Source organism: Pelodiscus sinensis, chromosome 29, assembly GCF_049634645.1.
Source record: "Pelodiscus sinensis isolate JC-2024 chromosome 29, ASM4963464v1, whole genome shotgun sequence".
In the NCBI taxonomy this organism is placed as follows: Eukaryota; Metazoa; Chordata; order Testudines; family Trionychidae; genus Pelodiscus; species Pelodiscus sinensis.
In genome coordinates this window covers 14,941,071-15,081,623 of record NC_134739.1, presented here as the reverse complement: position 1 = coordinate 15,081,623, position 140,553 = coordinate 14,941,071, and the positions used below count along the sequence as shown (strand labels likewise).

The 140,553-nt window shown below is 49.0% G+C and overlaps 4 protein-coding genes and 1 long non-coding RNA gene across 14 annotated transcripts; 3 read left to right on the top strand and 2 right to left on the bottom strand.

Moving 5' to 3' along the window:
- Positions 1-31,644: 31,644 nt before the first annotated feature.
- KAT7 (lysine acetyltransferase 7) lies at positions 31,645-68,433 on the bottom strand. 3 transcript variants are annotated; one of them, XM_025183263.2, is made up of 15 exons: positions 68,132-68,433; positions 65,654-65,801; positions 63,472-63,648; positions 63,003-63,242; positions 61,808-61,890; positions 61,267-61,356; positions 58,614-58,712; positions 58,342-58,452; positions 57,096-57,287; positions 56,084-56,173; positions 54,821-54,961; positions 52,285-52,378; positions 51,347-51,493; positions 47,492-47,598; positions 31,645-42,070 (listed from the first exon to the last, which is right to left on the bottom strand). In XM_025183263.2, the coding sequence occupies exons 1-15, from the start codon at positions 68,417-68,419 to the stop codon at positions 42,065-42,067; spliced, it is 2,013 nt and encodes a 670-aa protein (XP_025039048.2). In that variant the 5' UTR covers positions 68,420-68,433; the 3' UTR covers positions 31,645-42,064. The 3 variants fall into 3 exon arrangements, with proteins under 3 accessions (XP_025039048.2, XP_006120492.2, XP_025039047.2); XM_006120430.2 differs by lacking the exon at positions 31,645-42,070 and adding an exon at positions 42,136-46,913; XM_025183262.2 differs by lacking the exons at positions 31,645-42,070; positions 56,084-56,173 and adding an exon at positions 42,136-46,913.
- Positions 32,612-41,848, top strand: TAC4 (tachykinin precursor 4). Of its 3 annotated transcripts, none has more exons than XM_006120429.4 (5): positions 32,612-32,828; positions 34,292-34,341; positions 36,226-36,325; positions 38,967-39,020; positions 41,714-41,848. In XM_006120429.4, exons 2-5 carry the CDS (start codon positions 34,297-34,299, stop codon positions 41,764-41,766), a joined length of 252 nt encoding a protein of 83 aa, XP_006120491.1. In that variant the 5' UTR covers positions 32,612-32,828; positions 34,292-34,296; the 3' UTR covers positions 41,767-41,848. The 3 variants fall into 3 exon arrangements, with proteins under 3 accessions (XP_006120491.1, XP_075767442.1, XP_075767441.1); XM_075911327.1 differs by lacking the exon at positions 32,612-32,828 and adding an exon at positions 34,016-34,135; XM_075911326.1 differs by lacking the exon at positions 32,612-32,828 and having other exon boundaries at positions 34,218-34,341.
- Positions 68,434-68,522: 89 nt separating the features above from the next.
- Positions 68,523-124,098, top strand: FAM117A (family with sequence similarity 117 member A). Of its 5 annotated transcripts, XM_075911323.1 has the most exons (11): positions 68,544-68,703; positions 74,464-74,550; positions 85,122-85,209; positions 88,013-88,137; positions 112,951-113,114; positions 117,471-117,566; positions 118,118-118,222; positions 118,592-118,726; positions 120,883-121,108; positions 121,400-121,550; positions 122,424-124,098. In XM_075911323.1, the coding sequence occupies exons 5-11, from the start codon at positions 113,094-113,096 to the stop codon at positions 122,764-122,766; spliced, it is 1,077 nt and encodes a 358-aa protein (XP_075767438.1). In that variant the 5' UTR covers positions 68,544-68,703; positions 74,464-74,550; positions 85,122-85,209; positions 88,013-88,137; positions 112,951-113,093; the 3' UTR covers positions 122,767-124,098. The 5 variants fall into 5 exon arrangements, with proteins under 5 accessions (XP_075767436.1, XP_075767438.1, XP_075767437.1 ...); XM_075911322.1 differs by lacking the exon at positions 85,122-85,209; XM_075911324.1 differs by lacking the exons at positions 74,464-74,550; positions 85,122-85,209 and having other exon boundaries at positions 68,546-68,703.
- Positions 95,798-128,652, bottom strand: LOC106731804 (uncharacterized). Of its 2 annotated transcripts, XR_012898018.1 has the most exons (6): positions 128,277-128,652; positions 126,991-127,092; positions 118,392-118,513; positions 113,682-113,828; positions 112,408-112,612; positions 95,798-100,232 (listed from the first exon to the last, which is right to left on the bottom strand). It is a non-coding gene; the product is annotated as an uncharacterized LOC106731804 (long non-coding RNA). The 2 variants fall into 2 exon arrangements; XR_012898019.1 differs by lacking the exon at positions 118,392-118,513.
- A 958-nt stretch (positions 128,653-129,610) lies between these two features.
- On the top strand, positions 129,611-136,075 carry SLC35B1 (solute carrier family 35 member B1). The gene is made up of 9 exons (XM_075911547.1): positions 129,611-129,852; positions 131,400-131,503; positions 132,168-132,298; positions 132,922-132,952; positions 133,174-133,334; positions 133,727-133,853; positions 134,803-134,909; positions 135,207-135,360; positions 135,732-136,075. The coding sequence occupies exons 1-9, from the start codon at positions 129,665-129,667 to the stop codon at positions 135,782-135,784; spliced, it is 1,056 nt and encodes a 351-aa protein (XP_075767662.1). The 5' UTR covers positions 129,611-129,664; the 3' UTR covers positions 135,785-136,075.
- The last annotated feature ends 4,478 nt before the right edge of the window (positions 136,076-140,553 follow it).

Genomic DNA, 140,553 nt, shown 5'->3' with positions numbered 1-140,553 from the left:
CAGCAAGAGAGCTCTGTGCTATTTGCCCTTCCTCCCACCCCTGCACCCTCCTTAGACGTGTGGCCGAGAGCAGGAGGGGCCTTCCAAGGTGCTTCTGTTCGGCCCTCACTCAGCAAGGGGCTTGCTTCAGTCTGCTTGGCCTCCGCGGGACTGTCAGCCTGTGCTGGGTGCCGTGCAGAAGCAAGGCCTCTAGTCTACCCCTCCACATGCAGATGAGATGGGGTGGGGACCAGACAGACCATGTCGCAAAAGTGCCCGAGGCTGTGCAGGGCTGGGTGCAGGGGAAAGCCAAGTAGACACAAATCCAAGTGAATTTCAGGCAGGCCCCGTGGCTAGGATGCTACCGGGTACATGAGCGATCAGGGCTCTCGTCCCCACTTTATAGCTCCCAACATGTTAAAGTAGGGCCATAGGATAAATAACCTGCCAGTGAGTCACTCAGCGAGTGTCTTGTTGAGCGGCAGGACAGGGCCAGGTCCGCCTTCTGACTCCCCAGGAGCGGTGCCTGCAGATGGGTATTTCCAAGGCCGGGATGCCCTGCTAACATGCTGGGACCAGCATCCTGCTGGTGGCGGGGGGACACAGGGAGCCATCCAGCGCTGGAGAGAGATCAGAGTGAACCTGAACGGCACCAGCTGCTCTAGCCTGCTGTGACTCAGCCTGGACTCAGTGTCCTCGGGGGGCTGTGCTTGAGCAGCATAAGGGTTAATCAAATACTCAGCGGATAGTGTATATGGGGCTTTTAAGTCCCATTCATCTTGTTTCTCTGCCTCCCTTCTCCACTCCCACCTTCCCATGAGCCCCGTAGGGCAGAGCTGCTGAGGCAACTGAACTCTATGGTACGCTGGTGCGGCCGTGGCTCTTGGTGACGAGGCTGGGTGGTAAAATCACATCAAAGGGGCTGCAGTACCAGCAAGATGCAAAAGGGTGTAATTACCGCCCCGGCGGAGCCGCCCGCCCAGACTGTTTGAAGTAGCTCAGAGCAGAGAGGCATCAAAGGCCAGACTGGCTCACAGGAGCGGGAGAAGGAGGTGTAGAGAGAGCCCCGGCCCAGCCCATCGTATCAGGAGGAATGAACCGAAAGGCCCTTTCCACCTGTCACTTAGAACCTTCGCTTGGGTCAGGGCCTCGCAGCTTTGAGGGAGCCCTGTTGGTAAAAATGGAAAGGGGACAGGTATATTGGAACACACGTCATTTTCAGTTGTGGCAACTGTGCGCAGAATCTCGTGCACGCATAGACCGTCAGAGTGAACCCGGGTCAAGGGCATAGGGCTGCGTATCGCCCAGCAGTCTGAGACTGTCAGAAAACAGAATTTCCACCTCACCAGAAACTCTGACATTTTGGAAAATAAAAATGAACCTGAATCAGGCTGAAAAGCCAAAACTTTAAATGAAAAAAAAAAAACCCTAACTCAGACACATCCAAGGCACCTTATTGAAACTTTTCGTTCTGATAAAGTCAAAACATTATATTATACAATATTAAGTAATAACTGTATATGACTACATATGATATATGGATATATATGATATCTCCATGTAAGCATATTTAAATTCATATAATAAAAAAGTTGGAAATGAAGGAAACAAAAGAATGAAAAGGAAAGGAGAAAGGAGACAGTCAAAATGAAATACTCCATTTCAATTTCAAATTGCTTCAAAATTCTTACATCGAACTTGACATGAAACACTTTTTGACAAAACAGCTTTCTCTGATGGGAAACTGTTGTGCGGAAAATTGCCCCTCCCCCCGGCTCCAGCTGTGAAGGGGGCCCTGGTATTGGAGTTCTTGGGGGTGGGTCCCTTTGCAACCTGACATGGGAAATGTGACTCCCAGCCTCTGTGGGGGCCCTCCTGTGTTTGGAGCCTGGACTGGAAACATGATTCCCAGGTAAGGCACAGGGCTAGGGTTCAAGTCCTGCCTATTCCCAGCTCTGCCACTGATCGGTTGTGTCATCCCGGGCAAGTCACATCTCCTCCCTGTGTCTCAGCTTCCTCCCACCTGCCAAACGAGGATAACAATGGCTTCCCGACCGTACGCAGGTGGGTGAGAGTTAATGTTTGTACCTTGCACATCGTGCACCCACAGAGCGTGTTCCATGGGCAGCTCTAGCAACAGGAAGCAGTTTGCACCACTGCTCCAACGTCCCCCTTCTTCCAAAAGGCCCTTTGGAACGGGGGGAGCAGTCGACTGGCCTGGCAGCCCTCCTAAGAAGCGGGAGGGGGAGCAGAGAGAGGAGAAAGGCCCGGTACCATGCTAAGCCGCAGCCAGAGACGTTCGCAGCACTGCAGCCACGTCCACACAGGGCAACCTGGTGAGTGGCAGATTCCCACCCTGAGATGCGGAGCAGTAACTTGCCATGCAGACAAGCCCTGACTTCCAAAGCATGAAGCAAGACCTGAAACCAGGGCTGGGGTGGTTTCATGTGTTGTAACCAGCGCTGGCGCGGCTCTGGCTGACAGGCTTTGCCATGCGTGCCCTGTGTAGGAAGGCTCCCTCCCTCCCTCCTGCCGTGTGCAGCACGGGTGGTTGTTGGCTCATCTCTCTGACGCAGCGACACCTCCTACTCCAGGGCAATGGCCAAGGTCAGGCTTAACGCTTCAGCCCAGGGTTTGGGCTAGGAAACACAGAGTGCTCAGCCCCGGGGCACTGAACGTCAAGTGCCATTGTTGCTCCATCGCTTGCCTCTTCACTGTCGGCTTCCTCCTGAGTGAGTCACATCGGTTGCTAAACAAAACGTGAACTGGCAAACTCAAGTGGGATGTGAATGTGGCTGGTAGTGATGACTCAGTGAGGCTAAACACAGCAGGCACCCAGGCTCTGGTGGGTAAATCCCCAGGCAGGAAGCATGTTGGAGGGAGAGCCATGTGGAGGATGGAATCTCTTCCCTTCCACATTGGCCCTGGACAGGCATGGCACAGTAAGCGGGTTTCCTAAATAAACAAGCACGGCAAACTGTTAACAATGAAGGGAATCGACTTGACACTGATTGCTAACAGGGGTGACAAATTCTACCCCTTGTGGAGTCTTCTTATGGCTGGAGTCGGCAGGTGGTGCTGCTCCACAGCCTCCAAGTGCTTTGTGTTAGCAGGCCGGCACAGCGCAGCCTTGGAAGAGGTGCTGGATTGTTCGTTTGTGATGTGTGGTCTTTGTGGGACCTGTTGCAAGCAGCGGCAGTTTGCTCTCTGCTTTCTTCTCTCTAGCTAGAGTCAGTTCTAGGGACCGAGTTGCTCCCTGGAAACCAGGCACGGTGTTGGCCTGAGACTTGGGAAGAAGGGGATTGCTTGATTGCTGTTTCTGATCCCCACTGTTCAAGGACTGGTGTAACATGCTGCAATAAAACAAGCTACACGGATATACCAAGTGTCTGTGTAACCCACACCTACTGGGTGTGGTGCACTATCCCGTGTAGTAGTCTTCGAATGAGTCTGCTCTACAGCTTTAGCTGGCTTTTAGCTCAAGTGACAGAGACTCACAGGCTAAGCTCCAGAGGTCACAGGTCCAGGTCCATCTCTTGGTGTTCCATCTGTATTGATTTCGCCTCCAACAGGAAACCGATCTTTAAGGCTCTGGTAATTTGGGACCTTTCAGCAGCAGGCTGGCATTTCCAACTGTGGTTGGGCCTGAGATTTTTAAAACTACCCGCAGAACGTGAACTGCCCACTCCCTATTCAAAGGAATGGAAACTGAATATCCAGATCCCTTCAGGCAGCTTTAAAGCACTCCGGCTTTGATAAATATACACGCCAGTGCACGCGAAGCACTGGGCAAGCTGCAGGAGTCACTGGGGGAAGTCCTGTCAAACAGTGGGCCCTTCGGCATAGCTGAAATGATAATATTCAGATCGCAGGGTTATTTGGTCTGCAGGACGCGTTACCAGGATTCTGAATGTGAAATCTGAGACAAAGCTCTGCCACTCTTCCCCATAACCTGCTGGGGAGAGTGCACCCTTGGGGCCCCACTGTGCAAGTTCACAGCAGATGTGTCTCCTGCAAGAGCCGAACAAGGCTGGCTCTTGAGCTCAGACACAGTAGCTTGTGCTCTTAGCTGGTTCCCCAGTTCAATCCCTGGGTGTTGCCTGTAACATCATCAACAGGGGAATTGAGGCCTTTTCTCTGCTGGGGATTTGGCCCGATCTCAGCCCCCGGAGAGGCAGGCAATCCACAAGTGGCCCCAGTGCAGTCCAGCCCCTTTTCAAGCAGGCGTAATTGGCACATGAATGCCGTTTTCAAAAGTGCGCGGTGCTAGTTGGATTCTGCTCCTGCTGAAGCAGACAGTAAAGTTGCCATTGGCATCAATAGGAGTGGAGTCAGCCCAATGCTGAGTATGTGTGAAAACCCTCACTCTAGTGGCTTGGCCTTTCGTACAATGCACATGGTGCAAGGCAGCCAGGTGGCTATGTTCAGAGCATCTCCCCGGTGTGGGCAACGCCATGCTCAAGGGCCGAGTCAAAACTACCTCAAATTAAAATCCCAAAAGCATCTCCAGATTTTGGGGGGCTGCAGGTCCCTAAGGCTTGGATAAGTGCCCCCAAATCAAGAGCTTACTAAAGTTCATCCTAGTACTTTGGGCTCTGGTCCGATAGTTGTTACTTAGTATCTAAGCACTTTCATGAGATTTTGCTGAAGTGATGGGCATCTTTGGAAAAATGATGGTGGATAGGCAGACCGAAAGACAGTTAAAGATTATGGGGAAGGTGGTGGGGGGGGACAAGTAGGGCCTGTTGGTTTAGCCCTTGCAGAGCAAGGAGGCTTGAAAGAACTGGCAGGAGAGAAGAGATTACAAGTGCAAGTCTGCATATGCAGGCACATGTGCAAATACACAAAGCTGCACACACTGAACATGCCTGTGCCCACACACCCATCCCATGTGGCAGCGGTACCATCGTTTGGCTCGCAGCCCACGCCAGAAATCAGAGGCAGCAGTCAAAGCAGAACTGCATGTCTGCCAGGCAGGGCTGTATTGATGAACACCTGCCACACTCCGCACCTTCTGAAATGGAAACATTCTTTATTAGCCGGTTCCCCCACCCCTGCTTTCCCAGTGGGTGGGGGCAGCGCCTGGAAGTCTCCCCAGGGACCGGAGGTGAATTCCAGCAAGAGCTGCCTGTGCTGCAGCCAGCGTTTAGGGAGACCATCCGGCCTGGCCAAGGGCCATGGCTCTAGGTACGAAACGCCTCACGACACAGACAGACCAAGCCCCGAGCACGTGTGATCCCTGCCACCCGACCCAACGCACCAACGCTCCCTCAGTCCAAGCTCCCTGCCATCTTTCCTGGCTGCCCTACATTGGCCCAGCTCAGCTCCATTAGCCCCAGTGGGGCTGTGAACTCCTAGAGCAGGGCCTGGCCCTCCTTATCCCCGGGTGCAACTCGCCCCCCGGTCAGCAGAGCACACGGGCACCACTCCACTCCCGCTCGGCGGCTGCGTGGCCCAAGCCCTCTGCGCCAGGATCGGTGTCACAGCCCCTGCCCAGAGCAGGCGCCCAGCATTTCCCTTGTCCCGACAGCGCTATCTAGCCCAGGTGGCCGTACTATTCAGCTGTGCTATGTGAGCCCCTAGGCGCGCCAGCTCAGGCCCCAGCGTGCTAGGCAGGGGGCACACACAGCCAGAGACCCTCCCTGCCTCATTGGGTTTGCAGCCCGACGGGGCCAGGCAGACGCAGGGAAGACAGGGAAGGGTTCACAGCCTCATTTTCCTGAGGCCCAGGGGATTCAGGGACCAGACTGAGGTCACGCAGGGGTCAGGAGCAGAGCTGGGAATTGCACCCAGGTCGCCTGGGTCCCAGCCTATAGGCATCTGCAAAGTGCCCCTCTCCAGAGCTGGCGGTGCCTGCTAATGGCCAGGACCCAGGCTGGCCATGGGCTGGCAGAAGCAAGGATCACTTGGGGTGCCTGGGCCTCTGGTGCTCCCCTGGGGTGTGCGGAGGGGCCATGAGCCTCCGAGCCGGGCAGATGAGAGCTCTTCTCTGCAGGGTGCCGCCCCGCGCCTGCGCCCCCCAAGAGCAGCCAGGAGAGAAAGGGGCTCTGGGGCCCGCACACAAGTGCAACCTTTCCCCCCCCCCCCACAGAGAGAACAGGGGCTCTGCCCAGGGGAAAGGGAGGCTGGCTGGTGGGCAGGGGGTTGGCTCATGCTCTCTGTCATTGCAGGAGCCTGAGATTTGTGGGGCTAGGGGGCTGGTTCCTTGGGTGGCTAGAGCCTCAAGGAATGGAGGTTCCTCCCCAGCAGCGTCTGTCACCACATCTTGGGCCTTGGAGGTCTCTGAACGACGCGCTCTCTCCCCCGGCGTACTCTGCCACAGGGAACAAGCGAGGGGAGTGGAGGAATCACACTGCTTCTAGTCACCGCCCCCAGACATGGACGCGCAATTCCAGGCCCCCGCGGGGGAAGCTGTAGGTCCAAGCGGTGCCCGATTTGCTACACGGCTTGCTAGATGGGGCAGCTCAGAGTGTTACTGTCCACGCGAGGCAGGGGGAGGTGGCTCTCTCTGAGGTAATACTCGATATTTCGGTACATCGCTGCCCCAGCAGAACCTCAGCTTTACAAACACCAGCCTTACCAGCAGCCAATTAGACAAGCGCAATGTCAATGAGGAACAAGTCAATCTCCAGGGCTGCCTTAAAGCATTTTGGAGATCTGTGCCCACCTGACGGGCATCAGGACGGGAGATGAGTGAGTGGCGGTGTGGCTCCGCATTGGGGCGCTGAGGGGCTTCCCGCGTTCTGGGTCTCCCTGAACCGGGGACCCTGTGCCAATGTCCCGAGTGCACGTTAGTTCCCCTGGGCCTGTCCACGGCCCTTCCCATCCCAATGCTGCCGTGCGTTGGGGATGGCCGTGCAGCGATCTAAAGGACAAAAGTGAGGCAGGGCTCACTGGCGATAAGCCAGGCTGGGGAGGAATGGTGTCCCCGGCCTCTGTTTGTCTGGGGGTGGGCGACAGGGGAGGGATCACTGGCTGATTCCCTGTTGTGGTCCCTCCTTCTGGGGCATCTGGCATTGGCCACTGCGGGCAGACAGGACACTGGGCGAGATGGACCATTGGTCTGACCCAGTCTGGCCATTCTTATCTTCTTAGGGCACCATGCGACAACTTATGCACGGCCCCCACAGGTATCTGTGCTGATCCTCTGCGTGAGCAGAAGAGATGAATGGCAAGGAGGTTAACAAGAGAAGCCAATTGCCCCAAGTCACAACGTAGGTCACAGCCTGTAAACTGAGATCTCCTGTAGTCCAGGTGAGCGCTCTAGCCACTAGACCATGCTGTCTCCATACCAGGAAAGCCTAGAGAGACATTATGGAAGAGAACAAAGACTCCTGGGGGCGGGACACCAGACTAGACCAGCCCTGGAGTTGCTCTGCCATGGAGATCACTGTGACGAGAACATTACACATCTGATCCCACTTTCCATGCAGCAGCCAGGGGGCTTTGCCTTAGAGTCTTGCCGGGTTCTGCGATCCGAGATGATGACTAATCCCAGAGAAAAAAAGTCGACCTTTTGCTTCCGCAAACAGCTTTGACCATCTCCATACAATACACTGGAAGACGTTTCCCCTCGTCTTCCAATAGCAGGCAACTTGCGGCCCATGGACCCACTGTGTTCCATCTGTGGCCTGCGACACATTTTGCTTTCTATTGCCCATGCACAGGGTTGCAGATTTTGCTGCTTTCTGTCTGCATGAGTTTTTCCCCCTATCACTGTTACTCGAGTGACACACACATGAGGCCAGGACACATGAAATGAGGTGGGTGCTGACTGCACCCAGCACTGACTGGGAGAGCCGTGCGCTCCCTCTGCAGCTAGTCACAGTGCTGCTCCGGTTCAACCTGCAGCCCCACTCATTCTAGGGATGCAAGCGCAGTGAGCAAAACTGCCCTGGCCTGGGAAAGCAGCTTGGTTCTGACAATCCTGCGTCCCACTGAGATGGAGGCCACTCTCTAGCCTCGGTTGCCCATGGCTGGCAGAGGGCATGGCACCAGAAGGATTCCAAGAGTGAAAATCTTTAATCAAATGTCTTCGGTCTCTAGCCTTAAATGTATTTCCTGCCCTCCCTAATATGCTCACACTTTTCCTTCAACCTCTTCCATTGGAAAGCAGAGTGGGCAGCTGAACTTGCATTACAATACTCAGGCAGGATTGGCAGGCGCTCCCGGACAAAGCCCAGATGATAGCTGGTCTGGTCCGACCTCTGCGCTTCTTCCCAGAAAAGAAGAAACTTTCTCACTGGGAAGAAAAACAAATAAGTTTTATTTTCAGTGTTTTTGTGGGAAAGCATCCAGCTTTGGAGAGCAAAAATACAAGGTCCAATGCCCTCTGTTCCAGATCAACTGGAAAAACGACGTTCGCTCTTGGAAGGAGAGCAAAGGAAACCAGTTCCATTCCAGACTAGTCCGAGTTCCACGTTGGTGTCGCTTGAGCACACACAGAACTCCTCCCAAGCTCCTTTCTAGAACAGAGCCACTCTGGGATAATTCTGCAGGAGTCCTCCTGCCCCAGGGTTGTAATTTACTCCGTGCACGCGGCCCTAGAGACTAAGAAAATAAATCGGCCTTCCCTGCTAGCCACGTAGTGTCCCAATGGGGGAACCTCAGAGCCAGCTGGAGCCTTTTAATCCCACTGTAAACACTGGCATCCCGAAGCAGAAGGGGTTGCGATTCTAGGTGTGTGGGTTACACAAAGATCGGACAGGCTCTCTGCCATAGACGCCAGGCCCAGTTCCTGGCTCTGCTCACTGTACCCAGACTGAACCCTGGGCATTTCTCATGGTGTGAGAGGGTTCGATGGGTAGCGCCCGGGGGCGCAGCATCTTTTCCTGTCCCGGACTGAAGATTCGTCCTTCGGAGAAGTCTCCACCCGGTGAAAGTGCTTTCACTGTGAGTGCCTATCACAGCGCTATGGCCCCCTAGCAGCGGGCACACACCTAGCCACAAGGCGACGGTTTGTTACTGCCATCGAAAGCTCCAGACGCAACAGGCCTTGGGGCAGTGCCCAGGGGTGGCACCTGCACCTCCCACTGCGGGCATGTTCGAACGTAGCCGATGCCACTGGCACCCCGGCATCGCCGGTTTGCACTCCAGGCCCGCGGTCGCGGGTCTTGCCAGCGTCCTGCCTGCAGCTGCCCCGCTAGATTACGACGCCGAGGCACAGACAGTCCTTACGCGCTCAGCTCCCCTAGCAGACATGTCAGCGGCCTCCTGCGCTCTGTGGAATGCTCCACTGGTCTCCATCCGAGGGCCGGTCGCTTGAGTAACAAAGAGCCCCCTGGACTGCTGATTGTTCCCAAGCAGAAGTTGGGCATCTGGAACCAATGGAAAATTCCCAGCTGGAATTTCCCTGCGGGGCAACGGGAGTATGGCCTGCAAGCCGGGGGCCCTAGGGCTGCTTGCACGCCACCCTGCCATCTCCGTGCCCCAGCTGGTGGGTGGCGTCTCTGCCTCAGCTCTGCTTTCCAGCCAGCTCCCGTGCCCAGCCTGCTGTAAAGCTGGCGACCAGAGGCCTCGCCACAGCGAGTGCCTGTCTCCGGAGGGCCCTCCCAGGAGGAAATGTGGTTTTGCAGTGGCTGCCTGTCGGTGGGAGCTATTTGGAGACACGGCCCCGCCCCGAGGGCTTGATGGATGACCAGCCAGGAGGATAAAAGGCTTTCCTCCTAGAGGAGCCTGGCTAAATATAAACCCTTGCTGGCTTTTATGTGTCTTGAGTGCTAACTGAAACCAGCTGCAATGGTAAAGCCGCAATCCTGGGCCCAGCCACTGCCTCCAGGCCCGGGGGCTGTCACAGCCTGTGATGGGCCCAGCTTGAAGAGGCAGGCGCAGGGCACAGCTGCAGCCCGTCTGTGTTCCTGGGTTGTGACTGATGCATCTCATCTGGGGGGCCGCACAGAGTGGAAGAGTTAGCAGGGTGGATTTGGGAAGACCAGGAAAGGCATCAAGGGCATCCTTCTCTCACCCACCTCGACCACAGCATCAAGAGGAGGTGGGTGAGAGAAGGAAACCGTCCATGGAGAGAAAGGGCAAAAGTGCAGGGACGGGATGTGGGTAGAGACCGACCCTGTGGATCCAGGAGGGGGTCCCATTTATACAGGTACAGAGGAGAGGAGAAGACCCAGCGCTAATGGCCACAAGGCCTGGCAAGATGGTCGCGTAACTGGCTGGTAACCACACATTGGAGTGAACTAGTCGAGGACCGGGCATTGGAGCAGCACACTGGATCCCAGAGCCAAGTCCCATGGTGGCCATCCAGGGCAGGAAAGGTGTTTCTGTTAGTAGCTTAGAGGGTGTTCAAGTAGGGGAGAGCTAGGGATGGGTTTTGCTCTGCAAAACTGGATCAGTCAAGTTGCAATTTGCAAACCCCAAAGCAGAGGTTCAGAGGGGCTAGATCGGGGGCCTGTGTTTCAGCCAAACCCCAAATGGTTGGAGGAAGGTCACAGCCAGCTGGTTCCAGAGTCGCTTTTCTCTCTGTTCTCCAGCGGTGCCAGCTGCCCCCACGAAGGCAGGCAGAGAAGTGGGGAGTGACCTGGATGGCAGGCTCTACCCAAGCGACCAGGAAAGGAAGAAATGGAATGGCTGTTTTAGAGGAGGGCATTTTCAGCAGCATGATGCACATCTGGGACAGCCACTCCCCAAGGGCTGAACCTGGGATCTCCAGCTCAAACCCATGAGCATCTACAGCCAGTCACTCCACACACCCCTCTATGCCCTCACCTCCACCCTTCATCCATCAGCTCCAGCTGGGCAGATGTAACATACCCTAACCACTAGGATGCACATCCCACTGCTGGAAATTCTATCAAGGAACTGGACTGCTCTATGCTTCCAGCGCAGCCCCAGGTCAGCTCACGCTCGTCCCCCGCAACCCACCTGGGCAGCGTGCTCCCTGGCAGCCTCCACCCGGGAGGGCTGTGGTCTGCACGCTGCCAGGGCGCCCTGCCAGCCTTCGCCAATGGCTCCTACGCCCTGGAGCCCAGTTTAGAAGCCTCGTTGTGCTGCTTCCCAACCCCAGCGGGTTCAGCTCTGTGCACCTCCCCTGGTTTGCACTGCGGAGGATGCGGGCTCGAAATAGACAAAGGAAGGGACACCCAAAAATAACCCTAATTACAGAGGCCGTGTGTCTGCAGAGCAGAGCGCTCTGCTCTGGGGGTCACCAGTCACCCAGCTCTGCGCACTAACGGCCTCTCTTCCTGCACGGACGGGCAGCAACCCCCCTCCTGGGCAGCCTCCTAGATCTCAGCGAGCCCCTTCTGCCCCCGGGCCAGACACGCCCGGGACGTCTCGCAGCAATCCAGCTCCTTTCCCAGCCCCCACCTGGTGCCTCGGCTGCTCAGCACCACTAACGGCTCTGGGGTGTGACCATTCCCACCCTCCCAGGCCACGCTCCAGGAGGGGTCAGGCCAGCTGCCCTTGGAGCTGAGGAGGGAGGGCTGGCAGCTCTTCCCGAGTTAATCCCGTTGCTACCAGAGCAGGGTCTTGGCTAGAAATGGGGATGCTCAGTCCCCGAAAGGGAGGAGGGGACGTGTGCGGTTTCTACCAGGCAAGAGATCAATCCGGAGCCTGGGGTCCCCTCTGCCCTCATCTGAGCCTGGCAAAGAACCAACCGTGATGAAAGTCACGTCCCTCCCCGGAGGCAACCGCGCCTGACGCCGGAGGCGCGCGCAGCCCAAATGACACCCCCTGCTGAGAGGGAGCCGGCTGAACTCCATAACCCCCTGTCCACTCATGGGGCACGGAGTTCAGACTCCCCAGAGCCCAGGCTGCAGCAGAGGGGGCGGATTCTGCGCCCACTCACACAAATCTGCAGAGTCCTGGAGGGAAATCCAGCCTCCTGCCCCAGCTGGTACCAATCAGAATCGCTGGCGAGGAGTCTGCTGTCTGCCACCAGCTGAGAGTCTGGCCTAGTGACTTCAGCCAGCTCCAAATGCCCCTGCTGCACAACGCCCCCGGGACGGGCCAGGCCGGAGAAGGGATCAGCAGTTTCGGTTTAGTTTGCTAGCGAGGGTTTTATTATGGCAGAGCCTGGCATAGGCTGCAGGATTCCTGATGCCCAGACCCCTTCTCTGGCCACGCTCACTCCTTTCCCCAGCAAAATGCAGCCACCTCTAGGGTGGAGTGACGCAGCAGCGCCTCCCCTCAGCTCAGGGCCATGAGGGTTCTGTATCCCATGGGAACGGGGAGATGGAAATGAGGGCAGGTTAAAGGGCCATGGGATCTTTAATGGCCCTAGTAACCTGGTGGGACCTCGGTTTTGATCTCAGCTGATGAGTGGTGACATGGGAGGAACAGCGCCACTTGCAGAATCATCCGCTTCGCACGGAGAGCTCCCAAGCCAGCCCAGTGTTCAGAGGCTCCTGGGGCCGGGGCCTGGCCTGCTGCAGAGCTAGGGCTTGGGCAGGGATGCTCCTGATGAAAGGAGCCGTGTTCAGCCCTCCCCACTTCAGTCCTGGCCCAATTGTGGGTGTAACTTGCCCCACGGCAGCCCCCAGGGCCCTAACTGAGATCGGGACCTGATTACGCTGGGAGCTGCCTCACCCCCGCCCCAAGCCACAGGACTAAGCAGATGGGGCAGAGGGAGGGTGGGGGACCATTAAGTGCAGAGCCCAAGTAACCTCTGCAAGGCCACATCACAGAGCTGGGAAGAGACTCCAGATCTCCAGTGTCCTACCAGCCTCCCCCACTGCTCCCTTGGGGGCAACTCTGCCCCTCTGGGAACCTGTGGCTCAGCCGCAGGCCTGAAGGTGACGTTTCCCAGTGGGGTCTCCTGGCCTTGCCTTTCCCTTTCCCTCGCTGTCTGGCTTGGCCCAGCGCGGCCTTGTCCAGTCTCCGTCTGTCAGTCTGGGCAGGACACGAGCTCTGCTCCTTACTGGCCCGATGTGGGGCTCAGAGCTCTCTCGTTCCGGCTCCTGTTACGCCCTGTCTCTCTCTCATCTCTGCACAGAGCAGCTGCCCCTGCCACAAGCCGCCTAGCAAGACCGAAATGGGAGCTTTGCCTTTGGCTTCCCTGAAGCCGGCAGTTCCCCGCCCCTGGGCAAGTAGGAGAGTTACTGAGAGCAGAGAGGGCTGCTGAGGCCGCGGGCCGAGGCGCACAGACAGGCAGACTCCTCGACTACAGGGAGGGCTGAAATTCAGAACCCCTCCTCATCCGGGGCACACTAGCCACTCGCACCAGCAAAGAGGGGGCTGCTCTCCATTGGGGCGCAAGGGGAGACATTTGCACCGGCCTCGGCAGCGGCCAGGAGGAGGTTGTGCTGGGCTCGCCGATCTGGGGCGAGAGTGGAGCCAAGAGCACGAGGCAGCTGGGAAACCGGCTGAGACGGGGAGGGAATTGTCCTGCTCTGTGCGGCCCCGGGCAGGGCTCAGCTGCGGTGCTGTGTCCGGTTCTGGGCACCGCGCTGGAGGCGAGTTGTGGAAGGGGAGCCACAGAGATGATCAAGGGGCTAGAGAGCCCGACCGGCGAGGACGGTAAAACAAGCAGGGCGCGGTGGTCCTGAGGCAAGGCGACTGAGGGGCTCTGAGAACAGCGGTGCAGGCTGCCGGGCTGTTCCAACTCCCACCGTCCTACTGCCGCCCTGTGCCAGGCCCCTCGCCCCAGGTCATTCCCCCGGCTTGCAATGCTCAGCGGAGGGGGCGGGAAGGGGGCAGGGCGGGGGTGGAGCAGAGCCTATGGCAGGGAGCTATGCTAAGCCCTACACTGGGGCACTGGTGGGGGGTTGCCTCAGGCCCCAGGCCCCTGGGAATGGCCGGGGAGGCTTTTCAGAGCAGGTCTGACAACCCCCCATCGGGGGTGGTCCAGGGCTCCTTGCCCTGCCTCTGCGCCAGGGACCGGACCGATCACGTCTCAAGGTCACGCCCGCTTTCATGATTCCACGTGTTTCCGTTTCACTCACGATGGATCGCCCGGCTGCCCTCTGCCCCTTAGCCTGGGCAGCAAGAGGGCGAGTCCGCTATCTCCGAGCTGGAGTTCTCTGCACTTACCCCCGTGCACAGCCCACCGCTCCGCCATGCTCCAGACCCCGCCCTCGGCCCCGCGAAGATGGGCTGGGACACAGGCACCTCCAGAGAGGCCGCCAGGGGCTTCGTCTCCTTCAGCATCTAAGCACCAGCCAGACTTGAAGCAGGCCCTGTCCAGGCGAGAACACCCCTCTACCGAAGCAGGGAGACTCCTGGGCCTTGTGCGGGGCCCTCTCCAGCCAGCCTTACGGCGCCGCGACTCCAGTCTCTCCCCGGTGGCAGTATCTGCAGAAGGAGCGAGGCAGCACTACTGTACAGCATGCGCTGCCACCTACTAGGCAGGCAGGGCCCCCGAGTGAGACCTGAATGCTCTTGTGTGCCGTAGCGGGGGGCTGTCTGCTCTGTGACCCCGTGTCCCCCTGCGCTGTGATGTGTGATTCCCACTGACTCACCCACACGCGTATCAGCCTAGACACCTGGTAACAAGGCTCCTTCCCCAGGGGAGAGACAAAGGGAGGGAGGGGGAGACGAACACCTGGTTTGGGGGCAGGGTCTGGGAGCAAGAAGTCTTGGGCTGGAACCATGAAGGAAACAGACTAAGCAGGGGGCTGGAATCTAGGGACCCAGGGACCCATCTCAAGGGGGCTGAGGCATCCTGGCCCAGACTCCTGTAGATACGTCACGTCTGTGCCGGGCTGTATCCTGGAGAAGCAATAAACCCCCCTGTTCTACTGGCTGGTGGAGTCTGTTCTTGCTGCTACGGGGCTGCAGGATTGGAGGACCCCGACTCGCCGTCACATCTTGCTCTGCCACTGATCTGCTGGGTGACCTCGGGCAAGTCCCTTTCCCTTCTGCTCAGTGACAGCCTTGTCCATTTGGATGGTCAGTCTCTGAGGCAGAGTGTGCCCAGCACACTGGGGGCCAAACCTTAGGAAGGGCTCCTGGTGCCACTGTGAAGCAAAAGAATCGTTGGCCAAGCCAGGCCCCACACTCAGCAGCATGGCACAGGGCTGCAGCCAACCGACTCCAAACGCCCGGGGTCGTCCTAGGCATCAGCAGGGCAGGGGCTGCTCCACTGTGGGCTTAGGCACGTCCCAGGCAGAGGGACTCTGGTGATTCAGATGCTGGAGCAGCCCCTGCCTGCAAGCACCTGGGCTCACCTTAGGCAGAGGCTGCTCCAGACAACCAAAGCAGCCCCCGTCCGTGGCAGGCAGGGAGCTGCTCCAGCCCTGCTGGTTAACTGGAAGCAGTAAGCCTCACCAGTACCGGCTAACTGGTTAACCTTTCACATCCCTAGGGCAGAGCCCAGCCTCTGGGGAACTGGGAACCCTGGAAAAGCCTGATTTGCCCTCTCCGGCCACACACACTGCTCATTCGGTGCTGCAGGCTGGAACCTCTCTGAGGTGCCTCCTGCTGCCGACTAGACACATCACAGGCAGCAGCTTAGCAGGCTGCTCTCGCGGGGCAGCTTGGCTGGCATAAGCTCTTTGGGGCACGGACGTTTTGCTCTGTGGTTGTACAGCGCCTAGCGCAGTTAGGGCCTGCTGCATGACTGGGTATCGGAGGTTCTGGGGTAACAGCAAACAGCACAAGCATTTTGCCCGTGACCTGGCTCATCCACGTTGCTAGCAGCCAAGCGGTGAAAGCTCCTTTAGTCACGCTGTGGACAGGGTGATGTGCAAAGCCACTGAAGGGCGTAGAGCGAATGGTAGAGGCCTAGCGCCATCTAAAGGCCACATCCTGCCAGAGCAGGGAGGGACACTGACTCCAGGGATTGTGCTGAGAGTGTACGCCATCTGAGGAATGGGGCAGGCAGCTAAGCCATGCAGAATGACCCTGCTGATTGTAGAGGCTCTGCCTTCACCCGCTTCCACTGGAGGGGGCAGGGACAGGGAACCACCCACTGCCTTGCCCTGCCGCAGAGCCCAGTGGGACTGGGCGGCACCTGGTTCGTTTGCAGCTGAAAAGCCTGAGACAGCACGAAAGCCAGAGCAGAACTCCCCATGCAGCCTGGAGCGAGGGGCACAGCAGCAGCCTCTTCCCGCAGAGGGCGGGGGTGCAGGGCACCTGCCTGACCCCTCCCCTCCCATACAATGATTTCATCGCCCAGCTTACATACCCCCTGCAGTGCTGGGTTGTGAGAGCAATATGGGTAAAGGGCCCACACATCTGCCAAGAACCCAGCCCTACCTTCACCACCAAGAATCCCAATGTCTTTATTAATCCTGCCACACATGGGGACTTGTTGGGGGAAGGGAACAGAGGTGCTCAAATCACACTCCAGGTTTGTAATAGCATGACCCCACGGTGCTAGGCGCTGTGCAAGGAGAGAACAATAAGACAGTCCCTTTCCACTGATGGATCTCAAGGTGCTCTAGCAGATGTCATTATCCCCCCTGTACATATGGGGAAACTGAGGCACACAGCAGTGATGTGACTTGCCGAGGCTACCCAGCAGGCCAGTGGCTGAGCCAGGAATAGAAACCAGGGCTCCTGAGTCTCAGCCCTTTGCTCTGTCTACTGGGCATGTTCTGGACAGCATGTACATACGCCAGCACATACATGTCAAACACAAACACGCATCTACGCCAAAGGGAGCCACCTAGGGACGGCTGCCCTCAACACGTCACACTTGGAAAACACCCCCCCCCACCCCCCCGGAACTCGGACACACAGCTGTTTTCACTTTAAAAAAGAAGAGGGAGGGAGAGAGGGAGGGAGACTTTGCTTGCCCACATCCTCTGCACAGCCAGTGCATTAACTTCCACCAGACACCCAACAGGCAACTCTGCAGCAGATTTCCCTGAAGCTAGGGAGGAACCGCCCCCTGCCGGGCGCTGAGAGCAAAGCAGATCCAGCTATAGAACAGTGATAGAAATGCAGCCGCGTTAGTCTGGGGTAGCTGAAGCAAAATGCAGGACATTGTAGCACTTTAAAGACTAACAAGATGGTTTATTAGATGATGCGCTTTCGTGGGCCAGATCTGAGGAAGTGGGTCTGGCCCACGAAAGCTCATCATCTAATAAACCATCTTGTTAGTCTTTAAAGTGCTACATTGTCCTGCATTTTGCTCCAGCTATAGAACATCTTGGAACAACATTTCAAAGATTCCCAGTGCCTTCTGTGCACGTGCTCGAGGGAAGGTTAGATTCCAAAACACATTCAAGCTGCCTGTTGAATTAGCCACATCTAGCAAACCCTAGTGACGCTGACAAAGACAGCAATGACCGTGTAAGATCCCAGACCTGGGCTAGAGGCAGAGGCTGTGTGTGATCAAACGGGACCTTGCTGCAGGCTAAAAGTCTCCGGTCATTCAGTAAATGCTCAGCGTTGCGTATTTGTTCTCTGCACAACCTTCGGAGTATGACGAAACCACTTGGAGGCAGCTGGACTGCAGAGAACTGTGTGTTACCTACATCCCAGCATGCCAGGCCTAGCCATAAACACACTGCAGTGCTGCTGGGTTCATTTCTGCAGTAAAAGGCAGGGAGGCCCAGAAGCTAGTCAGAGGGACATTATCTAGTCCCTCTGCTCCACGGCTTAGAGGCGGAGGTTTCAAAGGGTCCTGAACAGTGTCCCCCTAAGATTTTCCAACCATGAGCAAAGCAAGTTTTGGCTTGTTCACCAATATTGAGGTCATGTGCGCTGGTGTGGATGTGTGCTGCTGCGGCCCCCAATTTATTAACACACGCGTCCCTGGCCGCCGGAGGAGAAACCCCCCATCCCTCACCGTGCAGCATGTCCAGTTCCAGCTGCCCAAGCAACCCCCCCGCCCCAGACATGCAGTATGTCCCATTCCCAGCTGCCGGAGCAACCCCCCCCCCCCCCGACAAGTGGCATGTGCCATTTGCAGCTGATGGAGATTCCCCTCCCCCCGCCATGCGACATGTCCCGTTCCTGGCCACAGCCACCAGAACAGGCCTCCCCGCCACACGGCTACGGCAGGTTCTGGCCCTCTGCCCCAGTGGCTCCCTCACCATGCCGTTTCAGCTGGCACCGCCCGCCGGAGCAGCCTCCTGCCACACAAGTGCTGCTGCGCGACTCTCCAGAGGAGCTGGGCGGGGACAGAGTTTTTTGGGCGCAGCCGCGCACCTTAGCGGGAACTCTGGTCCGGAGCACTTTTGAAAATCCGTCCACTCTACTTTCCCAAGTGGCACGGAAAAGGAGTCAGTGTCTCTCAAGACACGTGTGATAACAAACACACAAACACTCCCTGGGCACATCCTGAGGCAGCAACACAGCTTGTGTGGCAGAGCCCCAGGAGGGCCCAGGGAGTTAGAAGCTAACTGTCATTCATTGCACGCACACAACTTACGTGGGGCTCTTCGTCCTCAAAGCACTGTACAGACCAACACAGGAGAGGCTGTGGGGACACACACCTCAAATTCCACCCCGCCAGAAATGTATCATCCTAGTCCTGCCCATGGGAGCCCCTGTCCCCTGAGCACGGACACTGGGACAGTGGAGACCACCCAGACCCAGGCTAATCCTGTGTTTGCCTTCAGAAATCCAGAGCCTACTGCACAGATGCTAAAGCTGAGATGGCAGAGGGATGCATTTCTATTCTTCAGCAAGGGACTCGGGGCAGCTTTCTGAAGCCCATGAAGAGAAGCTGGGATCCTGCTAGGCTAAGCTACACTGGCGTCCGTACACGAGCACGGTATAATATTTCATCTGGATGAACTACATTGGCTGGGCTAAATTCTCAGTCACTCCACTGTCGTTGTGGGTGAGGACCCATTTCAGAGCTTGGCAAGGCAGGCGTCAGTGAAGAGGCATTTCGGCAAAGTGGGTCTGTGTTTATCTGAGACTGGCCTCACTGACAGTGTCTCCTGGGTGGGAAAGTGGTTACTGCTCAGGATGCCAATGCGCTCTCATCAGCGTTTCCTCTCACACAGGCGTTTGGCTGGAAGGAATCCACGGCTGGTTGCTGCGTTTGAAGCAAGGCCCAAACAAGGCCAAATGTAGGTATCACGTTGCTGCTCATCTTGATACACCCCGGCTGATTGTTGGGACCTGCTCCCCCTTCTTGCAGAAAGATACAGAAGCTGCCAGTGCAAAACAAACAAACCAACCAAAACTCCTGCAGCCTGTATTCACCAGTGCTCTGGGGCTTTCACACTGGGCTTAACTCTGGGGGAGCTGCGGCAGAAGGATCTGCCCCCAAGGGCTTTGTTTAGCTTTGGAAAGGAGGCCATGGTAACCCTCTCCAGCTTTGCCTGGGCTTTGTTTACTACCCTGGGGTGTGTCTAAACTACAGGGTTTTGTCGACAAAAGTGGACTTTTGTCAACAAAACTATACCTGTGTCCACACTGCCTTTGAGTTATGTCGCCATAACGTCGACAAAACTCAGCAGTTTTGTTGATGTATGTAAACCTCATTCTACGAGGAATAACTCCTTTTGTTGACAGACCTCTGTCGATAGAAGGCATTATTGTATCTACACTGTCCTTTGCGTCCACACTGTTATGTCGACAAAGAAGCTTGCTTTGTCGACAGAACTGGATGTAGTCTAGACGCTCTTTGTCGACAGAAGCTTTATCGACAGTATCTGTTGACAAAACTTCTGTCGACAAAACCCTGTAGTCTAGACATACCCCTGGACAAATCTGTTCTGGATTTCATCTGGCCTGCACCTCATGGAGGCATTATCACCACGGCAAATGAGTGCAAAGTGCCACCAGTCAACCCTTTACACATCCTTGGCACTGGAGTAAAATAGCTGCACATGGCACAGCCTGTAGGACAATGAAACTGGCCTGGTTTTGTCTTTGAAAAGTGCCCAACTTCAGCTTGGGGTTGGTAAATCCACCCTGACCTGGGTCATTTCCCTAGGCCAGTGTTTCCCAATTTTATTTGGCCATGGAACCCCTAGAGTTGCCTTTAAAAAAAAAAAAGGCCCCTGCCGCGTTTTGTTGAGCAACAACAACAACAAAAGAGCCCTCGCCATGGCTCTGTCTCTTTAACAGGGGGTGGGGGAGTGCCAGCTCTTCGTGGCACCCTTGCTTTCGCTTCACGGATCCCCAGGGTTCCCCGGAGCACCAATGGGGAAACACTGCCCTAGGCTGTGACGAGCCACAGGGAACCTAAATAAAAGGAAAGCAAACCTGAGTGCGAGCCCTACATACTGAAAGCATCTGTGGCAGCAAGGCCCTTTGGTGGAGTATGCGTACGTCACACTGGGCGGGGGGTGTTAATATCCCTGTGGGGGGAGGAAGTCCTGCCCCCAGCCATACGCAGAGTTGACAGGTGTCCAGTATTGACCCGGACAGTCCGGTATTTTTGCCTCTTGTCTGGTAAAAAACATTCAGAAAACTCCGGACCCCTGAAATCTCCAGTATGTTCTGGTTTTTTCCCCTGCCAGGAGGCAAAAATACTGGACACCTGGCACCCTAACACACTCAGCAACTGGGCCCAGCCTCCAGCCTCCCCTCCCCTTTGGTCTTCCCCCCTTTTTTTCCCCCCTCAACAGAATTTTTTCCCCGGTGTTTTTTTTGGGGGGAGGGAGGGGAGGAGGGGGTGTTCAGTATTTTGGTTTTACCATCTGGCAACCCTAGCCATACTGGGCGTGCTCCAAGTGTTGGGGCAGTATAAAAGGGAGCAGCTCGGCTCAGTCTGAGCTGGATACTGGAGAGGAAGGACTTACTGCAGGAATACCAGCACTTCAGAGACTCTGGCTATTGGGACATGCTCCCCTGCAACACAGGGGTGACTTCACAGACTTTAGCCACTAGGATGTACTGCCCTGCCACCAAAGGGCTACTGTATAGAATCTGGCCCTTAAGCCGTGCTGCCCTGAAACCCAAGGGCTACTGTATAGGCTTTAGCCACTAAGTTGTACTGCCCTGTGAAGGGAGTGCTACTATATTGACACTGGCCATTCGGTTGTACTGCCCTGCACTCAAGGACTACTAGACAGACTTGGGCCTTTAGGGCACACTGCCTTGGGGTGACGGACTGACAAGAGTGCAAGTGGCGTCTACATATCACTGTAACCTCGCCCTCACAGGATGGTGTGTGTACACACTGACAAACCCCCTTCTAGGACAGAAGCTCCCAGAAGTGCCCCTGTATCCCAGTGGTCCTGCCACGTCTGGGCTACCATTTGGTCATTCCATGACAAATCATTTACTGTAGGGGTGGGGGGAATTCAGAAGAGGAACAGTCTGGGGCAGGATTAACATTTCCACGGAGTCACTAAGTTTTGTTTCTCTCTGCCAGCGAGTTTCTGTGATTCTCTTATGCAGCAGCACAGGAGATGGGGGTGAGGCGGGGGCAGGAAAGGAGATCCAGAGAGCCACTCCTGGTGTGTCTCCTCCCTCAAATATCCCATCTCAGTCCACCCGGGCCTTGTAGAAGAGCAGGACATTAGCTGGGGGGAGGGTCCAGGAGAGGCAGCCCCGTGGAAGGCAGGGATGGAGCGTCACAGCATTCTGCCCCGCAAAGCACTTTCCAAGTCCCTCGGCTTTGGGGTCCGGAACGTCGCTGGATGCCCAGACTCCCAGGGCTAGTGGGGATTCACTGAGGCGGGCTGGTCCCACGTGTCACAGAGCTGTGACGCCTAGGGCGTGCTGCCCTGATGTCCTGGGGCCAGGCGTGTGGCGTGGGTCAGGGTCACAGAAGGTTAACACCATTAAGTGGCAGGGGTCAGTCTCCACCCATTGCCCCCGACTGTAGGAAACTCGCAAGAGTGATCGGCTTCTCTGGGGCTGTTTTTCTTCCTTTTTGTTCTCTCTCTTTTCAGCTCCTCTGCTGTCATCCCAGACTCGGGCTGGGTGTTTTCTTGTGGCACGTGGGCAGAAGCACAGGAGGAGGGGGGAGGGAAGCAGATTTAATTATAGGGGACACTTTTAAAAATAGAACTGAGTTTGCCTTCCTCTGATGGAGCTGGTGGGAGATGTGGCTGTTCTTGCTCTTTCCATGGTATCAGAATAACAGAGGAGGGATGGAGTCGCTGGCAGATGAACTGTCCTATGTGGGTTAAAATGAGCTCTGCCCTAAACAACAATCACCATAGAAATGACCAAAAATGACCCTCTATATTTAGAGTTACTGTTCGCTCTTCCCCATCGTCCTCCAGCCCCCTGTGCCAGGGGTCTCAAACTCACAGCCCGAGGGCCATCTACAGCCCAAGCAGGTACAATCCCTGGCCCGGGTGTGGCTGCTGGCACGTATTTCCCAGTGGCCCTGGGGGGTGCATCCCCTCCCCCCAAGTCCAGCCCCTGTGCTGCTTCCATCATGCTTCTTCCTGCCCCTGCACTGCCTTGTCCCTTGCCCTCCATTGCACCCCTACTCCCAAACCTCCTCCCTCGAGGGACACAGCCTGGGGATCAGCAGGGAGCCTGACATGGGACAGCAGCAGAGGCCGAGCCCCTGCACTCACCACAGTCCCTGGAGCCACAGGGAAGTGGAGCGCCGCAACTTGTCAACATGATGGGGAGCAGTACAAAATGTGACTGCTGCTTTTTACACACCGCGGCAAAGGAGAGCTGTAAAAAAGGATCCCTCCTTGCCTCCCAAAAATGACCTCTTTCAAATCTGACCTCCTCTGTTCTGGGAAAGCTCGTTTCTCTAGGCTAGCGGGACCTTAGCTTTTCCCTTCCTAATTCGCAGGGGGGTGGCTGTGTTAGTCTGTAATTTTAAAAACATGTTGTCCTGTGTTACCTTAGGGTATGTCTAGACTACAGGGTGTTGTCGACAAAAGTGGACTTCTGTCGACAAAACTATACACTAGCGCCATAACGTCGACAGAACTCGGCACTTTTGTCGACAGCGGTAAACCTCATTATATGAGGAATAACGCCTTTTGTCAACAGAGTTCTGTCGACAGAAGGTGTTATTGCATCAATGTAGACAGCAATTGCTCGACGTACGTCGAGGTTGTGAAGCAACGCTTCTCGCATGGAGGTGTGAGGTTTCGAGTAGAAAGAGCGGAGAACAATCGGTTCATTAACATGAAACTGGGAACAAACTTTAGGAATGAAGGTCGGCAGGGTGGGCGCATAAAGTGAGCAAGACCTTACTGAAGACTGTGATTGGTGGTGTTGCCATCAAAGCTGCCAATTTGCTCACCCTGCATGCCGACGTAATTGCCAGCAGAAAAACGACCTTAATGGTAAGCATGTGAAGGGATGTTGTGGCCATTGGCTCAAAGGGTGGGTACATCAGGGTATCCAGTACCAGGTCCAAATTCCATGAGGGAGGTGGTGGTCTACACGGGGATTTGAGGTTCGACAGTCCTTTTAGTAGCCTCTTAACCAGTGGATGCGCAAAAACAGACATACCTTCTATACCTTCTAAAGGCACTAATTGTTGATAAATGCACTCTCAGAGTGGCAATCGAAAGACCCGTTTGTTAAAGACAAAGAATATAATCGAGGATTTGGTGCATTGGTGATGTGTGCGGATCCATGTGGTTACCTACACATCTGACTAGCGAATCTCTTCCATTTAGCAAGATAAGTCTTTCTTGTATAGTCCCTTCTGCTCTGCAATAGTATTGCCTTCACCCGATCCGAGCAGAGATGCTCCCCGGTTTGAAACAGCTAGAAGCCATGCTGTCAGATGCAGGGTTTCCAGTCTCAGATGTAGCAGGGAGCCGTGATTCTGAGAAAGCAGATCTGGTAGGAGGGGAAGAGGAAGAGGTGGTTGTAAGGCCATTCAGCTGTGAAATGGGTACCACAGTTGCCTTGCCCATGTTGGGGCTATGAGAATCACCCGGGCTGAGTCTGCATTGATTTTCTCTAATACTTTCAGTACGAGAACTGTGGGAGGAAACACATAAAGCACCAGTCTGTCCCAACGGACTAGCAATGCGTCTCTGAGGGACCCCTTGCCAATGCCCGCTCTTGAACAATAGTGGTGACACTTTCTGTTGTTGTAGGTGGCGAACAGGTCTATCTGCAGAGACCCCCAAACACGGAAGATGTCGTGCAGAATATCCGAATGAATCTCTCATTCGTGGTCGTGAGGGAAATGCCTGCTGAGCGTGTCCGCCACCGCATTGTTCGTGCCGGTAAGTATGAAGCTATTAAGGTGATGTCGTTCCAGACACACCAATTCCATAACTGAACTGCTTGTGCACAGAGGGATTGGAGCACGCTCCTCCCTGTCGATTCACATAATACATTGTGGCTACATTGTCTGTCAGAACTCTGACGGTTGTGCCAACAATGTGAACATGGAAAAGTTTGCAAGCAAGAAATACTACCCTGAGTTCTAGGAGATTTATGTATAGAGTAGATTCTGTTGTTAACACTTGCCTTGTACTCACATGCCATTCATATGAGCACTCTAGCCAATGAGGGAGGCATCTGTGGTCACTTGGCTCAATGGCTGTTGGTGGCGGAAGGGCAAACCTGCCATGAGATTTTGCGGTTTCATCCACCAGAGTAGGGACCTGTGAACGAGGGTGGTCGAGGTTATTGTCTTGTGAATGCTGTGCTTTGTGGGGATATATACAGACACCAGCCAATGCTGGAGACAGCGAAAGTGTAGTCTTGTATGTCAAACCACGAAAATGGTGGTGGCCATGTGCCCCAGGAGACATAGGCAAGTGAGCACCGACACTGTGGTAGTTAGCTCCTGAATAGCTTGAAAATGATCTTGAGGTAAATACGCTCAAGCTGTGATGGAGTCTAGCCACATCCCTATAAAATTTATGACCTGTGTGGGCTCTGTCATGGATTTTTGGTCTTTGATAATGAGACCGAGTGACTGAAAAGTCCGCGTGGTTAACGTTATTATATGTAATGTCTCCTCCCACAAGCACCCCTTTATGAAGCAATCGTAAGAGCAACATCTTATCCTGGCGCACCCTGGCTGTGAGTTTGCTACAATGGGGGCACTTCTCAGGATATGCGCCTCCCCCAAGCACCGTATGCAGGCAGAATGGCTGTCCAAGGCCAGCATCGCCTCACGGCAAAGAGCACATTCTTTGAAACCTGGCGATCCAGGCATAGAGCTCACCAAGTCTTCACTTTTTGGGGTTTTTTTAAACAGTGAAATGCCAAGCGGGAGAAGCGGCAAACCGCGAACAGTAACGAGAAACAGGGTGTTTTGTTTTCTTTTTGTTTTCTAAAGAACCAAAAGAAGAAAGAACTGTGCTAACCTAACTATCTATCTCCAACTATCTATTTACAGAGGACGGCTGACTAACTGAAATCCCTGAGGAGAACAGGAGAGCTCCGTCTGCGACCGAGAAAGGCTGAGAGGAACTGGCGGGTGCCGGGCCGCACGCGATGATCAAAGGGCACGAACAGCGCAAGACACTAACCGCGCATGCGTGGCCCGGCTGACTCCAGCTATTGAAAGTCTCCGATCTGCGGTGCCGGGATGAGCCCGACACCTACAGTGGAGCACCCACAGGGACCACTTGAAGAAAGTCACATTTTTACATCCCTAGTGCTAAGGAAGGTTTGCTGCCTATCATAGACTCATAGACTTTAAGGTCAGAAGGGACCATTATGGTCATCTAGTCTGACCCCCTGCACAAGGCAGGCCACAGAATCTCACCCACCCCCTCCTAGAATAATCCTCTCACCTATATCTCAGATATTGAAGCCTTCAGATACTTTGAAGACCCCAAGATGCAGAGAATCCTCCAGCTGTGATCTGTACCCCATGCTACAGAGGAAGGCGAAAAACCTCCAGGGCCTCTGCCAATCTACCCTGGAGGAAAATTCCTTCCCGACCCCAAATATGGTGATCAGATAAACCCTGAGCATGTGGGCACGACTCACCAGCCAGACACCCAGAAAGTTCTCTATAGTAACTCCTATCATCCCTCCATTGACCTATTTACCACTGAAAATGAATGGTCAATTAGTTACCAAGATCATGTTATCTCATCAAACCATCCCCTTCATAAACACATCGGCTACGTCTAGACTGGCCCCTTCTTCGGAAGAGGCATGCTAATTTCTAACTTTGGAATAGGGAAATCCGCGGGGGATTTAAATATCCCCCGCGGGATTTAAATAAACATGACCGCCGCTTTTTTTCCGGCTTAGGGAAAAGCCGAAAAAGAGCGTCCAGACTGGCGCGATCCTCCGGAATAAAGCCCTTTTCCGGAGGATCTCTTATTCTCTTATTGCAAATAGGAATAAGAAATCCTCCGGAAAAGGGCTTTATTCCGGAGGATCGCGCCAGTCTGGACGCTCTTTTCTGGCTTTTCCCCAAGCCGGAAAAAAAGTGGAGGACATGTTTATTTAAATCCCGCAGGGGATATTTAAATCCCCCGCGGATTTCCCTATTCCAAAGTTAGAAATTAGCATGCCTCTTCCGAAGAAGGGGCCAGTGTAGACGTAGCCATCTAGTTTAATCTTGAAGCCAGATAGATCTTTTGTCCCCACTACTTCCCTTGGAAGGCCGTTCCAGAACCTCACTCCTCTAATGGTTAGAAACCTTCATCTAATCTCAAGTCTAAACTTCCTACTAGCCAGCTTATATCCATTTGTTCTTGTGTCCACATTGGTATTAAGCTTAAATAATTCCTCTCCCTCCCTGGTATTTATCCCTCTAATATATTTAAATAGTGCAATCATGTCCCCCCTCAGCCTTCTTTTGGTTAAGGTAAACAAGCCAAGCTCCTTGAGTCTCCTTTCTTAAGACAGGTTTTCCATTCCTCGGATCATCCTAGTGGCCCTTCTTTGTACCTGTTCCAGTTTGAATTCATCCTTCTTAAACATGGGAGACCAGAACTGCACACAGTATTCCAAATGGGGTCTCACCAATGCCTTGTATAATGGCACTACCACCTCCTTATCCCTACTGGAAATACCTCACCTAATACTTCCCAAGACCGTATTAGCCTTTTTCACGGCCATGTCACAATGGCGGCTCGTAGTCATCCTATAATCAACCAGGACTCCGAGGTCCTTCTCCTCTTCCGTTACTTCCAACTGATGTGTCCCCAGCTTATAACTAAAATTCTTGTTATTAATCCCTAAATGCATAACCTTACAATTCTCACTATTAAATTTCATCCTATTGCTATCACTCCAATTTACAAGATCATCCAGATCTTCATGCATGATATCCCGATCCTTTTCTGAATTGGCAATAGCTCCCAACTTTGTGTCATCAGCAAATTTTATCAGGACACTTCCACTTTTGGTGCCAAGGTCAGCGATAAAAAGATTCAATAAAATTGGCCCCAAAACTGATCCCCGAGGAACTCCGCTAGTAACCTTCCTCCAACCTGACAGTTCACCTTTCAATATGACCTGCTGTAGTCTCCCCTTTAACCAGTTGCTTATCCACCTCTCAACTTACATAGTAATCCCTATCTTTTCCAATTTAACCAATAATTCCCCATGTGGTACTGTATCAAATGCCTTACTAAAGTCGAGGTAGATTAGATCCACTGCATTTCCTTTATCTAAAAAATCTGTTACTTTCTCAAAAAAGGAGATCAGGTTGGTTTGGCAAGATCTACCTTTTGTAAAACCATGTTGTAATTTGTCCCAATTGCCATTAGCCTCAATGTCTCTAACTACTTTCTCCTTCAAAATTTTTTCCAAGATCTTGCATACTACAGATGTCAAACTAACAGGCCCATAGTTACCCGGGTCGCTTTTTTTCCCTTTCTTAAAAATAGGAACTATATTAGCAATTCTCCAGTCAAATGGTACAACCCCTGAGTTTAGAGATTTATTAAAAAATTTTGCTAATGGACTTGCAATTTCATGTGCCAGTTCCTTTAATATTCTTGGATGAAGATTATCTGGGCCCCCCGATTTACTCCCATTAAGCTGTTCAAGTTTGGCTTTTACCTCGGATATGGTAATATCTACCTCCATGTTCTTAGTCCTATTTGTTATGTTACTATTATCCCTGAGCTCTTCATTAGCCTCATTAAAGACTGAAGCAAAGTATTTGTTTAGATATTGGGCCATTCCTAGATTATCCTTAACCTCCACTCCATCCTTAGTAATTAGCGCTCCTACTTCTTATTTTGTTTTTTTCCTATTTATATGGCTATAAAACCTTTTACTAATGGTTTTAATTCCCTTTGCAAGGTCCAACGCTAGCTGACTTTTAGCCTTTCTTACTTTGTCCCTACATGCTCTAACCTCAATAAGGTAGCTTTCTTTACTGATCCCTCCCATTTTCCACTCCTTATATGTTTTCTGGTTTTTCTTAATCTCCTCTCTGAGATACTTGCTCATCCAGCTTGGTCTAACACACCTGCCTATAAATTTTTTCCCTTTTCTTGGGATACAGGCTTCTGATAGCTTCTGCAACTTTAATTTAAAATAATTCCAGGCCTCCTCCACCTCAAGATCCATAATTTCTTTAGTCCAATCAACTTCCCTAGCTAATTTCTTTAATTTATTAAAGTTAGCCCTTTTGAAATCAAAAACCCTAGTCTCAGATTTATTTTTGTTTATCCTTCCATTTAATTTGAACTGAATTAGCTCATGATCACTCAAGCCAAGGTTGTCCCCTACAACCATTTCATCTATGAGGTCCTCGCTACTCACCAAAACCAAATCTAAAATAGCATCCCCCCTTGTTGGTTCAGCAACTACTTGATGAAGGAATTTATCAGCTATCGCATCTAGGAAAATCTGAGCCCTATTATTATTACTAGCACGTGTTCTCCAGTCTATATCTGGAAATTTGAAATCTCCCATGATTACACAGTTTCCATGAGTATTTACTTCATTAAAAACATTAAAGAGGTCTCTATCCATATCCAAATTGGATCCTGGTGGTCTATAGCACACCCCACGCACTATTCCAGGGGAGGATCTGATAGTTTTCTTCCCCAATGTGATTTTTGCCCAAACAGACTCTGTCTTCTCTATTCCATCATTTTTTATTTCTTTACAATCTACCTCATCTTTGATATACAATGCGACTCCACCACCTTTACCCTTATTTCTGTCTTTCCTAAACAGCACATACCCTTCAATACCTGTACTCCAGTCATGCCTAGTATTCCACCATGTTTCTGTTATTCCTATAATATCTGATTTCACTTCCTGGACCAATAGCTCTAGTTCCTCCATTTTGTTACCTAGGCTCCTCGCATTGGTGTACAAACATCTTAATTTTTGCTGTTTGGCCTCACTCACATTCTTTACCCAATTTGGCACGGATGTTGTACCTCCAATATGACCTATTAGACTAGTATCCACCCTACCCTTCCTCATGTTCATTCTCCTACCCCCAGGTATATCCTTTCTAACTTCGTTTTCCTCCCTCTCAGTGTTAAAATCCGGCGTAGAGATTACCTGGACATCTCCCAACCATCTCCCCCAAATACCTAGTTTAAAGCTCTCTTAATCAGTTGAGCCAGCCTCCATCCTAGAAGTCTATTTCCTCCCTACTTAGGTGAAGTCCATCCCGAGAGAACAGTCCTCTGTCCATAAATGCCTCCCAGTGACCATACATCCCAAAGCCCTCCTTATAACACCACTGCCTAAGCCAGGCATGTCCAAAGTCCGGCCCGCGGGCCAATTGCGGCCCGTGTTCCGGTTTAATACGGCCCCACAGGTAATTTGGCAATATCTATCTTTTATGGCCTCCAACGAATCCATATGTATTGAGATGAATACATTGTAAAATCTCAGTTAATGTCAGTTGGTCTAAATCAGTTATAAATATATTTGGACACAACATGTATACTTGGTGTTATGTTCCTGTTCATATTTTTTGAACTTAAAAGTTGACAGACAACCTTTATTACCAATAATATGTAATGTACTTTACAATGTTCCTGACATATATTTCAGCTTCCTGGATTTTTTTTTCATCTGGCCTTCAGATATGAAAGGCAGAGTGATTTAACACTTGTTTAGATTTGTCATCCATGTGACGAAATGAAAAGTATGCCGTTTGCAATAAACTTTGCATAAAATAGTTAATTTGCATTTAATTTTAATGGTTCAAAGAATGTCAGGCAAAATGGTCGGCCCTCACGCATGTTCACTTCATCAAATCTGGCCCTCTTTGAAAAAAGTTTGGACACTCCTGGCCTAAGCCATCTATTGATCATCATAATCCTGTCACATCTTAGTTGCCCTTCTCTAGGAACAGGCAGAATCCCACTAAAGATCACCTGAGCCTCAATTTCCTTGAGCGTCCTCCCCAGCCTAGCATAGTCTCCCTTAATTCGTTCCAGCGAGAATCTAGCCGTATCATTTGTTCCTACATGAAGGATGATCAATGGATTCCTTCCTGCTCCCTTAATAATCCTCTTCAACCTCAGTTCCACATCCCGTATCTTAGCACCTGGCAGACAGCACACCTTTCTATTCTCTGGATCAGATCACACCGTGCCCCGGCAGCCACCAGCAGGAGGCCCGGCTCTTAGGCAGAGGCACAAAAGTGGCTCTGCCTGCTGCTCTCTCCTGCGGGCACTGCCTGGGAACCAGTGCCAGGCTGGACAGAGTGCGTGGAATGCCATAGGAACCGGACCTGCTGCCGGCCGCTTCTGGAGAACAACAGTCCGTGGTGCCAGAACAGGCACGGAGCTGCCTTGGCACCCTCCCGCAAAGCAACCCAGTGCCTGACCTTCCACACCCCAGTGCTGGGTCATGGCCCGTGGTTGAGAAACCACTTCCTTAGCCTATATTGCTAAAGTTTGCCCATGTAGACAAGTCCAGAGAATCTTAAAGATCTCTGTAAGTATTCAGTAATTAAACCCCTTTGCAGATGGGTAAACTGAGGCACCATGTATTCTTTAAGGTTACACAGGAGTCCTGGCTTTCATATCCCCAACCTGGCAGGTTCTTTTCTGCTAGAGTGCACTCTACAACACCAAGGGAGGTTGTGAATTTGCACTGAATATCAATCACATTTTTCCTAGTCTAAACTCGATTTCAAAGTGGTATTGTTTCAAATGAGAGTTTACAACCCCCGCCCCCCTACTGCGCATAAGAAGTCAGTCCAGGAGCATACGGGGCAAAGCTCTGGCTTTCCAGCTCATTCTCTCCCCCAGCTGGCAGGGAATTTAGCAGCAGTGTCTATAAACAAGGCAGCAGTGGGAGGATACAGCTAGCAAGGCAGAAGGATTGCAGTGAGATCCCTAAAATCTACAAGAAGATGATGGAGACGTTTTAATTAAGTTCTTGTTCCATTAGTCACTGTCTGTTCCAGGGTTTAACTGTGACAAGATGCTCTCAGAGTGGGTGCACAGAGGTACAGGCTGAGTCAGACTGGGAGGAAAATGTACTGTGAAATGAGCTGATAAGGACATGCAGGATGCAAAGAAATGGGTCAGAAAAGGGGCCACCTCGTCCAGTACCCTGCCTTCGGCACTCTTTCCCTGGCACGCACCCGTTGCTGCATGCGGGGTGCAGGAGTATTCCTTTCAGAACCCTTCAGCAATGGGCTTGTGCCTGCTTGGTTACCCCGTGTAACTGATGGCTGTAACTGAGTGCTTTTTCTGCAGCTGAGCTGTAGAATCAAAATCTCTCTTACCATGGTGACTAGCTGTGTTGTGTGTGACTGCAGTGCAGGGAGGCCTAACATGCCGTTTCCTGGCTCAGACAAGGGAACAGGCCTTCTGATGAGCATGAAATGGACGGCAGGAAGAGGGATAAAAATGACACTTGGCAGTGGAAAATGAAGCCCTAAACACCTGACATGTACATACAAATGTGTGTGTGGGTGCACATGCGAGCACACACAATGCCCCCCTCCATGACTTATGAAAATTGGTTTAGGAAGATTAATATTGTGGCAAGCTCCAGTTATTCCCTGTGGGTCAGGTGCTGCTGGTGGACAGTGTTAGCCTCAGAGGCTTGCTGCCGCCTCCACACAGCCTCTGTCTCTACTACAGGCAGGAACCACAGCCTGCTGAGCCAAGCTCATCACAGGCTGCTGCCAATGTCTGGGGTAAAATCCCCTCTGGAGTCCTGATCTCCCTTCTTGAGGCAGGTTGAGATGTTGGGGGAACCCAGGCCTGCCCACTGCTCCAGGTTCCACCCCAGGAACCCTAAAGGCAGCAGCAACAGGCAGAGCTACTGCCTCTCACAATCTAGCAGTTTTTCCCTGGGTTGCTTCCCCCAAACAATCCTCCCAACACCTTTCCTTTCATTCCCACGCCTCAGTCTCCCTCACACCCACTTCCTCCCTCCTGCCCCTCAGTCTATTCCTTAAACTCTTCCCTGCCTGGGGAGCCCTTTTAAAGCGGCACTGCAGGCCTTAATTGGCTGCAGGTGTCTAATTAGCCTGTAGCACCTAGCAAGCTGTAACTGACCCCAGGTGCCTGCCTGATTATGCTGCCCTTAGGTTTTGGGCTTTCCTTTATGCAGGGAACAGAAAGTCGTTCACCCAAGCCCCAGCATGTCTTCCCTCCATTAGTGTGTGGCAGCCAGCTAGTCTGGGTCTGTCACAATTGGTGTAACTCAAAGCTGCTTTATGCAAAATGGGTCATATGTAACATCCATTTTACAGTTACAATTTGCTGGATCTGCATCCCCTGTTCTGGTGCATGTGTTATTCTTGTCTGATATAGGACGTGTGAATCTGTTAATAGTTTTAAATGTGCTGAGAGCCATTGCTGGCATCCAGGAAACCTAATGCCTTGGTGATCAGCTCAATGATCTGTAAAGAGCACTGTTTGTCTTGTAAGTTCAAAGGGAGGCTGACCTAGGAAGACATGTGACCATGCCATCTGGCAAGGGAATCTATTTGGAACCTGGTGTTTCTCCATGCGGGGGAGGGATGCCAAGCAAAAGATCTCCACACTGGGGATAAGTCTATTTGAGCAATGGGACACTATCAGCCTTTTGTCTTTAGCTTGTTTTTGAAACTGCCTGGCACACCCTGAGACGAGACAAAGAACTTTGAAGACAGCTGGAGACCCAAGTCAGAGTAAAGGATTTTGACTCTGATTTGAAGCTTAGACCTGAAATAAGAACTGCTGTTTTGGGTAAGAACTTGAATGTAATAAGTTTCTTGGGCTGTGTCCAGACTCAGGGGGTTTTTCAAAAAAAGTAGCCTTTTTTCGAAAAAACTTCACCTGCGTCTAGATTGCAGCCGCGTTCTTTCGAAATTAAATCGAAAGAACGTGGCTTTTCTTTTGACGGCGGTAAACCTAATTTCATGAGAAAGAACACCTTTTTTCGAAAGTGCTCTTTCGAAAAAAGGCATTCTTGAATGCAAACTGGGGTTTTTCGAAAGAGAGCATCCAGACTGCCTGGGTGCTCTCTTTCGAAAAAGCGGCTTGCTTTTTCGAAAGTTCCGCTTGCAGTCTAGACGCTCTTTTTCGAAAGAGGCTTGCAGTCTAGACATAGCCTTGGTGAATTAGAACTAGCTATTCCTTCTCAATTCATGTTAATGTACTAACTTACTTTGACCTGTCTGTTTTCACTTGCAACCACTTAATCCTATTTTTTGTACTTAATAAAAACACTTTTAGTATCAGGCCCAGTGTAAATAATTGTTACCTGGGAGGGGGAGCAGCTGCTGTGCACTTTTCTCTTTCATTGACAGAGGGTAGACATCCTTATATGCTTTTCCTGTGTACAACTTTTCCATGGAGAAAGATGGATTTATTTGGAGTTTTGATCACTTTGGGTGGGTGGGTTTCCTGGATGCTGAGCCCTTCGGACTGCGTCCTCTCAGAGCTGAAGTTGTTCAGTGTGTGCACTGCTCTGCAGAGAGGCGGTAACCCCTGTGCTTTGTCTGAGGGAGACCAGAGGATCTGGCCCAGCAGAACAGGGCAATGGGGCTCCCCAGAGGACTTCTGTGAGTGCCCCCTTTCATGGAGTGTGTATGTGGTAGGATCAGTAACATGAACTTCAAGGCTGGGGAGGAAGCTAGGCGAATGTGCCTTTCCAAATTGGAATGAATTATCAGAAATCTTTACAAAGGATAAAGAAATGCCTTTGCCATAGTGTAGTCAACCTGCTTTGAGGTCTGAGTGATGGAGAGAGGAAATCAGTGATAGGAGGACAAGGGAGCAGAGGGCATCCCTCCCTCCTCCTCAGAGAACCATTGGGTAATTTGTGAAGTCACAGGAGTAGCTGCTCATTGATTGGACTGGGGAAAGTAAATCCCTTTGAGAAAACTGGATAAATAGAGGCAGCAGAGCTCAGCTTTGGAGAAGAGATAAAAGGCAAATCTAGGACTTTGACAGGACAGAGAAAGACTAGAAAGAAACAGGCACTGAATTCGGGAGCGAATATCTTATGAAACTGACAAGTGCAGCTATAAGAAAGAAAGAAATAAAAAGAGGTAGGAAAAAACCCAGCATCTCATTTCTAAACTCCCTCAACTATTTAGTTAGTTGAAAGTAGAGATTTAGGCAAGGATCTTTGTCAAGAACTATGGGAAGCTTTCGAGTTTTTTTCCTGCTGATTTTAATGTGTTCACTGGTTTCCTGTTTTGAAGATGATATGCTCAGTTTGGAGGAAGACCATCAGAAAGCCCCATCTCTGAAGGTAAATGGCTTATTCTTCGTGTCTTTGACTATGGCTTGGGGAATTTATTCTCTCAGTATCTTAGCACAGCCTGATTTCACTATAATCTCCTGCAAAGGAGGACCACAAAGAGCCAGTAGTGATGTTTTGCACTTATGCAAAACTTGAGCTCTTCAAAGTCCTTTCCAAACTATGCTCACAACACCCCAAGAAGATGCGAGAGGGAGGGAGGTATTTATTATCTCCACTTAACCTGTCTGGATCTCAGTTTTCTGATTTGTAAAGTGATTTCAACTCAAGTTCTCTGGTTAAAAAGGAAAAGCATGTAACATTTTCAAATGAATGATTTCTAAGAAGGGGAAAATATCTACCAGCAATCCTGTTTGGTGCCTAAACATCACAGCAATTGGTACATCAGAAATAAGGTACTTGGAAGGAATGCTTCATATGGTGCATTTCTAGACAACTTATCTGCTTTGATGTGCATACAGAAAAGGGGCTGTGTTAGTACTTGAAGCAGATGCTATATCTAACAGCTGTTCTCTCTCGTTAGAAACTGTTAGCCAACTTAGCGAAGAGACAGCAAGCTAAAATATATTCTGCCACAGGTATCTGCAACTAAATTGGCATGCAAGCTTCCACTGAGTCATTTTTTTTATAGGGAAAAAATAACCACGGTATTTAGCTGGTACACGTGAGGTTTCATTCGTAGCTCTCCAAGCACTGTGCAGAAGGCAATGTACATGTGGGGAAATTGAGTCACAGAGTGAGGCTATGATGTGCCCCAGGTCACATAGCACGTCAGTGGCAGAGCTGAGAAAAGAATGCAGAACTCCTGATTCACCCTCTTGTGCCCTTGCCACTGGACCACACCACTGTCCCAGCAGGGCTTGGCATTTCAGCTCTGAGCCCTGGTAGTCTGCAAACTCCTCTTACAATCTGTAAGCTGTAAAACTGACTGTGAAATTGTTCACAGAGACAGGTGGACCCCCCCTAATGCCTTAATGATACACAGGAATTGCTAGACTGGCTCAGACAAGACCCTATCCTGTCCCTGACAGTAGCCAGTCCCACCTGCTAGAGGAAAGTGCAAGAACCCTGCAGCACAGGAAGTTTTCCTTGTGACTCCCCTCCATTAAATGTTGGCTCATGGAGTTCCAGGGCATGAGGTTAGAATTAAAAAATCCAGGTTTGTGATGTGTTAACATGTCAGAGTATCTTCACACTAATAGTAACACACATTAGTTATGTGCGAAACCTCAGTGTCTAATTAGAAATTGGGCACCAAAGAAAAAGTGAAATTGTGAGTTTGTTTAAAACAAAACAGAACCACACACATCCCTCCACACACTGAGTCTGATTCTCTGTTGCAATGGAGCACTGGGCCCACACAGTGGGGACTGCGTTACCTCTTCATTTGCAAAGTACCTACAGCAAGGCTGCTGCTTTGTCTCCTGAGAATTTACAAGAGCCAAGATCAACCTCACTCTTTGCCATTACATGTGTTGTTATCATTCATGTTCACAAGGGTTAAAATGATCTAGCTCTGAGCAGAAATGTCATCACCTGGACTATCTAGCTACAAGGATTGGACCACCTGGATTAATTTCAGTGGCGGGAGGAACGGAGGCACCAGCCCAAGCTAAGCAGCATTATGGCAATTAATACCAATATGTTGCAATGAAGTCCTATTGAATCTCTGTAGAAACCACCATTTGCATATGTCAGAAGCTAACACAACAGCTTGACCAATTTGCCACCCCTTGACTATTTCACCCTCAGTGCTCCAAGCTGCTGCTTGAAAGGAAGGTTTTGTTCCCAGACACTCAGCTCTTGCTTTGCTCATTACCAAGAGTGAGGAGGGGATTTCAGCTACTGCCCATGGCTCTCGCTTTTGCTTTCTAGGCTGCAGGCTTGCAGAGCCCCTCACTCCAGCGCTTTGCGGAGCTGGTGAAAAGGGGGAAGTTCCAGCAGTTCTACGGCCTGATGGGAAAACGGACGAGTGGTAAGTTCAATGCTTATTGGAAATGCAAACAGGAGTCCTCCCTTGCTGAGCCTATCAGACCAATGCATACCAACTGCCACTGACTGCAAGGACTTGGTGCTTTCCCTTGCTCAAGAGGAGAATTGTTGGGCTTTTCCTTTGGTGAAGGGAAGGTCAGCTGCTTTCATCCTGCAGCTCTAATGGTTTTCTATTTTCCCCTCACTTCTCTGATCCTTGCTGACAATCACTATCATTTCTACTTGAAGAGATTTCATTCTGAACTTATTAGTGGCTCCCTCATAATAAAAGGGACCATATTTTCATAACAATACCACTTACCAGAGGAGCCAAAGGCTACCAACATTATTCCCATTTTAGAGATGGGGAAACTGAGGCTCAGAGAGGCATAGTGACATGACTACAGTCAGAGTGAGTCAGTAGCAGAGTTAGCAGAACATTGATCTAGCCTCTCCCAATCCCTTGATCAAATCATTAGACTCTGAGGAATAAGCCTTCCCTTGGCTCAGATTGCTGTCTAAGCAGCAAAACCAGTCCGTGCTGGTCTCCTCTGCACAAGGCTGAGAGTAGACCCAAGAACCTGGCAATGCAGGATGGAATTAATCCACCACCTCTTCCTCTCCAACATTCAATGTCCACTAAGAGAGAATCCCATTGCAATTATAGCACTTGATCTTCTCCCTCTCTCTCAAATGTGGGCAGTGCAATAAGCAAATACACACGTGACTTTACATGGATCACTTGGGAGCCGTTCAGCAGAAAAGGATGAGGTGTTCACTCTCAACCTTCATTTCTTTTGCTTGCTTTCTTTGGCATAAGAGCAGCCAGCTGGGTCGGACCAAAGGACCATCCAGCCCGGTGTCCTGGTGGCCCACAGAGGCAAAACCAGATACCCCAGAGGGAGGGATCACAACAGGGAATCCTCACGGGATCCCTCCCATCACCCACCTCAGGAGTGCCACATATTTCACTAGTGGGGGCATACAAGTGAGTGTTTCTTTTACCCGCCTTTCTGCTTGAGAAGCCAGTGGTGCATGCTCACCTCCACCCACACCCCAGAGAGGCAGGCACATTGAGTCACCTGCCTTTGTATCACCACCAGATCCTTAAGGGAATATAAGTGGTACCTTGATCTGTTGCTAAGAGGAGGAGAAATGTCACTCATGAGATTGCTGTGCTATGCTGCTGTGCTCCCTTCTGTGCCAGAGGGAAGAGAGAGGACTGCAACAGCAATCTTGAAACATGATTATGCTGACTCCCACCCCCACAAAGGCAGGTAAATAATATCACTCCCGCGTCAGATGGAGAAACAAAGGCAGGGAGGTGAAGTGACTTGTCCATGGCCACTGGAAAAGCAGCAGGAGTAGGGGTCAGGTGGCCCTGAGTCAGTCTCACCCTCAGAATTCAACTCTCTTTCATAACAACAAGGGGCAGGGGGAAGCTTCAATCCTCTACCAGAACCATCCTACACTCAAAGGATTCTTATCTGCAAAGGTCAACACAACACCTAGTCCTGGGCTTGCTCGAGGTCAGAGCAATCCAGATAAGCTCACTTTATCCAAGCTTTTTTTTCCCCTTCATAACTTTAAATCATAGATTCTTTAACCAAAGTCCCCTAGGGAGAGTACTGTCCTCGCTCAGCTCTGGGCCTGCACCAGAGAGACCCAAGGCTCTTCACACTTCTGGGGTACAGCTGTTCGGCAATGGGCAGCGTCTCAGGCTATGTCTACACCAGAGAGGGGTTTTTTTAGAAAAACATCTGTTTTTCTGAAAAAAAAACTTGAATTACGTCCACACTGCAATCACTTTCTTTCGAAAGAAAATCGAAAGAACAGGGGTTTTTTTCCAACATTGGTAAACCTCTTTCTATGAGGAAGAAGCCTTTTTGCGAAAGAGCTCTTTTGGAAAAAGGCATGTGTGGACGGGGAAGAGGGAGTTCTTTCAAAAGAACGGTAAAGAGGAAAAAGCACAGGTGCCCTGGTGGCCACTCCGTCCATAGTAATCACAGCTTAAATGTGAGATAGCATCCACACTGAATGGACACTATCTTTTGAAAAAGCAGATCACTTTTTTGATGTGCTTTTGCTGTATAGACACTCAGAGCTTTCTTGCGCAAGACAGCGTCCACACAGCCATGGAAGCTCTTGCGTAAGACCTTTTGCACAAGAACTCTTGCGCAAAACAGTTGTTGTGCAAAAAGCCTGCAGTTCAGACGTAGCCTAAGTTTTTTCGGAAGATCTCTTCTGGAAAAGATTCTTCTGAAAGAAGCTTGCAGTCTGAGACACATAGTCTCAGTGATAGAGCTAATCTCTGTTTGAAATCCATATAAAGCTGTACCTCCTCCCCTAGTGCGGATGCAATAGTACAAGTATAAAGGTGCCTTGTATCAGTAAACTGCAACCAGACTATGGGTTTTACTGCTTGAAACTATTTTCATAGAAAAATAACCACACTCGCCAAGAGTTTAACTGGTACAAAAACTGTGTGTAAACCAGGCCTAAAAGGAAGCCGAAATGACTGAATCTCATTTGCACTGTAGATGCGCTATTGGTTTGGCTCCCCATCTATTTTCCCTCCTCATAAGAGGCTGCATTTAATTTTTATAAGTCTCGTTGCCGACCTTTGCATTTCTTTGCCATGCCAGGGCATCCAGGAGAGAAATTCATAGGACTCATGGGACGACGATACTCCAGAGGAGGTGGGTGAGCTGCCTAACTTGATGCTCCTTTGGAGATCATTCCCTCCCCTGCCAAGCTATTCTGACAGGCTGCTATCAGCTAATTTTTTACCTGTCCTCCTTCTCCACCCACTTATTGATAGGAATCCTCTATCACTGCTGGCAGCTGCAAGAAACTTGCCTGATGCGCACACATCCTCACTGGTTCAAGTCCCTCTGGCATTTGTGCCTTTACAGTTGTTAGTCATGCAGCACTGGGTTTTTATTACCCCCTCCCACAATCTCTTCACTAAGGAATTACCCTCTTGGCATTTAGCCATCCTATATACAGGTTGAACCTCTCTAGTCTGGCACTCTCTGGTCGGGCAGGATCTTAGCTAGCTCAATGTCCACTTTTCATGGGTGTGGCCAAGTTTCCCATGGTCTCATAGTTTGTTTACAGGCACCAGGCCTGGCTCTGTGTTCTGTGCTGTTATTTAGCTCTAATTTACCCCTCCATGTCTTAGAGTGCAGAAAGCAGTGACAGTGTTGGTAATGCTGCTAGATAATATTGACCTCCCGTGGTCCGGCAAATTCTCTGCTTTAGCACCGGTCAGGTCCTGAGGGTGCTGAACTAGAGGTTCAATCTGTACTACATTCTGCTGATTTACGGTAGACTTCTGATAATCTGGCACCTTTGGGACCTAGGTGGTGCCAGATTATCAGATATGGCGGAGTACCAGGAGGTACTATAATGGGGCATCCTCCCAATCCAGCGCCCCTCCCCCCTACCACCTTATGCTCGGGTCCTGGAGCCACCCATACAGCCATGCGTTTTCCTCCAGGTGCTGGAGCTCATGCGCTTAGTGGCTGGCTTTTCAATGAACTGGCTGGGAGGCCGTGTGACACGTAGTGGGGGTATTGGGCTGCTTTCTATGCTGGCTCTGTGGTAACCCCCACTGGCTGCTGCTGGTACCACAACCCAGAAGGACAGGGAGTGAGACATTATGCAGAGGGTCTAAACCGTCCAACCAGCTACCCCCCATGGAGAGGAACAAAGGAAGGTGGATGCTGCCCTGGCCGGGGGGCAGGGCTGGAGGAGAGGGAGTTAGTTTCTGTCTGGGAGCATGGAGGAAGCAGCCTCAGCAACAGGCTGAGGGGTTTAGAAGCCGGACCCCCTACCCCATATCAAGGGGGGGGGCTGAGGCATCCTAGGCCTGCCCTGTAACCTGGTGACATCTGTGCTGTATTCTGGAGAGGCAATAAACTCCCTCTGTTCTACCGGCTGGTGGAGTCTGTTCGTGCCATTCCGGGGGTGCAGGAGGCGGGGGACCCCAACGTGCTGTCACACCGTGCGCAACCCAATCCCCCTCTCCCCTCCCCTCCCCTTTCCCAGAGCCAAACACCTCCCCTCCCTGCTGTCTCCCAATCCCCCTTCTCACCCAACCTTATGTCTGGGTCCCGAAGCAGCTGCCTGTGCTCAACAGCTGGCTGCTAGCACGTGCAGGCTGGATGCTGTGTGTGCTGGGGACTGTAAGCGGAACGGTGTGGGCCATGAGCACGCATGCAGCTCACAGTGGCCTGGCCGTGAGAGCAGCTGACCTGAGCAGTTCCGGGTGCCAGTTGATGCCGGACTATGAGTACTGGACAACTCGATGCTGGACTATTGGAGTTTTACTGTACTGAGGTTTGGCAGAGGGCATTTCCCATCTTTGAGTCCACAGCCTATGAGCTAGGGATAACTACTGCCATAACATGAGTCATTCCCTCTGTGCAGTTATTCCAAGTAGCCATTTTTCTTAAATAAATTAATGGAGATTGCCTATCTCCTAGAACTGGAAGGGACCTTGAAAGGTCATTGAGTCCAGCTCCCTTCCTTCACAGCAGGACCAAGTACCATCCCTGACAAATTTTTGCCCCAAATCCCTAAATGGCCTCCACAAGGATTGAACTCACAACCCTGGGTTTAGCAGGCCAATGCTCAAACCACTGAGCTAACCCTCCCCCTCAAATAATAATCCATCAAATAATTTGTAGCTCCAGTTTGTGATTCTGAAGGAAGCTAAAACTTACTGAAGCACAGATTTCTTCTTACACTTCTCCACCTTGCATCTATTTTCTGCTCTGGGATTATCTGTATTAGGGTGGCACCTAAAAGCTGCAACTAAGATCTGGGCCCCAGTGTACCCTATGCAGACACACAGTAAGAAACAGTCCTTGACCCAAAGAGCTTACATTTTCAACAGATAAGATCAAAAAGGGCAGGGAGAAATGATCCCAAGTTTGCAGATGAGGAAACAGCCCAGAGAGATTGAGTAACCTGCCCAAGGTCATACAGGAAGTATATGGCAGAGCCAAGAAAAGAGATCAGGCTAGGACTCCTCAGCCCAATCAGGAAGGAAGGTCTCAGACCTGATCCCACTAAAAAGTTAGGTGGACCCGGCTATGTGTAAAATTCCTCCTCCCTGAGTGATAGACGTTTGCTTAACTAACCCTGGTGTGGACAGTGGTAGGTTGACAGAAAAGTCTCTCTGCCACTCAGGGAAGTGGATTATCTATGGAGAATCCCTCCCCTTGGCACAGGTAGCATCTACATACACTGAAGAACATCAGTGGTGCAGCTATAGTGCTACAATTGTGCTGCTGTAGTATTTCAAGTGTAGATGAGCCCTCCCCACTATATTAACCAATCCAAATCAACTTCCCTCATGCAGATGTTTTTTCTCCTCCTACAGAGTCAACAGCAGATGGGGACAACAGCCAGCCAATTCTCGCATGGGAGCCATAGCATGACCCTCCATCAGAGGCCAACATCTGCTCCTTTATTTCACATTAGATTACGGTAGCTGTGCTGTATGCTCATTTCTATTCATGCACTTTGTTACTCCACTCATGGGGCTTTTCCAGAACCAGATAAGCACATTTGGATCTTTTATTTCACTCCTGTCTCCTTCTGTCAGACTGCTCTGATGCATAAATTCATTGCTGTTGCTGGGAAGAGCTGGTGCTTTCTTCATATCACAGTCAATGAGCGTTAGATGCCTTCGTACTCCTGTACAGACACACACTTGGGTTTCCTTATTGCGTTATTTCTGAGGAGGTGATAAAGCCGGAAATTTAAGTTCTTAAAAATCAAAACAGAGGAAGGAGAAGCTGCTCTTTCTTTCTGTGTTTTCAGTTAATAAGCTGACTGCAGGGAGCAACTGGGGACATACAAGTTGTGTAATTCAAGTGAGGAGAGGCTGATGGGTATAGTTTACGACAAAGCTTTATTTTGTCTCCCTCTCCCATTTCACTTCATTATCTAATAAGCACCCATTGTGCAGTGAGCACAAACCAGCACCTGAAAAGCTTGCAGTCAACTCATCGTGAGCAGGCCTGGCGATTGTTTTCTATTTGGACACAGACCGATTGCTCCGCAGTGTAATGGTCAGGGACATCCCGCGAGTAGGTATGGGCATGATGAACTGGAGCCTCAAATGGAGAATGCAGCAAAGTGGCTACTGCATTCAGTAAACTTGCCCTTAAGAGCATGATCATTAGTAGCCTCAGAACAAACTCAGCACTAGCTTCATCTCAAGACCCCTACAGTGGCCGAGCTAGAGAAGAAACACCCCTCCCCAAACACTTTGCCATCCTCACAAAAGCATTGTGCAGCAGTTTATTTCCTCTTGTCCCTGTAATCTAATAAATGGGGCAGTAACCTACTGGTACAGCTACAAAGATCAATTGCTCCCTGCAGCAAGAGTATCAGACTTCACTGGGGTGCGACTTTCCCTTATTTCTAATCTCCAACCGTTCTGCTCAAGAAGAGTGGGGGAATGATCCCAACAAAACTATTTGGCAGTGCATGGATCAGAGGTTTCATATATTCTCCTTGCCAATCAAAGGCTCTGCCTTCTTTATGGAGGGAGAGATGAAAAGCTTCCAGCTCCAGATGGTAACACAGGTAGGCACACAGATTCTCATACCACTGATCGTGTAAGACAGTGTGGTAGAAAAAAGAGGAACCCAGGCTGAGTTGCTTCCCACAGTGACTCTCTAGTGAGAGATGTGACCAGAGCAGTTTGATTAGCTTCTAATTTAAATCAAAGTGTAGCAAAGGCTCAAAATCTTTGAGGTCTGCCTGGAACTTCAAACTTTTGATCTTCAAGTCAGGATATAGTTCTTCAAAAAACTCTCCGGGGGGGGGGGGAGAGAGGAGGAGAGAAAGGGGAGCAATAGGTCTGGTTTCAAATAGTTTAAGGTCAGAAGGGAATATCAGATCACCCAAATCTTACTTCCGATGTAGCCCAGCCCATGAATTGTCAGATACCCCTCTATTAACCTTAAAGACTTCAGTGAAACTAAAGCATTCCAGTCCTCAGAAGATTAAATTGCATGACACCAGCAGAGAACAGGAAACTAAAAGGTGCCTTGATCATGGCAGAACAGCTCGGGAAAACAAGTAGGACCACCAGTCCTTGAAAGCGCCTCCCTTCTCAAACAATGTCGGGTGGCCACTACAGTCAGCATTGTGTGAAGGAGGAAAAGTGGAAGTACACTCTTAGGGCTAGAGTAGAGTTATATGTTCCCAACAGCACCATCCACTGCTGAGAGCTAATCTATTAGAGTTCTTTGAAGGGATTAAACATGCGGATAAGGAGGATCCAGTAGATATAGTATACTTGGATTTTCAGAAAGCCTTTGACAAGGTCCATCACCAAAGGCTCTTGTGTAAACTACATGGCCATGGGATAAGAAGGAAGATCCTTTCATGGATTAAGAACTGGTTAAAAGACAGAAAACAAAGGGTAGGAATAAATGGTAAATTTTCAGATTGGAGAGGGGTAACTAGTGGTGTCCCCCAAGGGTCAGTCCTGGGACCAATCCTTTTCAATTTATTCATAAATGATCTGGAGAAAGGGGTAAGCAGTGAGGTAGTAAAGTTTGCAGAGGATACAAAACTGTTTAGGATAATCAAGACAGAAGCAGACTGTGAGGGACTCCAAGAAGATCTCAGCAAACTGAGTGACTGGGCAACAAAATGGCAAATGAAATGTAATGTGGATAAGTGTAAAGTAATGCACATCGGGAAAAATAACCCCAACTATACATACAGTATGATGGGGGCTAATTTGGCTACGACAAATCAGGAAAGAGATCTTGGAGTTATCATGGACAGTTCTCTGAAAACTTCCACGCAATGTGCAGCAGCAGTCAAAAAGACAAATAGGATGCTAGGAATTATTAGGAAAGGGATAGAAAATAAGACCCAGAATATCTTACTGCCCCTGTATAAAACGATGGTACGCCCACATCTTGAATACTGTGTACAGATGTGGTCTCCTCACCTCAAAAAAGATATTTTGGCTTTGGAAAGGGTTCAGAAAAGGGCAACTAAAATGATTAGGGGTTTGGAACGGGTCCCATATGAGAAGAGGTTAAAGCGACTGGGACTTTCCAGTTTAGAAAAGAGGAGACTGAGGGGGGATATGATAGAGGTCTATAAAATCATGAGTGGTGTGGAGAGGGCCGATAAAGAAAAGTTATTTATTAGTTCCCTAGATAGAAGAACTAGAGGACACCAAATGAAATTAATGGGTAGCAGGTTTAAAACTAATAAAAGAAAGTTCTTCTTCACACAGCGTGTAGTCAACCTGTGGAACTCCTTGCCAGAGGAGGCTGTGAAGGCTAGGACTATAACAGAGTTTAAGGAGAAGCTAGATAATTTCATGGAGGTTAGGTCCATAAAAGGCTATTAGCCAGGGGATAAAATGGTGTCCTTGGCCTGTTTGTCAGAGGCTGGAGAGAGATGGCAGGAGACAAATGGCTTGATCATTGTCTTCGATCCACCCTCTCTGGGGCACCTGGTGCTGGCCACTGTCGGCAGACTGGCTACTGGGCTAGAAGGACCTTTGGTCTGACCCAGTGTGGCCGTTCTTATAAGCCTTTTCTAAAAGCTAACACAGGATCTAGGACATTTTTAATCACAGCCAACCTGAGGTCTGCTTCAATCTCTAGCCCCATTACCCTGACAGCTTAAAGGCAGGTTCAAAATGGAAGTATCTGACATCAGGAATGGAAGAGCAGTCTCGCTCGACTGAAGAGCCACCTTAAATCCCCACTGCTCAGGAAAACTAAAAGAAAGGAATTGACGACTTGAGCAGAGAACATGCTTTATTGAGAAGTAGATACAGGAATAGCACATTCTACCACATCAAGGGAAACAGGGTTTAGTTTTTGTACATGACTGGCCTTCTTCCCCATTCCCAAGAGTTTCCACCCTGCCAGATGGTTCCAAGATTTTATCTTCAGCTACAACACAAGATCCAAGGGCACTTGACAGCAATCCTTAGTAATGCCCACAAGGATATACATCTTGATCTGAGATCCATTTATTTAGGGAGGCAAAGAAAAAGACACAACCCACCATAAAAGGGCCCACAGAGAACTTCTCCATACTGGGAATGGTCAGTGATTAACAAGAAATTGCCCTTCCTTACCAGTGCATGGTAAGAGCTTCATTTCAGACACCACACAACAGGAAGCCATAGGAAAGATCTAACTGCAGCTATCACTCACCTCATACTTCTCCCCTGGTATGAGAGAAACAGGAAACTCACAGCACAAGGACAGTGGTTATATTTGAAAGCCATTTTATGGAGGTTTTGTTTGGTAGTAGAGGGACATGTGCGTGGGTCACTGTTGTGCTACAAGAACAGACAGGAAGTTCTGTCAACAGAGAAGCAACCATCCACCCAGCTAGCTGGAGCCGCTGCTGATGTGCAGAATGTATGCTTTAGACAATCTAACAACTATTGATATTGCTTTATAGAGTTTCTGTGGCTGTTTGGACAAGGTTATCAAATTCACTTGAAATCAGTAATAGTATTCCTTTAATATAGAATCCTTCCAAAGAGCTACAATTGAAAATTATTTTAGGAAACCAACTAAGCTGAAATACAGGAACAAGTTTAGTGTATGTGTAAAGGAAACCACCAACTCCAGCAAGAGGGAACCAATGACATCTGACTTAAGAGGCCTGTCTAGCTGCCATGCCTTTGTAGTAACCTCAGGAGAGCCTGCTGCACCCAAAAGGGTTATTTTTTAACAGTATATCAAATGCACCCACACTATTAAACTTGACTCTTCCAGGGTAACACCAGTGACCACACCACTCACTGACAGGTGCAAGTCTGAGCGTACAATATTAGCAGTCAGTTTTTGTTACACGGAGACCTGGTATATTATGTGCGCTCTTTAAAGAGACGTCATGCGGTCTTACTGAAACTAACTGATACACAGGTTAGTTATAACAATGCTAAAGACAATATACTGGCAACACGCTGGGAACCTGCTTAAGTGTAGAATTACAATGCTTCTCCCAAACAAAACATGAACAGAATTTGGAGAACAGACTAATAGACCTCGTTCAAAGGCCACAGAAGCTGTCCCGTCTGTGACTTAGAAAGCAGAGTGCCTGTAGAAAGGAACACGAACAGATTATAGGACACAACACAACCTCATTGGAGTAAGAACATGAAGGTAGGACCAGTGACTGGACAGGTACAGTACCAGATATCAGAACTCCTTGGGCCAGTGCTGCTAGGAGCTTCATTTGGGTCCTATACAGATCCAATCCTTGCAACCTCATTGAGGCCGAAACATAAAGTTCCTCAGAACCAGCGTCTGTGGTGTGCGCAAAAGATCTGGGCCAGAACAGTACCAAGGGGAACTGATCTTCCTGGAGGGTACTGTACCAGCCAATCACAACAGCAACAGATACAACAGAGATCCCTAGGGTACTTCCTACTGCTGGGGTTCTTCACTGGCTTCAGGGGTGATGGCCAGTTAAGTTCCCTTGGGAGGGGTCCATTTCAAACAACTGGGATCCATTGTCTTATTGGTGTTTGATCTTTTTGCCTCTTTGGCTATCCACTCGTCAATCAGATCCTGAGAAAGAGAGCATGAAAGGGCACATTAAACCAAAGAGAGTAACCAATGTGAATTATCCATTGGAAAACCCACATATGAATCCAGCACTTTGAAGGTGACCTGCCCACTACCTGTTTGGTACCAGAGAAATGACACATTGTGAACAGAACAGCCCATATTACTTTCTAGATCTCCACAGACAGTATAGGTCAGGCAGACCTTCATCTATAAGTGAAAGCCCCAGGAAGGGGAAATAAAAAAGCAACCAAGAGGGGAACTGGTTTTGGGGATTTAAATGTCTTAAGACTAGCAATAGAATTCCCCTATGTCAAAAAACAGCACAGAAAGTAGTTGAAAAGTAGAGGATTTCTACACTAGTTGAGCTAGGACGGGGGAAAAAAAGTCAGACTGCAAATCCTCCTGAAGATAGTTTGTTTATAAGTTTAGAAAGCTCCCTCGTCAGAATCAAAATGGATGAAAACTCAATACAATGCATAAGGAATGTAGGTTAAAACAGAATATTATCCTACACGTCTAGCACACAAAGCTGGACTGTAAGAATTCAAAAGTGCAGGTGTAGTCATCAGAACTCTTACCTGTCTCTTTAAGACCAGGTGTTTTCCCTTCCAGTACTTGAGCATCTGAAGTGCCTGCAGAGTACTAACAATATCAACAGGGTTCACTGCAGTCTCCTGGCTGATTTCTGAAAAACAAGATCACAGTGCACAATTAGATAGCAGGCAGCAGGCCAGACCACCAAGGAATTCTCTCAAGATTGCAGCTGTTGTATTGGTTTCGTTCTCAAATATAACTCCGTGTTATGCTGTATCCACCCCTCATAATTATACGCACAAGATGCCTTGTGAATTGGAATTCCAACACTCATTCCTCTGCTTCAGTTTGGTCAACCTTAGGGCAGCAGTGTTATCTAGTGCTAAGAGCAGTATTGGGAGCCTGGAATTCATCCCCAGCTGTGTCACTGACTTGCTGTGTGACCTTGGCAAGTCATCATCAAATTTCCTCATTTGTGAAAGAGGGATAACTGTTATCACCCAAGCAGTGGCTGTGTGGCTTAATTAATTGAAAGCACTTTGGATTACACCTTAGACTCTATACAAGCTGCCAGTAATGAAGTCAACAGAGCTATTACTGCATATACTTAACGTATTTTTAGCATTCTCTCCTTGGCCAATTTTTCCATTTTGAAATTAATATTCTAAATTAGCAATGCATTTCATCCTCTACACAAAACCATCATCCACCTTCTGGTACTCTCTGTAGCCAGTCTGCAAACGCAATGGTTCCACAGGTTGACTCTGTGTTCTTTGAAGAAAAACTTCCTTTTATTTGTTTTAAGCCCGCTACCTTTAATTTAATTTGGTGACCTCTCGTTCTTGTGGTATAGAAACACATAAATAATACATAATTTCATGGACCTCTATCATATCCCTCCCTAGTCATCGCTTTTCCAAACTGAAAAGTCCCAGTCTTTTTAATCTCTACTCATATGGCAGTTGTTTCACACCCCTAATTTTTGTTACCCTTTTCTGAACCTTTTCCAATGCAAAGACATCTTTTTGAGGTGATATATGCATGCAATATTCAAGTTTGATGAGATAACATGATCTTGGTAACTAAGGATGTGTCTAAACTACATGGCTTCATTGATGGAGCCATATAGATTAGGCTGATCGGCAGAGGGAAATGAAGCCGCGATTTAAATAATCACGGTTTCATTTAAATTTAAATGGCTGCCGCGCTGAGCCGACAAACAGCTGATCAGCTGTTTATCGGCTCACCGCGCTAGTCTGGACGCTCCCACGCCGACCTGAAAGCCCTTTATCGACCTCCCTGTTATGCCTCGTAGGATGAGGTTTACCAGGGAGGTTGATAAAGGGCTTTCATGTCAGCAGGGGAGCATCCAGACTGCCCCGATCTGCCGTCAAACAGCTGATCGGAAAAGCGGGGCAGCCATTTAAATTTAAATGAAGCTGCGATTATTTAAATCGCGGCTTCATTTCCCTTTGCCGAACAAACAAATGTACATGGCTCCATTGACGGAGCTATGTAGTCTAGACGTACCCTAATTGACCATTCATTATCAGTGGTAAATAGGTAATGGAGGGATGATAGGAGTTACTATAGAGGACTTTCTGGGTGTCTGGCTGGTGAGTCTCGCTCACATGCTCAGAGTTTAGCTGATCGCCATATTTGGGGTCAGGAAGGAATTTTCCTCCAGGGCAGATTGGCAGAGACCCTGGAGGTTTTTCGCCTTCCTCTGTAGCATGGGGTACAGATCACAGCTGGAGGATTCTCTGCATCCTGGGGTCTTCAAACTATTTGAAGGCTTCAATATCTGAGATATAGGTGAGAGGACTATTTTAGGAGGGGGTGGGTGAGATTCTGTGGCCTGCATTGTGCAGGGGGTCAGACTAGATGATCATAATGGTCCCTTCTGACCTTAAAGTCTATGAGTCTATGACATCTTTTTTGAGGTGAAATATGCATGCAATATTCAAGATATGGGTGTTCCATGGATTTATACAGAGGCAATAAGCTATTCTCCGTCTTATTCTCTATTCCTTTCTTAATGGTTTCTAACATTCTATTTGCTTTTTTGACTGCCGCTGCACACTGAGTGGACATTTTCAGAGAACTATCCACAATGACTCCAAGATCTCGCTCTTGGGTGGCAACAGCTAATTTAGTTCCTATCATTTTATATGTACAGTTGGAATGATGTTTGCCAATGTGCATTAAAATTCACCTACCACTTTCATGCCCAGTCACCTAATTTTGTGTTCTATTTGTTCTTGCTTCTCTGTAGACAGTTGTGCTGGAGAGCAGAATGGAGCTGCCTTTCAACTTGCTATCTTGATCCCTATTGCTCACTTTATTTTTTTTTTTAAATAGACAGTTAACTAAGGGCAGACATATGGGTGCTTTGGGAATCTTCAAAGCCTAGCAACCTAGCTTCATTTTAAAACTAGTTGCGCAAGACAAAAACCCACCTACTCAAGTCTAGAACAGGGGTTGGCAACCTTTCCGAAGTCAAGTGCAAAGATTTACCCTCCTATCTTGGGTCGCGCTTCTTTCCGGGGGGGGGGGGGGGGTGTTCTCTCTACCACCCACCCCACTTGGTCTCCTGCCCTGGGCTCCACTTCGGCTTTTCTCGTGGGGAGGGGAGGGGAGGGGAGGGGAGGGGAGGGGAGGGGAGGAGCAGCGTGCGTGCACTTTCCTGGAAAGTGGATGTGGCATGGCGCCTCGGGACTCCTCCCCCCGCCCGCAGGAAGTCAGCACTGGTTCCAATCTTGAAGGGGTGCGATGCTAGATTGTTAACACAGGCTGAGGTCAGGATGACTTAGGGGGTGGGAGGTTCAGGGAAATGGGTAAAGTGGGGGCAAATGGGTGACCCTGGAGTGTCCAGCACTGCTGTGGGCAGGGTCCCATGGGGGTCTGGTCCATGTTGCCCTCACCTTTCTGCCAGGGACCCAGGCACCCGGGGAAGGAGGACACCCCTTCTTCCCCACGCATTTTCCTCTCCCTTCAGCAGCCCCTGCCGCCACCCAGCCCCAGAGCTGCAGCTCGGGCAACTCTCACCCTCTAGCACAGTGGTTCTCAAACTTTCTGGTCTGTGGACCACCTGGCTCAATGCAAACCTTTCCATAGACCATAAGTGACTAATGGAAACTCACTGTTAATTATATAATTACACCCAAGCCATTTTGCTAGGGCTGCAGCTAGGGAGAACGGTTTAGTTTAAATTATTAAACAGATTAAGCGTTTTAACTCTTTCATGTTAGTTTATCAAACTTCATTTTAAATAAAGTAAAATATTAATTTATGTCCAAAACAAAAGGTTTCAGTATTTTCTTTATTTATGGCAGGGATGGTGAACTATCAAGTTGGAGACCACGCAAGTGAAAAGCAAAAAAACTACTCCAAAAACCCCAACCCTCTGAGCCTGACCCCATCACACCCCAATCCCATTACATCCTCACCCCGAATCCCGCTTCCCTCTCCCACGGGGGAGGGGGGCGGGGGGAAGGGAGAGGAAGGGAAGGAGGAGAGGAGCTCCTGGCTCTGCAGAATCCCTGTGCAACCTGGCAGAAGCGGGCAGGGAGCCAGGGCAGCTCTTGGGGACACCAGGAGTGGACGTGAGTTGGGGCTTTCATCACCTCTCCCCCTCCCGTGCACCCGGAGCTGGTGCTCCAAGCCTAGTGGCTGCACAGGCTCCCGCCGTAGACTCCACATGCCACTGAAAATCGGCTCACGTGCTGTAGGTTGCCAACCCCTGTTCTAGAATAACCCCAAGTAAGAGAAAGTAATGGACCCATGAGGGAAAAACCAAACATCAGTCACAGCACATTTGGGAAAAGAGGTGCAGAACAAAGAACACAGAAACATTCCTGAACAAATTCCCTACAAGCTTATTTAGCACTAGAACACACCTTTGATAGAGATCTCTTTGCCTTGGAAATTATGCAGATAACGAAGAAGTACTTCCTTCCAGTAACTACGGTAGCTGATAAGACCCAAGTCAGACAATGGCCGTTCTGGAGAACCGACTTTTTCTTCCACTTTGGAGAGTAAATAACCTGTAAGTAAGAGAACGTATTTACTCATCGTATACCAGGCTCACTCCTGTCCACTGACTACAGCGAACTACAGGGATTTGTCAGTGCAGATGCTCAAAAAGCAACACACGTGTTGCATAAATTCACCAAGAAATAGTTAATCTAGGGCAGCCAATGCCTCCTGAAAAACACCTTATGTGCAGCACTGGAGAAGCAGCTCAGAAGTCTTTTCCCATGCAGACAGACCAACTATAGCTTGTTAGGTGGTGAGCAATTCTAATTCAGCCCAGGAAATCCTGCTAACTTGCATCATATTAGGGATGAGAATCGTTAACCAATAAGCAGCACCCTTACCGCTACGTTTAACTGGCTAACCAATTAAATGGGATTTTACATCCCTAATCAGTATTATCTGAGACGCACTTGAACAGAACCAAAGAGACAACTGTGGAGATTTTGTTGGTGTAAGTTTCCCTACAAGTGAGTACCAATATCTGGATGGGAACCATGCTAAAGGCTCTTCTCTCGACTGGCTGCTTCTATACCCCCATCTCCCTTACATTCCTGCCCTGAACGGTCTCACTGGCACGCATATGCAGGAGTGTGTGCTCAGCAGCTCTTCTGTGAGTCAAGGGCACAGATACACTATGGATAAGTGTGGTTTGAAGGCACCTTGTCCGATTCAGCTGTGCATTGCTCTCCTCCTCAAAAGGTCAAGGCAAGAAGAGACAATATCTGAACCTTTGAATAAGATTTGCCTCATTTCACAAGCACAACTGAAAAATTTTGCCCTAACTTTTCCATATACTTACTGAAGTCAATGAGCATTTTGCCATAACCCTGCCTCATATACTGGGGCATAGTCAGGATACAAGACACATTGTAGTTGAGGAAAGAATTCTTCTCCTGAAAGAAAGAAGAGGGGAACTGGATCAGCAGAACTCAATCTGCACAAACAGCAAGTACATCACTATTGCAAAAGGACAAGGCAGCCCAACTGAGACAAGAGAAGTTGAGTGACACAGCGCTGTATAGCCAGTCTGACAACTAAACTTTTCAGTGTAAGCTTCCTCCACCCACCTGTGCTGGCTTAAGAGTTTATTACTGCATCAGCCACTCTTTTGAACAAGAACAAAGAAGAGCTAGACAGATTCATGGAGGTTAGGACCATCAATGGCTATTAACCAGGGTGGCTGCGTCTAGACTGGCAAGTTTTTCCGCAAAAGCAACTGCTTTTGCAGAAAAACTGCCAGCTGTCTACACTGGCTGCTTGAATTTCCGCAAGAACACTGACGATCTAATGTAAGATTGTCATTGTTCTTGCGGAAATACTATGCTGCTCCCGTTCGGTCAAAAGCCCTCTTGCGCAAATGCTTTTGCGCAAGAGGGCCAGTGTAGACAACGCGGTATTGTTTTGCGCAAAAAAGCCCCGATCGCGAAAATGGCGATCGGGGCTTTCTTGCGCAAAACCGCGTCTAGATTGGCATGGACACTTTTCCACAAAAAGTGCTTTTGCGGAAAAGTGTCCGTACCAATCTAGATGCTCTTTTCCGTAAATGCTTTTAACGGAAAAACTTTTCTGTTGAAAGCATTTGCGGAAAATCATGCCAGTCTAGACGTAGCCGATGAGTAGGAATGGTGTCCTTAGCCTCTGTTTGTCTGGAAGTGGGAGACAGGGAGGGATCGTGTGAAGATTACTTGTTGTGATCCCTCCCTCTGGGGCATCTGGTGCTGGCCACTGTTGGCTGACAAGACACTGGGCTAGATGGACCTTTGGGCTGACCCAGTCTGGCCGCTCTTATGTTCTTATGATTGCTAGTAAGAAAAAAGACAAAGAGAGCCCTGTCGTGAAAGAGTGCTGATTTAGAACAGCAGCAAGGACATGAGGGTAGAACTGTCACGCCAATCTTTGTTCTGAATCCAACAGCTGACTTAACTGCCCGTGCCAATAAAGTCAGAACAATATGCACTCTGCACCATGGCTACGTCTACACTGGCCCCTTTTACGAAAGGGGCATGCTAATTTTAAACTTCGTAATAGGGAAATCTGCGGGGGATTTAAATATCCCCCGCGGGATTTAAATAAAGATGTCCGCCCCTTTTTTCCGGCTTGGGGAAAAGCCGGAAAAAAGCGTCTAGACTGGCCCGATCCTCCGGAATAAAGCCCTTTTCCGGAGGATCTCTTATTCCTACTTTGAAGAGATCCTCCGGAAAAGGGCTTTATTCCGGAGGATCGGGCCAATCTAGATGCTTTTTTCCGGCTTTTCCCCAAGCCGGAAAAAAGCAGCGGACATCTTTATTTAAATCCCGCGGGGGATATTTAAATCCCCCGCGGATTTCCCTATTACAAAGTTTAAAATTAGCATGCCCCTTTCGAAAAAGGGGCCAGTGTAGACGTAGCCCATTAGCTTAGTGAGGGAAGAGATCATTAGGACAACATTATCCACAGGCCAATGCAGGACTTTTCTTTACAGCTTTACCCAGTCATAATTCAGGTAGCTTAAGAGAAAGAGCTTCCAACACTCCCCTTGGAAGGCTATTTATTCTACTGTCTAATGGCTCTCATTTGCAGCAATGTTTACTCTCATAGGACAACTACACTATAGACAATGCATTTAAGTAAAGACAGCTAGGAAATGTGCTTCACAAAGATGTAAAACGCATTCAGTAAAAAGATTAGAGATACTTCTATTAAAGAGGGAACATGGTTGCGCAGACAAGGCACAGGACTAGGAGCCATGAGACCAGTCTTCTACCCTAAAGTCTGACACAGACAGGTGGTGTGGCCTTGGGAAAGTCACTTCACCTTTGTTCCTCGGTTACCCTATCTATAAAATGAATATATGGTCCCATCTCAAAGTGCTCTATAAAGCTCTAGGGATAAAAAGATTATTACTAGAAAATGATTCTAACTTCATCTCCATTTGAGCCAATGAGATCCCCGTTAACTTGCACACAAATGGTTACGAATTGCTATTTAATACAAGTCTCGGAAGGATAGCCATACTCTACTTCATACATGTGAGGAAGTGGTTTTTACTCACAAAAGCTTTTTCCCAAATAAATCTGTTAGCCTCCAGGGCGCCACAGGACTCCTTGTTGTTTAATATAACAATGTCTCCTAGCAAATTTGATTTTGCTAGCAATTAGGAAAGCTACAAAAACAATGCATCTGACAAGCTTTTCTTGCTTTGCTTTGAAATTTTAGCTCTTCCTCGACACTTTTTTGCTACTTAGATGTTGGGACTTGCAGGAAACCGAGGAGACAGGGCCTGCACAAATGATATCCATCTCTAACTACAGCGTAAGTACCGGATTGAAGTGTATCGGAGGATGATTTCTACTGACCTTGGAGAAATACCCTATCAGGTGGCAGCCAGTGTTGTCAGCTTCAGTCATGACGTAGAAGAGGAAAGGCTCGACATCATAATACAGAGTCTTATGGTCCAAGAAAAGCTTTGCCAGCAGGCACAGATTTTGGCAGTAGATCTGGAAGCAGAAGGATAATATGACACACCTGTTTACTATGATGCAACATCCCCTGAAAGAGAATCCCTTCCACTTTCGAAAGGATGGGAACTAACAAAATACAGATTAGATTAGTTTGTTCTTCCCCAAAATGCCTTTTTCCAAACAGCTTCAATTTTAACCATGGCAACACCACCCCTCAATAGAAGTATCTAACAGGGCTTCAAAGGGCCATCCCTATAGCAATGGCTCTGGCCATTTGGAGACAACAATACCACTTCATGAGACTAAGGCCTCAGTTGTCCCTGCCGGTCTTCACTCTGTGCCAGTCAACTGTGAATGCTCTAAGCAGCAACAGCACTAGGCTGCTCCACTGCAGTTTAGACCATTCGTCACTGAATGAGAGACACGCCATGGTGGCAGGAAATAGGAACCCTCATTAGGGTTCCAGAGGGGAACTGGACAAATAGTTGCTAGAGGCTATTGCACCAGTATTTGTATCTGAACAAGCACATGAAATCATAGGTGTGCAGAAGGACTAAGACACAGCCAGAAGGAAGATGCAGATAGACCTTATTCAGGTGCTCTGTTGCAAGACCCATCCAGTGCATACAAGATACCTGCTAGCACTGTGAGAAGAGGGAAAGTAGGCCCCAGTGCCCCCTTTGGAATCAGAGGGAAAGACACCAACATCTCCTGCTTCTCTACAGTGTACGGTGGACGACATATAGGCTGCATCTAGACTGGCATGATTTTGCAGAAATACTTTTAATGGAAAAGTTTTTCCGTTAAAAGTATTTCCGCAAAAGAGCGTCTAGATTGGCACGGATGCTTTGGCGCAAAAGCATCCGTGGCCAGGCTAGACGCGCTTTTGCGCAAGAAAGCCCCGCTCACCATTTTAGCCATTGGGCTTTCTTGCGCAAAAAATTAAGGTGCCTGTCTACATTGGCCCTCTTGTGCAAGTATTCTTACAAAGTCAGTGCTCTTGCGCAAATTCAAGCGGCCTGTGTAGACAGCTGGCAAGTTTTTGCGGAAAAGTGGCCGCTTTTGCGCAAAATCTTGCCAGTCTAGACGCACCCATAAAGTGCAGTAGAAAGGGGAACTCCAGAAGCAGGACTATGCCACCGCTGCAAATCTGATTACCTTATTCTTTTTCCCATCTACTTCAAACACAGAAATAGAGCCTTTGCGGTAAATTTCATCCCCTGGCGGATGTTTCCAGACACATTTTGCCTACAAGAAAATAACAGTAAAAGTTAGGGGGAAAAAAATCAACCAATGGTCTGGTAGCACTTTATAGACTAATAAAACATGTAGATGGTATCATGAGCTTTCGTGGGCACAGCCCACTTCTTCAGATGACCAGAGTTTTGAGTTTAGGATGTGCAGACCCAAAATAAATAGGAGAGAAGGGAGGGGGAGACAGGGAGCAGAGGGTATAGAAAATTCAGGAAGGTAGAGGGAATCAGTAAGTGTCTGAAGATTGGGTAGTTAAAACGAAGCAGCTTTGATTCTTATCTGCTTCGTTTTAACTTCCTAATCTTCAGATACTTACTGATTCCCTCTACCTTCCTGAATTTTCTATACCCTCTGCTCCCTGTCTCCCCCTCCCTTCTCTCCTATTTATTTTGGGTCTGCACATCCTAAACTCAAAACTCTGGTCATCTGAAGAAGTGGGCTGTGCCCACGAAAGCTCATGATAACTTCTACGTTTTGTTAGTCTCTAAAGTGCTACCAGATCATTTGTTGTTTTTTTCTGTACAGACTAACTCAGCTACCCCCTGAAGTAAAAGTTAGGGTAATAATCGTGGTTTAGCAGCTGCTCTGAGGGCCAAAAGAGCTGTGTCCTCTTGGTTACAGAGCAAGTGTTCCCAGTAGGGAAAAATGCATTCCGGTTCAGCTACAATGATAAGATGGATTCCCACCAGCCCCTATTCCACTGGAGTCCATTCAGCTGGCCTGGGGATTAAGACAATCTGAGAAAACCTGTCTTCCTTTCATAGCTGTGCACAGCTGTATTTTCACTCAGCATTTAGTCAGGCAGGCTCCAAAATGGAGTAGTAGAGACCAAAACAGCTCTTGTGTTTTGATGTGTTTTCATCATAATTTCAATCTCTAAACCGAAAGAACTGGGCAACTACCACAAAAAACTTACCATGTGTCTGCGTAGTATTGTCTGACTCTTCATGTACTTGAGACAGAACTCACACATGTAGAGGCGCCCCAACCGAGCATACTCTTCTGGGTAGGGAGAATGATACCAGGTGTCCAGCTCATAGCGGCCAAAGGCAATTGTTTTAATCATGTTGCTGCCTTCTGTGATCTGGCCCTGAAGCCGCAACTTCTCCTATCAGCGGAAAAAAATAAAGGGAACGTAATAAAAAAGGAAAGGGAGAAATAAACATTTATGTGCCTTCCATGAGACTCTTCCCAGACCCATCTTAAAAAGGCAGATGGGCATTTCATGTGCACTCTCCAGCCTAGTATATATTAGCAAATTTTTTGTCACGCCATGGTGGCCTGTGATCTTTAGGACCTCGTATCACTCAGCCTACCTTTCCTTATATTGTTAACTTCAAAGCAAAATTCCCCTCCATGCGGCTTTGTATTTTCTCCCTCCCACAAGGGGAAAAGGGCAACTGACTATTCTGATCACAGTGATCCCAAGCTATGATCAGAGACCATGAAAACTGCTTTGGATCAGCTTTGGGAGATGGGAAGTGGCATCTCCAGAAGCCCTTATCAGTCTAGCTTAAGACAGTTTTGAACTCCAGGATGGCAGTGCACTGACAGGCTGGCCTCGGAAAGCATTTTACACTCTCAATTCCAGCATTCCTCAGCTACTCTTTCAGTATGTGATGCTGTTGCCCTTTCTGGCCCGGGGCTCGTTGATTCTCTCACAGGAGGAAAGCTGCAGAAACACTAGATAAATGGGACTGAACTCGTCTCAGAGCTCTTACAGTGCCCAAGACTGGAAATGCACACCTCCCACTGTACTGCGGGCAAATTCATTGCTGTCGGACACCTCTATGTCCTGATATATTAACAGGGCTCGACAAATAATGCAATCTACTCGCCCGTGGCGAATAGATTGCAACCCGGAAGAGCTGGGTTCATTCGATCACCGGACAGCGCGGCTGGAGAGCGGGGCTCGCCGCGGTTCGCCGAGCCCTGTATATTAAGATACGAATATGGGGAGACAGCCCGACTTGGAGAAACTCCACAGACTTGGCTCTTATTCTGAAGATGTTTCACCCAGCATTCTATTGCCATTTTCACATCCACGGTTCAGAGGTTCGTCTCACTCACTTATCAGCAGAAACCCTACAAACTAGAGACGTCCCGCTCTTGGAAAAGCAAAGGCAGCTGCTATCAGACATGTTAAAGATTAAGAGTCTCACCAGGTCTTCAGAGGCCCGTGCTTGTGCTCTTCGGAAAAGCTCTAGGTCATACTCGCTAGTAAGGTTTTCCAATAGGGGTTCCCTAGTGTTGCCATAGGTTTGTCGGTGTTCCTGGAACGATTAAATATTAGGAGATTAATCCATGCCAACCCTGGCCTGCCAAGTGCCCCAGGTTGTTAACTCAGCATTCGGCAGAACAAATGGAAAGTCAAGTCTCCATATACTTGTGGTATACTGTAGAAAAGAACTAAAGAAAAAAACTGCTGCCATACCATGTACTTTTCTTTCTGTTCCTTGGTTAATCCCGCATTCCTTTTCTTCCTCAGCTCTGCTACTTTCTCTTTGTACCGCAGCTGTCTCTCTGTTGGTGCCTGAAAGAGAGAAGTTGAGAGAGTCAATGCACTTTGCTTACTTCAGACACTACCCATCACCTTTCAGTTTTTAGTGACTCAACACTTCATGTGTTCTCCCCTCCAAGAAGTCTTTCTTCCCGAAGGGTATATGCTCAGCTGACTGCTCATCACCAATAGTTAAGGAGGGCAACATAAAGAAATATAAAGCATGCTATGTGAGCAATGCGTTGATAATGTGTGCTAGCTGCATCTTCCATAAAAAGGTCTTTAATGAGTTATACACATTTCCAGGGCTTGACAAATAAAATCTACTCTCCACGGGCGAGTGTACCAGCTAGCGAGTGCAGGAGCGGACTGGCCCAGTGGGCCGTTGTGATGGGCTGGCCGAAGACCGCACTCGCCCATCCGATCCACTGGCCAGTGGAGGAGCAGAGCGCCGCCGGGAAGGGGGAAGTGCGGCGATTCTTGCCACCGGGCTACCTGCGTGCAGCTCCGGCGCAAGGAGGCGGGGCGGGATGCCAGGACACTGGCGTGACATGGTCCAGCTGATTTTAAAGAGCAGCGGTAGCTTGGCTCTGGCCACGTGTCCCCGGGAGCTGGCTGCGGCACATGGTGCAGCCAGGACCCGCCCCGCCGGCTCCAGTCCTGCCACAGCCCCAGTGCCGCCTGTTTCCCACGCTGCCCCTACTCCCCTGCACCCCGGAGTCCCTGCTCCCCTTCTTCCCTGCGACGCTCTGACTCTACACCACCCTTGCATCCCGCACCCTGCTCCCCCTGATCCCTGCCCCCCCAGCTCTGTGTTGCCCATTCCCTGCACTGCCCCTAGACCCCGATCCCTCTGCCCCTCCCATTCCCTGTGTCCCAGTCTCCGTGCCTCCACCGCACCCTGCTCCCCCCCGATCCCTCTGGCTCTGCGTCTCCCGTTCCCCGCGCCACACCCATACCCTCCCCACTGTTCCCTGCACCCCTCTGGCTCTGTGCTGTCTCAGCACCCTGCTCCCCCTGTGGGTTGGGAGTGAGGGGTGCTTGTCCATAGGGAGGGGCTGGACAGGGCAGGGAAGAGGCTGCTGTGACCCAGCAGCGAGTGAAAGGGGGAGTTCACTTGAAGCGCCTATGCCTTTTTGGAAAAAAGGCATGAAAATGCTATTTGCTATTTATAGGGCTAAAAAGCTGTGACAAAAACAAACCAAATAAAAAACCCATTGAAAAATGCAAACCTGTGTAACAGACAACAAAAAAGGGGGGGGGGGGAGAAATCTTTTGCTTGGGGCAGCAAAAAACCTAGTGCTGGCCCTGGGGGAGGGGAAGGGGCTGGGCTGGGCTGGGCGGAGGGGAGGGGAGGGGAAAAATATGAGGAAGGGGCTTGTGCTGAGGAGAGAGGAGAGGAGGGGAGGAGATCAGGAGAAGAAGTAGAAGAAAGGGGAAGGCAACAAGGGACAGGGGTGCAGAAGAGACAAATGCCAGGGGGCCAAGTGCAGACAATGAGGAAAAGGGCAGGAGGGGAGTTGTCAGTAGGAGGAGGGACAGGGTGATGCTGGGAGAGGAGAGGGGAAGGACATTGGGGGCTACAGCGGGGGGGGGGGGGAGATTCTGGGAGAAGGCTTGAAAGAAGCAGTGGGCATGAGGAAGGCGGGGATGCAGCAAAGTATCTGTGAGGGCACAGGAGCATGAGGGAAATGGGGGGGCAGAGGGTGGTGACGGGGTGGGCACCAGGGAAAAAGAGGGCAAAGGAGGCAGGGGCAGTGAGGGAAGGGGGAGGCACCAGGAGGGTGCAGGGCTAAGGGAAGGTGCAGGTGCCAGGGGATTCTGGGGGTGAAGCAGAAGGGCAGACACCTGCAGGGGAGGGACCAGCACCAGAGAAAGGCAGGGCAGGTGTGTACAGGGAGGTGTTAGAAGAGGGGATGAGATGGGGTAGCTCACTTGATCGGAGTGGGCACAGGGGGGATAGAAGGGCTGGCAGAGGGGGGCAGGTCTCAGGAAGGCTGAGGGCAGTGAGAAGGGCAGGAGTCAGAACAGCAGAGGAGGGTGAGGGCTTGGGGGGCAGCAGGCACCAGGGGAGCTGATGGAACAAGGGGAGGAGACATGGCACCAGAGAGAAAAGGTAGAGGTTTATTTATTAATAACTTGGGTGATATTTATTAATAACTTATTAGTAATTACTATTCTTATTCTTATTAGGAATTTATGCCATTAAAAAAAAAACACTTTTTGTGGGGGAGGGTGGTGAGTCCCTTTTTCGTCTGGTGAGTAGGGTTTTTCATAATTTGTCGACCCCTGATAATAGAGACTTGGCCACTGGGCCTTACTGCCCCACTGACTGGGGTCCCATAGACTTGGGTGCTGGGCCTTACAGTCCTGCTGATGGGGTTTACTAAAAACTTGGCCGCTGGGCCTTACCGACTGAGGGCACTACAGACTAGGTCACTGAGCCATGATGCCCAGTCAACAGAGGCTATAGCCAGGGCCAGAAGACAGGGTGAGGCACCCCGCCCGGCCTCCCGAGGGGATAGGCTACCCATCCTGTGATGCATACCTATAATCAGGAAACACTGCTTATGCAGGGAATGCGTACCTGATGTCTGGTGGCATGCCTGTTGTTGTCGTCCTGTCTGTGGGACAGCATCCTCTCCTCGATCTGTTTATCTCGGCTCTGTGCTCTCACCTGGAAATCCAAACACCCCTCAAGTAAACGTCATCTTTACCGGGTGATTCTTTCTGGATACGATTAACTGGTGGCCTGACTGAACTGAAGCAGCCTGCCATGCTGCGGGCAGGGGGCACTCCAGTCTGGCTGGAGTAGCCCGCCATGACGCTGGTGGACCCAGGCTGAGCAACCCGCTGTGCCGCCAGTGCTCCAGCTCGGTTGGAGCAGCCCCCTTCGTATCCCCATTTAAGCGGTTAACCGGTTAAACATAACAACTGGTTAACTGACTAAACATGATTTTACATCCCTAGAATGTACATTGTGACACAAACATGCACTGCTGTTTCATGTCTGAAGTGAGACTACACTGGAAGCATAACAACCATCAGTTTTACCCTGGAGTGTTAATGCCTGCTTGACATCTCGTACTGTAAAAGCAGAATGAAAACAGAGGAGGAAAGAAAATTACCTTGCACTCATCTGCTGACAGATTATGATATAGTGGACATCCTGAGATGGAGAAGTGTCTCTCATGCTTTCCTGTAAGGTGCCCTGTGGAGAAGCATGGAAAAAAAACCCAACCTTACAGCCAGTAAGTAAAAAAGCCAATAATTAAAATATCTCTAGATCTGCTGGTTTAGAGGAGTTAAGTAAATTATTACAAGTAAGCCAAGATGAACAAATCTAATTATTCGAGAGAAGCTGTAGAGGACAAAAATGAAACCCAAATATTTACGCGACACCACGTTATGTTAGATCATATTTCTTCCAAGTATCCTGCTTCTTGCAGTAACAAGAGTCTTATCTCAAAGACCTTAAATTTTTCCCCAAGCATCTATATTGATGGCACATCTTCTTTCTGACAGATCACTTCCCCTTCACATTACATCCGTTCCCCTTGTACTCTCACCCTTCCACTGCAGGGTGCAAGAATCCCAACAGGATTTATTAGGATTAGAACCATCAAACTTCACTGATGTACCATCCAGAAGACAGCAGACAAACAAGGCTTTTTCGTTTGGTTTTAAAGTGAAAGTAGCGCTGATTGCATTTGCGCACAGAACAGGCAAAGTTCAGACAGCAGCAGGGTAACCTTCCTTTACACTACTGTCTCAACACTGGCACACATCGACCACCTCGAGCGAGAAATTGTATTTAAAACTCCATGGGCTATTCAGTATTTCAACAAATGCCAAATAACCCACTAGTGGCATAGCATCTAGTCACTACTAACAGACTGGATCTAAACTACTCACTTGGAAGTTAAAGACTTGATTTTCTATGACTTTCCAGGACCTATGCTGAAGAGAGTTTAGCAGTAAGCTCAGAGCTTTTTGTGCATCAAGAACTCAACACATCTGGGTGCAGACAGAGGGCTTGGAAAAATCAGCACTATAACAATCCATTCTCAGACATTTGTTCTCCACACCATGCTCAACCATTGGTGGATAGACAGCCCTGGAAAGTATGTACTGCTGGCATCTTCCATTCCCCCAAAGTGGCTTTCTGCTTCAACCACTCAATAAATACCCTGATCCCAATAAAGAGCACGTTGCTGAGATATGCAACTCTACCCAGTGGGGTTCTCAACCTGTAAAATGCGGGTCACTGAGCCTAGTGTCAGAAATGGAAGGGAGATGAACTAATCTTGGAGCTGGCTTTACCTAGGGAGTTGCAACCAGGAGTGGGACACTTCATGTTGAAGTTGTAGCTTTCATGGAAACGGCGGCGCTTGGGACGGTGAGACAGGTCACTTCCCGAATCCTTCATGGACATGTCCTTGGCAATGCTCTCATCATGGGACACATTTGGACTGGATATATCTATGTCAGACTCTGAAGAAGGGGCGTTCCCAGTTGGGGTGCGTGGTGGAGACTCGTCATGATCCACTGCATTTTTAGTATCTGAATAAGAGTTGAGACATTACAGATTTGCAAGAAGGGAAGCTTACAAAAAAAAAAAAAAAAAAAAAAAAGAATTAAGTGACTTCACAGAACGTACAGACACTTGCTGCAAACCTTCATTCTTAGGGCCCTGCGTTAAACCCTCAGTCTCATGTGGTCTCCAAGAGAGAGCACATCACCTGGCTCACACCATCCTGCAAGCACTCAAAGCCGATCCTCACAGCCGTACCTCTATCAGAGAAGTCAACCACTTGCTCTGTTTCCGAGCCAGATGAGCGGGTCTGTCGGAGAGGGTATTTTTTTGGAGTCACAGGAGTGGGCTGTTGTTGACTGCGGGTCACCCTCCTCGTAGAATAGGCAGGCTCCTCTGTGCCAAAGGATGGTGGATTACGAACTGGGCTGGAATCTAGTTCAATTAAAAAAACAAAATTTAATTGAGGGCAGCCACTGCTGATCACTAACTTGCTTCCTGCTTCACCGAAAAGTCAGGGTCAATTTACCTCTGATTTTACTCTTAACCCAAACTACAGGTTCAACATCATCTGACAACTTGACCCCAAGAGTAGAGTCTCTCCTCCTCTGCCACTGATGCAACTAGCGGTAGCACTAGGGGTGTGTCTGGACTACATGGCTCTGTCGACGGAGTCTAGACACACCCTAGGGATGTTAAAATGTGTTTAATGAAGTTAACGTGTAATTGCTGAAAATTTCAGCAGTTACACGCGGGGGGAAAGGAAACTCCTGCCTGCCCCCTCCCACTGCTGCTGCCTCTGATCTAGAAGCAGCAGTGCAGGATTAGGGGGAGGCATGCAGACAACTTGCATGTAAACGTGAAGGTTAACCGATGAGTCCAAGCATATTGGTTAACCATGTACACAGTTACACTTTCACATCCCTAGGTCACTACGCAGACCATGGGCTAAAGATGAACCGTCAGATACTTTTGAATGGACCCTGAAATCTTTTCAGTTACTTATTTTCATTTTTTTAAATTATTATTTTCTCAAGAGTCTGGACCTTGATTATACCTTTGACCAAGAAATTTGGACGTTGACCAAAAATAATTGACTACCCGTGATTCTACTGTCATCAGGATCTCTTCTATTTTTCTGAGCTGCCCTCTTTCACAGTTTTACAGTACTTATGAACCACCGACAATCTGAGGAACCAGGCACAGAATCAACATACTCTGTATGCCATTATTTATCCAATGGTTACAAACCACCTCTCACAGAGAGAGAAAAAGCTGCCTGTGAATATGAGAATCATTACTAATTAGATGAGCCCTCTGTATACCACAACTGCTTTTGGTGCAAAGCAGTAAAGTTGGAACCCTGAATGTAACCTTCCAGCATTATCACCCTTAATATTCTCATGCAGCAAGTCTTCCAGAATTTTTTTTTCCTTTTAATTACTATCAGCCAAGAACAAAAGTCCTTAAATCAACTATGAGAGAATGGAAAAGTAAAACATACTCTTAAGTTTAGATGCCAAAATGTAGAAACATGCAAAATATCTGCAAACACCACAATATATTGATTACATTCCATAATACAGGCTTTCAACAAATCTGAAAATACACCTCCTCTCACAGAACAGAATTCAACTTCCATTTCTGAATACCTCCAAGCAGCCTAAAGTCTCCAAATACCAACTTTTCTCTTTCTGCCTAGTTATTTATATGCTGGTCTCATTATCATGGTATCCGAGAGCTTAGTAATATGCTAACATTCAGGAGAAAAAGCCTTGAAATCCAGTTTCAGGAAAGTGGCTACAATGAAGTCTTAATAGAAGAGTGAATTCTAGGTGTGCTAGGCCTTTATATTCAAAGGCATGTTTTTCAGATTTCTTGCAATATAAACAGCTGTTCCTTGAAATAACTACTGTGACTTTGAATGTTCCCAAATGTCCTTTGTTTTAACAACACATATCTATATAACTATCCACTGTAGTGATTTTTAAGTGCATCAAAAACACTGAAATGAGCAACACAAAAGTTGTTATTAAGTAAGTAACATTCATTATACACATAAGGAAACTGAGTAAGAGAAATCAACTGACTTTCTGAAGATATTAGAAAATCAGAGGCAAAGCTAAGAATAGAATCCAATTGTTCCAACTGCCAGTGGCTTTAACTACTAGGCACCGCTAGCTTTCATACCAGGGAATAGAAAATACTTCCAACCCCCTCTTTAATCATTAGACTGAACAACCTATTTTATGCAATGCATCCTTGCAATGCCTTTGTTTCTTTCCCTGGCACATTTGTGTTCAATGAGAGAAAATAATGAATGAGATTAACTAAACTAAAGGTATAGATTCACTAAAATTCCTTTAAGTATTAACAAGCCAAGGATATTGTGACTGGCCAGCCAGTTGTGTCTGGTGAGGCTAGGAAGAAAGGTATTTACCCTGAGAGCTCTGACTGAGCCTGGCTGAGGAACGGGTCACGCGGGCGGATCGTCGAGATGTGCCATCGCTTTCAGAGCTGTCCGTGTGCTCAGGATCTGTAGAGAAATCGGAGTCTTCGGTTCCATCTGAACTACTGCCTGCATTCCTCTGTAACACCACAGACCCAAACATTAGCACAGGAGCACTTCCATTCTTATAATACTAAATATTCAATACTCCCTCCTCTCCCACCCCCAAAAAACTAATGACACTCAGGTAGTTTGCTTTGGAACTTGCTTTAATACAATAAACATGAGATATCAGACAGCACCATCCACAATTCAGAATTTTTGCAAACTGGTCAAAATCTAGAAAATCTACAGATAGCACCAATTTCATTTATGAAGATCATACCTGAAGTTTCAAGCAATTCCGACACTTGCTAATTTAACACAAAAGGTACCACACAGACTACTCTCATTCCAGAGTGCTCACTAAACCACTACACATACGTAGCAGAGCTTCCCTTTTACCTCTGAAAGGATGCTCTTGAAAGAAAGTGAAAAAGCAGAGCCAAGACCCAATGCATACTAGTGATGTGCAAGCACTAGCAGAGTTAGCAGCAGGGAAGACAGGAGCCCAGGTCTACACATGCCATGATCAAATGACCATTCCCTTATCCCACTGGGGCAGGGTTTGTGTTCCAGAGTTGGATTGATTGAATCTGCAGGATTTCATGCGATGGCAGGTTCACAAATACAAGTGCATCATCCTGAATCTTCTAGATGCTCCTATACACAGCAGCTGCGTCTAGACTGGCAAGTTTTTCCGCAAAAGCAGCTAACTTGCCAGCTGACTACACTGGCTGCTTGAATTTGTGCAAGAACACTGACGATCTCATGTAAGATTGTCAGTGTTCTTGCGGAAATACTATGTTGCTCCCATTCGGGCAAAAGCCCTCTTGCGCAAATGCTTTTGCGCAAGAGGGCCAGTGTAGACAACGCAGTATTGTTTTGAGCAAAAGAGCCCTGATCACAAAAATGGTGATCGGGGCTTTCTTGCACAAAACCGTCTAGATTGGCATGGTTGCTTTTCTGCAAAAAACTTTTCCGTTAAAAGCATTTGCAGAAAATCATGCCAGTCTAGACGTAGCCAGCGAGTTTGGAGAGGAGGAAGGTGAGGGAGCCCAGGGGAATTTGAGGGGATAAGGGACACCTGAGGAAATCCATCAAGGGCGAGTTTGGCAGTCCATAGTTGTGTGATCTAGAGGGGCATTAGGGAGAGGGGTGAACTAACACAGTCCGAGGCAAGTGGTATAGCAGGAACACTAAAGCAGCCCACAGTGTGTGTGTTGTGTGGTGTGGCGTTATCAGGAAATATTTGAGGAGAAATAAGGCAGCCTGAAGGAAGATGGCAGAGAGACATGTAGCGGGAGAGCTGAGGCATGGGGGGGGGGGGGCGTGGGAGGGTTAATGCAGCCCAACACAACGGGACACTAGAGAGAAGAGTCTGGGGGAAGAGCAAGGCAGTCCCGCGTGGGGCGGCGGGGGGAGGGCGAGGCGGTCCCGCGTGGGGAGGGCGGGGGGAGGGCGAGGCGGTCCCGCGTGGGGAGGGCGAGGCGGTCCAGGGTCGGGGTGCTCCAGCCACTAGCTACATGTGGCGATTTGGCCAGTGGAGCCTGGCTAGTGAGATTCAGCAGCTGCTGCTCCAGCACCGTTTGGACACCAGGGACCGGGGGGGGGAGGGAGGCAAAGGGGGGCGCTGACGGGACAATCCCGGCTGGGGGGGGGCGGTGAGAAATCGGGCGCGCGCCCCGCCCCCAGCAAAGCAGCGACGCGCCCCTCCGCACCCGGCGGCCCGTTCTGTTTTGCACCCGCCGCGTTACTACCGCTCGCTCCGGCGCGCGCCCCCGCCTGGTCCAACCAATCGCGGCCGAAGAGAGGCGGGGCGGACCGGAAGCTTCTCCAATAGAAACGTCCGTGAGAAAAGAGGCCCGGCCCCAGGGCGTGACTGATGGGAGACGCCGGCCTATCAGCGTGCCCCTGGCGGCACCAGAAACAGCCACTCAGGGAGGGCAGCCTGAATGGGAGGGAAGGGAGAGCGAACTGGGGAAACAAGGCACGCGTGGGGAGGCGACCGCAGGGGGCGGAGACGGGCAGACAGCATGTCCAATCACCGCCCAGCAGTACCGCAAGGCTCAGCCAATCAACGACCAGAGCTCCAAATCGGTGTCCAATCAGAAAGTCAAGAAGGTTGACCATGCCCCAGATGAGGGGGAGGGGGAGAAGGCAACCGTTGAGGCGATGAGTGATAGCCGCCGTAACCAATCGGTGCTCAGCAGTCCCTACTGGGGAACCATTCAGGTAGCAAGATGGGCGGGAGCAGGGGGCAGAAGGCCGCTATTTTCACTCGGTTTTCACGGCTGTGGGGGCCTGTTGGGGGAGGGGAGGGAGACAAGGACAAAGCAGACCTACCCCCCTGCCCCGCCCGGCACTCACCTTCCTGCGCGGCATCCGCGGTGGGGGCGGGGGCAGCGAAGGCGCTTGGTCTCCAGTGCCCCCGGCCCGGGACGCGGCGGTGGCCGCCGCGTTCGCACCGCTGGGCTCCGTGGTGACAGCCGTGTCTCTCGCTCTACCCCGCTGACGGTCGCCGCGCGCCAGGCCGCTCCTGCGCCGCCAGCAGAGCCCGTTCCCAGCTTGGTCCCTCACGCTTCCGCCGGGACACGCTCCACACCCCCCCCTCGTCACGTGACTCGGATCGCGCCTCACGCCAGCGGCCGCCGCCATCTTGGATTCGGACAGGTAGGGAGCCAGGCGCGGTGGGCGACGAAGCTGGCGGCGGCCATCTTGGATGTGGGCGCTGGCATTGCCCGGGGGGCCGGCCCGCCATCTTGGTTCAGGGCGCGAAGGAGGTGGGGAGGGGGACACCTCCGTAGCGTCAAAGCGTGGGAAGGGCCCGGGGGAGGCGGAGGCGCCGTTTCCCTAGGAGGCCTGAGGGCTGGGATGGGTCGGGGCCGGCCTCTGAGGCCGGGGCCCGCCATCTTGGATGCTGTCAGTAGAGCCCCTGGCTGGTGAGTATCGGGCAGGCGGGGCTCGGGTACCGCTCTCGAGCCGGCCCGTGGGGATTCCTCCCTGGCTGCTGCAGGCCGGCCCGGGGCAGGCGCCTGGCGAGCGTGGCGTGGGGGGGTGGTTTGTGCGTGCGCCTCGCTGGGGGCGGGGGGCCCTGAGCGCCCCACAGCAGCACCCACTGCCCCAATACACCGCTCCCGGCTCCGCGCTCCCTAGGCTCCGCCCGGGCAGGGGCGGGGAAGTCGCTGGGGAGAATGGGACCCGTCACGACGGTTTAGGGTACCATTGTGGGGCAGGGATAGTTCCTGGCTTGAGCTTTGGCCTGCTAAACCCAGGGCTGTGAGTTCAATCCTTGCGGAGGCCACTTAGGGATTTGAGGCAAAAGTTTGTCAGGGATGGTACTTGGTCCTGCTGTGAAGGAAGGGAGCTGGACTCAATGACCTTGCAAGGTCCCTTCCAGTTCTAGGAGATAGGCAATCTCCATTAATTTAATTGTGAAACAACAAATGAACAAGTATCACAGGGGTAGCCGTGTTAGTCTGAATGTGCAAAAGCGACGAGGAGTCCTGTGGCACCTTATAGACTAACTGAAGTGTAGGAGCATAAGCTTTCTTTGCCCACAAAAGCTTATGCTCCTACACTTCAACAAATGAACAGAATCCTGCTCTCTCCGCGATTACTTTCACACACTGCTGTTCCTTACTCTGCCCTTGAGATTCTGTGAGACAGTCCCTTGAGCATTCTACCTCTCTGTTTCCCCATCTTTCAAATGAGGGTAATAAACATCCTCTATGGATTTTAGGTATAACCTATTAATTTTTATAATATGCCTAATGGAGTAAGTAAAATCGATATGAACAATTATTCATTTATTACTTTATTATGTTGCAAACCTGAGAAGCAGTGAATGAGTGCCTGCCATGAATAACGAGAGTAAAAGAAATAGGGGGAGAGGAGGAGTTAGATTTTTAAAAAATTGTAATTTCTTCATTTCCCACTCAGTTCAACAGATTTCTAATAGGTATGGGAAAACAGATAAAACTTGCAATGTCTTTTTAGCTGATTATCCCTGTAATAATACTTGATAACACTGTTGCACATGAGGCGAGGAGTCCTGTGGCACCTTATAGACTAACTGAAGTGTTGGAGCATAAGCTTTCGTGGGCAAAGACCCACTTCGTCAGATGCATGTAGTGTAAATTTCCAGAGGCAGATATAAATATGCAGGCCAGAATCAGGCTGGAGATGATGAGGTGGATCCAATCAAGGAGGATGAGGCCCACTTCTGGTAGCTGATCTGGAGGTGAGATTTCATTAGCATCATATAGGGGTACAAAGAACTCAAAGTTCTTTTAAAAAACCTCCCACAGTGTTATGAGATGTCAATAAAGCCAAAGCCTTACTGTAGACAGTTATGTAAGGGTAAAAAAGGTCATATTACTTGTTTAGCTCATTTTTGGGGGAACCTATGGTATGAGCTATGTGCATTACACCTCCACTGCAGGTCATGCTGGTATAACTGTAATAGAAAATACTTTCTAGCATAGACAAGACCTAAATGCTTTCCCTGTTCTAGTGCTGATGAGTTACCTATCTACTTCAAATCCTAAACCTTACAAAATTTAAGGTTGTTTCTGCTATACTTTGCGCTGATTAGGCCTCAATTGGAGTATTGTGTCCAGTTCTGGGTAACACATTTCAAGAAAGATGTGGAGAAATTAGAGAAGGTCTAAAGAAGAGCAACAAGAATGATTAAAGGTCTAGAGAACATGAGCTATAAAGGAAGACTGAAAGAATTGGGCTTCTTTAGTTTGGAATGGAGAAGACTAAGAGGGGACATGATAGCAATTTTCAGGTATCTGTCACAAGGAGCAGGGAGGAAAAATTGTTCTCCTTGGCCTCTGAGGATAGGACAAGAAGCAATTGGCTTAAACTGCAGCAAGGGAGGAAGATTTAGGTTGGACATTAGGAAAAACTTCCTAACTGTCAGGGTAGTTAAACACTTGAATGAGTTGCCTTGTGAGGTTGTGGAATCTTCATCTCTGGAGATATTGAAGAGCAGGTTAGAAAGACACCTATCAGGGATGGTCTAGATGGTACTGGATCCTGCTGTGAGGGCAGGGGACTGGACTTGAAGATCTCTCGAGGTCCCTTCCAGTTCTAGTGTTCTGTGACCTCTTCCACCCCAAATGAATCATGATGGCTGATGTTTGGAGGGTTTTACAATCTTAAAAATAGTGTGGCATTCCGTGGCACCTTAGACTAACAGATTTATCTGAGCATAAGCTTTTGTTAGTAAAACCCACTTCATCAGATGAATTGGAGTGGAAATAACAGAGGTAGGGATAGAGATATATGTATGAAGGAAGTTACTTATCAAGTGTAGGAATAGTGTTAATGAGGCCAATTATGTCAGGGTGGATGTGGTTCACGCATAGAAGCTGAGGAGGAGGTGTGAATTACCAAGAAGGAAAATTGGTTACCTCACTACATATTACAAAGGCAATTTAAATCCTTATTCAGTCCTAATTTGACTGTTTTGAATTTGCAAATGAATAGCAGTTCTGCTGTTTCTCTTTGTAATCTCATTTGGAAGCTTTTTTTAGAAGGATGGCTACTTTAAAACTCATTACTGACTGTCCAGGGAGGTTGAAGTGTTCTCCTACTAGAGGTTTATATATGTTAACTTTTGATATTTGTTTTGTGTTCATTTATTCTTTGGCACAGAGCCTGTCCGGTTTGGTCAATATACACAGCAGAGGGGCATTGCTAGCACATGATGGCATTGATCCCATAAGTGGATGTGCCGATGGATGAGCTCCTGATGATGTGGTTAAGTCCTGTGATGGTGTCGCTTGTATAGATATGTGGGCAAAGTTGGCAATGGGGTTTGTTGCAGGGATAGGTTCTTGGGTAAGTGTTTCTGTGGTGTGTGGCTGCTGGTGAGTATTTGTTTCAGGTTGGGGGGGGGGGGCTGTCTGTAGGTGAGGTCAGGCCTGTCTCCCAAGGTCTGTGAGAGTGAGGAATGTTTTTTTGTTGTTGTTGTTTTGTTTTTTAAGGATAGGTTGTAAATGATCAATGATGTGTTTGAGGGGTTTTAGTGGGGGCTATTGGTGACAACCAGTGGTGTTCTGTTGTTTTCCTTGTTGGGTCTTTCCTGAGTACTCATGACTCCTGGGTACTCATCTGGCCTTAGCTGGATGCCCTTTTGTAATATTGAGATTTGATGTATTTGAAGATGGATTATGGAGTCTAAAAGAACGTTTTGATCATCATTTTTAGAAATTTAAGAATTGTACTTTTCACTTTTGCTAAAGTGTGAACTAGTGTTTTGGTCTAATGTGAGCAGTGTTATTCTACCTTGCTCAAATCCTTTTTCAGATTCAAACTGATAAAGAAGCCGTTGCTAAACTGTTGAATAGTGTTTCTGCACATTAATCAATACTACCACTTCCCACCCAGTGGTAGCTGTATTTCACTGGTGGGTGATGGATTTCTCTGTACAGCTTGTACATCAGTTATAGTTTGTAATGTGTTTTGAGATGAGTCTGGCTAAAAAGTTCTGTAACAGCTGACTGAAATTCTATTAAGTCATAGTTGTAAGATGCACACTTAAGATTTTTGTAGAATGTTAAGTTAAATTCTTGCAAATGTGCAAATCTTGTCAAATTACATAGGTCTGTAGAAGTACCAGTGCTGATAGCAAACTATTGGCTAAATGGGATAGACAATCATGCTGTGACAAGACTTGTTTTAAGTTGCTTTGCAGAAGCTAATAGCCAGTGAAGCTAAACAGCATTTTTAAAACTACTTAGGAAATTGCTTTGTGATCCTGATACAGGCATTTCCCGACTTACATTCCGAACACCTGGTTGTAACCCGTTTGTAACTCGATTTGGTAATAAGTTGAAAATATCTTTAAACATGCTGCCTGAGCTATTCGAAAAATTTGACGTACTTGGTTCTCAACTCAAAAATATTATAATATGGTTAATGGGATGTTGGTCGTAAGTCGGTGTGTTTGTAAGTCGGGGAGTGGCTGTATTATATTTGCTTGTTGCTCCCAAGAGACAAGTGGTAGACTGGAGAACAAAGGGCATTTCATAACCAATCAGACATTAATTTTTCATATTTAACATGGCCAGGATTTTATTGTGGTTATAGTTGCATCTTGTTGTTATGGCAGCAGAGCTCTGTATGCAACATGCATAACCATGATGATTACAGCCAGTTTATTGGGCTGATCCTGCTTGGGATTTTAGCTATAGGTGAGTAAATAATTAACCCAATAAGCCTAGGTTCATGGCTTAAGCCTATCAACTACCCACATGCCTCCTCCTCCCCCCCCCCCCCCACCCTTTGCTGCCTCTGTATCAGAGGAAGCAAGGCAGGGGAAGTGGGAGCCAGTGCCTGTGAGGAGTTGGCTTTAGGCAGGCTTCCCACAAGCACCAGTCCACGAGGGGAGCTGGTTTTGAAACTGGCTCCCCTCGCAGACCAGCTCCTACCTTTGCCTCACGCTGCTACCTCTGATAGGCAGCAGTGGAAGATAGCACAGGGTTTCCTGGAAGTGGGGCTGAAGCACACTGGATACTGGCCTCACTCCGGGGGACTATCGAATAGTCATGTAAAGGATAATATTTTATGCGATTACACCACTATTCAGTTATACAATACTTAACATTTCTAGTTCCTATTCTATCTCCAGAGTCAATATTCATTTAGAAGTAAGAGTCAGGATTCTGTGACATGCTATGCAAGCTCAACACTCTTCAAGTAATGAAAAGTCTGTTTTGAGGAGTCTTTATTTCCAGTGCTACAATGTGTAATATTCTGCACTTAGCCATACTTTTTCAGTTGGGCACCACAAAGCATTTCACGGAAGTGGGTAGATATTTGACTACATTGTACAGATGGTGAAACTGAGACGCTGAAGTTTAGCAGTTTGCTCAAGCTTTACAGAACGTGGAACCTAGACCTCCAGTCTCCCAGGCTTCTAAAGCAACACTGGCTCACTTAATTCTTAAAATAGTTACTTATACAGCAATTCTGTGCCAAAAAATCTGTGGACAATATTTTAAAATTCTTCATGTTTAAAAAACAAAAAAAAAACCACAATATAAGCACACCAGTTTCAATTATTTTGGTAACTTAATTCAAAATACCTGTCAACAAATACGTCTGTAACAATACAGACAATAAAACAATTCAGGATTTATTTTTATTTTATGTTACAAATAGGTTCCTACTAGGCATATTAAGACAGAACTTTGAGTAATAATTCATTTAAAATACAATACATAAATGTTTTCCCCACCCCCACCCCAAAGCTGTGCAAAGGTTTGTGGGAATCATGGGTAATGGAGGAGCTGAGGGAAAGGGAAGTAATTGCTGGGAAGAAACCTGGGAGTGAATTTGGAGTGTTGTTGGATTTGGGTGGGAGAATTATGGAACTGTTATTTGGGAAGGGGATTGGGGAGCCTCCCCTTTGCAGACCCTGTCTGATCCCTAGCTTTTCCCATTGATTCAGGCACGTGTGCCCTGTTCCTGTGTGTCCCCTGCACTCCCCAGTCACCACTCCTCCCGTGATCCCCTGCAACTATATGTCAATGCACTCCCATTCAGTGAACCCTTCTCACTAACCCCATCTGTTCCTGCACCCCCACTTCTCCTCCTCATCCATCCTTGCACACTTCCACCACAAGAATAAGCAGCATGGGGATGATTAACTGTGTGCTTTTTTTTTTTTTTTAACATCTTTATAGAGTCTGCAAATCTGTTTAGCTCAGGTGCCTGATGGGAAAGGAAGATAGAGGCCTTCATTGCTGAGCTTTTCTGTTGGAAGGGACCAGGTAATGACTGTTATACTGCAGCTCTCTAGAACTTTTCTTAGGCCAGGTCTACGCTAAAGGGGAATGTAACATAACTGAAGTTGCACATCTTGAATTTAATTATATTGCTGGAGTCGATGTACCTTGTTTTGGGTCTTGTCCTTCCCCCCCCCCCCCCCCAAATCCCGACAGTGGGAGGTCAACATGAGCAAATGCGCCCTTTGGCTTCCCTTCATCCTTGCAGAAGCAGGAGTACTGTCAACTGGGGAGGGAGGGGGGGCTTTGAGTTCGATGATGTAGTGGGTCTTAACTAGCCCCAGTAAATCAAACTCCAGAAAGTTGATCGTGGCAGTGCTGATCTTCCATTTAGTGAGGACATGGCCTTACACAGATTAATCTATGATGGAGCTAATTTTAGGGACTGGGTGGCTCAGGGGATTGGTAATAGGATACATAGACTTTTGCCGTTTCCCTGGTGATTCAAAATCCAGTTCAAGTTGGGAGTGTCTTGCAAATGGTAAAATCTGATGGCTATTCGGTGACTTTTGTGTTCAAGGTCCCTGTTCAACTCTACTCAAATATTCTACTATCACTGGTTCTAATTAGTAAAGTATTTATTGGGGGGGAGGCGCAAGATCCAGGGAATTGTCAATCAGTACTGAAGAGTGTTGGCAGAGCTGTATATTGTTGTCAGTGCAGGTTATGCTTGGTTTAAATTCTAGCACAGTCTCTTTCGCTAGTTCAGACCTGAGTGAACCTTTAAAGATCTAGTAGGGAGAGGCTATGAGGAGGACCTTTGTTTATTTCCTTTTCTACTTTGGTCATTGTGTTTTTAAATAAATTCCTTTGCATGCAGTGGAGTGGGCTGTGTTAGGAAAGAAGATCCTTCTTTCTGTGTCTGGAGTTACTTTCATCACCTCAGTTTGGAATAAGGCTTTTACAGAAATGTCATTTCTACACTGACTTAGTATTGCCACTAGATGTCACTGTATGAAGAGACTTAGTCACCCTTCTAGCTCTAAAAGAGGATGGCAAACTCAGGCCACACACAGAACCCAGCAGCCCATGGACCACAGGTTGCCCACCACTGACTTAAGAGCTTGCTATTGCCTACACACAGGGCTTCCAGATTCTGCTGGTTTCTGGCCACATAGTTTTCCCCCACCAATATTATTAAGATGACCCACAAATAAAGCAAGGGCATGTGAAGTGCAGTGTGTGCTGATTGCACCCAACTTTGTGAGAGCTGTGTGCTCCCTCAGCATCCAGTCAAAGCACTGCTACAGTTCAGTTAACACACACCACAAATTCTGTGAGAGCAAGCACAGTTATCAAAATTACCATGTCCTGGGAGACTGTTTGGTTAAGGCCTGTTGGCTACTTATCACAACAGAAAGTGACAATATTTTGTTCCAGCGCAGGTCACAGTCAGGGCTTGGTGACAGAGACTTTCCAAGAAAATAGGGAAGACAAGCTGCTGTGTGACTACTTTCTCACTCTGCTTCTTTCCATGGTGTGGTTCAGGCACAAGCAGGGTCATTCTTGCATGATCCTCACAGTACTGTCTGGCCTCTCCAGCACTGATTCTCCACCGTCCTTATCAAAGGAATTCTACAGAGAGTCATGAGCACTGTAACTGGACCTGATCTCTCAGGGCTACGGTCTATGGAAGTACTATTTTTGGTAACTATTACATGCATGAGAAAATGACAGTTGCAAGCATTGGTAGCTAACCTTCCTTACACAGCTGTGTGGGGTTTTTCCTATAAGGACAAGGTATACCTAATAGGGATGTAATAATGTAGTTGATTAACCAATAAGCAAAAACTTATAGATTAATGCTATGGACTACACGTATTTCCCTCTTCCTGCTGGTACATTTTTTTTAGCAGGCTGGCCAGCATCCTGGCTCAGTCCTGGCTTGCGACAGGTCTGGGACCTACCCTGGCTGCAACTCTACCTTTAAAGCGTATTAAGAGCCAGGCAGGTGGGCAGTGCAGCTCAGTTCTGGCTCGTGCTGGGTCCAGGAGCTCATAACACCTCCCAACCCATACAGGGACTGCTGCCACCCCCAGCTGCTACCTCTTTCTCAGAAGCAGCAGCACAAGGGGACAGGCATCCTGTCCATGAGAGGAGCTGATTTTTAAACTGGATCATCTTGTGGACCAGCTCCTGCCTGGCACCCCGTGTTGCTGCCTCTGATACAGTGGCTGCTGGCCCCGCCCTGGGGACTATAGAATAGTCGACTATCCAATAAAATTTCAGGAGGTTACTCAGCTATTCAGTTAACCGATATTTAACATCCCTAATACCTACATCTGCATCCAGCATTCTTGACTCTCAGAATTCTACCTCAATAAACGTGCTTTCTTTCCTAAACATAAATTTCATAAGGATGAAGAGCGGCTCCATACCTTGGATGTTAGGATATTGACTTTTTAGTTAAACAGAACGAGGCCTTTTAGATCAGCAGTTCCAGCTGCCAGGCCGTGGCCCGCTGCCAGGCAGCAGTGGCTCTGGGGGCCAGGGCTAAGGTGTGCCACTCTCGCCGTGGCTGTTGAGAGAGGTATGACCTGCCCTGCCTGTCAGCCAACCACTGCTGGGCGAGGGTGGTGTCTCCTCCAGCTGCAGAAAAGCACTTCCCTCCACAAAGTCCTCTTGCCACACAGGGAAACGCTCCTCTGTGGCTAGGAGGAGACCCCGCCCCTGCCCAGCGCTGGTTGGCCAAGAGGCGGAGCAGGACATGCCTTTCCCAATAGCCATGGTGGGAGGGGAGGCGCTGGGTGGTGTACTCTGGCTCCCAGAGCTGCCACAATGTAGGCAGCAGCGCAGGGCTAGGTGAGGGTGGTGGGGCAGGCACTGGGGGCTCCAGAGGTGGAGTTACTTCTGGGGGGGAGCTCTGGAGGCTGAGCTAGTAATGGGGAGGCTATGGGGGCAGGGCTGGCACTGGAGGGCTCTAGGAGGGTTGGGTAAAGTGGGGCTCTGGAAACAGGAGGCACGTGCTGGGTGGGGTCTGGTGGTGGGGGACTCTTAAGGGGCAGAGGGCTAGCACTGGATGAGTTGGGTGCAGGGGACTCTGGGTCAGTAGCTGGCACTAGAGAGGTGGGGGGGCTCAAGGGGTTAGGGCTGGTATTGAGGGCTCTGGGGCCTGGGCTTTTGGTGGACTGGTAATGTTTTATTTGCATATTCATAATTTGCATGATGAATATGCAAATAAAGCATTACTGGTCTGCCAAAAGTTTGTGAATGGGTTTGCCAGTCTCTGGTATCAAAAAGGTTGGGAACCACTGTTTTAGATTATCCTCTCAGCTATTCATGTCAGTTGTCAGGATGAAAAGCTTTCCAGTCTTGATGCAGAGGATTTTGTCATGGATTTCCTCCTGCATATGTGTGTGATATGACACTCCAACATCCCCCTTCAGACAGGGTTGGAGCACACTCTAAAAGATCTCAAACAGCTTCCACTGCACTTTTTTTTTTTTGGCTCAGGTACCCATAACGCACTTCTAGAACTGCCACTTAGTCATCCATATACACCCTTTACAAATTCTTCATGTTATATCTCAGTATTCCAGAGATGATGCCAAGCTTGACTAGGTAGGTCTTCAGTGGGCAGTCTCTAGGTTGGACTGATTGCGAGTTGCCTGAAGTGGAATGGAAGATGGAAAAATAGTTGTCAACCTGTTCTGTAGCTATTCTTGGAGGTGTGTTGCACATGTCCATACCTCAGCTTCCCCTTGTTTCCTTCTACGTTGGAGTCTGTCCGGTAAGAGGAAGATGATGGAGGGGGGAGGGGGACGGCAGTTTGGGAACCTATGGTCTAGACCAATGCTACTCAACATGTGGCCTGCGGCCCATTTGTTTGTGGCTTGTGGTGCGGTTTGGGTTTACGTGGGGCTCAACACGCGGCCCGTGGGTGAGATCCTTTGAACATGGCCTCCACTGGGAACACGCTCCACAAGGGCAAGTCAATATAATGGTCTTCTGTTGATACATGTTTTAGTAGTTACATTCCTGGACTGTCATTGCTCATTCAAAGTGCTGTCATGTGGGTGGAAATCAGGTAAATGTTGCATTTTATTAATATCAGCAGAATTGACTTAAATGGGGTCTGCGTGGTTAGTCTTGTCTTAATCTTTGTGTTCATGCCAGTCTGACAGATGCTATTTGCATATATATTTGCATGTATATACAACCACACTTAAATTGTGGCCCTCTGCATATGCTGTGAGTATCATTGTGGCCCCTGGGGCTTCCAAAGTTGAGTAGCCCTGGTCTAGACAGTGCTTGGTCCTGCCGTGAGGTCAGGGGACTGGACTCGATGACCTCTCGAGGTCCCTTCCAGTTCTAGTGTTCTAGGATTCTATGGATTCAGGTGCCAAGCTCTAACAGATTACAGTAGAGATGTAACACCATTTAGCAAGAACAAAGTTAGCGATTTTAGTACTAGGGATGTAAAATCCTGTTTAATTGGTTGAACACACTGCTACTACTGTGTTTCACTGTTTAACCCATTAAAGGGGAATGGGCACTGGGTTGGGCTAGAGCAGCTCCTGCTCCCCTACTCTTCCCCCCACCCTGTGGGGGTTGCTGCTGCGGCTCATGACCTCCCCATGCAGCGGGCCCAGTGGGCTGAAGTAACTCTCAGCCCACAGCTAGGCTGCAGACAGAGGACTGCTTCCAGGTACTGGGTAACCATTTAACCAGTTACCAATTAACATCTCTATTTAATACCTTTTTAAGGTACTTGTTTAATGCTGTGGATGGCTGACTTCCCACTTCTCCCATTAACAGACTCCTCCGTGTTTACCAAATGGTTTCAATCAGTTCTCTTTCTAGCTTCACAGAGAGTTCTCCTAAATCCACCTCTCTGTTGTCTCAGTTTAACAGTTGTAGTCAATTGAGCATCTTTTCTGATGCTGCTCTTCCCCAAGCATAAAATGCTAGGACAATTTCCGTACTCTCCTTTATTGTCCCTGGAGAAATCTTCAAATTGTCACTGTCTTTCTCTAAGGTGTCTCTCTTTAGGGGCTGATGGTGTCTAGGTGCTGCCAACTGGATGTCACTGGTTAGCAGTCTTAGGCCTGATACTCTACTGTCTTGAACCTTGTGTCGGCAACCTCCTGAGGTCTCTTCCAGCCCTAGGTTCTATGATTAGTTATTCATACCTGCGATTTCACAGCAATAGGCCTGCAAGCTGTTGAGCCTCCAAGTTGGTGTTGAGAGTGCCAAGCACTAGAGGCCCTTGGCACTTTTCAGGGCTAGCCTCAGTTTGAGTGCACTTATGAATAGCCCAGACTGTAGCAGTCCTGAAGATAGTCTAGGATGTTGGACTCCTTTCCGTGTTGGCACAGCGTGCTTATTCATGGATTTAGCCGTTAAAATATTTAGCATCTGTTGCATACAAAGGGGGCTCTAGTTCTGAGTGTGCCTACAGTTCTTCCAGCAAACAGCTGGAAGATGGACGGGATGCCGTCTCTTCATTCCCTTTCTGCTCTGATCTCCCATGGAGCAGAGGGCAGCTCAGCATCCTTTTGTCTGGCAACCCGGAGTGCCTTTTCCAAGCCAATTTGAATGCAGCAAGGATATGGATTGTAGGGTGAGCAATAGATACAAAAAATCTTCAAACTCAAGAGACAGTCTTGGCCATCTGCCACTCACTGAGTTCAAAGTTTTACAGGGCACAAATAGTTTTTAGTAGACAAAGATACTGCAGGAAACTCCAACAGAACCCTTGCAATCACTTTTTCTGCTGTGGCTCTGGCATTCAGGCAGTTCTTTGGAGCCAGCATTTTCTGGCATCCAGGAACAAGGTCCAGGCCAGTTTGGCCTAACTGACTTCTAGTATGAACGGAAAGCCATTCGGTCTTTTCCACTTTCAGCAAAGCAAAGTTTTCACTCAATGAACGCTGCATGCAGCTAGGTTTCCTGGTTCTTCCCCCCCTGCACCTCAGATTCTTGCGTTATAACTGAATTTGAGTAGGCCCGTAATACAAGTAATGTTTTGCTAAGCAGAATCAAAACTCTTCATGATGGGCCAGATGTTTTATGCCTTTCCTACTCCACCCCCACCGACTTTGGGTGTTTTGTAGTCTCTTGGCTGCTTTAGAATTCGTGATCTGTTCCTTTAATACATTCCTTCCAGTCTAGGCAGTGCTCTCCAACTGCCTGGCACTGATGTTAATGACTTGCTTCCCAATCATTCAAGTCCTCTGCACACTTCCTTAAAGGAAAACTCTGCTCATTTTATTAAGATCTATGGTCCAAACATTCACATGGGTAAGAAACATTTATCACCAGGAATGAAACTCTTGACACATGTGAGAAGGGCGATGAACATGTTTATCCCATTTGGCATTTCTGACCCTGTCCTGTGGGCAGTCATTTTCCCCTAAAATTGAGCAAGGCAATATGGATAATGAGTAGCACAGACTTAGTTTCTTACCAATCTGGATAATAATTTCACCAAAATAAGAAGAAAAGCTTATGATTATGCCCTTGGTTACAGCTGGTCAATTTCCCTGGAGTCAGTGGGTGAACTGGTGGCAGAATCTGGTTTGCAGTATTGAAACAGTGACCCCAGTTCTTCATTATTCTGTGCCTTTTGCTTGACCAGTATGTGTAAAATGTTACCAAATAAGGCTGCTTACGTTGTGTGCCCACTTTACCATGCATTACACCAGTGCAGTGGTGAGTTGGGCCAATAACATGTCCTATGTCAAACTATTTACAAAGCATATGGGGAAACAAGATGACAGTTCCTTGCCAGTGGGCTTGTGCTCTGCCAGAATCCCTGTTCAACAAGATGGCTGCCTTAGGAGAGAATTCAGAATGCCTGCTTGAATTCAAAGTTCCTCTGAAAACTCCTGTCTTCAGTTTATTCATACTAAAACACAACCCTCAACCTGCTTTCCATGGGAACTCCTAGACTGTTACACCGAGTCAAATGGGTTGTTTTCCTTCAGCATCTGCTTTTTCTTCCTATATTCAGATCTCTATGTAATCTGTTTCCTGATTCATGGTGTCTTAAGCTCTTTCAAAATGAGAAACTCATCTTAATAGAAAAACTGTCCTTAGAACTACTTTGCCTATGTGATCAAACAGCACTCCCCTGCCAAATATAGCAGTTTACATGGGAAAAGTAACATTAGGAAAATATTTAATGCATGTTTAACTTATTCTAATGCAATTTAGTAGTTGGAAACAAAGCAATTCAATACCAAGTGGCCAGCCAGCTGTCTGCAGGCCACCAGCTAATGCTCTGTGGATTGCAACTGGTCCATAGAGCTCTTATTACAGAGGGTCTAGTTCAGAAGCCATGTTCTCCCCTCCCCACAAACGCACACTCCAGGAATATAATGCTTATTCACACTGTCTTTAATTCATTCTCCTAAGTAAGCCATTATTGTGTGACTACTAACATGGGGATATCAAAGCATTTTTAAAAGCATTAGTTAAGCCTCTGAGGTAGTGTCATTTTTTGTATCCATTTTATTGTGCAGTAACTTTCTCTCTGATTCAGTGGCAGAACATAGAACAGAACCTAAAGGTGGGGGGTGGAGGGGGGCGCGGGTTGGGTTGGGTTAGTGTCTTGTTCATCCTCTGGATAGCATTCCTCACTTTTTTCCTTAACCAGGCCCTCTATTTTCTGAATCCATGCATCATCTGGCATTGATTCAACAGTACTTGACCGGCTTCTTCTCACTGATGCATTCTTTATTCATTTACAGGCTGCCCTTATTGAATTGGCAATGTTTGACATTGATTCCTCTTAAATCTGCAGTGGGCAATAATTTTTGATGGGGGGGGCTACTCCAAGATTTTGGTAAGTGGTCAAATGCCATGCTTTTCTATGGGGGGGGGGTATCTGGGACAGAGGATGGATGCAGAAGGGAGCTCAGAGTATGGGACTGGGGTGCAGGAGAGGGAGTTTGGTTGGTTGAAGGAGGGAGTTGTCATCTGGGGCAGGGGAATGGGTACAGGTTCCAGGAGAGAGTATGGGTGCAGGAGAGGATTCTGGGTTGGGGAGGGTATGGGAGGGTGTTGTGACCTGGAGAAGAGTGGGGTGCAGAGGATTTAAGTGGTGACCTGGGGCAGGGAGTGAGTATAGGGAGGGGATGTAGTACCAGAGGCAGGCACTGGTAGGGAGGTGCTTGCCTAGGTGGCACCTGGTCAGCAGTCCTGTAGGATGCTGAGACAGGCTCCCTGACTGCCAGCAGCCCCAGACCGCTCAAAGTGGCGGACTGTTCCTCGTGGCTCTCTGGTTTGGCCACCCAAGTAGGGTTGAGGGGGTGATGCTTTGCATGCTGCACCTGTGCCCAGTACAATTCTTAGCTCCTATTGGCTGGAAACTGGCCAATGGGAGCTGAGAGATTTTGCTGGGAGCAGTGGCAGTGCACAAAGCTGCCTCCCCCTCGCCCTGACCTTGAGGGCCCTGGCAGAACAGTTCACAGACTGGATCTGGCAGCTTAGCAGGCTGGATTCGGCCTATGGGCCATATCTTGCCCACCACTGTCTTAAATTAACTCTTTTCCTTTCTGCTATGTAATAACATGTACTACGTCGTGTATTACCTGTTTCAGAATACCTCATTTTTATTAGGGCTTAACGGCAAAGGTTCCTCTAAATTCAACATGAGCCAGATCAGACTGAAGTATCTTAGGTGTGTGGTGAATAATCTGTCAAAGTCTCTAATTTTAAAAAATGACATCAGTAATACTGTTTTACATTCTATAGAGGTTTTCATTTCAAACCATGTGAATGTACAAACTAGAGAAAAGCAGCCATCTTTGGAAGATGGAGCTGGTAGGCAGGTAGCCATTTTATGTAATAATTTACAGTGGGTGAGAAGAATTCTGTTCAAGGACACTGAAGGAAAAATCCTGGTTCATACAGAACCATGAACTTTGAAGTTGTCTTGATCTGCTGAGCATAGAAGTGCATTAAACTATGATTTGTCTCCCTCCCACCTATAGTAAACAACAAGGAATTTACTTAATCTCACTCAGGACTTCTGTGCTAGACAAGAAGGGTGGTACTTTAGCTGGATCTGTTCTGTCTGAGATTGCTTGTCAGTCCCTCAAGTGAAGCTGGCCAACTCAGAGTCAAGGAGGGGGAAATGTTGAGTTGTTTTTTTTAGGGTGTGACTCAGAGCAATGAGAGGAGACAAACCTGTTACACACAAACAGACACTCCTACACATATGGACTATAAATACTGAACATAGTGCTGAACAGACTGGGTGCTTTCTTTGAGACAATATTGACTAGATCAGCACTTTGCCTCAGATACCATCAGACAGATTCGATAGATTCTGATGCAGCATTTGCTCTTCCTGATGAAGTAGCTGGCATTCTGGGGTTCTTCAAAAAGAAAAATTGGGGGAATGGCAGTTGGCTGACTGTATGAGATCTCTGCAGTAGATTAGTTCTGCTTCTTCACTGTTAAGGATTGGAAGGTTAAAGAAACATCAGGATTAATAGAAACCAAGAGATACAAAACTTGGGTTCTTAACCTATGGCCCTTCAGCACTTACAATAAGACTGCATCATGTCTGCTGCTGTTTCATAGCACAGCATTCTTATGAGAAATGACTGCATTGCTTAGCTATATTTAGGTGCAGCCTCCAGGATCTAGCACATCAGAAACATAACTGCTTTGCCTCTGCCATACTCAGCTGTGGCAGTGACTTCTGGAAGTACAGCAGCCTTCGAAGAGGGCTACATGTTGTCCAAAATGCACAACATGTAGATGTTGGCTCCTATGACAATAGAGACAGAACTTCAATCCTGGGATGGTCAATCAGATTGAGGAGAGATTTTAATATAGCTGTCGCCCTCTTGATGAATAATAGCAAGTTGTTTTCCCATTATGAGGTAATTTGCAACCCCCTGGCTTTAGGAAGATGCCAAGTACTGCAACTATCAGCCTTGTTAATGATCATCTCAATCCCTTTCCTAACCATCCTCCTTCCTTCCAGGTCTTTTCTCTTCTTGGGGAGCTCTGCCTTAAAAGCCTTACATGTCATAGGGTGTTGATGGAAAAAAGGTAAATCATGGCTCCAGGAGACCCTTATGTGTAAGGCACTATGGCTGTGTCACTATAATCTCATAGTATAATCTCTCTTTACAGTGATGGAAGGATTTTTTTCTGTTACTGTAGGAACTTCATTTCCTTGAGTGATAGTAGCTAGGTCAAAGGAGACTGCCTTCCATCATCCTAACTGCATCTACACTGGGGATTAGCTCATTGTAGCTACAGTGCCCAAGGGTGTGGATTTTTCCATCCCTGAGTGCTGTAGCAGCACAGCCTAACTTTTTAAAGTGAAGACCAGGCCTCAGAAGCTAGGAGAGGAAGAAACAAGTTTTGTGTGTGTGGTGTTTTTTTTGTTTGGGCTTTTTTTTGGGGGGGGGGGGGAGAGGTTGGGTGGCTGGATCAGATTGGGAAACTATCCTGGGGTAGTGCTTCCCCTGAAAGTAGCAAAATTAAACTGCATCCCCTCTGCAGTCTGCAAATACCTCAGCTGTATTTATAACACATGATCTGGTTACCTCAAGTCCTGGGACACATCTGTATTACATCTATTCTGCCAGAGTGAAACGACAGGGCAAAAAAGCCAGGCTGAAGTGGCATGAAGTATGATAATTTCTACAACTGGACACAAATTGAAAACTTTTAAAGGTGAGATTGAGCTTTCACAAGGTGTGGAATGATTAAATGATAAGGGATTAATAGAAGGATAAAGCTACCAGTCAAAATGTGTGACAAGAGAATGCAAGTCACAGTTGGCCTCTGTTCAGCATTCTCAATTCCATTCTTCACTGTAGTCTTATTATGGAGCTGTTCTCTTACCCACATGCCCTCGTCAGCTCCTGCTCCATTCTTTCTTGTATCTTGGCACTCCCAGCGGACTTACATGCATCTTCAGTTCTTTAACACTATTCCCTATGGAACTTGATAGTAAAGTGTAGTTATTTCCAGGGCCACTGGTTTGCTCTTAAAGGGCTTTGTGTACAAAAGAAGCAGAAACAACTCAGATGAGACCATTTCTAACTTTTTTTTTTTTTTTTCAATTTCATACTCATGTTTTGGAGGTGTGGACCAGGATTCTGTGTGGTCTGACAAAGGCTCTGGACTCTATAACAGGAAGTTATGGTACTGAGATCTCCAATGAACTGAGGAGTACCTGTAGAAACGGCATACAGCAGAAAAGAGCCATTTAGGAATATGTAATATAATTTTTCCACTGCCTTCAAGATAATGGTGCAGTGAATAAGGTCAATAGTATGTCCTCTCTAGGAGAGGACAGGAGAGTATTATTATCTATGAATTATCTTGTGTTTACTCTAGCCCCTACAAACCTCAATGATGGACCACAACCCCATAGTGGTAGTTGTTTTACAAATACAGCAAAAAGGTGGCAGATTTGAACTTCCGCCGATGGAGATCCTAAATCATTCCTGCCTAGATGTGAGCTCCCACACAATCAGTACTCTTGCATCTTTTCTTTATAGTATGAAGTGCTAGGAGAGGCTAGGCCTAGGGTATCTGAGCTCCCATACAGTGTCTGATTCTATAATACCCGTAGTTAGGAGTGATTGGACTCATAGGTTTTAGAGGGATAGCAGTGGGTGGATATATTTTTATTTTAAAAACTTTAGTAACAAAATTGTAGCTGATATTTCATGTGTGGTTTAATTAGTCATTCTGTGTGTCTCTCATTCCTTCATTAACTTGAAGTATTGCAAAGCACACATGCATACTCTCTGTAGAGAGTTCTTCTTGAAATAACAGGATGTTTATGTTCAATGCAAGAGTCTGATGTTCAGAGTGTTCCCCGTGCAAATGAAAGCAGTCAGCCTTGTGACTAGGTAGACCAAGGAAGAGGCTGTGGAACATTATTCTGTTGTGATATCTGCTAATGAAGTTCAACTATTCACGACCCACAGATCAAATTTTCTTGCCTCCAGAAAGGCTGCAGTGGAGCACTGGCTACTTTGCTACTTCACTTCTTTCCCCTCTTCTCTTATCTAGTTAAGCCATAGCTTCCCAGTTTCTGCTGCGTCTGCATGAGATATGTATACCACACCCGTCTCTCTGCTCATGAACCATCCCCTCCTGTTTGCACCCATTGGGAAGCAGAAAAATTATATCTGAAACCATAAGGCATAATCTGATCCCAGGGTGGGACAGGCAGGGAAAGTGTTTGTAACCAATTGGCTGCTAGCTTGAAGGTTGATCCCATACCTTTCAGTTCAGACTAGGACACAAAAATATTTTAGTAGCTTTATATAAAATGAGTCAATATAGCTATGAAGTTCAAATGAAAGCAAGAGCAGAAGAGATGCTCTCAAATGATGATTGGAAATTGGAGGAGTGAGACAGATAGTCAAAGGCTCTTTGAGATTGTGGGAGAAGCAAAGGACAAAGAAAGTCCTTGCACTTGAAGGGATGAAGAAATGGAAAGTATATTAGTTCTAGGAGTCATATTTTCAAAATGTCTCAGGAGATTTCCACATGTTCAGCCTTATTGGAGGGCTAGATTTTCAGCACACAATCGCTCACGCTGTGATTAAGGATGTTAAATATTGATTAATTGAACAGTTGATTAACCTCATGAATTCTTATCGGTTACTTGACTATTCTGTAGTCCCCCGGCGATGGGGCCAGCAGCCAGTGTGCTCTGGCCTCACTCCTGAGGAGCCCCTTGCCATTCCACATTGGTGCCTCTGTAACAAACCACCTCTCCCTAGTTCGAACTAGGGTGGTAGTGTAGACATACCCTGGCTGATACAGAGGCGGGGGGCGGGGACGTGGGTCTGAGCTCCCAGACCCAGCATGAGTCAGAACTGAGCTGGGCTGCCTGGCTCCTAATACACTTTAAATGCAGAGCCACAGCCACATGAACCAGGACTGAGCCATACTGCTGACCAGCCTGATAAAACATTTACTGGCAAGGGGGAAATGCATGTAGTCTATATAGCAAAATCCAGGGCAGCGGTGAAAATTTGGCTCTGATGAATTCTGAGTTCTCTTTAAAACTCTGGCCTACTTGAGTGGAAGAGGTAAGGAGGGGAATAGAAGCAGACAAGTGTTGTGCAGAAATAAAATACCATTCTAAATATCACTTCTGCATTCTGATTTCTGTGGGCAGACCCTTGCATCCATGCAGACCTTTTAAATTTACCTGTGAGTACAGGAAGTCTGTCCATGGATCTGATTTGCAGGATTGGGACTTACTTTTGTGCTGAATAGAGTCTTTTCAAAGAAAATGATATCCCCAAACTCTTGAAGTTAGCTAATTTCAGCTATTACTGTAAATGGTGTAAATTGTAGAAAACTGGTGTGAAGGCGTATATGAATAATCTTAAAACAATAAGTGAGGCTAACAGCAGAGAAAGAAACTATCAAGTATAATTAATAAGAAGTTTATGCTGATGTGCTGTTTGTCTCAATTCCTTATTCCCTATTTTAAAATATTCAGGGTTCCACTTACTCTCCAAATACAGAAGAACCCGTGCCGAAGCTGTCATGCCATCATTTGATGGTGTTTTGCAGTACACAGAGTTTGTCAGAAAAGATGCACCAGGCACAAAACCAAGACTATATGTAAGTGTTGCATATCTGACCTATGACTGTATAAAGTAATTAACCTGCCTTGTGGTACCAATAGTGTGTTAGTTTGTTCACTGCCTGGCTCTGGTAGTACCCCTGTACATGGTCATTAAGGGGTGGGGCATCTGCATTTCCTGGCATTTGCGAGGTTCATCCAAATCATTAATGATGATTGAATGTATTTAAAATGTAGCTTAACTTCCTGTGTGTATTTGTCTCTGTCTTTTCTTAGAGGATCCAAAGAGAGTAAGCTGGGAGTATAAAGCAGAATGGAACCAAATTCATCCACTGCAGTTGACAGTTAAAACTAGGTCTGAATTTGACCCAGTGCATTTAAGCGCTTTCGTCATGTTCCTGTGATACAGCTTTTAAATATTTCATGTGATTTTTGACTTTTGTGTGATTTCTTTTAAAACGGTAGATTTTGAGGTGTTTGGAATGCTGTGGCAGGTAGGTGATAGCAAAATAAAATATATTAATAATATGGGGCCTAACCTTGAAGTCTCTTTTTATTTAGTAGGATTTGACCTATGTGTATTATCACCATGTATTCACATGATAGACTGACATACTGGATCCTCTTGGATTTTCTCTTATTTTGTACAGGCAGCCTAATGTTCCTGTTTTTTCTCCTAATGTTTAATCCCTCCATTATTAATAAAGCCCTGTACTACAGTGATTTCCCTTCAGAGAGGGACTGGGGCACTGGATGGGACAGTCTTTGGAACCTGCTCCATCATTTATTTAGAGCCATTTCAGTATATGCATTCTTAGGCATCTAATTAGGAAGTAGCACAGTATCTCCCAGAAATACAGATTGCAGCCATTAAAGTCCATTTGAGTTGAGGGGATTGCAGATTGGAAAATTGGGATCTAGAGAGAAAGGGTCTGATAACTTTTGGCAACAGGAGCTGGATTAGACCCTAAAACCCGGACTGGGACTCAAATCCTGAATGTACAGAACATCATCACTAAAGGCTTGTATACTTAGCATAAGCATGAGTTACTCTGGTTTGAAAGCAGCACATGTTGCATAGAGATGTAATAGTGTAGTCGATTAACCAGTAAGCAAAAGATTGTTAATGGTATAAACTATACGCATTTCTCCCCACCCCCCCTTGGCAGTATTTTTTTTTTTTTTTTTTTTAAAGCAAGCTGGCCAGCAGCCCAGCCTGCGCCAGGTCCAGGACCTACCCCCTGCAGCTCTGCATTTAAAGTGTATTAGGAGCCAGGCAAGCTGACAGCCTAGCTCAGGTCCAGCTCATGCTGGGTTTGGGAGTTCAGCTCCATCCCAGACAGGCTGCTGCCATCCCACGGTTTTTAAACTAGTTCTCATCTGACACCCCAGAGACAGCAGCACAGAGTGGCAGGAGGCTTATTTGGAGTGGGGCCAGAGCGCACGGACTGCTAGACTCATCCCCAGGGACTACAGAATAGTAGAGTAATCTCATGAATTCTTATAGATTAAACAACTGTTCAGTTAACTGATTTTTAACATCCCTAACATTGCACTAGTAGTGCAAGCCCTACCATATGCTGGCATCTGCACTGCTGCAAAGCCCCAAGGCAGAGGTGCTATCTACTAGTGCAAAAATTGCTAATGTAGACAAACCCTAATCTATCACTTAAACCAACATGGTTTTGCCATCGTGCGTTTCTGACTTGTGTTTATCATGGTGGTAGCTGAATAAATTTACAGAAGTGTATTGGCTTTTCTGCTTTATTTTCTTTCTTTCCCTTGTTATTAACCTACCACATCTAAAAAAAATTTGAGGGAGGAGCTACACTGAGAGAACACTCCTGGATTTCACCTGGAAGAAGGCAAAAGCTTTAATCCCTCGAGTTATAAATAAAACTCTCTCCTTATCCATTTTTGCTAGTTTAAAGACAGAGAATGCACATTTCACTGACTAGAATGGGAACAGAGTTTGGCTAAAATTGGGTGCTTTTTAAAATCCCAGCCTTACACTTCAAAGGCTGAAATGCATTGCAGGTCAATGGCCTGAACATGAGGTCAGCCATTAGGAATCCTGAGTTCTAATCCTGCCTGCTAACTTGCATGGTCACAAGCAAGTCATTTAAACTCCTTCCTGCTTTAAGTATTACCTTTTCTTTTGCAGTTAGAGAACCTTGAAAGTGTCTCTCGGAGATTGGAACGATAAATATTTATACACAGCTTTGAAACTATAATTGCTAAGTATTTTCATTACTGATTTGTTCATAAACAGCTTTGTAGTCACCAAGAGTCCAGCCTTCTTCACACAAATCACATCAATTCAAAGAAAATACTGTAAGCGCTTCAGGAAATTGGTATTAGAAATAGCTAAGTTATTTGACATGGATGATGGCATAAGTTTATTATTAATGGACCATTCAGTTAAAAACCATGTTACCCTAAGTGGATACAAAAATACCCTCTTCCAAGCAGATTTCATGCAGTTATGAAATTCTACAGCACTATTTTAGTATACTCCCGCCTCCTCTCTACTTTACCAGTCATTATTAGGGCAATTAGAATTGCTTGAGAGGCGACTGAAAGGGTGTCCTTTTAATTTCTGTTCTTGCATAATTATTTTCCCTATAAGTAGTATCTTTTAAACAACCCATCACCTGCTTCTACGTAATAGCCTAAAATTTTCAAATATTTTCCTTAGCAGACAATACTTTCCTACCCCACCTTGATAGCTTTTATTCTAGAATTTCTGATGTTGGGACAGCTTTTACTTAATTATCAAACAATATGGCTACGTCTACACTGGCATGAATTTCTGGAACTGCTTAAAACGGAATACTATTCCGTTTTCAGTTTTTCCGGAAAAGGAGCGTCTACATTGGCAGGCTGCTTTTCCGGACAAGCCCTTTTTCCAGAAAAGCGTCTGTGGCCAATGTAGACACACTTTTCCGGAAAAGAGCCCCGATCGCCATTTTCACGATCGGGGCTTTTTTCCGGAAAGGACTACTGGGCTGTCTACACTGGCCCTTTTCCGGAACAGTGTTCTGGAATAAGGACTTATGCCCGAGCGGGAGCAGAATAGTTTTTCCGGAATAGCGGCTGATTTTGTACAGTAGAGCATTGTTGCTTTTCCGGAAATTCAAGGGCCAGTGTAGACAGCTCGCAGCTTATTCCGGAAAAGCAGCTGATTTTCCGGAATAAGTGGCCCAGTGTAGACACAGCCTATATGTTCAGGACCTTCCAGCACTGTGGTGTTTCTCCAGCTCCATCACAGTGCTAGCAGTATAAAACATGCTCTCCTTGAAGCATTTTCTCTATGAAGTACAATGTTATATGGAATATTAAGAAAAATGGATTTAGTTATTTCTAATTGTTTGAGACTTTAGTTTCATTTTTAAAGACCCCTAAGAATAGCATGCTAACAGTGGAACCTGTTAAGCTACCCTTCCCTCTTTCGTTTTGTGGTAACTCAGTAGCTGGGGAACGAGTGATTTAGAGGCTTTGTAGAAGAAATGAAAGCCTAAGTCAAAGTGTTCAGACTTGACCTAGCAATGACTGACAGTACTTTCTGACAGCTAGGCAGTGAGGCTCACAGGCAGGGAAGTATATGGGGATGCTTGCTATAACTGTACTGTGAATAAAGTACAGTACTCCAGAATTAACTTTTTCCTATGCCAATCTTTGTTCCTTATTCAAGGTCATGCAAGAACTACTAATAAAGGATTGTTTTAACTGCAACCTTCTTATAATGAAATGTTTTCTTTGTAAAAGAGGATCACTGCAAGTAAAGATTTTGTTGCACTAAAAATAGAAGTCTAATACCCCCAAATTCCTAATCAGATGGTGTTTCTATTAAATACTTAGAGAAGATAATCCACTACATGTAGCATCAAATGTGCTCAAACCTTTTACATTACTTTGCAGACAGACCCAAAACTTTTTGTGAGGGGTGCAGTTTGGCAGATCTGTTACTTTGTCCTGCCATAAATGACCAGTGATTAAACTCTCACTCCTCTCAGGAGCTCGCAGCCCTTGCTGGTCCCTCTGTCCACACTTTTTAAGGTGGTGGTACATGAACTAATGCAGCTGAGGAAGTGCTGTTCGACTGCAGGAAAGCCAGGAGCCCCCACCCCGCTGATCATCCCTGTCTGTGCACGCTGTAGGGGTGGTTTGCCCTCGTGCTGCTGCTCAGCCCTGCACGAGCCCGGGGCTGGGACCCGACGCTACAGACTCACCTGGCGCTGCACGGGCTGGGGGCGGGGCCTTAGTATCGCCTACGTTCTTGATTGCTCACTGGGCAACATGTGCTGCGTTTCTGATTGGCGCCTGCCGTGAGGGGCGGGACGCTCTATAGAGATTCCGATTGGATTCGGAACAGAGGCGGGCCTTCCGTAGGCATCGCTGTTTGGGATTGGTCGCTGGGGAGGGCGGGTAGCCAATCTGGTGCTGCTTTAAGTGTTTTCCGGCGCGGATAGGCGGAGAGCGGGATGTTATCATTTCTTCCTCTCTCCTGATTGGGCCGTGCGCAAGGGGCGGGACGTTCCGCCGGTCTCCGCCCTCGCAGCCAAGGCCCGGCTGCCATTGGCCGGGGGCGGGGCCGGCCGGCGGCGCGGCCCAATGGCAGCGGGGTGCGTCGGGCCGGCCGGCCCCCGAAGCGCTGATAAGTGGCCGCGCGAGGCGGGGGGCGCTGGTTCGCGCGGGCGGAGCGGGGCCGGCGATGGCGGGGGCGGCCGGGGCCTCCTGCTGCCGGGGCGGCGCGGGGGGGCTGCAGCCGCTGCGGGCCACGGTCCCCTTCCAGCTGCAGCCGCGGCGCGGGGCGGGCGGAGACGGCGGCCGGGCAGGTACTGGGGGGAGGGGCAGGTGAGGGGGGGCAGGTACTGGGGGGAGGGGCAGGTGAGGGGGGTCCCCGGTGCTAGACAGGCCCCGCCCCTCCCCCCGCCCAGCTGTGTCCGCGGGGGCCCGTCCGCGCCCCCCCCGCCACGTGCCCGGGGTCCCGCCCCCCCGTAGCCGGGCCGCGCCGGGGTCAGGCGGGGCCTGCGGGAGCCGGGTCTGAGTCCCGGGGGCTCCTCGCTGCCTTGGCCAAGGGGCGACGTTTCCTTCGGGCCGCGGCGCAGGGCGTGGGGCTGAATCCAGCCCGGGCAGCGCGGGCTCCGTTTGCCGAGCCGTGCACGAGAGGCGGCAGCAGAGCCCTTCCCCTCGGGCCTGCAGGGCGATGCAAAGCGCCGCCGCCGTTGACCCAAGTTCTAGCCGGAAGGTTGGCTGGGGAGGCTTCTACTCTGCTTGCTTAGGTTGAGTTTTGCAGGGTGTTCTACAGAGTTGTAGGGGAGCTGGTTTGTAATGCTGGGAAAGTAGCTTATTTCTGCAAAAGCGACGAGGGGTCCTGTGGCACCTTAGAGACTCACTGAAGTGTAGGAGCATCAGCTTTCGTGGGCAAAGACCCACTTCACATGCATCTGACGAAGTGGGTCTTTGCCCACGAAAGCTTATGCTCCTACACTTCAGTTAGTCTATAAGGTGCCACAGGACTCCTCGTCGCTTTTGCAGATTCAGACTAACACGGCGACCCCTCTGATACTTAGCTTATTTCTAGTGGCTAGATAACATGGCAGCAATCGGTGATAAAATACTTAATCTGTATTTATCATCTGGCACTGGCTTGGTTATGATGGCATAACTCTACAGGGGTCTCCAATTATTTGCCTTGAATTTCCCATCTTTAAAAAGGAAACAAGGTACTTTCCCTTACAGGAATGGTTAGTAGGGTTGCTTAATGTTTGTAAAGAGAATGCAAACCCTACAAAGTGTGCTATTATCAACTTGGCAAGATGGAGAACAAACTGACAATGATCCCACCAGCATAGGGATTAAAAACTCCTGTGATCTTGGCTAGAACCTCCATTCTCAGCTTCAGAGTTCGTTTCAGATTTAAATCGGAACCATATCAGCTGCTTTCCTGAAGGGATGGGTAGAAAGTGCCACATCTTAGTGTAAACAGCTGATGAAACTTGCAGCTACAGTCTCTTTATTCTATCCAGATCCTCAACCTGAGCAGAGAGTGGCTTTGGCTCTATCCACAAGAACATAGTGTTCAAATGGCTGATGCTGATTCAGGTTTAAACTGAAGTTCTATATTTGTGGATGTTGCAGGTTCCTGGGACTGATTAACAATGGGGATGATTAACATTTTTAGACATTTCTCCTGTAAGTGCATTATTTCCATAGCATATCATGTCTTTTGTATCGACTATCCTGTGCCCTGGATATTCACTACATAATGTTGGCACTTGGCATGCTGTTTTTAAAAGGGAAGTAATTTGAATCCTTACCAAGTACTGTGTTAGGGAAAGCAGCATTGGCTAGAGCTAGGGATCATTCTGAGACTTGGTTTGTTTTCTGCAACTGACTTTGAGAGAATCACATGGTTTCCTACAATAGGGATATTCCTAAAATAAGGATATTTACTCGCCTTTGTAAAGCACATTTAGATTGAGTAATGGAAGTTCTCTGTTCAGATTATCAATATAAGAAAAGTACATGAAATGAGAACCTACTTGTGAATGCTTTTTAAATACAAGTTGAGTGGGTGGAAGTGAGTAATGAGAACCTGGAATGGGTGAGATATGGAGGAAAAAACACTTGAAGTGTAAGGAGTGGGAGGTTTGAGACCAGAAGCAAAGGTATAGTAGAGCAAGAACTAAATTATCCAGAAGGTATTTTTAACAGCATTAAAACAATTTTGGTAGATACAGTAAATTTAAAATTTCATGTGGGTATTCTAATTACATGCACAAATAAGGAGCTTTCATTTTGGGGGTCTTGGGGCTAACAGATCTTTTTTGCACATTTGCCTGTTTGAGGAAGGGGAAATTTGTTCTTTACTTTTGCATTATAACAAGTTGCCTTATTTTAAGATGGCTTTAGATCACAATTAAAAGAAGCTAAACTGGAAAGATGCATCTGGAGTCACAGTACATCCTATTGCTGGGTTCATTTGACTTGATACGGGAGCAATAATTTAAATTAATTTGTATTATAAGATCCCAAGCTGCATTGCTGAGGTATCTCTACATTCTTTTTAAAAAAATCACTTGGTATAACCTTGGAGAGTTTGAGAGTGTGTGGAAATGTATTTCCCTCATGATTGCTGGATTGCATGATTATTTCTAGGGTTGCCCATGAATGCTGGGCTGCTGCTGGAATCTTCCTTCCTCGATGAACATGGAATGAGCAGCATAATGCTTATTTTGGACTAAACAGAGGATTACATGGACTTTTCAAATAGCAAGGAAAATTGGTCACATTTTGGCCTACTAACCTAGACAGTACCCATTTGAAATGCTTTTATATTTGGTTTTATGCACTAGTTAAATCTACTTTAGGGTGGGTGAGAAGCAATCACTTCTGTAAAGTGAGAATTTGTGATTGTTCCTCACTTGTTATGCATTTCGTTATTTGAGACTTATAGCAATCATTTATTTTTCTGCCACTGTGACTGTTATTATTGATCAAAGAAGCCATTCGAGTATTTTCCCCAATTTACATTTGAAACGAGTTTGAATTACACGACACATTTCTTGGAGCACTAATCCCCCCCCCCCCCCCGCCACCTCTACCCTGAAACTGAAAGGAAACGGCTGTGAATACGCAACTTATCATTCGGCAATCTGAAAACATAGAAAATTAAAACAAAACTTTATTGGGAAGTTAGGACAGGTATAGCTGCTGGATGCATTATGCAGTCTCATTGTGGCTCTTTACTGCTGGGTGACATGGCATTAGATGCTGATAGGTTTACTGAAAGTGAGAAGGCTGGAAATCCATTGACATTCTGTTCAAAAACAGGAATTGCTGATCTTCATTTCTTCTTGGCTTTGTGCCCTCACAGCTCAGGCTCTAGCAGCTTGAATGTTTCCTCTTGATCATAATCCATTTCATGTACATTTGAGATGCATTTAAATTTTCATTGCCATGCCCCAGTCACCGTTTATGCAATAAGCCTCAGTTTACCATGCGTACGTGTGGGAGCTACTGGCTGTGGTTTAACTACAAACTTTTACTGTTCCTAATTCTAAAACTCTCTGCAATCTTGGAATCTCCATGCTGGAATCTGTTGCTATCAGTTTTTTCCTCCTTCCTGTGCCCTGGCTTATTGGATGGCTCATGAGTGGTTTGGCTGCTAGCCTTCTGAGGTGGGTCACTCTTAAAAAGCTGAATCCTGGCAGTTTCTCCAGTCCTAGCTGTCTCTTTCCTTGGCTTTGATGCATTTACAATCCAATATGTAGGGCTGGGGAAGAGACCTTAGTGAGCCAGGCTGATTCTGCAGCTGCTCTGTTCACAGAAAATCCCACTGAAATAAAATAGGGAGCAGCTGTTGAATCTGCCCCTTAAAAAGCTTCTGCTAAATTGCATAGCTCTTCTGCAGTGCAGGAGCCAGGAAAACAATTCTGAGAGGGGAAGGGTTTGTTGTTTAGGGTTTAGAAGTCTTCACGCTTTGAAGTTTCTAGTGTGTGGCAGTGAAGGTAGCCATAGTAGTTTTGTTTATCCCTTATCTCTTCAATGGTGTGGCTTATGCTGGTAAGGTCGGTAAATTATTACCCTGTCTGAAGATCCTATTCAGATATGAGCCAGACCCACATCTACTCTCTCCTTTTACACTGCTTACAGGACTTGGGAGACAGCTGTTGCTATCGAAATCCCATAGGTACAGTAAGTCACGAGCCTCTGTTCTCACAAAGATGGAGTCAGCGCTGTGGAAATGTTGAGGGTTATTTCAGTTCTCTGTAGACAAAGCTGCGCTGTGTGAAGCTCCCTCCAGTTGTTTCCTTCAAAGTATGTTCCAAGCTCCCCACTGGAAAATGTCTCTGCTCAGTATCCAGACTCTGAGCTCCACACGGACCTAAGAATGCGTTTCTACATACTTTATGCTTGTCAGTCTTCTGGGATGAGAACCAGCCAGTCCTGGCTTTCTGGAGATCTTGCACCAGGTGGCTTAAATTTGGCTTTCTAATTGTCTAAAGTAAATTGTTGAGATCTTCTGAGCTTCCTCTTTGCCAGACTGACCATTGGCAAAGGCAACTATTTAAGAAAGCTTGGATCTTAATGTATGTGGCAGCATTGGGGTACCTGGTGCTTTATACATGTAAGTGCACCAGCCCACCCTTCTGCTGAGCTTGCCGTCTACCTTAGACAACACACAGGTAAAAGGTGGGGATGGAGCAGGGCACCCTAAAAACAAAGTAACTTAATAGTTATGTTAGTAGTCCTAGTGATATATTTCCTGTATATGTATTTGAAATGTCTGTCTGTCCGTGTGTGAGTCCATTTGTTCAGGAACTGTTTCCAAAAGGTAAGAGCTAGGACCACCAAGTTCAGTCCGCAGCTTTATCTTATAACGTAAAGTAAGGTCAGGGTTTGGTTGTGCCAGGGTAGTGGGATATGCATGGTATGCAGTTGTTTTGTAGCAAATGGGAAAGAGAGAGGGGTGTGATAGCAGGAACAGTTATACTCATGCACGATCACGGGGGGGGGGGGGGGGGGCAGCAAGCACAGAGACATGAATGACCACAGGGGGATGGCAAGCATGACCTCTGTCACCCTCGGCGAAAACTGGCAGGCACGCCATGCAGGTCTGTGTCTCCTTCCCCCCCTTTCTCCCTGGCTCTGGGGAGAAGCCAGCAGGTGGGGTGCATGACTCCCACTGCCCCAGGGAGAAGCCGGTGGCCTCCCTCACCCACTCCCCGGCCTCCCCACCCTGTGCCCTGTAAGTCTTCTAGTTAAAAATAACAAGTTTTTGTTTGTACTGTAATGTAAACTGTTAAGGTCAGGGATGACTGGTTAGCAGTGCACAGGTGGCCACAGACTGTTTTTAGGGGAGTCTTGGAGGAAAGGGAGGGTGTTTATTGGCCCGCTGGAGGGGAGATTATCATATAGGGAGTGGTATGACAATGTGCATAAGAGGTGGGAATGTAAGTCTGTATTTGTGGCAGTGTCGTGCATGAGAGGGAATAGTGTAGAAATGCAGAGGGTCTTAACCTGCTCATGCATGTAGCTAGGGTTGAGGGAGAGTGTTGGTTAGGGATGACTTTTCAGTTTCCGCATCTCCTGTCAGCTTAATAGAGCCAGTATTGGTAACATGAGAAATTATAGACAGTATCACTCACTGGTAAATATTCCCTTTTTTTACTGGACGCACAACTTTCCTCTGTCCTATAGCTTATAAAATTACTAGCAGATGTACCCAGCATTGCTTGGGTCCTTAACTGTACTGATGGTTGGGATGTTTTTTGGAAGTGAAAAGGAAAATGTGCATGCTGTATTTTCATGATTGTATTGGGGAAGGGCTTGGGGCGGTGCAAAGCAGGGAAGCTGGTAGGTGTGGGGTAGGGCTCAGAAGGGGTTGAGGTTCAGGAGTCAGGGCAAAGGGCAGGAGGTGCGGGAGGCCTCTGGGCAGAGGGGTGAAGGTGAATAGTGAAAGGGATGGAGGGAGCTGGAGTGAGAACAGAGGGTGGGAAGCTCGGGGCAGGAGCGAGGTGGGAGTGCTGTCCTCCTGGTATGCTCTGAACAGCCCCCTCCCTTTCCATGTTATGGAAGACAGTCCTATTCCAGGCATTTCCCATTGTCCTGCTACATCCATATCCTGACCTTGCTTTGTCAGGATAAGAAGCAGCTGCATACCTAATTTGGTCCTAGCTTGTACTGTTTAGGAGGAGTTCTTGAATTAACAGACAGATGGACTTACCAACAGACAACTGCACTCTCAAATATATATTTAGATAGTGTTTCTTTAACTTTTCAGGAAATTTCTATTAACTGATATGACTTATCTAGCTGGATTTTGTTGCTTGCTCTCTGAATTTGCCTTAGTTGAGCTGCTGAATCATTTTCTGGCTGCATAGATCTCGCTAAATGGCGAAGAACTGAGCGAATTGGCATGATAAAACTTGATTTGGTATCAGTGTGAAACCATGGCTGGTGAATATCATAGATTTAACTGGTTGGGGTACTGTTTCATATGCAGTTAAGTCTAGTTAAGAATAAAACATTGTATAGGAGGAAAAATCTGTACCACTTGAAAGCATTCGCTTGTGTACTTTGTCTATATGGTAAAGATAGAGCAGAGCCTGGGAATCCATTAATATTTCTCCTTCTTGCCTTCCTCCTTATCTCTGCCGCAGCAGTTCTATCATGAACTTGAAGGCCTGTTTGATGTAGTAACTGGATATTTGCTGCAGGGTTCCAGTGTGCACCCTGAGGGCACACACAAGCTTTCATTACCAAAAGAGTGGCCCAGGTGTTGGTGTTTTTTTCTGCTGTTGGGTTTCCTTTATTCTGTTGAGTAACACCTGTAACTTTCCCAGCTGCATTTATGCAGGGGTGCCAGAGTTCGGCCTACAGCCTGCCACTCCTCTTTAATATGTCCCTGCACTTTGGTGAAGATTTGCTCCATACAAGTGACTGCTTCGAGCAAATAAAGCGTTGCATGCTGGAATCCGTGTGCTGCAGCCATTCTTTCTTTCACATAAGCTGTGGCCAGTTGTCTGGTCAGTTTAATGCCAGTTAGCTGGAAGTCAGATGGCTTTGTGGTAATTGTGAGAGGGGTAATTCAAGACACACGGCTCATGGAATGAACTTCGGTAATAATGGTCAACAGTAGAGCGTAACTTGGATTATGCTGTGCTGTGTCACTTGCACACAAACTCTGCTCAGCCAAACTGAAGGAATAAAACTGAACTTGAGAGTCATGGGGCATGCTGCTGTTTTTTCCCTCTTAGGGGCTTGTGAAGCGTGTATGGATTGACAGGATTCAAGGGGTTGGGGACTGGGAGGAAGCTGTCCAGAAAGGAAATGCCTTATGGATTGGCCTGAAAATGGGAAGATCTCATGCTGATACTCATGCTGCTGCTCTAGATAAATACAATCCAGTCAGTTCTCTCTTCTATTAAATATGGCTGCATATGGTATAACGCTGTGCCATGAGGCCAGATGCAAAATGCAGGCTGTGTAATGTTTAATGTAGAACAAGTTTCTCGTGAGCAGGGTAATCAGAGCCACTTCAGAGTAGTGGTGTCTTCATTTAATGTGGATCATACCTTCACTGGAAACTGGCTGCCCTCAGCTTGCCGGTCTCTTTACAGGTCTGGGAAGGGGAAAATAAGGGATGTGATCCATCTGTCGTTATTTTTGACTTGTGTTGACAGTTCTGTATCAAAGTAGCTGCTCCTTCCTTTAAAAATGCAAGATATTCTTTAAAATGCTGCTGCTTGGGTAAATTTGAGATTAGCGTGCCCTAAAGGCATGGGATGGCTTTTATGGGCTATCTCACTAGTTTCCTTGAGATGGACTTCTGGATTTGTGTGTCTGGATCCTTTCTTCTCCATCAGAATTTAAACAAAGGATTTTCTGGTGGTCTACCGACGTAGTACAGTGATGTTGCTCTGAGTATGGTACAGATCCAGAACCACTGGAGACTCCGATCTGTCAGGGACTGGGACTATCAACTCTTAAATCCAAAGATTGTTTTAGTTTTCATTTGTACCGCACCTAGTCTGTTGGTATTCTGATGTCAGTTGAGGCCTCTAAGCACTGTGTCTCCTATGTAATAAAATAACTTTTCTTGTGACAAGTTGCTGGGTACAAAAATAAATCGGCCTGGTTTAAGCTACTTAGGCTTAACAGTGAACTGAGCTCATTGGCCACACTGTTCTCCAAATTAGCAAAGCCATAAGATTTTGGTAACATTGTATGTGGTAATTATTGCTTTTTAAAAGCTTTTGCACTGGAGTCCTGCTATACCTTGTATACTTCATTTTGGACATAGAAGCAAATTGAGGCTTGGAAGGTTTTTTATATTTCCCTCCCTTCCTCCCTCCCTCCCCCCGTGTTTAATGTTAGAAATATTAGGAATATAAAATCTGGGCAGTTTTTTTTACTGAAATATTTCCCCAGGACCCAGAGGGTTGAATGGGTGTTTCCTCCATCCTTTGGTTGAGGACAGTTATATGGTGGTGATCTCTACTCCTCACTCTCAGGCGTTATATTTTTAAACAGGTTTAGCAAAAACAAACCAGAGTCTTTAATGAGGAATAAAATTGGTTCCTCTTAATTGCTCAGGGTTTCACTTTGTATTTGACATAATCTTACTAATTCTTCTGTTATCTGTAATCTATTAGGTTAAAAAAGGAAACAAGACCTACATTTCAAATGTTAAAAACAAGCAAAAACCTGTTTCTGAAGTAACACTTCCTGTTGTTTTATATAGTACATCCAGGGGACAGTATCCCACCTGGTCACTGTACCTCACCCTTACTTACCCTTGCAAGGCATAAAAGCCAGCCCAGAAATGCTTCATGTGTGCGCTGGGGATAAGCGATCCTCTTGCTTGAAGGCCCTGTTGAAGAGAACTCTCAGACCAGGCCACTGAAGCCAAAGATTCAGTTGGAGGCTGAAATCCTCCAGATGGGTTTTTCTAACTATAAAATGAGCTTTTGAGAATTAAGCTAAAAGGTGAAAAGTTCAGCTCGTTTTCTCCAGTAACTGGGTACTGAGCTGCTGCCTTGGCTCCTATAATTTGCGGTTGGGTTCAGTGACCCTGCTCCTCAATGCATTGTCCTTGGAGTGGTTGCCCCCAAAAAGCCTCAACTTCTCCAGGTTGCACCTCTGAAATCCAGACTCTGGTCCGGAACCACGGTTGTTGCTGGGAGCCCCAACGGGAAAGGGCATCTGGCAAGCCCTGTTCCTGGGATTCCTGGTCGGGCGGGGGCGAAGCGGGGGGATCTGTCCCTGGGGAGCCCCAGCGGGCTGGAGGCCAGTGGCACTGGGGCCAGAGTGGGGCCAGCTGCAGGGAGGCTGGTGGCTAGGGACCATCCCATATCTGGCAAATTCCCTCCTTCTGGAGTGGTCAGATACTGAGGGGGCCAGATGAGGGGTCCAACCTTTAGTATTCTTTATGGAATAAATTCCTTACATTACTTCTTGCAGATGCCTCCTCCCCCTCCTCCGGACAGCTTTTCTCAGCTGCATTCTAATCAAGTTTTGAACCTGGTTACTAAGACTCCAGTTTGTTTAGTTTTGCTTGCAGGCCACATCTGGAAGCTCCAGCCCAGTTTAACCGTGGCCCCAGGAGAAGCTAATTTACGTCATCACAAATCCAGAGCGCTCTAACGTCGTAACTGCTCCTGTCCTGGACAACCCCCTTACCTTTGGCTATGAGTGAAGGACAGTTTTTTCCAGAAGGTGATTGAGTGACCTCTTTCAGTGCAAAACGGTGGCTTAATTTCCAAATTCAGCCAATAAGCTAGATAACTGGACAAGCTCTGCATGTTTTCCAGAGGGTTACGTTTTGGAGGTGGATGTCGTGGAACTGTTAGGGTTTGCTGGCTGGGTGTCTTGGAACTGTGCGTGCAGATTATGCAAGAGTCAGACGAGTATCATGGTTTAACCTCAGCTTCTGCCTCATCGCCGGAAGATGCCGTGGGTTTCATTTCTCCCAAGGCTGTGCAGTTTGTATATGTTTACTGAAATAGAGCAAAGGGCTCTGAAATGTGAAACCTGCATCTATGTGAATCTGCCCTCTTGGTTGTAAATCTTTACAAGTAAAGGATTATAACGCTAAAGGTGGCAGTGTAGGACATTTACTTGGCGCAATTTTAAAATACGGTGTATGCCAAGAGCTGTAGAAGTTTTCCGGTAACTCTGCTACAGAGAAATGTTAATGCCAGTTGTTGGGGTCATCGGTCATGGGCGTTCTTGTCTTCCGACCTCCCCCTTTAGTTTGGTGGGTTTTCATCTTTCACTACCATGAAGAAGGTTCCTACCTGAACTTTCTTCCCGCTCAAATTGTTCTCTTGTACTTGTGTCTACTGTATGTTTGGCAGGAGCTATCCTGGCCACCTGACTTGACTCCTCCGCCATATTTGGTGAATAAGTCTTCCTTTTCTACACACACATTCTGGGAAAAGATTCAGTGCTGCCTTCCTGTTTCCAGCTCTTGGGACAAGGAAATTCCTCAGTAGGTAATCTGCTCCTTGTCTTGCATTCTGGATCCCTTCATACCCAATTCAGCTTTTATTTCTATTTTCCAGTACTTGAAGGCTTCTCATACTGTGTTGATTAGGGGCTTCTTAGTACTTAAGTAGCTTTGCCCTTCAGTGACTTAGCAAGATGCCAACATCTGCATCGTGTTCTCTTGTGTCACTTAAAAATGCTCCTTTCATTTCCAGTATGGGTTTTAGATCTGCCTTTTGCCCCTTCCGCTTCTGCAGGCCTGCCTATTGTCATCTTCCATAGAGACCGCTCTGTCTCTAGGCCATCCACGTAAGCTTTAATTCCGAATGCTGCCTGCCTGCACATCTCGCCTTGATCCCAGTCTTGACTCTCCACTTCTGACTATGCCCTAAAGACCTATTAATTGCTTCAGAGTGCAGTTGTCTAGGCCTCTCTGTAGCGTTTGCTGTGTGCTACACACAGGAGTATTGCTCAAGGATTTCAGACTTCATAGTAGCTGTGACTGGCGAAGTTAGAATGGATGTGCTGCTTTGCAGGACTCCCAGATAAAGACCTAGCCATTGCATGATTGCTTTTGATGGCCTCAAGGTATGCTTTGGCAGCAAGGTTTGAAAAGGATGGAATATTCTTACTGAGAGGCATTAAGGGAAAGCGTAGCTTCTTGTAGATCTGACTGTCACTTCCAGATTATGAAAGAGCCTCAGAATCATATGGGTTGGAAGAGACCTCAGGAGGTCATCCGGTCCAACCTCCTGCCCAGAGTAGACCAACCCCAGGTAAATCATCCCAGCCAGGGCTTTGTCAGGCCGGGACTAAAACCTCTAGGGATGGAGATTCCACCCCCTCCCTAAGTGATGCCTTCCAGTGCTTCACCCTTCCCCTAGGAAAATAGTTTACACAGTTGCTCCTTGTTCTGTCATCTGTCACCACTGAGAACAGCCTCACTCCAGCCTCTGTGGAAACCGCCTTCCGGAAGTTGAAGGTTGCTCTCAGATCCCCCCCTCGCTCTTCTCTCCTGTAGACTAAATAAGCCCAAATCCATCAGCCTCTCCTTGTAATGTAAATCATGTGCCCCAGCCCTCAATCGTTTTCATTGCATCTGCTGGACTCTCTCCTATGCATCCACATCCTTTCTGTAATGGGGGACCCAGAATTGGGCACAGTACTCCAGATGTGGCCTCCCCAGTGCCAAATAAAGGGGAATAATCACTTCTCAATCTGCTGGCAATGCTCCTAACGTAGCCTAATATGCCATTAGCCTTCTTTGCTACAAGAGCACGCTGTTGACTCATATCCAGCTTCTCATCCACTGTAACCCCCAGGGCCTTTTCTGCCAAACTGCTGCCTAGCCAGTCTGTCCTTGGCCTGTAACAATGCTTGGGATTCTTCCATCCCAAGTGCAGGATTCTGCACTTCTTGTTGAACCTAATCAGATTTCATTTGGTCCAATCCTCCAATTTGTCTAGGTCACTCTGGACCCTATCCCTACCCTTCAAAGTATCTCTCTCCCCCTAGCTTAGTGTCACCCACAAACTTGCTGAGGGTGCAATCCATCCCTTCATCCAGGTCATTGATAAAGATGCTGAACAAAACAGACCCCAGAACCGACCTCTGGGGCACTCCGCTAGAAACCGACCGCCAGCCAGACATCAAGCTGCTGATCACTACTTGTTGAGCCTGACAGTCTAGCCAGCTTTCCAGCCACCTTACAATCCATGTACCCAATCCTTACTTCCTTAACTAGCTGGAAAGAATACTGTGGGAGACGATAGCAACAGCTTTGCTAAAGTCAAGATATATCACGTCCTCCACCTTCCCCATATCCAGAGCCAGTTACCTTGTCATAGAAGGCACATCTAGGCATGAGAGTTTGGTTTGGCCTTTGTTCTGATGATAGATGATGCTAGTAGGATTGAGAGATGCTGCAATTTACTGGTGTTGCTGTAGAACTTGAAATGGGGTAATGCATCTCTTTTGTACCTGTCCAGTCTGCAAAAATATAAATGGAGAATAAATCTCTGGCATGTGTTCACTATTGTGTTCTAGCCTTGTTAGTGACCAAGCCCTCTATCAGTTTACATTGATGCCCTGTTGTCCTGAGTCTGGCAAGACACTGAAATAATTCCATGAGGACAATCCTTAATAGGATCCAACACTGAAACTTCAGCTCTGGTCACCATTGTCAGAATTGAGGCTATCACTGCTGATCGTTATACTGGAAACAAATAGTGCTTTTATGGCAGATGCTGATGTTCTGTAGGACTAAGGCAGCGAATATTACTTGCTGGTATTTGGAGGTCAGATGCCTTCAATTAAAGTGACGTCAGATGAAACGTCTCTCCCCGAATGTGATTTGTGGCTTCCCATGTTTTCTCTAAAACGTAGTCCATTAGGACCCTTCATGTATCTTGTAGTAAAATGCAAGTAGGTAGAACAGAAAACAGACTCCATGTGGACTCTTCCTTGAAAGAAATCCCAGCATATTTATCAGCTGTACCCATAGGCTCCTGTCGGATTACTAGCTGAGCTGTTAAGACCTAGTTTATGCCGTTTTTCTAGTGGTGCCACTGTGTAGATGAAGGTGGGATTTTTTGCTTGTTTTGTTTAACCAGGATAGTTATTGGCACAACCCCTGGTGTGGACACACTTACAGATAACACTGTATAAGCCTAATTTTTATTCCCCTTCCTATAGGTTTGACCAGGTGTCTGCCAGTCAAGTTCAAGCAGTACTGATCTCCAGTGTGGACATGGCTCCTGGGATCACAAAGAACCTCCGTTATGGAGATACTGTTGCTGACTCCAGAGGGGTCACTCTTTTTAGATACTCAGTCAATGGCTTAGCTAGATGTCAGGCTTCACAGTGCTGTGGGAGGTCTTGTAGTGTTGTGCTGTGGTTTGCAAAAACACTTAGAATGCAAGAACCCCGCTGGAATTTTCTGTCTGCCTAAACTTCCCCCTGTAGCTTCAGTTGGATAAAGTGTTCACAGGATGCTTTGGAAAAGGTCTGCCTAAGGGAGCCAAGTGAACTTTTCAGATGTTGCTTGTCAAGCCTGTTGAATGCTTTGGGATGTGTGGCTGAAAGGTATTTAATAAATTAGTTCTTGACCCTAGTAATCCTCATATGAATGGGAGTGTCTTGGGTGCTGCTTATCTACTGGAGTCTCTTTTTCATGAAATGAGCATCTTAAAATGTAGATGCATTGCAGTGGATTTTCATACTCTTGCTCGAATTAGTGAGTTCAGAATTGTAACATACTCCTTGATGTGCCTACATAGCCTAGCGCACAGGTGAAATGTCTCTACTATATACCTGTGACAGCCAGGCACAATTATATCAATTTAGTATAGTTCAGCCTTAACTTTGACTTTTATCTTAAGCTCGTTTAAGTTAGGCCCTTAAAGGATCACAGTTAGTCTTAAGAGCTGACATGTTTGAAATACTTCAGTGCCTGATTAAACTGCGTAGATCTTTGAACTTTTAAACATTTTTCTGCTCCCCTTTGATAAGGATTCATTCAGCAAGGGAGAAATTAGGGGGGATTATGAAATGCAAAACTGGGAATACATTTTGCTCACTTCTGTTTCTGTCTTAGATACTGCCTGTAACTATACTGGATACAAAATTTCCAGCTACAAATGAGTCTCTTCATATTGATATAATTTTAATGATTGCCTGGGATCTGATCTTTCTGCAAAAGATACAGATGAGATGGGCACTTGGTTTTCCCCTACATCTGCCTAGAAAGCTATACGAGCTGAGATCCCAATGTTAATGTGACCGAATGACTAGAGTCCAGACATCCAGTATACAAAATGGATGGAAAAGGCACACACCTTACCTCTAAGGTCGCACTTGAACTGATGGAATAAAAAGGACTTATGCAGAAGTTGTTCATGCAGCAGTGAGACAACCAAGTGGTCTGAGAGATAGCGAGGGTTCTGTTATCATGAGTGGCTTTGCTGTCGCATAAAAATGGCGAGCCCTCAGACTTTACTCTTGTCAGCTGTGCAGTTAGCTTTGGACCCAATCCAGAGCCTGCAGGCAGGTGGCAGGGCTGTTTGGACTTAGTGCAATAGGATGATAATAGAACTGCTGTAAACAGGACACTCCACCCTGCCTCGACTTCTCTCCTGCACCCTCTTTGTCAGGCTCGGAAATGTTGTTTAACTGTCTCCAATGCTTTTTTTTAGTCCTAGGCACTTTAACTGGAGGGGGAGGGGAGGCAGCTGTCATCCAACATGCCCTGCCCTCTGACTTCCTGCAGACCCTCACCCTTCCCCCATCTGGGATACTGTTGCCTCTAAGGGAACTACTGTGTCCTCTTGCAGATCTGACCCCCTGCAGTGGCAGGATGCTTCATCTGAGAGGAGTGGAGGTTGGGCTGCTCACGTGCCCTCCTCATGACTTCAGCCTGTGCATTTGTGATTCCTCCAACAGGTGTTAGAGGTATCTTATCTTAGAGAAGTGTTCATGCCCATGCTCATTGCTTGTGTTCCTATTAGCATGCAGAGGAACTGGCCTTTGCCAGACCAGCCCCACCAATGCATTTGAGGGTGTGCAAATAGAAAGGCATCAGTGGTGCTGTAAAAGGGAGTTTCTGGGCTATAGTGTGATCTGGGATGGTGGAGGGTGGGGGTAAGAGGCTGTTATGGTAGCGTGTTTAGCCCTCCTCTGCTACGGCTAGAGGAGACAGTTGTGTGGTACCAGCTGAGATACACGTTAGCAGCCTCTCCCTGAGAGTAACTGCTACCACTTGAGCAGGTTTTTAAACTAGAACTAGGGTATGGCTTTTTCAGACAAAGTTATTTCAAGCAAGGACAGTGTCTTCAAATTTCTACAGGGCTGTCCCCAGTCCCACTGGGGCGCCTGTAGGCCCGGCTGCAGCACCAATATTAAATAATCGTTTCCAGCCATACTATCGGCCTCTAGGACAAGTTGCTTTTTGTTTCCGTTCCTCCTCACCTGAAACTCAATTTATTACTTCAGCTATTTGTAGGTGATACAAATCTAGTTGATAGGCGGCTGTATGGGAGCCAAAAGGCTAGTAATCAGAGGGCAGCCATTTCAGAGCACGTAGACTGCCATGTGGCAAGGATAGCAAAGCCTTTGTATATTGAACCATGTGGTTTCTAAAAGATATTTATAGGCTTGAATTATACTTTAAAACCTAATAGCACTAAACGATTTCTTACTCATGGTGTTCTGAATGGGGGAGGAGGAGAGTTAGGTATGTAAAACACCTGATGGAGGGCTGTCCAAGGCCTCATTGACTCACCGCCACAAGGCCGTTCGGGCTGAATTTAATTTGCAAATTAATTTACATGTTTAATCAAATCAAAACTGACTGCAAGCAAACCCTAGCGTTGGCTTGAGCTTGCATGTTCCTTGACAGAATAGAAAATGCTGGTTTGCCTTCATCAGTAAACACTTGCTGCTCGTCATTGCCCTGCCGTTCCAGGGAGAAGGGGGACTACGCTAGCTGGTCACGCAATGCATGGAGCGCACCCACACAACGTGCTTGGGGGTGGGGTTGTCTGTAACATGCCCCCTGTTCAGTGCACTGCCAAGAGCAGTCTGGCGTTCGGTCCTCGTAGCTTTTGGCACGCAATGGGAGCACGTCTGCCCACACAGTTACTGACATGAACTTGCACTGGTGTTGACAGAAGCTTTTCTGTTCATAAAGCGGCAGTTGTGAAAATACTGAATCGCCCTCCAGCGGGCTAAGCAATGAAACCGAGCACCAGGCTCTTCTGAGTGTTCTGCCTGTGACACTCACCAAATCACTTATCCTCTCTGCTTCATAGTGGGTCTGCGAAATAGGGGGATGTATTTACTGACCTCCTTTAGTGCTTGCAGAACACCGTCCATTGGAGGATACCAAAGTGCCTCCAATCCTAGAACACCAGAACTGGAAAGGACCTTGAGAGGTCATCACATCCAGTCCCCTGTCCTCACAGCAGGGCCAAGCATCAGCTAGAACATCCCTGACAGGTGTCTGTCCAACCTGCTCGTCAGTATCTCCAGAACTCCATAACCTCCCTGGGCAATTTATTCCAGTGTTTAATCACCCTGACAGGCAGGAAGTTTTTCCTAATGTCCAACCTAAACCTCCCTGGCTGCAATTTAAGCCCATTGCTTCTTGTCCTGTCCTCAGAGGTCAAGAAGAATAATTTTTCTCCCTCCTCCTTGTAAGACCTGTTTAGATACTTGAAAACTGCCCTCATGTCGTCTGTCGTCTTTTTCTGACTAAACAAACCCAGTTCTTTCAAATTCCCTCATAGCGCATGTTTTCTAGAACTTAAATCACTTGTTTGCTCTTTTCTGGACCTTTCCAGTTTCTCCATATTTCCTAAAACGAATGCAGTGCTCCAGTTGAGGCCTAATCCACACAGAGTAGAGCGGAAGAATGACTTCTCATGTCTTGCTCACAACACTCCTGTTAATGCATCCCAGAACTTTTTTTGTAAGTGTCACACTGTTGACTCATTTAGCTTGTGTTCCACTATGACCCCTAGATCTTTGTGCGGTACTCCTTCCTAGACAGACACCTCTCATTTTGTCTGTCTGAAACAGATTGTTCCTTCCTAAGCGGAGTACTTTGCATTTGTCCTTAATGAATTTCATCCTGTTTGCCATTACTCCAGTTTGTCTAGATCCCTTTTTGGTATCCTATCCTCCACAGCACTTGCAACGCCCCCCAGCTTGGTATTGTCCACAAACGTTGTAAGTGTCCTCTCTGCCAGTGACTGGCAACCTAGGGTAGCAAGTGGGCCGCATGAGTCGCCCTCCTCCAGCTCAGTGGGCTACAAGATTGTCGTAACCATGATGCCTCCCAGGGTAAGTGCTCGCTGCGCTTGGGTCCCTAGAATTTGCACAATGTGCCATTTGAACTGTAGCAGCGCTTCGATTGGATGCAGAGGGAGCGTCCAGCTCACTATAGCGTGTCCAGTCAGCATGCATTTCACACATCCTTAAAGCGTGTCACCGTAGTAACACCTGGAGGGAAAAACTGTGGAGGAAACCCAGCAGCATCCAGCAACCCTACAAGTGAGCAGTGATAAAATGTCTCATGGGCCTCGTACAGAACCCTAGGGGGCTGCAGGTCGCTCACCTCTGCTCTGTGCTGTTATCTAAATCGTTGCTGAAGATACTGAACGGAACTGGTTCCAAAACTGATCCCTGCGGAACCCCACTTGTTAGGTCCTTCCACCATGACTGAGAGTTATCCAGCCAGTTACGCATTCACCGAATAGTCGTCCCATCCATGGTGTATTGCCCTAGTTTAATTATGAAAAGGTCGGGCGAGACTGCATCAAACGTTTTACTAAAGTCTAGGTGTACCACATATTCCACTTCCCCCTTATCCACAAGGCTCCTTATCCTATCAAAGAAAGCTCTCAGGTTGGTTTGACATGATTTGTTCCTTCCAAAGCCATACTGGCTGTTACCCATCACCTTACTATTTTCCAGGTGTTTGCAGATGGATTACCTCATTGCTTGCTCCATTATCTTCCTGGGCATGGAAGTTAAACTAACTGGTCTGTAGCTTCCTGAGTGGTTCTTATTTCCTTTCTCTAGATGGGCACTAGATTTGCCCTTTTCCAGTCTTCTGGAATCTCTCTTGACTTCCCGAAGGTGATCACTAAAGGCTCAGATTCCACTGTCAGCTCCTTGAGTTTCTAGAGTGCATTTCATAAGGCCCTGGTCACTTGAACTCATTTAACTTTTCTTATTTTACCTTCTGAACCTACCTCTTTCTCCAGTATTCCCTTAAGGCATCTAATTGCTATCAACCTTCTTGGTGAAAACTGAAACACGGATGTTGTTAATAGGGATGCAATTGTGTAGTCAATTAACTGATAAGCAAAAGCTTATAGATTAATGCTATAGACTACACGCATTCTCCCACCAGTAAATTTTTTAGCAGGCTGGCCAGAAGCACAGCTCAGTCACAGCTTGTGTCTGGTCTGGGACCTACCTCTGCATTTTAAAGTGTACGAGGAGCCAGGTGGGCAGTCAGCCTAGCTCAGTTCCTGCTCACGCCGGGTCCGGGAGCTCAGACCTGTCCCCTTAGGCGGGGGCTGCTGCCACCCCATGCTGTTATGTCTGGATCACAGTTAACATTGTGGGGCAACAGGCAGCTGGTCTGAGAGAGGGAGCTGGTTTGGCACTCCATGCGGCTGCCTCTGGTGGCAGCATGGAGTGTGTGCGGGGGGGGGGGAAGGGGGATCCTTGGGAGGGGGGCCGGAGCGCACTGGCTGCTGCCCCCACTCCTGGGGACTGTAGAATAGTCAAGTAGGCGATAAGAATTCATGAGGTTGATCGACTACTTAACTGATATTTAACATCCCTCGTTGGGCACCTCCGTTTTCACATATTCTGTTTTTCCCTCTTTATTGAGTAATGGGTCTATACTGTCTTTGGGCTTCCTCTCGCTTCTGATATATTTGTAGAATGTTTTCTTGTTACCCTTTGTTTATAGCTAGAGGGAGCTCTTTTTGTGCCTTCATCTTTCTAATTTTGCACATACATCCTTGCGGTGTTTGTTTATATTCATCCTTTGTCATTTGCCCTGGTTTCCACTTCTTGTAGGACTCCTCTTTGACTTTGAGTTCTCCTGGGTAAGCCAATGTGGCTTCTTGCCATACTTCCTGTCTTCCCTTTGCACTGGAATAGTGGACTCAAACGCCCTTAATGTCCCTTGGGAAAACTGTTAACTGTCTTTGATTTTTTTTTTCCACTTAATCTTGCTTCCCAAGGGACTTTACCTACCAGCTCTGAGTTGACTACGGTCTGCCTTCTTGAAATCCATCATCCTTACTTTGCCGTGCTCTTTTCTACCATTCCTTGGAATCATGAACTCAGTCCTTTCGTGATTACTCACCCAAGCTGCCTGCCGCTTTCATTAAGCCCCTATTCATTCCTGTGAGGCAAGTAAATATTTAGCTCCTCTTTAGAGAAACTGAGGCATGGGCTCCAGCGTGTGTGCAGTGTCACGATCTTAGATTAGAACCCAGATTTTCTGACTCAGTTGTGTGTTGTGGCTATTAGGCAACATTGCCATGTAGGCTTACTCGCTGTTTGCACAGTACAGCATTAATGCAAAAGTATTGTAGATGCGCCAAGTATTTCAGTATGCCCTTGACCTGGGGCTACCTTGAATTCTTAAATTCAATTGGCATTTCTAATCCACAGCTTCAAGTAGCTAATTCAGCACTGAGAGAAGTTCCTGCATGGGGAAAAGAATCTTACTTTGGTAAACATTAGCATAGATCTGCATCGTGGAGGCATTTAGGCAGGCTTACCTTCTCTGGACCAGCTAGCCAACAACCCTGGGACTCCTGACAGTTGATTAACAGGACTTCCATCATGGTCTCAATTCAGGCTGGGAGATGGCAAGGGAGAGCATAACATTTTTCGCCTTCCTCTGTAGCATGGGGTACAGATCACATCACAGGTGGAGGATTATCTGCATCTTGGGGTCTTCAAAGTATTTGAAGGCTTCAGTATCTGAGAAATAGATGAGAGGATTATTCTAGCAGTGGGTGGGTGAGATTCTGTGTCCTGCACTGTGCAGGGGGTCAGACTAGATGATCATAATGGTCCCTTCTGACCTTAAAGTCTGAGTCTATTTGTGCTACTATAATGGGGTATGTGCAGTGGATTAATTAGGGCTTCTCTTGCTGCTTCCGGTAACTGAACTGATTTCTCTTTCTCTAGCTGCACATTCTGGTTGTGCTCAATCATCCCCGAAATGGGTTTTCACTTGGTCGCAGGGTATCAAATGGAAGACATTTAAAGCACTTAGTTATGGACAGACACTTAATTTTTCTACCTTTTCCTTCTAGCGAGTGTTCCATGTGCTGCTGGTGAAAAGACCTGCCGGACCAGAGCCCCCCGAGTGAGACGCACCTCTTCGCTAGACACCATCCTCGGATCGTACCTCCTAGGACAGTGGCCGAGGGATGCTGATGGGACACTTGCTTCATGCATGAATGACAAAGCTACCCAGGTATGCACTGTAGCCTTGCAAGGTCTGAAATAGGGGAGGGTCACAGAATGCTGCTGATCCTTACAGAAAGCTTTTGGCTGTTCCACTGTTACTTTCTAGGAAGACCTTCTCCTCTTACTTCTCAGTCTCACTTCTCTCTGGCTGGCTATGGAATTAAATTCCCTCGGCCTTGTTTGGAGGCAGATGGCCTCTGGCTTTTTGCTGCAATATTGGCTCCGTGTTAGGGGTTGGGTTTGGTTTTGTTTTGCTGGTTTGCAGCTCTAGGCCAAATGCTTATATAACACTTATGGGCTCCGTGCCACACAGTAAGAAGTCAAGGGTGCTGCCACAGAAGGACTGGCTTAGTGTGAGCCACACAGCACTCTGCCGGAGTGTGGAAAGGGTCCAGGCTTTGAGGAAACTCTTAGCAACCTGTAAATATTACTGTGTGGCAACAGATACGGGTTCTGCATGTGGAGAGGTGGAAGAATTTAGAATAAGAGCATCCATTCACTTAACCAGCCATTTATTAGCATATTAAAGCGGTCTGTTAACGGAGTGTTCATTTTCCAGCAATGTATTACTTACTGGGCTGTGCAGGAAATTCTCAATTGGTTTCCAAGTTCCATTGACATTCGGATGCATTCTCTCCTGTCACTGCGTCTGCTGCCACATGCAGCTCAGGGGTTGGCTGGCATTCTGAACATACAGGGAAGGAGTTCCTTTGCCTTGACCCTTTGGGGTGGGAGAGGAGAGGAGAGACGCATATGGGCCCCAGTAAAACTTAACTCCAGTGTTCAGGATCTGCAGCTAAAAGCTTAATCTTTTTAGGCATTTAATCTGCTTTCAGGCCCCCCTCTCCACTGTATGAAATGCTGGTAGGGTCATTTGACCCCCTGCTCCCAGTGTGGATTTAACCAGTGCAGTCTCTAGGGCAAGTTATGGCAGTGAGGTAACAGTACAGCTCTTCCCAAACCGTAGTAAACACAGCTCCCAGCACTCCGGAAACAGGTGATCACCACTTCTGTTGTGTAGTTGGGAACCTGACAGGGCTGGCAGTATCCGTGTCCAGCGAGATCAGCAAGCACAGAATGGATCTTTTTAAATTCAGGAAATGTCCATTCGGAACTGGAACAGAACATTGCGTGGCTAAGTGGGCCTGGGCTGGTAGGTTGCAACTCTGTGCACCTGATTGCTTAATGTGTCAAGCCTACTGCTCTGCATGGCTCTTTTCAGACTCCAACGTTTAGAACGTGTTTTTATACAAACACTGAAAACTGGATGAGTCCTGACCTGTAGAACTTCCTTGAGAAAATACCCAACAAAAATGTAGACGTTCCGCAGCTCAGGGCTGTAATTGCGTACTTAACTTCTTCCCACTGCCATTTGACTTCTCTTGTGCAGCTCTAAGTCTACAAATCTGCTGCCTGAGGTAACCACAATTTGCATATGTAACTAACATGAAGTGTCAGGTGGGGTGCATTAATCTGGATTTAAAATAGAAAATGCCTTAAACAGGGACTGACTAGTTTTTTGTGCGGTGGTTAAAAATCCTAGTTTTACCTGTTTAAAACCCCTCTGGTGAATACCATTCCACGTAGGCAGAACTGGGACCCAAGCTTCATAGCTGCCAGTCCTGTGCCTTATCCAGATCATGTTTTTCCATCTGTCATCTCATTCAAACTTCTGCTGAGATGCAGGACAATCTCTGCTGCAGATCTGCAATGTGTCACACTGAATTTTTCAGTGTCTTGAGGCACAATGAAGCTGACTCCCTGGAACTTCTGGGGACAGGGTTATGTTCACACCTTTCTTTAAATAGCTACAGATCAGCTGTTTGCAAAACTCCGTGGCTCTGCTCGCGTAAGGTGGTTAAGTGAGATGCAGCTGCAGGTGCTCAGTGTGGGGGCGAGGATGGTAGCAAAATACATGATTGGAGATTGTGGTTTCATCTTGCTTGCTGCACAAAGCATTTTGTCCCCACTCATTTTGAGGGGAAGTGGTTTTGGCCACAGTTAGTACAACAGGTTCTGTAATTTCCTTCTCTGCTGACAGACTTGGTCTCAGAGGTAGGAGGCACATGCAGGCTCTTTCTTCAGGCATTCTCACTCCTGCAGGGTTAGTTCTTCCTTTTTAGGCTCTGTTCCTCTGGTATGAGCCCTTTAAGCAGTGCTGAATGGTCTGGCGCTGTGGTTCTTTAGCCCTAGGAGTGCAGAGACAGGGTAGATCTCTGGAGCATGCCAAGGTGATCCTGAGCGAAGTCCAGTGACTGGAAGAAAAGGGAACCAAATGCAGCTTTGGAATGGAGTCCTCCCCCACACCACCTCGGCAGGCCAATGGGATAGTGGAGGTTGTAAAATGCTTCTCACGTGGGTTCATGAGGACAGGAGATGGCCGGCATTTCCAGAAGCTGAATTACTGCTGCTCTGACCTGGGTGGTGAATGTGAGGTTAGGTCAGCCCCATGCCCAGGGCCGTTCAGGCTTTGATCTGACAGACACTAGTACTCGTGGAAACCACTAAGTAGCAGCAAACTTCAGGCATTGCAGGGATGAGAACTCTGCGTATTTGAAATGGGCAGCGGGGGCCAGCCTGCCAGCACAAGACGACTTTGCTTATGTTTGAGGTGTAATGACTGCTCTTCCTATCCGCCAGCCACATCAGGCAGAAGGACTGCAGCCTCCCCAAAGAGGTGCAGCTGTCTGAAATCAGACTTGTCCATAGAAAAGCAGACTGCTCAGCTGCCAGAGGACTGTGTCCTGAGGGCTCCAGTTCAACTCCTGCTGGTCTGTGAGAGTTGGAGCAGTACTGCAAAGCAGCTGCATCCAGTTATGGGGCGTAATCTGCCAGAGGAAACCTGGTACCTTTCTGGATAGCTTGTGCATTTTCCCTGGTTTAGAACTGCAACTTCTAAGCAGTTTTCTGTAGCGAGCGTTCTGCAGCCTCCGTGACTCAATGGGGCTGTTTAAAACAGCTGCTGTTTTTGCAATGACTTCTCCAGGGAGGTCAGTGGAGTTGCTTGGAGAGCAACTGTTCTCAGGCCCTTGAACCTCCTGGCAGCATGTCCAGTGAGGACTGAGGAGGAAAGTAACATCCAACCGTCCTACAGAGATGGCAGGGAGGGGAATGACTTGGGATGGATAGCGTATGAGGAGTTTAATGTGATGGTGGGAAAAGCCACTGGGGATGGATTTCAAATGAGGTACTTTGGGACGCCTTTCTGATCCTAATGGCTCCTCTGTGCTTCTGGCAGACTTGCTTTGATAATCCCATTGTGTAAAATGGTGCTGAAGTTCTGCTCCCCCAATAAGTTCAACTTTGCTCAGTTTCCTGTCAACCCTGCAGACTCAAAAGGGACCGGCGTCCAGCTGGATTCTTGCCTCATTCATGCATCAGCACCAATACAAGACTCCAGCCAACTTCTGCTTTTGGTTGCACACATGAACTTCCACTTGATCTTCATTGAAGTTGGAGGGTGTGCTGGGGAGGGAAATATCTGGCCTAGCAATCTGGACATAACAATTTACTCTGAGCTGTGCTGACGCTGGTAGGTTAGAGAAAGAGATGGAAAATAAATCCCTCCCATCATCACAGCTGACTGTATCCATGTGGAAGGCAGGAGAGATTGTTTGTACAATCTGCTTTCTCTGTCTATCCATACCATTATTACTCATCACTGATCTCCAAGCACGTGACAAGGAGATAAAGACAAAGGCTTGAGAAAAGTTATTTATTAGTTCCCATAATAGAAAATCTAGAGGACACCAAATGAAATTAATGGGTAGCAGGTTTAAAACTAATAAAAGAAAGTTCTTCTTCACACAGCATGTAGTCAACCTGTGGAACTCCTTGCCAGAGGAGGCTGTGAAGGCTAGGACTATAACAGAGTTTAAAGAGAAGCTAGATAATTTCATGGAGGTTAGGTCCATAAAAGGCTATTAGCCAGGGGATAGAAATGGTGTCCCTGGCCTCTGTTTCAGAGGCTGGAGAGGGATGGCAGGAGACAAATTGCTTGATCATTGTCTTCGGTCCACCCTCTCTGGGGCACCTGGTGCTGGCCACTGTCGGCAGACAGGCTACTGGGCTAGATGGACCTTTGGTCTGACCCAGTACGGCCGCTCTTGTGTTCTGATGAGTTGAAAGAGCCACAAGTTCAGACAAACATTGGTTTGGTCAGAGTATTTTAAAGTGCAACTCTTTTCTAATCTGTCTTGCCATGCCTGGTACTGTAACCCAAACTGCTCTACCCAGAGCTGAGACCCACTGGAATCTAGTGTGGCTGGACAGGTCTTGCTGACTTCTCTTTCTAGGAGGCCTTCTCCCAGCCTAGGAGACAGTAAATTTGGGGGTGCAACCCTAATAAATCTCTTCTCTTCAGACGCCGACGTCCTGGCACGAAGCGGAAGTGGGGAAGGCCAGTGCCAGTACTCACAAGCGTTCCGCGTCTTGGGGTAGCATGGATCACCGCAGAGAGGTAAACAGGCCCTTCTGCGGCTGGCTCAGAGGTGGGGGAAGAGGGTGTAGCTGAAGCTGAGACACTAAGCTCCCATGTGCACTCCCTATCCCTTAGTTTGAAGGGCTGCATGGCCTAAGTCAATAGTCCTCCTGTGTCCATAAATCTTAAACTGCAGGTCAGCTTGCTCTTCCCACCCCAGCTGCCAGTCCCTCCTCCAGCCAGCTCCTGTTGTGCAAGGGCTGACTAGCTCAGTGCATGGCGTGGAGCGGCCGGGCCGTAGCACCAGCCTTGGAGCTCTGGTTCAAAGCTGCGGGTGTAAAAGGAAGGCTGATACTCCAGGACTTGTAGCAGGGGGAAGCTGTCTGCAGTGTTCTAGAACGGGGGAGTTCACGGTTACGCCTCGGGAGTAATTTCCTCCCCGCCCTCTGAAATGTCCAAGGTTTGTTCTAGCTTGACTGTCCCTCTGTCTTGAAACTTCCTCTGGGAGAACGAGGGGAGGGGAGGGCGGATTTTGGCTTGGGAGCTCTTTCTTCTCGTCTAATTCGACACGTGTTGATTTCCTTTGCTAGATTGCCAAACTGAAGCAGCAGCTCCAGAGAACGAAGCTAAGTGGCAAAGAGAAGGACCGGAGCTCCCCGCTGCCAGGGGACCACGCTCTCCTGGGATCAGTCAGGGTACGTTTTCCCAGGCCGTGTTGCAATGTACCCTAAGGAGGCGGGGGGCACAGTCCAGCCCTGCTCCTGGATTGCAAATCCCGTTTCCAAGTGGCTCTGGATGTTTAAATTCGACTACCCAGCATTTAAGCCTCCTTCTCCCCCCCCCAACCCCTTCTTCCCCACGCACCTCTGAAGGCTTTGGACTGCAGTCAATGGGGTTGAAATCCCCCGTCCTGTCCGGGCCTTCTCCTGTCAGCTGGCTTCCTAGAACATCCTGGCTGGAAGTGCAGAGCTGTGGGCTGGATGCAGCTGTGCGGGGAGATATGGGGGGCTTGTGAGGCTGCAGATGACGACTCTGCCTCAGTCTCACGCTCTGTGTTGTCACAGAACTCCCCTCCTGGACTCCCTCCTGGATCTCCCATTTTGAGGCTTAACCCCTGCTTACACAAGAGCCTGGAAGGACTAAACCAGGAGCTGGAGGAGGTGTTTGTGAAGGAACAAGGAGATGAGGAGCTTCTCAGGGTGAGCTACGTCCCTCGGGGGGGGGGGGGGGGGGGAGCCAGAAGTGTTGGGCTGGAAGGGACTTGAATCGAAGTGCAGTCCCCTGCACTAATTGCCAAGGAAACGGGGAACATCAAGTGCAGAATAGCCGGCTTGTTACTTAGACCAGCTCTCCAGCACCGAGGGGCGTGGGATTCTAACCCACCCTCCACAGTGGGAGCTGCATCCGAGGGCATCACCTGCAGATTCTGTAACCGTGTCTCCCCTGGTGCTGTGCACGTTATTAATGAAAATATTTAGTACCAGGTGCAGGACTGAGGCCCCTCTCCCATGGGACTCCACTGCATGCAGCCTCCCAGCTTGACAGCAGATCACAAGGCGTTGATAACCGCTCTGACTCCAGACTGTGTCAGTTATGCACCCAACGTTCAGTAAGGTCCAGAGCACATGGCCCTGGTGTGCTTAAGAGACACCACATGGGGCTGTAAAATCCAGATAACATCACGACTACAGGTTCTCCCCATCCACTGAGCCAGTAACCCTGTGACAGAAGGAAACTAGACTGGCTTACTTGACAAATGGTCCTTAACATTAACCAAATGAAACTAATGGGCAGCAGATTTAAAACAAATAAAAGGAAGCTCTTCTTCACACAGTGCATAGTCAACCTGTGGAACTCCTTGCCTGAGGAGGTTCTGAATGCTAGAACTAGAACAGGGTTTAAAAGGGAACTAGATAAATTCATGGAGGCTAAGTCCATAAATGGCTATTAGCTAGTATGGGTAAGGAATGGTGTCCCTAGCCTGTTTGTCAGAGGGTGGGATGGATGGCAGGAGAGAGATCGCTTGATCATTCCCTGTTTGATTCACTGCCTCTGGGACACCTGACATTGGCTACTGTGGGCAGACAGGATACCGGGCTGGATGTCATTTGGTCTGACCCCGTCTGGCTGCTCTTCTGTTCTTAACCTTCTCCTCTAGGGGCGCTCAAACTGATAGTGTAAGAATTTGTTCCAGTACCTTTTCAGCATGGAAGTTAGACGCACAGCGCTGTAATTGAGACCTCTTTGGTCCCCTTTAAATCACAGGGACTGTATTTGCCATTCTAGTCTAAGGGACTGTGCATCCCTGACTCTCTCCATTTGCATGGTGCTTGTCTAAGAATACATCAACTCTTCAGAGCAGCGCTCTGTTTCCAGCAAAGCCCCCATCAGGATATTAGAATCCTCGAACACTAGAGCTGGAAGGGACCTCGAGAGGTCATCGCATCCAGTCCCCTGACCTCATGGCAGGGCCAAGCATCAGCTAGCTAGGCCATCCCTGGCAGGTGTCTGTCCAACCTGCTCTTAAATGTCTCCAGGGATGGAGATTCCACAACCCCCCTCTGTCAATTTATTCCAGTGTTTAACCACCCTGACAGTTAGGAAGTTTTTCCTAATGTCCAGCCTCAACCTCCTTTTCTGCAGTTGAAGCCCATTGCTTCTTGGCCTAGACTCAGAGGCCAGGGAGAACAATTTTTCTCCTTCCTCCTTGTAACACCCTTTCAGGTACTTGAAAACCACTATCACGTCCCCTCTGTCTGCTCCCTTCCAAACTAAACAAGCCCAGTTCTTTCTGTCTTCCCACATGGCTCGTGTTCTCTAGACCTTTCATCGTTCTTGTTGCTCTTCTCTGGACCCTCTCCGACTTGTCCACGTCTTTCCTGAAATATGCCCAGAACCGGACACAATGCTCCCACTGAGGCCTAATCAGTGCGGAGCCGAGGGGAAGAACGACTCCTGGTGTCTTGCTCGCAACACTCCAGTCAATGCACCTCAGACAGGTTTGCTTTTTTTGCAGCAGGGTCACTCACTGGACACAAGCTAAATGTGAGTCAACAAAGACCCCCAGCTCCTTTCTGCAGTGCTCCTTCCTAAACAGCTGGATGTTGCTTCAGCATAAATAGCGAACGGTTTCCTAAGGCGTGTGGCCTTAAAACTGGCCAAGAGGAGCTAGTCTGAAGGCTGGTGGAGAAATGGCTCTAATTTGGCACCGCCATGTGTTCTGAGCGGGTCTAGGATCGGCCCCGGCCTGTTGGGTTGAGTCAGTCAACTGGGATCTAAGTGCCACGGGTGTGATGTCTGCCTGCGAGCGAGGGGGCTGGGGCTGAGGGGTTCTCATGAGCGTCCCTCCCTCTAGATCCTGGATGTGCCAGATGGCCACAGGGCACCAGCCCCTCCCCAGGGAGGCTCTGAGGATCTTTCTCTGCTGACTCTGGAGCCCGGCAGTAGCAGCTGCAGCAGCCTGTCTCTGTCTCCGTCCCCTTCGGTGCCACTCCGCTCGTCTCCGCACACCCCGGCCAGAGCAGCTGCTGAGGAGCTGCCCTCTGCCCTGGAAGAGCCGGTGCCGCACCCCAAGGAGAAGGGTAAATGGCAACACCCCAGGGAGCTGTGGGTGGCGATGTGAACAGTGACCCTGTCAGTGCCGCCCTGCTCCCGCCACCTCCAGGATTGGGATTGTGGGAGTCCAGCAGGTACCCAGGACCTGGGGGGAGGGGTGTCCCTGGGTGGGTGCTGGGGCCGATTGGAGTTACAAGGGCTCTGCTGGGCGGGTCTTTGCTCAGTCACGAGGGAATTCTCCCTGCTGGTGCCTGACTGCTGGGCCCGGGGAGCTTCTCCTGTGCTGTGTTTACGGGGGCTTTGTTGGGCTCTTCTAGAATACGCTCAGAGTCTTCCTGCCCTGCTAGAGGACGGGAGCCCCTCTCCAGTCCTGGCCTTTGCCTCCTCTCCTCGACCCAACCACAGCTACATGTTCAAACGGGAGCCCCCCGAGGGCTGCGAGAAAGTCCGGGCCTTCGAAGAGGCTTCGTAAGTATGAGCAGGACCGTGTCTTGAGGGGTGGCGGGACAGTGCGGGGCAAGGGGAGCTGCGTGGCTGCCACTCAAGCCCCCTTGCTTGGAGGCCAGGGAAGTGCACCTAGCATGGCCGGGACTGGGGCAGCGGCCCTTGGGAAGGGTGCGGAAGCAGGGAACCCGCATGCTGCTGGCCCGGCAGGATGCTGCTGTGAGGGCGACGGGTTCCCACCACACGCACACGCACTTGGCTTACCGAGCCAGCAGGCCCTCTGGACACCTGTTAAACAGTCTCCCCACGCCCAGCAGGCTGGGCAGGAAGGGGGGCCTGCTGGTTCTCCGTCAGCCTCCTTCCTTTCCGCCGGCCTCCGCTCAGTGGTTGAGGTGAGAACTCTAGGGAGGGCAAGCAGGAAGCCAAGTGCGACACAGGTCTCCTTTCTCGGGGCAGGCCTGTGCTTAGCACTGCACCGCAGTGACACCTCAGTGGAGCTGCTGCTACACAGACGCCTCCTGTGGAGGTGGAGTCTGTCGAGGGGAGACCCCTTTCTAGTGCTGCCTGCACCAGGGGATAGGCCGGAACGGCAGTGCTCAGGCGTGGGTTTTTCGCAGCCCTGAGTGATGCAGAGAAATCGATCTCTATTGATAGACCTGCCCTAGAGTCTTGTCTGCCCAGCCTCACCGCTCCGGTGTTGCTGGCTGAGTGCTTCCCTTGGCTTTCTGCACACGAAACGGCCTGTCCCAGGTCTTTCCTGCCGGGCAGTGGTCAGCTTGCAAAGGGTTCCAGCAGTCGGCAGCCTCCCCCAAACACACGGCATGTGCTGCTACAGCCGCAATTGCTTGAACTCGGAGCGCCGTTCTAACCCGTTTCCTTTCTCTCTCCCTCCGTCAGCTCCCCCAGCTCTGAGCAGAATTTTCTGCCCTCCTGTCCTGATAAGAACAAAGTCCACTTCAACCCGACCGGCTCTGCCTTCTGTCCAGTCAGTCTAGCAAAGCCCCTTTTTCCGAACATGGGCTTCCTATTCAGGAACTTCCCTGCTCCTCCAAGCCCTGTGGCCCCGGGCACATGCCCCTCCTGCCAGTCCACTGCCCCAGGCCCGTTCCTTGGGCCGCGGAAAGACTCGGCGGTAGACGGCTTCAGCGAGGGCTCTAAATCCCCTCCACTGACCTTTGAGCACTGGAAGCGCAGCCAGACAGAAGAGACCGTCCTCTTCCACAGCTCCCTTGTGGTCTGAGGCCAGCGGGAGGCCCAGCACGGCGGCACATCTGTGGATCTTGGGTGCATCTTCCCCAGCTTGTGGGGCCTTGGAGTAACTTGGGACCTCAGGGCCGGATGGGCGGCCCTGGGATTGAAACCCACAGCCAGTTTCCTCCAGAACGTTCAGCGCCACGTGCCACGGGACTTGCTGCTGGAGCGGCTCCTTCCTGCGGGGCCCCAGCACTTTCCTGGGTCGAAATGTCATCGTTTGTCGAACAGCAGCTGGGACTCAGCCACCTGGCTCTGCCCTGGGAATTCCGGGGACACTTCTCCCCACGTGGCCTTCCTGCTCCTGGGAGAGGGAGGCCAGTCATGTGGCTGCCTCCTGGAGAAGCTGGTAGAAGCCGGCAGAGCTGGTTCCAGCTGCCCGAATGTACTGGGCCACATCTGCCGAGGCATCTGCACTCTGTCGCTGGCAGCTTGAGCTGCTCGGAGCACCCAGAACCGATGAGCCAGACGGGAGGGTTAGGAAGGGAACTGGCCAGTCGTAGGATATCGTAACCCTTTGAGAGAGCCACGTGGCACTTTCAGTAGCCCCTGGGGATGCCTTGCTGTCCCAAGCTAGACTGCAGATCTGATGCCTGTCGGGCCTTTTTAGAGGCCTCTGTTTGCAGAGGGTCTGTCCTGGGAAGCATCTTACCCAGCCGAGGATGACCATGGGGAGAGGAGCTGCTGTGAAGAGCAGTTTGCAAGGCGTGGTAGGTAGGTAGCGAAGGGCCTCTCCTACCACCGCCTCTTTGCAGGGGAAGGAGTTGGCAATAGGAGTCAGAGCTGCATATGAAAGGGTTCCACTGATTGTGGAAGGTTGCTGCTAGTAGGGATGTTACATGCTGCTTTCCAGCCGAATGCCGTGGATGACCTGACTGCATCTGGTAATTTTTGCATGTGCAGGGGTGGAGTTGGGGGATCAGAACCATTTTTTGTGTCTGCAGAAAAACTTTATTCATAGATGTAAGAACTGGGCAGGAGTCAGATCCTGAGACCCAGCAATGCTATCCCAGCACAAAGCCTTATAAAGTGAAACTAGAAGCTGGAGACCTCCAGCTGTAATGGCTCTGGAAAAGGGAAGTATTTGACTTGTTCTGTTGCTAAGGCTCTGGGTGTACTGAAGAACCCTATTTTCTTGTATCTGATGTAGAAACTCTATTTTCTTCCAAAGACACTATTTTTGCAGCTGTTTGACGTTTGTATTTTATGTATGTGTTGCGAAGCTTAAAGGAGGAGTGTTCGCTTTGGAGTTTTCTTGTCTTGTGTTCGGAGTTTTTTGCAGATCTTGGTGTTGACAGTAAAATAATAATAATTCCAGGCACCCAAAGCGCCTTCTTGCTTTCTTTGCAGATTGAGTGTATCTACTCATCCGGAGTCTCTGGCTGCTTGGATCAACAGATGCTGAGACTACATTTTCTGCAGCTATTGGCTTCTAGCTGCTGAAACTTGGACCTTCAGCTTAGAATGTGGGTTGGCCGGCCCCATGCTGGCACACAAAGCTGGGTTCGGTATTTACCACACTCAACCAGCTGTGCCACAGCTCCACGTCTGAGCATAGGCTGTGCCAGAGCCTGGCTAGTGTGTTGCACCTCAAGTAGTCCTTGCAGTGCCTTGAGGCTTAGGACGTGCTGTTTCTAGCCATGCTGTTTCAGCTGCTAGTGTTAAAATTGCTTCTCTCTAATATTAGTTGTGTGCTCATCTTAGCCATCTGAATCCAGCTTCTAAATCGGGCTGTGGAGAGGAAGTGCAGCCAGCTGGGAGGAAAACGCCCACGTACGTAAACTCTGCTTCATCCTGCTGCACAACAACCTACTTCCTGGGGACTCCCTGTAGTTGGTCGTGGCTCCCTGGGTGCTGGGGGCAGCTCAGCTTATTGAAAGCAGGAGCAGACATGCAGGAGGCCAGGTAGCCATTTTCCCAGTGAGCTGGGAGCGCAGAGCCTGGGAGCCAAGCAGGCTCCTGTACCTCAGCTCGGAGCACGTCAGACTTTAGTGGAAAGGGCAGTGAACAAGGCCCCATGCTTCCCGGGACGCCTGAGCCCCTCAGCCCAGCTGTTCCTTACATCAGGATTAATATTGGGGGGACCATCACGATGAGTTCCAGCTCCTGCGTCTTCTGGGGCAATACTAAAACCCTGTGTTGGGGGGGGCCGAGGGGCAATCTGTAAACTCAAGTGCCAAGTAGCCTTAAGCATGCACTTCTGCTGGCTTAGACACCTGCATTCACACCACCACTGCCTGACCCCAGCTGCAGCCTGCCCACATACCACCCTCGGCTGCACACTTGCCCTGCTGCAGCCTCCGGAGGAAGGGGGGTCAGCCAAGCTGAGCTGTGTGGGAAGAGTAACTGGGCACCAGGGACTCACCTGGCCATCGGTGCTCTGTTATGCATCTGTGCAGCTGCTCCAGCAACTCCCATGACAGCCTGCTGATTAGCAGAGCTTCCACACCCAGGCTTTGTTTATACTGGTGGTGCACATTCTCACATGCTTTGGTGCACATAGTTATTCCATGCATGGATGGAAAAGATTAGAGCAGGGCTACTCAACATTCAGCCCAGGGGAGGGATCCTGTGGACATGGCCTCCATTGGGAACATGCTACACACGGTAAGGTGTCTCCTGGGTGGGGTGAGCATGAAAGACGTGAGCAGACAGGTACAGGGTGTTGGCATTTCTAGCCCCCAGGGCCGGGAGCGCTGGGGCATTGTGGGAAAAGCTATTTGCATACATACATGCAACCATCCTTAAGTTGTAGCCCTCAGCATGTGCTGTGAGTGTCATTGTGGCTCTGGGGGCTTCCAGTGTTGCGTAGCCCTGTGTTCAGGGAGCTTGGCTGCAGATGCGCTGTCCTGGGAATAGCAGTTTTTTCTAATCTGTGGGGCCTGGTGTAGTCCTGCTCATAGTAACCTCTATCAGGTGGTGCCCTGGTTTCAAGAGATGACAAGGGCCCTGCTGCACTTGGCTCATAACGAGCTCTTTGAATTGTGCAACAAGACCAGGCCATGGAGACGCAGGATGGAAGGAAAGCTGGCTGCCTCATGGAACGCTAGGCTGCTCCCTTTGCTACTGCTTTCACTTCCCTGCAGCCTGAATGCCGTACCAGCCCTCTCCTCCCCTGGGCACTTGCATCTTGAGCCTAGTGCCCTGCTAGCGTACTCCTCGTGGCCGGCCGTCAGCAGTTCAGTCAATCTGGGCTTATTTGACTAGGGACCCCCTACTGCACGGATCCAGATGCAGGGAGGAATAAATAAACTTGATCAATATTCCTCCCCTCACTCTTATTGCCCCAGTCAGCTGAGATCCTGCCACTACGTGAGTCAGTTTGGCTGGCTGTTGGCTAGAAGCACCGTGCTACACTGATGGGTGGAAGACAGGAATGTGTAAAGAGAAGCTTTTTGTGGGAGCCCCTTCTAACACTTGTAAATCTAGGAAAGTACCGTACCTCTCCCACACGTGGCACCAGCCAGAGGCAATGCCACGTCCACACTCCCACTCAGGTGTGACTAGTCTGAAGTCAAACCTGTCCTCAGCTGTAGGCTGTTTAAAAATAAAGACTTTTGCAGATGCGGTGGTGTTGGCAGGTGATAGCAATTCTCACTAGGTGCTAAGAACAGCTGCAGACTAGAGGTTTCTCAAGGGTAATCACAGCCCAGCTGTTTGTGCAAGCTGGCAGAATGCTAATCTCAACAGAAATGGTTTCTGAACGTTTATCTTGGAGCTGAATCTCTGCAGAACCCCACCCACATCCTGCTTTCTACAGGTGCACTGCGCTTCTACATAGGTATGGCCCAAAGTGCTGGATTTAGTTTGAAGATGAGCCAGCTGACTTTCCTGTGCTCCTCCGTGCAGGGTGTGGTCCCTACACTGAACACCATGCAGGCGCCAGGGCTGGGGAAACGTGCCTGCTGGAGTAAAGATTTTTCTTATGAAAGGGAGAGGGCGGCTGGGTGGAGAGAACATTCCTTGTGCTAGCGCCTGCGAGCTGAGCCACAGGCAGATGCTCCTTTTTAAAAACCAGCAGCCCGAGAACCTGCCATGCATTGTAGTGCATTCGTGGTAGAGTATGGGTGGTGGGAGAGAAGTGATTCAGCGATGGGCATGTGCTGAGCCTTATGCAAGGGCTCAGGGTGGGGAAAGTGGCTGTGCTTGCCTAGCCTGGGGCAACTACATCCCCATAAAGGCCAAGAGAAAAAATAACCCCAACTGTACGTACAATATGGTGGGGGCTAATTTAGCTCCCAACTGATCAGGAAAGAGATCGTGGAGTCACGCTGGATAGTTCTCTGAAGACGTCCACGCCATGTGCAGTGACAGTCTAAAAAGCAAACAATGTTAGGAATCATTAAAAAGAGAATAGGACGGAGAATATCTTATTGCCCTTATACAAATCCATGATACACCCACATCTGGAATACTGCATGCAGATGTGGTCTCATCTCAAAAAAGACATACTGGCATTAGAAAAGATTTAGAGAAGGGCAACTAAATGATTAGAGGTTTGGAAGGGGGTCCCATGGGGGAGAGATTAAATAGACCAGTACTTTTCAGCTTGGACAAGACTAAGCAGGGATATGATAGAGGTCTATAAAATCATGAGTGGTGTGGAAAAAGTGAATAAGGAAAAATTATTTACTTGTTCCCAAAATATAAGAACTAGGGGCCACCAAATGAAATTAATGGGCAGCAGCTTTAAAACAAAAGGAAGTTCTTCACACAGTGCGTAGTCAATCTGTGGAACTCCTTGCCTGAGGAGACTGTGAAGGCTAGGACTATAACAGGGTTTAAAAGAGAACTAGATAAATTCATGGAGGTTAAGTCCTCCAATAGCTATTAGCCAGGATGGGTAAGGAATGGTGTCCCCAGCCTCTGTCAGAGGGTGGGATGGATGGCAGGAGAGAGATCGCTTGATCATTACCTGTTCGATTCACTCCTCTGGGACACCTGGCATTGACCACTGTTGGCCGACAGGATGCTGGGCTGGATGGACCTTTGGTCTGACCCAGTCTGGACATTCTTATGTTCTAAGGGAGCTTTCAGAGCTGTGCTCACTTGTACCCCCGGCCCCTGCACTTATCCCTATGAGCTGCTGGGGAAGAGGTCTGGTAAATCCTTTCCTGAGAGCAGGCCTCCAACAGCCACATCTACGAACAGGGGTTCAGAATAGGCCACATCAGGCTCATCTTTACAAGGGCTGTTTCCTAGGGCTGCCTTATGCCTGTCTTGTGACCACAGACCCTGGAAATCCCTTCTGCTTGATATCGATCTTCAGATGTGCAGGGCTTTAAAGCCCAGGGTTAGGATTTGCCACTTTTGGCTTCTGGACAAGGTTTGAGTTGACTACGTTAGTAGGTAGAGCCTACACGGGTACCAAATTTGCATCTGTGTCTGCACTGACCTCGGTGGATATCTGTCAAATCGCAGGGTTCTAGATACAACATTTGTATCTGCAAAAATGAGCTGCAGCTAGCTGTGGATTTGCAGGGCTCTATTAATACATACCACGGCTAGATGGAATCAGCCAGACCGCTTCCACCTTGAATATTTGCCTTTAGTGCCAGCAGTGTGAGGAGAAGTGGGCTGTGGCCCTAGCAACACAAGGATTGTGCCATGGACTGAATTTCACGTGACCGGGTTCGGTTCCAACGTCAGCGACGCTTCACTGAGTTCAGCAGGTTACGTTATTCCGTGCAGCTTCCTGAAAGGGGAGAACGACGGGAAACACTGGGCTCTGGGCGGGGGCTTCTCTCACGGGCCAGGGCTCTGGCTGCAGAAGAGCCGGCATGCGGGCCAGGCTGGGGAAGGTCCGACTCCCCCCGTGTGGGGTGGTTCACGCCGCAGGCTTGACGCGCTTCCACTTCTGGCTCAAAGCGCACTCCCCCCCACACACACATACATACCCCCCTCGCCCCCCCACACCCCTCACCCCCACACACACACACACACACATACATACCCCCCCTCACCCCCCCACACCCCTCACCCCCCCACACACACATACATACCCCCCCACACACCCCTCACCCCCCACACATACATACCCCCCCACACACCCCTCACCCCCCACACATACATACCCCCCCACACACCCCTCACCCCCCCACACACACACATACCCCCCCACACCCCTCACCCCCCCCTCACACACCCCCCCACACCCCTCACCCCCCCCACACACACACACACATACATACCCCTCCCCCCACACACCCACCCCCCGGGGCTGCCGCCGGCTGCAGAGCGAGGGGCTCAGGCCCGGGGCACTGTCTATGGGGGGGGGGGGGGCTGCAGAGAGCGGCGCCCCTCCCCCCGGCTGAGGGCGCAGGGCCCCGCCCCTCAATACTGCAGGCAGGGGGCGGGTGCTTGGCTCCTTGCCAGGGGGCGGGGCGGGGCGGGGCCGAGTCGCTGCAGCAGCCGGGCTGCCCCCGCCCCTGGCCCCGCCCCTCCCCTTTCTACAGCTTTCCACGCAGCCGCTGGGCGCATGCGCCGGAGGCGGGGCACGCAGTGCTCTGTGCGCCGCGAAGCCGACGGGCGCTAGGACCAAGCGGGAAACCGAGGCCCTGGCTCCCCCTTCGGGCCGCGCGGCCAACCCACGCGCTCCACATTGGGCTACGTCACCACAGAGCGCCCGCGCCAGGGGAGGCCCCGAGCTTTGTGGGGCCCGGGCGGTGCCTGAGCCGGGACCCGCCGCGTCGGGGCTCGGCCGCGGGGCGCAGGCGGCAGCGAGGGCCGGGCCCAGCCCGCGGGGCCCGGTGGGACGAGCTCGGCCCGGGCCGCGCCCCCCCCGGCCCCTGCGACTCCCGCCCCCGCCGCGCCGGCTCCGGCAGCGCCGCGGGCAGCCCCGCCCCCGACCCGGCGCGTGAGGGCAGCGAGGCGGCCGCTGGCTGCTCATGAGGCCCCCCGCGCCGCCCCGGCCGCCGGCCCCGCTGCGCGACGTGCGCCTGCTGCTGCCGCCGGCCCCGAGCGCGGCCATGGGGGCGAGCGGGGGGGGGGCGCTGCCCGAGCGGCTCCGGCTGCCGGTCTGTTTCCTGGGCGTCTTCGCCTGCTACTTCTACTACGGGCTCCTGCAGGAGAGCATGTGAGAGACCCCCCCCCGCGGGACCCCCCCTGAGACCCCCCCGCGGGACCCCCCCTGAGACCCCCCCGCGGGACCCCCCCTGAGACCCCCCGGGACCCCCCCGCGGGACCCCCCCTGAGACCCCCCCGCGGGACCCCCCCTGAGACCCCCCCGCGGGACCCCCCCGCGGGGCCCCCCCCGAGACCCCCCCGCCGCCCCCCCCCCGGGACCCCCTCCCGGGACCCCCCTGGGACCCTCCCCAGACCCCCCCTGAGACCCCCCCGGGGCCCCCCCCAGACACCCCCTGGGACCCTCCCCAGACCCCCCCCGGGACCCCCCGGGACCCCCCCAGGACCCTCCCCAGACCCCCCCGGGACCCCCCCCACCGCCCCCCCCGGGACCCCCCCGCGGGACCCTCCCCAGACCCCCCCCGGGACCCCCCCCGGGACTCCCCCGCCGCTCCCCCTGAGACCCCCCGCCGCCACCCGGGACCCCCCCGGGGACCCTACTGCCCCTCTGAGACCCCCCCGCGGGACCTCCCCGAGACCCCCATGAGACACCCAACTGCACCCCCCGCGAGCCCCCCCACCCCCTGCGGGACCCCCCCACCCCCAACTGCTCCCCCTGAGACCCACCACGCGAGGCCCCCCCCCCCACAACCCTCCCCGCGGGCAGTCCCCCCACCACTCCCCTGCAACCCCTCACCGGCAACCCCCCCCCACTGCTTCCCCCCGCGGACAGTGCCCCCCGCCACCTCCCCGCAAGCCCTCATGGGCACCCCCCCACGGGCCACCCCCCCCCCCCCGCAACTCCCCGCACAACACCCCCCGAATCCCTCCCCGCATGGGCAACCCTCCCACTGCAACCCCCGTGGGGGGGGGGCCCTTCTGCACGGGCGCTCCCCCGCACCTCCCCCACAGGCAATCCTCTCCCACACACAGACACCCCCTCACAAACTCCCCACAAGCCCTGCCCTGAGCTCCCACAGCCCCCCTCCCCCCCCGCACAGTTCCTCCTGCCTCTCCCTGCCCCGTACCCCCACGAGCCAGCCCCCACCCAGTCCCCACCCTACATGCTCCCCTCTGCATTGTCCCTCCCACGCCACGAGCCCCCCCACATCCCTCCCGCATCCACCCACCCTCCCCCAAGCTGGTTCCCGCTCCACCCCACGTACCACTACCGCCCAGCCCCGGGCCCCTCCCATGGACACATCCGCCCCACAATCCCCTGGGTCATACAGGAGGGCATGTAAGTTGCGCCCTTCCCATGTGGAGTCTCCCTCTTCCAGTTTGGGGACCTCCCCCACTTTCTGCAGAATGGCAGAACCTGGACACATCACCTCTCCTGGTATCCTAGGAAAGCTCAATATCTCCACAGGAGAACCCTCAGGATCCTCTGAGAGGTGTTTGCCAGCTGTGTGACTGATCTGAAACTTCATTCCATTGCAGGCTTGGCACAAGCACAGCTGACTGGAAGGTTGTGGGGTTGGGGGACCAGCAGATACAGCTACACTTTTGCTGCAGTCTCCCCGTGTGCCCCTCACCTTTCAATCCCATTTGTTCTTACAGAACTAGAGGTAAATATGGAGAAGGTGCCAAGCAGGAAAAGTTCAGATATGCTTTGTCCTTGGTCTTCATTCAGTGTGTGATCAATGCCATCTTTGCCAGGCTAGGTAAGTGTTCCAGAACCAACCACTGTGTCACCCCTTGCTTTTTCGCATCAGGACCTCTTTGAACCTTACTGCTATGCCACTTCCTTCTCCTCTGGGCTGGGCTGTGACACGCCTCCTGAAGCGTGGGGCCCGAGCAGTGATCGCGTCTACTGCAGATCACCCTCCCAATGCCAATGCTTGCCTCGGTTACAGCGTCCAGGGACTGTGAGCTTTTGCTGAGCACAGTGACCTTTCCGTTTGTCTGCACAGACGCTGGCTAAACTGATTGTCATTCATAGCATTCTTTATTAAGACACTGCATAAAACCAGGTTCTAAATTCTTTTCATTCAAGCTGGTTTTATTGTTGGGGAGGGTAAGAGTTGATGACTAGGCTATCTTGAGTTTTTAGTTTCTACAAGAGGTCTGTATGTCTTTTCTTGGTGGTATTTTTTGTTTGTTTTAAATCTTCCTTGTGCTCTAGGAATTCAGTATAACTTCTTTACCTCAGCGAGCACATGAGCTTGAAAGATCTAGTGATCTTGGAGATCTAGAGAGCTTATCTCCCCTCTCCAGTAGATAGGAATGTGCCTTTTGTACCTCTGACATGGAGAAATACCCTTATGATGCAAGTGCCCAGTCACATCAGCCCATGGGTGTTTCTTGTACATTTTGTCTTTTCCACAGTGATCCAGTTTTTTGATTCCGCCAGGGTGGATCGGACCCAGAACTGGTTGTATGCAGCTTGCTCACTTTCCTATCTGGGTGCTATGGTTTCCAGCAACTCAGCATTACAGTTTGTCAACTATCCGACTCAGGTGAAGAAAAGCAGGCAGTCTGTTAGGGAGAAGGCTGCATTGTAAAAATTCCCTTTACAGATTTGCCCTTTCCCCACTCAGGAGTTTTGCAAATTTCATTTCTGCCATGTGGGATGCTCACATGACCCATCCAGGCACTATGATGGGAAGTAGAGTCAGTTGCTGAAAAAGATTGACTGTGGAGGATGCTGCATTTCTGCCGTTAAGAGTGTTAATGAGGAGAATGGCTTCCATTGCTTTTCTTTACACTCTGTCCCCTACAAGCAAGTGGTGATGGAGTTAGTAATTCTAAAGGGGATTAGCCCTCAGGATGGGTAACACAATCCAGTCACAATATGAAATGCTGCTTAATCAAATCTGGAAGAAGAAAAAATCCTCATGTTTCAGGGTTTAAACCAGTGGCAGAAACATGGACTGGGGGGAGGGAGGTGGATGATCCCCCATCTGCTTACTGCAGGGTTTCTTGGATCTTTTGAAGGATCTGGTGCTGGCCACTGTCAGACAGGACATCGAATTAGATGGACCTTGGGTCTGATCCAGTCTGGCAATTCCTGTAGTTGTCTTGCCTGGTGTGGGGGAAGGCTGCAGCATGCAGCTAGTTAAGGTAGTTTTTCTCTTTACAGGTCCTTGGGAAGTCTTGTAAGCCCATTCCAGGTGAGCAGCTACTAATTTACAGCTTTGAGTGTTTCTCATGCCATGAGCAATCTGTGGATTGCATTCCCAGAAAAAGTTCAGCTGCTTTCGCAATAGCCCTGCTCCCACTAGTGCAGAGAATGATCTATGCACTCCCCAGTTAGATCCAGAACTGGACACAGTATCATTAGATTCTTAGCAGAAGGGTTTTGAGAGCACTTTAACTCATCTTTTCTTTTCAGTCATGCTCTTGGGGGTGACTATGCTGAGGAAGAAATACCCACTAGCCAAATATCTGTGTGTCCTGCTGATAGTCACAGGCGTGGCCCTGTTCATGTACAAACCTAAAAAGGGAGGTGATGATGCTGACGACCACATCTTTGGCTATGGAGAACTCCTCCTGGTGAGTACTGAGCTGTTGAAGCATCAGTAATTCCAAGGCTTTGTGTTGGTGAGAGGTAAAAAGGGTGGTGGTGGGGGAGGGGGGAGTTTAGTGGTGCAGGCTTCTGCCTGGATCTGCCCGTCGTTCGGGATTCACAAAGCCAGAATAAGAACGCTTGGGTAGTGATCTTCCCTCGGGTTCAGAGAGCGGTGTTCATACGTTTCCTACCACATGGTGGTGTGGGACGAAGCGCTGGCATAGCCATGTCTGGCACCTCCCCACAATGCCCTCTGACCAATGCTTATTTAAACTGGTGGAAGTGAGAGGCCTACAGCATTGAGATGCATGCTCCAGGGAGGGAAGAGCTACTGGAGTTATTTTCTAGTCTCCAACTTCTATTTCTTTCCCCTTAGCTGCTGTCACTGACGTTGGATGGCCTGACAGGAGTGTCTCAGGACCACATGAGAGCTCATTACCAAACTGGTTCCAATCACATGATGCTAAACGTTAATCTGTGGTCCACCTTGTTCCTGGGGGCTGGTAAGGAACATCTGAGGAAGCCAGAGCGACCTGGCACGAGGACTGATTTGTAAGACCCTCTAGTCCGGAGCCTTGCCTCCTGTTCTGAAAAGGGCCCAGTGTGTGTTGCAGAGCTGTTTGTTTGGGTCTAAACCCGATCTGTGGAACATTTACTGTAGTTTCTTAAATGTCCGCCAGGGGGCGCTGCTTTTCATAAAGCTCCATTGCTAATACTGCATTCGCATGCCTGGAAAGTTCTTGCTTTTCAGCCTGACTCCCTAGCATAGGTTGTTGCTTCCTAGGCTCTCTTGTTTTGGCGAAGAATGAGATCGCATCAGACTTCTAACCCAAAGCCTCCTTGTTCTGTTTAAGGGGTGGGGTGGGGGATTGCAGAGTGTGTGGGAGACAGATTGTTGGCTGCTGTCTTTTGAGAATTGGGATCCATAGTGAAAGGTGTAGCCTTGTCATGAGAGTAAAACTGGCCGTGGCGTGTTACCCCTGTTCCATTCAGAGGTGAGTCTGTTCAAAAGTGTTGATGAGCTGGAATGTGAAGGGCCTGCGCCTTGCAAAGATGACATTCTTACATCCTGCTGCAGCGCCTGATCCCTCTCGTTGACCTCCTGGCATCCCTTCTGTGGGCTGCAGATTCAACGAGTTCAGGCTAAGTGGGTACAGGAGGGCAGCAAGAGTGCCCAGAGCTGCAAAACTGAGGCAGCAAAGGGACCTCGACTCCTGGATGTTACTTGTTTCAGTCCTGAGGGGATAGCCAACTTGCTGTTTTCTCTTGCCAAGGAAGGTCTCTTGCATGGTGCAGTGACTGGAAGTTCTCTGCCAGTGGTATCTCTGGGTGGAGCTTAGCCTAGGCTCTTATCTGGCCATAGGGAACAAAAGCTAGAAGTATGAATGCTCCAGCTCTGGCTGCCCAGGCTCTCTGGCTTGAGTTCATCCTGCTCCTTTGCACTTTCTGCAGGTGTCTTCTTCACTGGGGAGCTCTGGGAATTCCTGAGTTTTGCTGAACGCTACCCCAGCATCCTCTACAACATCCTGTTGTTTGGCCTGACAAGTGCTCTGGGGCAGGTACGTACGTCTCTGCTTCCTTTTCCTCAGGCACTTGACCAAGGAACGCTTAATGTCCCAGCCGTTGTTTACCTGTGGGACAGAAGTTGTCTGGTCTCCCTGCCTTATTTGATTGCTCTTTGCTCGCTGTTCAGTCAGCATTTTCAGCTCGATGGTTGTGAAGAGTTGTCTTCAGGTTATGGCTGGGATTTGTTCTTTGCCAAAAGAGTCTCTTAAACTGTATAAAATGGATCTTCATGTTGGAGATCTTGCCTTCTCAACCAGACTGAATCTCTCTCTCCCCCTCCCTCTCTCAAGAGTTTTATCTTCATGACTGTGGTGTACTTTGGACCCTTGACTTGTTCAATCATCACTACAACCCGCAAATTCTTCACCATTTTAGCATCTGTCATTCTGTTTGCTAACCCGATCAGCATGATGCAATGGGTGGGAACTGTCCTGGTATTCATGGGTAAGTCCTGGGAGCCTGGCATTTTGAAACCTTTCTCTTCTCCATTAGAGTGGTGAAGTATAAATGGGGGATGATTGACAGGATTTTGGAGAATGGAGTTTCTTAGACCAGCTTGCTGGCAAAACCTCTATTGCAGTGTTTTGGGGAAGGCAAGCGGGATGGATGGAGAGCTCTTTGAGGCAGTTGCTATGGAAGGCAAATCCAAGTGATTTGGGAGACTTTTTAGGCTCTTGAAAAAGTTTCACAGGTGGCCGCTGTCTCTCAAATAATTTAGCACCCTTAACATACTGCTATAGAAAGACCTGACTGCACTTGTTTACGGAAGACCTTGGGCTTGCTTTTACATAATAATTTTTCTCCTTTTTCTGCAGGTCTTGGACTTGATGCGAAATTTGGAAAGGGATCAAAGAAGACAACACATTAGAAAGACTTTTGAACTCTGTACAATTGGAATGAACTCTTAACTTATTGTCTTGTACCTCAGCATCTGTCATGAACCTGGACTCAGGATGGGTGGCTGAGGAAGGGAATGGGCTTGGGTTTTTTTTAATTATGAAGTTTTTAAAAGTGTACATTTTAATCAGGAGTTTAGCCTTTCCCCTCCCGTAATCAAAGCTGCATTCATGGGACCCCATAGCAGGGAGCAATTAGAGTCTTAATGGGAGAAACACTTCAGAACTTTATTAAAGAACAGGAAGAACTATCACTTTTCTGACCTTGGTTTCAAAGCAGTTTTTGATTGCTCTTGGCAAGTTGCGTTCTGAGTGTACAGGTACTACAAGCAGCATTCCTCCTCCACCATATTCCAAAGGAAAGGGTCGGCCTTTGGTTCCTCAGTCTCAGAAAGGCTTGGGTCTCAGGTTGGCACAGGGTCGCAAAGCCCCAGGATCAAGAGACAATGCTGAAGAGAAATCCCATTGCCTCCTAAAATGGGTCTCTGCAATATGGCAGGTGAAGCTAGTTTTTGTTCATAAACTCAGCTTACGCAGCTTGTAATCTTCTCTCCATCAGCACTATTTAAAATAGAGCAACTTTGGTATCTGTAACAAAGTCCTGGGCTCTGCAGTTTTCATCCCATCTGCTTAACCACTTGGGGCCAAATTAATTCTCTTTCATCCCACCCCCTCTGCTGTTGAAGAAACAAGACCCTCTGCTGCTAAAATCATGCCAAGGTTTTGTGACAGAAGCTTCTAAATGTTGAAAGTGCCCTTGTTAATTAACCAGCATCTCTGAGAGCTGTGGAACGCCTGCCCTTGAGTGCACAGGCTGTCTCCCCAGTGTTGTAGGGGGAGGGGCTATTAGCATAACGATCCCTTCAAAGTTGGAGAGCAAAATTCTCCAAAGAGCAAACTTTACACATGAAAGCGCGTTTCCACCAGCTGTTGCTTCATCTCCATCTGTTCTGTGGCTTTGGCCTCTTGCCCCTCCAGCTGGGATCGTGATCGCCTTCCTGAGCGACTGCTGCAGTGCTGCTCTTCCCCACATGTCCTGGCCCCAGATTGACTTTCATTAATCTCTCTAATGTCCCACTGCTCTTCCCAAAGGGCCGGTTTCTTTCAAAATTGAACTTTTTAGGCAAAGATTAAAATTCATCTGGACAATTTTTCTCTGTCACCAGCTCCTCCTCACTGGCTCGCTATTTTCTCAACTGTCAACTGATTAAGAGCAAACGTTCTCGGAAGTGGAGAATCTTGCTGTTTAACTCCAAGGCTTTGTCTACACTGCAGGGTTTTTGCGCAAGAAGCTTTTCGCGGAAGAAATCGTCCGCAAAAACATCTTGCGCCAAAGCACGTCCACACCTCAAAAGCACATGGCAAACGTGATGTGCTCTTGAGCAAGAGGGCGTCCACACTGCATGGACACTTGCGCAAGAAAGCTCTGATGGCCATTCACAGAAACCCCCTCAGAGAGTCCACACCTGCCTTTTTGCACAAGAGCTGTAGGTCAAAAAGGAGTTATTGCGTGTGGGGAGAGGAGTAACTATCGACAAAAGCCCTCTGTCCTGCCCATTTACTGTGGGGGGGGGGGGGGGGTGTATTTTTTGCACAAAAACACGCTTGAGGTGTGGACACTCCGTAGGTTTTTGCACAAAAACCTTGTAGTGTAGACATAGCCACAGTCTTGTGTTCACCGTGAAATGTGGCTTTGCTGAACTTGATATGCTGGTGTCTGGTCCTAAGTCCCTCTGTGCATACCTCCATGAAGTACAGCTTTATCCTCTCAACACCCCATTTCTACAGCTCAGGACGGGGGGGGCAGATACAGCCACCAGCCTTGTCACCTGCTCTGACAAGACCCCAAGGCAGGTTCCTCTGCCTGCTACAGCCCCAGGTTGCTCACTTGGTGCCGCACTGGCCAATGGGAGCTGTGGTGATTAGCCTGGTGAAAGAGGTAGCTTATGAAGTGGTCCCCTCCTCCCCACAGCCAGGGGCAGGTGGTGCAGAGCGGCACAAGGAGGGAGCCCCCAGCTGCTCTAGAACAGCTTGAGGCTGTGGCAAATGGAGCCTGCCTTGGTCCCTGTTAAGCTGGTGGCTGAGAGCTGCCTATGGTAAGCATTTCCTGGACTTCTGGTACCCCACCTTCTGCTCCCCAAGCACTCTGCTCACATACACACACCCTGCCCCAGTTCGCTCCCAGACCCTTCCCCCTCTCCTGTGCCCCTTCCCCCAGGTCAAACTCCACTCTTGCACCCCAACTCTCCAGGACCCTGCACTCCAATCCTCTGCCCCAAGTCACAACCCTCTCCTTCATCTCTCTGCTCACACCCTCTCCTGCATCCTAATCCACTACCCTGAGCTGCTTCTGCACCCAGCCTCTATCCCAGACCCTGCAACCCCCCATAGAAAAATGCTGCCCATGACCACTTGCCAAAATCTTGGAGCGTGTTCTTCTCTCCTCTCCCTCAGCCCCCATTAAAAATTATTGCCCACACCGGCTCATGAGGAGAGCCATAGAGAAACCGACTTTCAGCCCATATAAGGAGCCTATGCCAGAGCTAAAAATCGGGAGTTGGCTCTCTTGATTTCCATTCCAATACCTTAATTACAAGAAACAGGACTATGTAGCAGTTTTTTGTTTCAGCTACACCAGACTAACACGGCTATGTTTCTATCACTTCATAGAATCATAGGACTGGAAGGGACCTCGAGAGGTCATCGAGTCCAGCCCCCCGCCCTCAAGGCAGGACCAAGCTCCGTCTACACCATCCCTGACAGATGTCTATCTAACCTGTTCTTAAATATCTCCAGAGAGGAAGATTCCACCACCTCCCTTGGCAATTTATTCCAATATTTGACCACCCTGACAGTTAGGAATTTTTTCCTAATGTCCAATCTAAACCTCCCCTGCTGCACTTTAAGCCCATTACTCCTTGTCCTGTCCTCAGAAACCAAGAGGAACAAATTTTCTCCTTCCTCCTTGCAACACCCTTTAAGATATTTGGAAACCGCTATCATGTCCCCCCTTAATTACAAGGACATCCTTCCTCCTTTCAAGGAAAAAAACTCACACAGGTGGAGGGAGGTGGAGTAGGCCTATGCCCCTTGAAGAAACATGGAGGTAAGACTCCAGACATTTATGCTGGAGGAACCTGGAGCAGCAGTAAAATTTTTCTAGGTTGGCTCCATGTTCTGCTACAGTTTCTGGCACTTTCCCTTTAAAACTACTGTTGTGTAGACTGGCCCTTGAGCTCTGTGAGAATAAGCCGTTTACACAGGGGCTGCATCTAGACTGGCAAGTTTTTCCGCAAAAGCAACTTTTGCAGAAAAACTTGCCAGCTGTCTACACTCGCCGCTTGAATTTGCGCAAGAACACTGACGATCTAATGTAAGATTGTCATTGTTCTTGCGGAAATACTATGCTGCTCCCATTCGGGCAAACGCCCTTTTGCACAAATGCTTTTGCACAAGAGGGCCAGTGTAGACAACGTGGTATTTTGTGCAAAAAAGCCCCAATGGTGAAAATGGCGATCGGCGCTTTCTTGCACAAAACCGCGTCTAGATTGGCACGGACGCTTTTCTGCAAAAAGTGCTTTTGCGGAAGAGCGTCCTGCCAATCTAGATGCTCTTTTCCGCAAATGCTTTTAAGGGAAAACTTTTCTGGAAAATCCTGCCAGTCTAGACGTAGCCAGGGGGTTCAGGCACCAATAGTGGTACAAGCACCTACCCAACAGCATACACTGTAGTGTTGCTTGCTCCCCAGCCAACAAGCTCCGTAGAGCCAGGGCTGCTGCTCCATCAGACAAACTGGCACATTTTTAAGGTACATAAGATTCAGGCTCCTGTTGAGTTTGCCAGGTACACGCTGCAATTCCCAGGAAAACTAGCCAACTAGATACCATTATGTTGTTGGGATAACAGAATATCTTTTAAAAACAACCCTTCAATAAGCAGTAGGCTGGCTGCAGGGTTTGGCAGTGGAGTCTGGTCACAGGTAAGGTATTATCTGTTGAGTGACTGTGTTTGCTGAAGGAGAGGCACAGAAGACGTGCCTAAACTCAGCTGCCTTCACTATATGTGTGGAGCTAGACAGCTGGAAGGGGCTGGAAATGGATTTTAATAAGTGAGTTGGCAGAGGTGCTGACAAGTGCATGATTTAGACTGGAAGCCAACAGCAAGTGCAGAGCACACTGGATGCTCTCGCTATCAAGATGACAAGTTAGCAAATCCCCATTTTACTGCCCTCTCTTCTGAGTATCATGCTAGGCTTTGTCCATATTATGGTGGGTCATTGACCTGACTCTCAACTTCAGCTATGTGACTAGCACAGCGGAAGCTGACACAGTTAGGTCTGCTGACCATGGCATCTCTACAGCGGTAAGTCGCCAGCTCGCGCTCTCCCGCTGACTCTGCCTACTCTTCTCGTTTCGGGGCACACCAGAGTGGATGGGCGAGTCCTCAGCAGTTGATTTCATATCTATCCTGGACATGATAAATCAACCTCTGCTGGATCAATCCCTGCCAATCAATCCGGTAGGTCACGAAGAGCCCCCTATAGAGTAGTGGAGGGCAAATACCGGCCTGTAGGCTAAACCCGGTTCACCAGGTCAGACCCCACTGTTCTATTTACCTGCACAGCCACAGGTTCTGGGGACCGCAGTGCCTGTTGGCTACAGATCACTGTTCCCAGCAAATGGGAGCCGTGGGAAGCAGTAGCTGAGTCCGTGCCACTTCCTGCTGTTATCAATGGCAACCC

Excerpts from the sequence above, each read along its gene's own strand:
- SLC35B1 (XM_075911547.1), top strand. The coding sequence starts at position 129,665 with ATGAGGCCCCCCGCGCCGCCCCGGCCGCCGGCCCCGCTGCGCGACGTG. Across the intron at positions 129,853-131,399 it reads GGGCTCCTGCAGGAGAGCAT|AACTAGAGGTAAATATGGAG; the intron begins GTGAGAGACCCC and ends TTGTTCTTACAG. Across the intron at positions 133,854-134,802 it reads CACCTTGTTCCTGGGGGCTG|GTGTCTTCTTCACTGGGGAG; the intron begins GTAAGGAACATC and ends CACTTTCTGCAG.
- TAC4 (XM_075911326.1), top strand. The coding sequence starts at position 34,228 with ATGGGAAGCTTTCGAGTTTTTTTCCTGCTGATTTTAATGTGTTCACTG. Across the intron at positions 36,326-38,966 it reads GATGGGAAAACGGACGAGTG|GGCATCCAGGAGAGAAATTC; the intron begins GTAAGTTCAATG and ends TTGCCATGCCAG. Across the intron at positions 39,021-41,713 it reads ACGACGATACTCCAGAGGAG|AGTCAACAGCAGATGGGGAC; the intron begins GTGGGTGAGCTG and ends CTCCTCCTACAG.
- FAM117A (XM_075911320.1), top strand. The coding sequence starts at position 92,814 with ATGGCGGGGGCGGCCGGGGCCTCCTGCTGCCGGGGCGGCGCGGGGGGG. Across the intron at positions 113,115-117,470 it reads TGAATGACAAAGCTACCCAG|ACGCCGACGTCCTGGCACGA; the intron begins GTATGCACTGTA and ends TCTTCTCTTCAG. Across the intron at positions 117,567-118,117 it reads GCATGGATCACCGCAGAGAG|ATTGCCAAACTGAAGCAGCA; the intron begins GTAAACAGGCCC and ends TTCCTTTGCTAG.
- KAT7 (XM_006120430.2), bottom strand. The coding sequence starts at position 68,419 with ATGGCGGCGGCCGCTGGCGTGAGGCGCGATCCGAGTCACGTGACGAGG. Across the intron at positions 61,891-63,002 it reads TCCTGGTTGCAACTCCCTAG|GGCACCTTACAGGAAAGCAT; the intron begins GTAAAGCCAGCT and ends GCTTCTCCACAG. Across the intron at positions 47,599-51,346 it reads CAAAGAGATCTCTATCAAAG|AAATCAGCCAGGAGACTGCA; the intron begins GTGTGTTCTAGT and ends CTTGTTTTTCAG.